At 36.7% G+C, this 144,179-nt stretch overlaps 2 protein-coding genes and 1 pseudogene across 10 annotated transcripts in view; 1 reads left to right on the plus strand and 2 right to left on the minus strand.

Annotated features, from left to right (window-relative positions):
* Positions 1 to 15,612: 15,612 nt before the first annotated feature.
* Positions 15,613 to 16,230, minus strand: LOC129038781 (large ribosomal subunit protein uL6-like; annotated as a pseudogene).
* A 19,393-nt stretch (positions 16,231 to 35,623) lies between these two features.
* On the plus strand, positions 35,624 to 113,845 carry PHF3 (PHD finger protein 3). 9 transcript variants are annotated; one of them, XM_054490218.2, is made up of 17 exons: positions 35,624 to 36,024; positions 41,580 to 43,336; positions 46,433 to 46,701; positions 79,796 to 79,957; positions 83,993 to 85,766; positions 91,558 to 91,864; positions 94,398 to 94,581; positions 98,000 to 98,144; positions 98,226 to 98,382; positions 100,151 to 100,267; positions 102,325 to 102,456; positions 103,342 to 103,477; positions 105,874 to 106,069; positions 106,571 to 106,718; positions 108,992 to 109,081; positions 111,009 to 111,204; positions 111,428 to 113,845. In XM_054490218.2, the coding sequence occupies exons 3-17, from the start codon at positions 46,458 to 46,460 to the stop codon at positions 113,551 to 113,553; spliced, it is 6,114 nt and encodes a 2,037-aa protein (XP_054346193.2). In that variant the 5' UTR covers positions 35,624 to 36,024; positions 41,580 to 43,336; positions 46,433 to 46,457; the 3' UTR covers positions 113,554 to 113,845. The 9 variants fall into 9 exon arrangements, with proteins under 9 accessions (XP_054346193.2, XP_063522365.1, XP_063522364.1 ...); XM_063666295.1 differs by having other exon boundaries at positions 41,580 to 41,813; XM_063666294.1 differs by having other exon boundaries at positions 41,580 to 41,677.
* A 1,587-nt stretch (positions 113,846 to 115,432) lies between these two features.
* LOC129037898 (protein eyes shut homolog) overlaps positions 115,433 to 144,179 on the minus strand; it is a 518,317-nt gene continuing 489,570 nt past the window's right edge. The window contains exons 13-14 of the mRNA XM_063666297.1: positions 126,310 to 126,471; positions 115,433 to 121,622 (exon numbers count right to left, since the gene is read on the minus strand). Coding sequence (XP_063522367.1) covers positions 120,424 to 121,622; positions 126,310 to 126,471 — 1,361 coding nt within the window. The 3' untranslated portion in view covers positions 115,433 to 120,423. The remainder of the gene's footprint in view (positions 121,623 to 126,309; positions 126,472 to 144,179) is intronic.

Below are 144,179 nucleotides of genomic sequence, written 5' to 3' on the forward strand. Positions count from 1 at the left end.
CGAAAGCATTTTACACATATTGAGCTACAGCACCACCCCAAAACAATTCGATCAGAATCGTTGCAAGTTGGGTGCGGGTGAAAATACGTTTTAAAATTTTCCCTGATGTGCAGCCAAGGACAGGACCACGAGTCTGAGACAATCATGGCAATTTAGCTCCTTTATCAGTGGCCAGGGGAAGGTGCCTGATCTGACCTAGGAGACTTGGAGGGGAATTCTGTTAGAGGCTTCTGGTAAAAACAATATTCCTTCCTGAAACAAGAGAAGATTGTAAGAAGAAAGACTTGTAAGTACCCGTGCGCTTGCTTGCTGCTTGGAGCAACGTCAGGTGAGTAGAGAACGCTCGGTTGTGGTGGCCATTTTGCCACTATCAGGGAAGACACCTGAAGCAATAAAGACAGCCGAGCACGAAGATCGAAGGGTTCCAAGAGCCACTGTAATGATAATGAGAATAACTAATTTACTATAGGAATTAGGACTTACACGAATATGAAAAGAGTTGCAAAAGTGAAGGTCTGGAAGGGAGAGTCAGAGAATCAGAGAAATAGGCTGAAGAGTCCACTGAAACACTGATGTGAGTAACAAACTGCAGCTGGCCGAGAAATCCAGGAAATCAAGCGTGACCAGTTGCCAAAGTGGGACTGCAAAGAGCGTATTCATGGAGGGTCTCGAAATTGCCATCTCTGGGGAAAGGTTTGTCTTTGTGTAGCTATCGCCTACACCCTGGGTCAGGGGCTGTTATTGATCAGCCGAACCAGCAGGTGGCAAGAGAGGCAAAACACAGAACGGAGAATAGAAGGACAAGCTGGGACTCGCTGCATCTGTCTCTACCTGTCGCCCGGTTTCACAGCAATGACCTTTTGAGCACAGTCGCTTCAGTTTCATTCACTTTCCGAATCTCATACACATTCCTCTTTTGTTCAATTCTAACCTAGAACCATATAGGGAAGAGGATTCTGGGAAATGTAGTTCCCATCCTTAGCCAAGAAATGGGATAAACAAGCAAGTTATAATCCTTATGGAAAGTCTAAATTTCGTGGTTAAAAATCATCAATAAAATCAAATTTGAGATAATACCAGCTGACTACTTCTCAGAACCTTGCCGTCTCCATTATTTATAAATGCAAATCAATTTCTTTACATTTGTAGGCCCATGCTTCTTTTTAAGTTCTGGTACTTTCCTCTTATAGAGATAAATTGGTAATAAGCACACACTATCGACAAAGAGTAAAGGTTAGGGACAAAAATTCAAAGGCTAAGAAGGATTTAAAAAATTAAAATTTGAAGAAGCAGATTGATGTTAAAAATAAAGATTGATGGGAATTAAAACATTCAATAGATAGGAAAAACAGACTGAAGTAGGAATTAAAAACAGGAAACTTCTACTTTTAAATGTGTTGAGATTAAAAAGTAGAGAGACGCAAACCAAAAAACGGGGAAAGAGAGAAAAAAGCAGGAAGAGACGGTACAAGGGAGAAAGACCGCAATACGTTTGAGTTCCTGGTTCCAGATACCTTTGATGCTAACTGTACTGCTGATCTTAATAGGGTTTTTTGGTTTTGTTTGGTTTGGTTTTTGAGACAGGGTCTCACTCTGTTGCCCAGGCTGGAGTGCAATGGTGACATCTCGGCTCACTGCCACCTCCGCCTCCCGGATTCAAGCAATTATCCTGCCTCAGCCTCCTGAGTAGCTGGGATTACAGGCACCTACCACAACGCTCAGCTAATTTTTGTATTTTTAGTAGAGACAGGGTTTCACCATGTTGGTCAGGCTAGTCTTGAACTCCCGACCTCTGGTGATCTGCCCTCCTCGGCCTCCCAAAGTGCTAGGATTACAGGCATGAGCCACTGTGCTCAGCCAGGGTTTGTTTAAATGAGCCAACAAATCCCCATTTTTTGCCCAAACTAGTTCCCAAAACTGGGGTTTTTTGATTTACAAACAAGAGTAATAATAGATTTTATTAGACAAATACTCTTGGAAATTTACCCAGTTATTTATTGCACTAATTTTAGTTAAATGAATGTTTTAATTTTTTTTTAATGTTTGATTTGGTTATTTTCCAATTGATTTTTAATCCTTCCTCCTTGGAAATCCTGCTTTCTATTCTTCCTTTAAAGGTGGTAATTCCAAGATTTGAAGAATGGTAATAATACTATATAGAAGTGATTCCTAGGACTATATGATATGCAATACCTCAAAACTAAACACACTTGGTCTTCAACTATACAGTGGATAAAAAATTCAGAGACGTAGTCTAGTATTTTGAAGACAGCACATTATCTTTTATACCAAGAAGAAAACATCATGACTCAAAAAGTGAAACTAGTAAAGCTTTTAGGCAAAGCTCTAAGGGGAAGAGTAGTCTGTACTGCCTTGCAAAGTAAGTATACTTCCTGTTTGTGGGAAGAACAATGAAGAGAATACAAGGGCGTGCAATGTTGGTTCACTTTATGAAAACCCAATATTTTTAAAAATTGTGTTATTATTATTACTATTATTTTGAGACGGAGTCTAACTCTGTCGAGCTCTGTCGTCCAGGCTGGAGTGCAGTGGTATGATCTAGGCTCACTGCAACCTCCGCCTCCCGGGTTCAAGCGATTCTCCTGCCTCAGCCTCCAGAGTAGTTGGGACTACAGGCACCCACCACCATGCCTAGCTAATTTTTGTATTTTTAGTAGAGACGGGGGTTTCACCGTGTTGCCCAGGATGGTCTCGATCTCTTGACCTCGTGATCCGTCTGCCTCAGCCTCCCAAAGTGCTGGGATTACAGGCATGAGCCACCATGCCTGGCCTTTTTTTTTTTTGTAACACAGAGTCTCACTCTGTCTGCCAGGCTGGAGTGCAGTGGTGTGACCTCGGCTCACCGAAACCTCCACCTCCCGGCTTGAAGCAATTCTCCTGCCTCAGCCTCCTGAGTAGCTGGGATTACAGGTGTGTGCAACCACGCCCAGTAAATGTTTATATTTTTAGTAGAGACAGGGTTTCACCATGTTGGCCAGGCTGGTCTTGAATTCTTGACCTTAGGTGATTCACCCACCTCGGCCTCCCAAACTGCTGGGATTACAGGCCTGAGCCACTGCGCCTGGCCATTACTTTTCAATCATGAAAAAAAAAAGTGAAATAATAAAAGGAATAATAAAATAGTGAAATAATAAAAAGAATTGCTCTTGGGACCTTCTTTAGTTACTTTTCTTTTTATCTTTTTACATTATGAAACACTATTCACGTAGCAAAAAGTATGAAAATAAAAAGGGTACATTATGAAACACTATTCATGTAGCAAAAAGTATGAAAATAAAAAGGGCTAGGCGCGGTGGCTCACGCCTGTAATCCCAGCAATTTGGGAGGCCGAGGCGGGTAGATCACGAGGTCAGGAGTTCAAGACCAGCCTGGCCAATATGGTGAAACCCTGTCTCTACTAAAAATACAAAAATTAGCTGGGTGTGGTGGTACGTGCCTGTAGTCCCAGCTACTCAGGAGGCTGAGGCAGGCAAATCGCTTGAACTTGGGAGGCAGAGGTTGCAGTGAGCCGAGATCGCACCACTGCACTCCAGCCTGGGCAACAGAGCAAGACTCTGTCTCAAAAAAAAAAAAAAAAAAAGGCATCTACTAATGAACTACAAGATTAAACAAAAGTCAACATTTGACAATATCAGATTCTTCTCTTTCTCTTTCTCTTTGTCATTTAAAATAAATTACAGATACAATTAAAGTTAAAATATGATTAAAATAGCCGGGCATGGTGGCTCATGCTTATAATCCCAGCACTTTGGGAGGCTGAGGTAGGCGGATCACAAGGTCAGGAGTTCAAGACCAGCCTGACCAACATGGTGAAACCCCGTCTCTACTAAAAATGCAAAAATTAGCTGGGCATGGTGGCGCGTGCCTGTAATGGTCGCAGGTGCCTGTAATCCCAGCTACTGGGGAGGCTGAGCCAGGAGAATCGTTTGAACCCGGGAGGCGGAGGTTGTAGTGAGCTGAGATCACGCCACTGCACTCCAGCCTGGGTGACAGAGTGAGACTGTCTCAAAAATAAATAAATAAATGATTTAAAAAATCATGCCCATCTTTCTACCTTTCCTTCCTATGTCTATCATAGAAGACTGAATACTGCATAAACATTCATGTAGTTTACATGAATGGTGCCCACGACACAATTATACATGACCGAACCAGAATTCCTATACTGAATTAGTGATTTTCATTATAATTCTCATTTCTGTACTGATTATAAGTGTTCCCCATATGCTGATCTTTAAATATTTACATAGATGGCATATTATAGTTATTTTGCAATTTGCTTTTTTTTTTTAAGACGAAGTCTCGCTCTGTTGCCCAGGCTGGAGTGCAGTGGTGGCATCTCGGCTCACTGCAACCTGTGTCTCCCGGGTTCAAGCGATTCTCCTGACTCAGCCTCCTGCGTAGCTGGGATTATGGGCATGCACCATCAGACGTGGCTAATTTTTGTATTTTTCGTAGAGCCAGTGTTTCGCCATGTTGCTCAGGCTGCTTTTGAACTTCTGGCCTCAAGTGATCCACTCATCTTGGCCTCCCAAAGTGCTGGCATTACAAGTGTGAGCCACCATGCCTGGCCACAATTTGCTTTTTAATGTTATCCATGTTAATAAGTGTGTGTCTAAATTATTAATAAGTACTGGTCTATAGTATTCCATTTTATAAACAAGTCACAATTTATCCTTTCCTCTATGAAGGTAGTTAGTTTTCCCCTATTACCATTAGTACTGCAATGAACTTTTTTTTTTTTTTGAGATGGAGTCTCACTCTGTCACCCAGGCTTGAGTGCAATGGCACTATCTTGGCTCACTGCAACCTTCGCCTCTCGGGTTCAACCGATTCTCCTGCCTCAGCCTCCAGAGTAGCCGGGACTACAGGAGCCTGCCACTACACCAGGCTAATTTTTGTATTTTTAGTAGATACAGAGTTTCACGATATTGGCCAGGCTGGTCTCTAACTCCTGACCTTGTGATCCGCCTGCCTTGGCCTCCCAAAGTGCTAGGATTACAGGCGCGAGCCACCTCTCCTGGCCAATGAACATTCTTATACATGTCTCCCTCTTCATATAACTATTAGTTTCTCTAGGGAATGTAGGTAAAAACAGAATTGCTGGCTACAGGTGTAGATCTTGTATATTGCCAAATGCATCTCTGTAGTGAGCTCAGATTCAAACAGACCCTCCCCCACCCCAAAATAATGCAGCAAATACAGTAACAGTCTATTTCTCATTCACCTAAAAACCTAGAGCAGCATGTGCCAAGACCCTCATAGTGACTTTAATGAACACCAGGTAACTTGTAGAATGGGTTGAGGGGAGGGATACTCTGCTCTACACAGCTATTCAGTAACCAGGCTGTAAGGGATGCTGCCATTTTTAACATGTGACTTTCAAGTTTCCCTTGGCATGGCCATTCCAGTCAGTCAGAAGGGGGAAAGGACATGGAGAAACACATCATTTTTAATCCCATTCCACTGGTAACATTCTGTTAGATAACCACACCCAACTGCAAGGGAACCTGGGAAAGACAGTCTAGCTGCGTGCCCTGGAAAAAGAAGAAAATGAATTTGATAAAGAATAAGCAGTCTCTGCCTCGCTGTCCAAAGTATTGAGAGTCATTTATATTTCTAGCAGTGTACAAGAATTTCTATTTCTCTACACTTTTACCAACACATAATATGAATTTTCAATTTTTCTCAAGCCAGTAGGTATAAAACAGCCTAGCATTGTGCCTTTCATTTGCATTCCTCTGATTCATAGCAAGGTTGAACATCTTTACATATTTTTCTTTGCCATCCGTTTTTTCCTCTCCTGTTTAAATCAATTGCTTTATTTTTCCTTTTTGCTTTGCCTTATTTATCTAGTGGCAGTTCTTCGTAAATTCTATTATAAGTATTTTGCTATATGAATTGCAAAATTCTTCCAATTTGTGCATGCTTTTTTACTTTGTTTATGGTGTCTTTTGTCATACAAAATTTCAAATGTTATTATACACAAAAATGTTATTATATGCAAATTTATTAGTTTTCCTTTATGAGTTGTGGTCTTTGTGCCTTATTAAAGAAATCTGTCCTGGCCCAGGTATTATGAAGATATTTTCCTGTGTTTTCTTAAGTTTTATAGTTTTGTTTTTCATGTTTAGTGTCTATTTTACCTTAATTTTTTGGTGGGTGGCAAAATTTTCCTTCTTACCCCATGTGGAGAATCATTTGTTCCAGCATCATTTATTGAATAGTTTACCATTTCCCAACTGATTTATAAATAGATAAAAATTCTGCCTTAAATAAAAAAATCCATATATGCGTGGGTCTGCTTCTAGACTTGTATTTTGTTTTAATGGTCTATTTGATGATCTGTTTAATTGTAAAAAAAGCATGTTTTAATTATTATAGATTTATTATAAGCTTGATATCTGGTAAAGATAATCCTTCCTCTTCTTCAAAATTGTCCTGGCTCTTCTTGGCCTTTTCCATTTGAGTTTTGCATGGGTTTTTCAAATTTAATGAAGATCCTTTGGATGTATGATAGGAATTGCACTAACGTCATAGATTAATTTGGAAGAGTCGCCATCTTCATGATGAGATCTCAGAATTCATTCAAACATCCTTTTAATGATTCCAGAGCATCTTTTTATTGTGACATGGGGTTACAATTTTAAGCTATGTATGTATTTGTCAATGCCCATATAACTGTACAACACAAAATAAGGACCATAAACTATGGACTTTAGTTAATAATAATATATTGTTATTGGTTTATTAATTATAACACACCCATTAATGCAAGATTTTAATTATAAGGGAAACTATAAGCTAAAGAGTAAGGAGTTATATGGGAGCTCTCTTAATATTGGCTTAATTTTCCACAAACCTAAAGCTGCTATAAAAAATAAATAAATTAATTAAAAAAAACTCTTAAGCTATGGTATCCAATTCCTACTAGTTGTGAGACTCAGGGCCACGTTTTGTTGGGGGGTTTTTTGTAATTTTATTTTATTTATTTTCCTTATCTGTATCATATACTTATCTGTACCATGATACTTATGATGGTACTTACCTCAAAAGGTTGTGTGAGGATTATATGATACATGAAAAATGTTTAACATGGTGGTTGGCATATTGGCAAATTTCAATGGTAGCTACAGTAACAACTAAGGTGCCATCACTTCTCTCTCTCTCTCTCTTTTTTGAGACAAGGTCTTCCTCTGTCACCTAGGCTTCAGTGCGGTGGTGCAATCATAATGCACCAATCTCTAACTCCTGGCCTCAAGTGATCGTCCTGCCTCAGCCTCCCAAGTAGCCGGGACTACAGGCTTGTGTTATCACACATGGCTAATTTTTAAATTTTTTGTAGAGACAGGGGTCTTGCTATGTTGTCCAGGCTTATCTTTAATACGTGGTCTCAACAATGCTCCCACCTCAGCCTCCCAAAGCACTGGCATTACAGGTGTGAGCCACCGTGTTCCGCCTGGAACCTCTCTCTTCTGATAGACTAACATTCCAGCTTTAGATTTCCCCTCTGATTTAGTCCTTAGCTGCTTAATCCATTCATTCATTGTAAAAATATTTATTCTTTCTCAGATATTGTGCAAGCCACTTTAGATACAAAAATATTTAAGTTTTCTCGACTCAAATAATTTATAGTCTGTTGGAAGAGACAGAGAGTTAGAAAATAATAGTGTGATGCTATGGTGCCATGAAAAGAAATGCCTGACTTTCATTCCATGTTTGGCTGCAAGGATGGTTGCAACAAGTATTCAACATTTTCAAGGATTTTCCCAACCTCTAAGTCGAGCTGGACTTGGGACACAACCTTCCTTGGTTTGACTAAAGAGCCATTGACCAAACCTAGGTCTGAAAGAACAATGAGTTCTGAAAGGTTTGAGGCCCCATTAACTCTACCTAGACCCGTCACCATTAGCAATTGGTGTTCTGGGTTGATTGGCTGCTTTGCTATCAAGTAAAATGTACTGTTAGTATTAATAGTGGCATGTATTATACCACTCTTGAAAGTAACAAACCCTTCCATGACTCTTAGAAGCCAAGCCTTGCCTATCACACTGCTTCTGTTTCCCTAATCAGGCCACTCATTTCACATAAATGTGTTGCCACCAACACCCAGCAACATTGCCCAGAACACCAACTGCTCCACCTTTCAGAGTCACCTGAATCCTTTGTGTCAGTTTGTATAAAATCTCCACAACTTCCTTACTCGGCCCCTGCTGTGTCCTGAATGCTTATGAGCTGGGAGATCAGAAAACTTCTTCCAAAAGACAATGACTCTTGAACAAAGCCAAAGTATGATCAGATGCCAAGAATTTATAAAGTCTTCTAAAAGATCTCTGATTCTCATGATCCTCTGGAAAGTTTTGCTTTGTGGTTTTCATTCCTTTTGAGTATTATGGCATACAATGACCTCGCTTATGAAGGAAAGTTAGCTTCCATTCTGACCGTATATGAGAAGAAATTAAATTGGTTAGTGGCTCAGTGGTTATTTTTCCATAATCATATTCTTTTTATTTTTACAGGCTGAACTAAGCTTTTTTCTAAAATTTTAAAAAATTTATTTATTCTTTTTTTTTAAAAAAGTATTTATTTTATTTTTTCAGTTGTAGTCTCGCTCTGTCACTCAGGCTGGAGTGCAGTGGCGTGATCTCGGCTCACTGCAACCTTTGCCTCCCAGGTTCAAGCGATTCTCCTGCATCAGCCTACAGAGTATCTGGGATTACAGGCCCCTGCCACCATGCCAGGCTAATTTTTGTATTTTTAATAGAGATGGGGCCTCACCATTTTGGCCAGGCTGGTCTTGAGCTCCCGACCTCAGGTGATCTGCCCGCTTCAGCCTCCCAAAGTGCTGGGATTACAGGCATGAGCCACTGTGCCCGGCCTACTAGATGTAATTTTGAAGCCAATACCCACAAAGTTATCCTAACAATACTGAAAAGAACCTGAATAATAAGCATAAATTAAACATTAGCTATTTATTGTTTTAAAGTTAATAGCCATAAAGGGGCTCAAACAACTCTATAATCCAATTAAAAAATGGGCAAAAGGTTTGAATAGACATTTTTTCAATAGAAGACATAAGACAAGATGCTCAACATCATTGATCATCAGAGAAGTGCAAATCGAAACTACAATGAGATGTCATCTCACCCTCATAACTAATCTCACCCCCAGTTATTGCCTGTCTTTTGGATATAAGCTAAGAAAAAAGGGAACTCTCATACTGTTGATGGGAATGTAAATTAGTGCAACCACTATGGAGAACAATTTGGAGCTTCCTCAAAAAACTAAAAATAGAAGTACTGTACAGCAATCCCACTGCTGCATATATACTCCAAAGAAAGAGAATAAGTATGTTGCAGAGATATCTGCACTCCCATGTTTATTGCAGCACTGTTCACAATAGCTAAGATTTGGAAGCAACGTAAGTGTTCATCAACAGATAAATGAATAAAGGAAATGTCATACTTATATACAATGGAGTACTATTTAGTCATAAAAAATAACGAGATTCAGTCATTTGCAATAACATGGATGGAACTGAGGGTCATTATGTTAAGTTAAATAAGCTAGGCACAGAAAGACAAACATTGCATGTTCTCACTTGTTTGTGGGATCTAAAAATCAAAACAATTGAACCCTTGGAGATAGACAGTAGAAGGATGGCTACCAGAAGCTGGGAAGGGTAATGGGAGAGTGAGAGGGAGGTGAGGATAGTTAATGGATACAAACAATAGTTAGAAAGAATGAATAAGTCCTAGTATTTGATAGCACAACAGGGTGACTACAGTCAATAATAATTTAATTGTACATTTAAAAATAACTAAAAGGGTCTAATTGGATTGTTCGTAACACAAAGGATAAATGCTTGAGGAGATGGATATCCATTTTCCATGATGTGATTATTACACATTGCATGCCTATATCAAAACATCTAATATATCCCATAAATATATATACCTACTATGTACCCAAAAACATTAAAAATAAAAAATTATAAAACTAGACAAAATAAAATAAGTTAATAGTCATAATGCACTAGGTTTTCCTTACATGTTAACTTTTATACAGCAATATGAGTTATAAAAAAACCAAAATGAAGTTGTAATAGAAATGTACTTCAACTTTTTCTTTTTTTTTTGAGACAGAGTCTCCCTCTGTTACCCAGGCTGGAGTGCAGTGGCACAATTTCAGCTCAGTGCAACCTCTGCCTCCCGAGTTCAAGCAGTTCTCATGCCTCAGCCTCCCGAGTAGCTGTAACTACTGGTGCGTGCCACCATGCCCTGGCTAATTTTTATACTTTTAGTAGAGATGGGGTTTCACCATGTTGGCCAGGCTGGTCTCAAACTCCTGACCTCAAGTGATCCTCTTGCCTTAGCCTCCCAAAGTGCTGGGATTATAGATGTGAGCCACCGCACCTGGCCTATTTTCACTTTTGACTTGATTCATCCTAATCATATAAAACATCAGCATTTTTATGAGGAGAAAAAGTAAACCCCAGCCGGGCACGGTGGCTCACACCTGTAATCCCAGCACTTTGGTAGGCAGAGGCTGGTGGGCCACGAGGTCAGGAGTTCGAGACCAGCCTGACCAACATGGTGAAACCACATCTCTACTAAAAATACAAAAATTAGCCAGGCATGGTGGCACATGCCTGTACTCAGCTACTCAGGAGGCTGAGGCAGGAGAATAGCTTGAACCCTGGAGGCAGAGGTTGCAGTGAGCCGAGATTGCGCCACTGCACTCCAGCCTGGGTGACAGAGCGAGATTCCATCTCAAAAAATATAAATAAATAAAGCAAACCTCAGCCCTAGAAATGATGGTTTTTGTTCCAAGATAGTGCTAAAAGTACTTTGATTGTTGAGATCTTAGCAGCAGGTAGCACAACAGTTCATTTACACATTAATCATTTTTAAACCTGACATTTGGTTTCTTGTAATGTTATGACTACTAAGCAGAAGCTAATTACTCTAGAGCACATTATGAGTTCTGAATGCCTTTTTTTTTCCTCTGTAAAGAATGTTCAATCATGTCTCCTGCCTCTTCTTGTTCACTGGATTTCAGTATTACCCACAATGCTTCTTTAAAGTAATCCTTGGTTTCTTAGAAAGTTAACATAGAAAGCAATCAATTACAACTATGTGCATATACAACAGAAATAAATCTGATCCTAAGTAAAGCTAATATTTGGCAATGTTTCCACTGATAAGGAAGCCAGGTCATAGAATCTGAATATAGAACAAATTTTCTCTTCATTGAGTGCTTTCAACAGAGGCCAAAGTAAAGCATTTTCTGAGGTTCAAGTATTATATATATATACATATATATAAAAATACACACATATGGATATGTAAAATGTAATATAAATATATGTGTATTTATATATGTGTATTGTATATATAAATTATGTATATATAAATTTAGTATAAAAGTAAATATATTTTTATGGAAATATATGTTGTACTCACATTGTAATCAGAAGAGTCGTTCATATATTTGTGTTTGTCTTCAGAAACAAATAAAAACCCAACAGATGAACATAATTTTGCTGACTTAACATTTTTTGCAAATGTTGTTTAAAGGTTTCTACTTTCATGATGCACTATTTTCAAATACAATTTTAAAAAGCTGTTGTGAATGCTTCCTTATTTTGGACTCATAAAAACTTCTCTGCCCAAAATATTAGGGTTAAGCGCATGAAGCATAAAATGACTTCAGCCTAGTAAATCTTTTGTCCTATTGTATAGGTAGTTCATTACTTTTGAAAACTGTGAATTTTCTCTGTGCTATCACTAAATTCAATTCTAGGATAAAAAATGTAAGGAGAACTAGGTAAAGAATCACCTTTTTTGGAATTTGAGCAGCTATTTGCTGCTGTACTCTGTTAGAGTATTTATTAGTCATCTTACATTAATTTATAAAAATTTGGTCTTACAAGCTTCTACTTAAAATTAAATAGACTCACAATGAATGAAAACAATGACATAATGAATAACAAAATGAAGGCTTATTTTAATGAAGGGATTCTTCCTTAGTATTTTTTGGCATTTGGGGGAACATTTTACTACATTTATTGAAAAAGAAAGAAGAAAAGGGGAAAAGAAAGAAAAGCAGTCTATATAAAACAAAGTAACACTACTAGAAAAATGAATAAGACATGAATCTAATGCTGTTGGAAGTCATTGTCTAGTGAGAGATATAGTTAACCCTTCACAATAAAAAGTGATGAATGTGTTTTTCACTGCTATGGGAACCACAGACCTAGAACCCAACCTCCAGAGAAAGTTCAGGAGAGCACACTTCTGATGTCAATATTTTGGAAACTCTGGGTGAGCAGGGGCAGATCATTTTAACATACCTCATCTGTGTTTGAATTTCTAAGACATAAGACTAATGAACATTTGGGTTCCACTCAGCATTTTCCAATTAAATGCACACTTCCCAAAATCTTTTCATGTCCGCTAAAACTAGTACTAGATCTGATTGAATTCAATGTTTAAATGTGTTAAAGACGAGTCTTTTTTTTTTTTTTTTTTTTTTTACTATAAATATACTTTAGTTATTTTTGTTTACAACTGAAACTCTGGGAATTCAAAATTAACATCCTTTCCAATGAGCTTCTTATAGATACCAGAAAAAGTTGCAACCTTGTATTCCACATTGTCCTGCTGTGCTTTGTCCAATGAACCTTTATGAGCTGGCTGCCATCCAGTTTCTCTCCCCTCCCTGTCCTTACCATCCCACCTTTTCCTCTTTACTCTCTGGCTCAGGCTCTCTCTGTATCTGATTAACAAGGAGCCCAAGCTAGAGAGGGACAAGGATGTGTGTGTGTGTGTGTGTGTGTGTGTGTGTGTGTGTGTGTGTGTGTGTGTGTTGGTGGGTATGGAGAGATAAGGGAGGGGCACTGGGGGAGTACTGCAGCCTCTCAGACCCTCCCCACAGTGCAGAAGTTGAAAAATAAGCCACCTGGTTCAGTCTCAAAGTCAAAATCACCAAACCACACAAACCTAATGCTGAACATTGAATCTAGTGTGCAATTTTGCTAAAAGATATTGTATTTTTTTCTTCTATCATGTTCTCCTTGTATTATTCTGGCTTCGGGTAGGCTGAGTGCCCAGCAGAGGTATGGGTAACTGTCCTATTCCAGAAAGAATTGGTAAAGGTAGTTCTCTTAACAAAAATATATGGCTACTTTTACATACGATTAGTTCAGTAGCAACATCACATGATGTTTCCTTATCTTCTGACCTATATTTATCAACCCCAGTGACGGGACTACAACTTAGTTTGCATCCGCCTGTCACTGAGAACATGATACAATTAAAAATTGCTCTATTTTTTATAATTTCCCTGGAGCGTTTCTCCCTTACTTTTGTTACCATATCACATTTTTATCACATGATGTTACTTACAAATTTCTATCATATACTAAAGGTATTTATATGCACCCTTTGTATTATCTGCTAAACTGTAAACTAAGAGCAAGTTGCATGTCCAACTTTTTTATAAGCTCAGCATTTAACATGTGATATACATTAAGACTATACAGATGCCCAGTAAATATTGGTTAAATAAGAGAATGAATAAATTAACATTCTCTTCCTTTCTATAATCCCATGATGACTCTGCTTTTGGTTGCTCTTTAATTTGGCATCATTAACTCTTCAGTATTTCTACTGTATGCTCTCACTGTAACACTTTCATCATCTTTACTCTCCCAGGCCATGGGATTTTTCTTCACTACATTACTTTAGTAAGCACTGTGCTAAGATGACACAAACATTGTAACAGCTTTGTAAGATGTTTCTAATGTCACCTTTTATGAACACAAAATGAATTGTATACAGACACATGGCAGATGAGGCACTTTTAACCAAAATGAGCTGAAGACACTTTTTGTATTTTGGTAATATTATCTGCAATCTCCCCAAGTATGACTGTACTGATATCTAAAATCAAGAGGAAGCTATCTTGAGAGATGTTTCATTATGTGTGAGTGAGTAAGATGTTTGGAAGGAGGTGATCAGTTTAATTTTAATTGTAATTTTCATTCTGTCACCCAGGTGGGAGTGGGAGTGCAGTGGTGTGATCATGGCTCATTGCAGCCTCATCCTCGTGGGCTCAAGTGACACTCCTTGAATAAGTAGGACCAAAGGTGCATGCCACCATGCTTGACTAAGTTTTTAATTTTTTCAGAGCTGGGTTTTCGTCATCTTGCCCAGGCTGGTCTTGAACTCCTGGGCTCAAGTGATCCTTCCACTTCAGCCTGCCAAATTGTTGAGATTATAGACATGAGTCACCACACCTGGCCCAGTTTAATTTTTTTTTTTTTTTTTTTTTTTTGAGATGGAGTTTCGCTCTTGTTGCCCAGGCTGGAGTGCAGCAGCGTGATCTCAGCTCACCGCCACCTCCGCCTCCTGGGTTCAAGTGATTCTTCTGCCTCAGCCTCCTGAGTAGGTGGGATTACAGCCATGCCCCACCACGGCCGGCTAATTTTTTATTTTTAATAGAGATGGGGGTTTCTCTACGTTGGTCAGGCTGGTCTCGAACTCCCAACCTCAGGTGATCCGCCCACCTCAGCCTCCCAAAGTGCCAGGATTACAGGCATGAGCCACCGCTCCCAGCCTAAATTTTTTTTCTAATAAAAAAAGAGTTAAAATTTTTAAAAAATATATACACATTAAATAACTATGTAAAATGGCTTAAAATGGAAAGTAAAATATAAAGTACTCTGCTGCCCAGCTTCTAGTTCTTCTAGTAATTACAGTTGTAACTCCACAGCTCTAAATAGCTTATTACTCTAGATTTATCAACTTGGGATAATATATAATGTATATTGTTTTTTCATACTTATCAGTTTTCCCATCCATACCTCTTAATTAAATCGTTATTTTATTTCCATTTGTGAGCCACCATTACTAGGTATGTAAACCTGGGCAAGTTACTTAACCCTCTATGACTCAGTTTTTTTTGTTTTTCGTTTTCTGTTTTTGTTTTTGTTTTTGAGATGGAGTTTCACTCTCGTTGCCCAGGCTGGAGTGCAATGGCGCGATCTCGGCTCACCGCAAACTCCGCCTCCTGTGTTCAAGCGATTCTCCTGTCTCAGCCTCCCGAATAGCTGGGATTACAGGCATGCTACCACCATGTCTGGCTAATTTTGTATTTTTAGTAGAGACAGGGTTTCTCCATGTTAGCCAGCCTGGTCTCAAACTCCCGACCTCAGGTGATCCTCCCGCCTCGGCCTCCCAAGTGCTGGGATTACAGGTGTGAGCCACTGCACCCGGTGACTCAGTTTTACTGTCTCTCAAGTGGACAAAAGTCTTTGAATACTTAGAGGGATTATTGTGAGGATTAAATGACTTAATATATGTAAAATGCTTAGAACTGTGCCTGGCACATAGTAAATACTGTGTAAGTAATTACAGTCACTACTCTTCCTTTTCTTTTAATGGCTACATTGATAAATTCACATATTCTTAAACATTAGTATCTTACTCAGTTTATTTTTTATTTTTATTTTTATTTTTATTTTCCCAAATCAATAGGTCTTTTATTGCATCATTTAAATATCACAAATAGGTCTTAGGAGTCATCTGGCATCTTCTTTCTGTAGCTGGATAACTCTTAGATCTTATTCATCAGCCTGCTGAACAGTTCCTTTTTCAGAGACATAGATACCATCCAAAAATTTCCTGATATCTTTGTTTTTAACTGTTGTGGCTTGCTGAATCAAAGACGCTGAATTTGAAACAAGCTCAATGTCATTTCCTTCAAGGATTAATTCATCTTTCTGGGCTTGAGATACTGAACAAACAACACCTGGTCTCATCCAAACCCTGTGGATGTATTTTTCACCCAAGAAATTTCGGATTTCAACAAGAGACCCATTCTCCTGGATAACGACGTTGATGGGGAAGTGAGCATACACAGACCTCATCTTGTAATGGAAGCCTAGTGTAACACCCTTGATCATGTTCTGTACATGACTACAAATAGTCCGAACGGTAGCCAGTTTCTTTCTGTTCCCCCACCATTTGTCAACCTGGAGCCTCTTCTTTTTCTTTCCAAGAAGATTGAGTTCTACTGATGTGATTGAAGTCCCTCCGCAGGGTTCCTCTGGGGCCATTCACAATAACTGTGCGTCCGTCCCTTCAGAGTAATGTCGACATTTTCTGGAATGTCGACAGTATGATTGCTGAGAATGGTCTTCATTTTTGCAGTAGACACAGCAAAAAAAGCTCTTATTCAGTTTAAGTAGAATATATTGGCTCCCTGTTTTGTAAGCTACTCTTGCATTATCCTTCATCTCTCCTCCTGACCTTGCACCTCCCAATTGATAAGAAGTAATTAATGTAATTAAATGAAATCATTTAATTCAGTCATTTATTCGGTTCTGTGACAAAAATTAAGATTTCTTTGTTTTGTGTAGAATAATTTTGAAACTTGAAACCCCCTCAAAAGATAGCATTTACATTTTTATGACGTTAATATTGTTTACTACAGAGTAAAGCAGAATAAGGTTATACTTTGTTGTAAGTCCAACATCTTTCCCCTGTACCAATCAAAAAATAATGTTCCAAACATCAAGATAAAATATTTCTCTTCTTACATTCAATTACCTATTCAATCATTCCATATTTTAGTTTGCTTTATATCTAACTCATCAGTTTTTTTAATTTACAACAGTATTAGTTTATACAAGTTCCTACTTTATACGATTTTTTGTTTAGGCAGCTTTTCAGTAACATTTCTATTACAAGTTATTCATGAAGCGTCCCAGGAGAAAGTTGAGAAGCTTCAAAGAGCCACATGTAAGGGACGGGTGACAGAAGGGCAAAGGGGGCAAAGCAATCACTCCGTAAACCACATTTCTTATAAAACCTTTATTGCTTAGTGGTACTTCTGATTGCTTTTCTTTCGCCTCGCTGACAAAAGAAACCCTTTACTGTATGTGAAGATTATCCAGCCTGTAGAAATTACTATCTGTTGCAGGACTGTTCCAGGATCCCTCTAATTTCCTGCTTCCCTCTGGACAAACTTTGTCCTAATTTTCCCCTGGCTTAGCTTCATTGTTTCCATACTTTCCTCTTTTTCACATTTATTCCTTGCTCTGCTAAACTGTATATTCAAATAGTATCCTCAAAAAAGATGATTGGGAGGTCAACTTTCTGAATTCTTGCATGTCTAAAAATGTATTTCTTTGTACTCAACAATTATCTGATAATTTGGGCATAAAATACGAAGTCCAAAATCACTTATTTGAGAAGTTTATAAACACTTTTCTTCATTATCTTCTCATATCCAGTGTTGCTATTTAGAAGTTGACAGTTGGATACTCCTTACTCTGTAAGTGAACTTGGCTTTTCTTTCTGGAAGCTTTTACAATTTTATCTTTTTCCTTGGTAATCTGAAATATAATGAAGATGTGGGAACGTAATATTTTATTTTAGTTTTCATATAGCCTACTTGACTCTTTATAGGTATTTTTAGTTTAAAAACTTATTTGTTTTCAGTCCTAAGAATTTTCTTCCTTTAATAATTCCCTCTCCTCTATTTCTTCAATTCCTTTTTTCTGAAATACACTTTAGATCAAGTGCTGGAGTTCCTAGATTAAGCCTCTATATATCACCTTTTCTTTCATGCTTCCCATCTTCATTTTTGCTCTTCATTCTGGAGACTTCCTTGCAGCACTTCTATTGATTTTTTTGTTTGTTTGTTTTTTGAGATGGTGTCTCACTCTGTTGCCCAGGCTGGAATGCAGTGGAATGATCTCGGCTCACTGCTACCTCCGCCTCCTGGGTTCAAGCGATTCTCCTGTCTCAGCCACCACACCCGACTAATTTTTGTATTTTTAGTAGAGACAGGTTTTCACCATGTTGGCCAGGCTGTTCTCTAACTCCTGACCCCAAATGATCCTCCTGCCTCAGCCTCCCAAAGTGCTAGGATTGCAGGCGTGGGCCACCACACCTAGCTCTATTGATTTTTTTTTTAACATTTGTTTTTGGTTTCCAAAAGCTTTTTTGTGTTTCCTAATGGTTCATTTTTCATAGTTTTCAGCATAGGTTTTCTCAAGCAGAGTATCTAGCATAGTAATGTGGATACAATATGACTTCTAACTTTCCAGAGGATACTAATAAGAATTTGTCTTATCAATGTTGTAAGTTCTCTTCTCTTTCTCAAATTGGCTCTGTTTCTGCCCATTTTTGGTTTGTTCATCCTGGTCTTTTACATTAAAATTGTAAATTTTCTTCCTCTTTCTGGGGATATATATATATATTTGTCCATTTATACTTACAAAATAAAAGATAGGCTAGTCAGTATCAATGCTGGCATGAGTTTCTCCAGCTGTGTGTTGTTTCTCCAGCAGGTCTCTTCCCTAGCTAGCAGCAGTATGTGTGTAGATGAGTGAGGGGTATTTCTTGGCCAAATTTATTTATTTGGTCTTTTTAGGTAGAAAGCAAGAGGACAGGCCAGGCATGGTGGCTCACTCCTGTAATTCCAGCACTTTGGGAGGCCAAGGAGGGTGGATGTCAGGAGTTTGAGACCAGCCTGGCAAACATGGTGAAATCCTGTCACTACTAAAGAAACAAAGTTAGCCAGGCGTGGTGGCAGGTGCCTGTAATCCCAGCTACTTGGGAGGCTGAGGCAGAAGAATTGCTTGAACCTGGGAAGCAGAGGTTGCAGTGAGCCGAGATCGTGCTCCTGGGCAACAGGGCGAGATTCTGTCCAAAAAAAAAAAAAAAGAAAGAAAAAGAAAGAAAGGAAGGAAGGAAGGAAGGAAAGAAAGAAAAAGAAAAAGAAAGAAAAAGAGAGAGGACAGTGTGGAGAAGCAACAAAAATTCAGAATGGGAATGCTGAGACTTTGTTCTAGGATATAATTTTTTGTTGTTTTTGTTGTTTTTGAGACAGAGTCTCATTCTGTTGCCCAGGCTGGAGTGCACTGGCATGATCTTAGCTCACTGCAACCTCCGCCTCCTGGGTTCAAGTGATTCTCCTGCCTCAGCCTCCCAAGCAGCTGGGATTAGAGGCAACTGCCACCACGCCCGGCTAATTTTTGTATTTATAATAGAGACGGAGTGTCTCCATGTTGGCAGGCAGGTCTCGAACTCCTGACCTCAAGTGATCCGCCCACCTCGGCCTCCCAAAGTGCTGGGATTACAGGCGTGAGCCACTTCACCTGGCCAGAAGCTCATGTTTTATGTTATTTTGTCACTAAACTACCATACATATTCCATCTTCCAGAAATTCATTGAAAACTCTGGTTAACTAATCAGCCACTTCCCATTTTACTTACTGCTATGGGGTTATTTCCTTCATATTTCTTTACTATCATTTCAATGATGTTGATGAATAGAGGAGCATTAAGTAAGTATACTCAGGTTATTAGCTTCCTTTATTCATTTCACAAATATTTATTGAGTTCATATCAGGTCAATATTAGCATGAGATTGGCTTGGTGGGTTTGCAGATTGTCTCACTCTAGAAGGCCATTTTTCTTCAGTAAGACACAAAGGACCCTAAAGCCTACCCCACAACCACAGCTCCACTGACAGAAAACTAGATGGAGCTGATTGACTGTATGCCAAGACAGCAGCTAGACTCCCTCTCCCTTCCATTCCTAGGCTTTTTAAACTTTCTTTCACCTTGCTTGCCCTTCCTTTCCAGTCTGGCTCCCTATTTATTCTTAAGAGTATGGAATAAATGACAAGACATTAGGGAATTATTAGGTCACATTTGAAGGAAAAAAAGAACCTAGAGAGTTATTCTAACAAGAAAGATATTTTTGGCCAACAACATTTTCCCATTTTAAGTATAGGAGTCGAATGTGGAATCTTTATGGAGTACAAGGAAGATAAATCAACCCAGGTCTGGGACAAAGGTTTGGCGGGGAGCTCCAAAGAATCCTCCCTGCAATAAATGGGAGCTATTCTTTCAAACTGTGGATGACCTGGAAATAGAAGAGCCTATGTAGAATCACAGCCCAGTTGAATCTACTGGAATATCCAGAGAAACTCAAGACTTGAATTTGGTTTACTGTTGTCCAGGACTTATAACAGCCCCAGACATGAGTGCTAAGTCTTTCTGGAGGTGAGTATCTTCAAAACATTTCCATTTCAATCACAATGCCCAGCAAACAGATAATCAAGCCTCCCACCCCCAAATTAGTCTCCATGAGCAAAAGGCAGGCCCTCAGAGACATCAGATGTAGAGATTACCAAATACAGAGTCTAAGAACACTATGCTGACCATTTAAAGAAATAAAAGACAAGACTGAAGATATCTGCAGAGAATAGAAGATTATGAAATGATACCCGAGGGTAAGTGTGAAGGATGGATTAGTCTTTCAATCTTGAGAATGTAGCAGGAGAGGAGGTGTACCCCTCATGGGCTTGGAAAATGATATTAAAATTAATAAAAAGAACCGACAGAATCTGAATATTTACTATATACCAACTGTTTAGTCTGCTAAACCTGCCATAACAAAATATCACAGTGGCTTAATGTAAGAGTTAGGAAAACAAATTGTTTTTCCTATTTTTACACACTCAACACAACATAGAAAACTGATACCATATGTAGGAGGATTTTCCCTCACACACAAAGGACTTCCTCAGTGGACACCAATTAGGCATCCTATAATCCAATTAATTCAATTCAAACACTAGCTACTTCAGTTAGAGTTAGACCCCACAGATTTTTTTTTTTTTGAGACAATCTCTCTCTGTTATTCAGGCTGGAGGGCAGGGGTCGACCTCGGCTCACTGGAACCTCCGCCTCCCAGGTTCAAGCAATTCTCATGCCTCAGCCTCATGAGTAGCTGGGACCACAGGCATGCGCCACCATGCCCAGCTAATTTTTTTAGATCCCACAGATTAAGAGCTCAGTCCCATGAGACTGGCTTCGCTTGAGGCATCAATTGCAAGTCCCAGGTTGTGACTTGTACTTCTGACCAACTAACTATAAACTGGGATTCCCATGACCAACTCCTCTTGTTCAATAATTTGCTAGGACACTCAAAGAATTCAGGAAAACACTTTATGTTTACTCATTATAAGAATATCACAAAGAATACAGGTGAACAGCCAGATAGAAGAGATGCACAGGGAGGGAGAGGTATGGGGGGGCTTTCATACCCTCTCGCAGGCACACCATCTTCCAAGCACCTCCACATGTTCAGCAACCTAGAAGCTGTCTGAATCCTGTCTTTTTAGGTTTTTATGGAGGTTTCATTACGTAGGTATGACTGAATACAACACTGGCTATTGGTGATCAACTCAACCTTCAGCCCCTCTCTCCTCCCCAGAAGTTGGGAATGACACTGAAATTCTCAATCTTCTAGTCATACGATTGCTTACCTTGGGAACAAGCTCCTATCCTGAGGCTACTCAGGAGCCCACCAAAAGTCACCTCATTAGAACAAAAGATCCTCCTATAACCCAGGAAATATCAAGAGATTTAGGAGGTCTGTGTCAGGAATCAGGGTCAAAGACCAAATGCCAAAAGTGAAGATTCTCCTAGCACTCCTATCTACAAGGGTTTTAGTGGCTTAAAGTCAGGAATTGGGGCATATATAATATATATATATACACACACACACACATATATACACACACACACACATATATATACACATACGTATATATACACACGTGTATACATATACGTATATATATACACGTGTATATATACGTATACACGTATATATATGTATACGTGTATATATATATACACGTGTATATATACGTATACACGTATATATATGTATACGTGTATATATATATACACCCAATGTAACTGTATTTGGAGATAGGGCTTTTTGGAATTGTTTTTTGATGTTCTCATACAAACTATTAAAGCAAGATGGAATATCTGCTATTACATATATAAAAGGCTACTGGAACAAAATAAAGACTTTTTACCATACTTGACAGATTATAATGCTAGCCTGGCAGGACTTACTAACAATGAATGATTACCTGCAAAAGATGTTAATTGGCTGCTTAAGGAGAAACCAAATTGATGTGTCCTGAGGGGGCAAGCATTTCTCATATGGAACCCAGCATTAACGTCCTCCTGTTATTTAAATTCAAGGGAGATTTTGGAAATCATAAGCATGTAATGAAAATTGAGAAGGAGATTAAAATATTGGAAGTGATTTTTTTTTCTTAAAACCAAATCTGTGTTCCTCTGCCACATTTTTAGATCCAAAGCTTAAAACATTAAATGTGTTTGTATAAATTACATATATATATATAATTATTTCACACTTAAGCAACAAAAATTTATTGTCTCACAGTTCTGGAGGCTAGAAGTCTGAGATCAAGGTGTTGGCACGGTTGGTTCCTTATGAGGCCTCTCTCCTTGGCTTGCAGATGGCTGTCTCCAATACCAGCCATATGAGGCCATCCTTATGACCTCATTTAACCTTAGTTAGCTCCTAAAACGCCCTGTCTCCAAATAAAGTTACGTTGGGAGTTAGGTCTTCAACATATAAATTTTAGGGGCACACAATTCAGTCCATAACACCAAGTGATCTAAGAGCTTTACAGTAATTATTTAATCTTCACAACAATCCTAGGAAATTGGTGCTCTTGTCATTTCCATTTGTTTAGAGGAAAAAACTAACCCACCAAGAGGCTAAGCAATTTGCCTTACATTATACAGTATGTCATTGGAATAACTGGTAAAGCCAGTATTGGATTGGATAGGAGGAATATGTGCTCTTAACCATTACAATATACTGAGAAGTAGAAGGTTTTGGGAGCTTGTGTTCAAAAGGGGGCAATTGTCCTGGACTCAGACGAATCTAATGTTTCAGTACTTCTTTTGGCTTAGAGGGTGGTGGTGCACATAAAGCACCTCAGATGTGAAGGAAGACCCTAGCCCAGCACCACTTTTCCTAAAAGGGCTCACTCAGGCACGAGCCCCACATCCTACCTCATGGTGCCAAGCAGAGGCAACGCACTACTTCCCCTATCACCCGGCGAGTTAGAGACCAGCCCATACCCAAGTTTTGAAACATGGCTCCCTAATATCCAAGGAGTCACCTAAGTAAGATGTCCTCTACCTTCTGTGGTCTAAGATGCTACTTATCAGCCTTTCTAATTATTGCAGTAGCCAGATCATTTTCTCTTCTACTCCATTTTTATCTGTTAGCTTCCAGGCCAGCTGCTGTTCTGCGCTAATCTCCCCTCTTGGCTTTTGTCAGAAATTCATTCATTCATTCAATACATATTTATTGAACCACTACTATGTACTTGACACTGTTTGAGGAGCTAGGTGTATATCAGTGAATAAAATAGTCAAAAATCCCTGCCTTCAAATAACTTGTATTCTAGTGCCTTTTACTGAGAATTCTCCCATTGCTATTTGATTGGGCCAGAGGTCAGACTAGTGCATAGTAATTGGGATCAGGAGACCAAGTGAAAGTCCAGTTGCAAATATTTGATATACATTATGTATAAAAATATTTAGAAAAAATATTTAGAAGGATACACATTACATGGAGTAAAATTGGTAGTGAGGGCAGGTATGAGGGGACTTCTACTTTTATAACTTCTTTAAGGTTTGTTTTTAAATCAATAAACATGTGTTACTTTTTTTTTGAGACACGGTCTCCCTCTGTTGCTCAGGCTGGAGCATAGTGGTGTGATCATAGCTCACTGCAGCATCAATTCCTGGGCTCAAATGATCCTCCCACCTTGTTTTTCCAAAATAATGGGATTACAGGCATGAGCCACTGCATCTAGAAAAGAGCCTCTCATTGAGATAAGAAAGAAAAAGAAAAGAGCAGATACAGATTATGTTTAGACACAGATTGAAGCAAATCTGATCAAATGAAGAAAAAGCTTCGATCAAAGTTCTGAGGAAAAAGCATAGGGTGAGGAGGCGAGGCAGAAAGACCTGAGTTCAAATCTTAACTTCATGACTCCTGGCTAAAACCTGCGCCCAGTTACTTAAACTTTCTTATCTCCAAATGAGATTAACAATCTTGTAGGATTGTCGAGGCACTTAAATGTAATAATATGTGTACAGTGTTCAGCAATCATTCTCAACAAATGTGGCTTGTTTTCTCTGTTAGCCCTTTCCCTGGCCTCCTGGACAGAAGTTTTTAAGAGTGTAATTTTAATTTTTTAAAAGCAGTTATTTAACAGCTCAGCATAGTCAGTCTCGCTGTTGCTTTGGCTCTGATCTTGGCACCCAAAAGCCCCAGTGCATGAGTCCACATCATAAATTTACATTTCCAGGTTACTGGTACAATATCCTATGAACCATTCTCCTCTCTGGGACCAGGTTCCTATCCATGCACCTGCCCTTCCAGGGCTAAGTTTCTTACTTGGAACCTCATTCACTCCTGTGGCTAGATTACCTATCATTTCGCTATGATGACACTTTCAGATATCTGCTGCTGAAATTCTAAAATTCTGCCCATAGAGCTATGACCCAATTCGACAAAAGAATTTGTGGCCATACTCCCAAGTTCAGAGGCCAAGCCTTCATCTAATTGTGTGGGTCTATGTTTCTTGCATACTGAACTTGCAAACACTTCAGAATATAACTGAGATTACTGATGTTCCTGGCATCAGATTTTGGTGGCCACTCTAACCACACTGATTAAGAAAATACATATTTTGTAGTGAGAAGAGGTATTGTTAACTGTTTGCTCTATTGTAGATTCAACTCATTTTCCAGTGAGACTCCCTGAGACAGTGTAAATCCCACGAATGATACTGTCCTTTCCTTTGTAGTCCAGCCTTTGCCTTGGTTATGAGCTCAAATCTTCAATACCACTTTGGTTTTGGCTTTTCTTTGGATGGCTAAATAGCTGAGTACCTTTTTCAGCATTATTCTATACATCCCTGAACTTGAACAGTGATTCTGTGAACACATAGGTTACTATCCTAAACAATAAGCCTAACAACCTAGTATATACACTAAACATGTCACTTGAATGTATTGATATCTGAATATACACTTTAAAATATAAATAAGTATCCTAAAAATCAAAGTCCTCAAGGGCTTTAAATTTGGAAACTTTATCAATTACTTAAAGTACAAATATATATATTTATATTATTACAAGAGTAAATGATGCGGTGATTAATGATGATTATAAAAGCTGTTAATTTAATACACCAAGACAATTTCTAAGGATTTTCAAATATTAAATACAAAAGGTTATAGAGTTATGATTCATATCAATGTTAAAAGAAAATGTTGGCTAGAAAACTTTAAGAATAGTGTATCAATTTCGATTCAAGAGATGTTTACAAAAATTTCAAAAATAGTATCAGACAGAATAATAGAGATTAGATTTTATCATCATAGTTATAATCTTTGCAGAACTTTTAAAAATTAGAATTCATAGCATCAAAATAATCTTTAAGAATTGTATTTTAAATTTTGTTATTTAACTTCATTTATATTATGAAGTTTTTGAAGAAAAAAATTCCTTTTGAGAATCGTTCACTTCTGTGAGGAAGAATTAAAAGTAGAATATTAATTTGATCAACTCAGATTTTGGAATTGTTTTTTCATGTTCTCATACAAACTATTCAAGCAAGATGGAATATCTGCTATTACATATGCTATTACATATTTTGCTGGAACAAAATAAAGACTTTTTACCATACTTGGTAGATTACAATGCTAGCCTGGCAGGACTTACTAACAATGAATGATTACCTGCAAAAGATGTTAATTAGCTGCTTAAGAAGAAACCAAATTGGGCCGGGCGCGGTGGCTCACGCCTGTAATCCCAGCACTTTGGGGGGCCGAGGCGGACAGATCACGAGGTCAGGAGATCGAGACCATCCTGGCTAACACGGTGAAACCCCGTTTCTACTAAAATACAAAAAATTAGCCGGGCGCGGTGGCGGGCGCCTGTAGTCCCAGCTACTCGGGAGGCTGAGGCAGGAGAATGGCGTGAACTGGGGAGGCGGAGCTTGCAGTGAGCCGAGTTGGCGCCACTGCACTCCAGCCTAGGCGACAGAGTCAGACTCCATCTCAAAAAAAAAAAAAAAAAAGAAACCCAACTGATGTGTCCTGAGAGGGCAAGCATTTCTCACATGGAACCCAGCATTAAGATCCTCCTGTCATTTAAATTCAAGGGAGATTTTGGAAATTATAAGCACATAATGAAAACTGGGGAGGAGGTTAAAATATTGGAAGTGATTTTTTTTTCTTAAAACCAAATTTGTGTTCCTCTGCCACATTTTTAGATCCAAAGCTTAAAACATTAAATGTGTTTGTATAAAAGAAGTAGTTCATGAAAAAATATTAAATGTGGGCCAGGCGCGGTGGCTCACACCTGTAATCCCAGCACTTTGCGATGCGGATCACAAGGTGAAGAGATTGAGACCATCCTGGCCAACATGGTGAAACCCTCTCTACTAAAAATACAAAAATTAGCTGGACGTGGTGACCACTCCTGTAGTCCCAGCTACTCAGGAGGCTGAGGCAGGAGAATCGCTTGAACCCGGGAGGTAGAGGTTGCAGTGAGCCAAGATTGCATCACTGCACTCCAGCCTGGCGATAGAGAGAGACTCGATCTCAAATAAATAAATAAATAAATAAATATGCACATGTGAAAGTAACGATCTTTTCTAATTTTACTTTTTATTGTGAAATTTTAAAAACATACATAAAAGCAGAGTGAGAACAGTATTATAAGCCCTCTTGTACCCATCTCCTAGTATTTATAATTATTAGCATTTTGTCATTCTTCTTTCATCTAGCCTCCATCCATTAATTTTAATCTTAATTATTTTTTCTGGAGTTTTTAAAATAAAATTCTAGATAACAGACTGTTTCACTTATATAAATGTCCACATGAATTTCTAAAAAACAAGGGATTTTTAGAAAACATAGCCCAATACAGTTACCACACTAAACAAAAATTTCTAAAGGCCTTAAATATTTAGTCTGTTCAATTTCCTCCAATTGCTTTAAAATGTCTTTATGTTTCAGTTATTAGTTTGTTCAGCTGTTTACTAGTCTGTTCAAACCAGAATCCAAAGAAAATCCACGTACTGTATTTGTTTCATGTGTTAAGTCTCTTTTAATCAATAATATTTCACCTTCCCTTTCTAGTTTATTTTTTTAATGTCATTAATCTATTGAAGAAACTGGGTCATTTGACTTTCAGAAATTTCCACCTTCTGAATTTCCCTGATGGCATATGCATAGCGAAGGGCACAACAATCTTAAGACCTTTTCTCAAAATAATCAGAAACATCTTCTTGAAGCAGTACACAAAACTTTGTATCATAAGCTTTTCTTTAAATATGTATCAAAAGTATTGGCTGGGCATGGTGGCTCATGCATGTAATCCATGTAATTGCAGCACTTTAGGAGGCTGAGGCGGGCGGGCGGGTCACCTGAGGTCAAGAGTTCAAGACCAGCCTGGCCAACATGGCGAAACCAAGTCTCTACTAATAATACAAAAATTAGCCCAGCGTGCATGGTGGCATGCGCCTGTAATCCCAGCTATCCGGAGGTGGAGGGTGCAGTAAGCCATGATCGTGCCACTGCACTCCAGCCTGGGGGAAAGAGTCAAACTGTGTCTATAAATAAATAAATAAAGTATAATCAGGAAGGACTATCTTGTCTGGCCTCACCTGCATGATTGTGTCAGCTTCCAGAGATCACCTGAAGCAAGTTCCTGGCTATAAGATTTCTGCTACATCCTCCTCTCAACCTCTACACGTTGCCATGCTCCACAGATCCATCTCAGCTCCTTTTATCCTTCTGTCTACATTTACTCCTCAGGTAATCTAATCTAGTCCTGTGGCTTTAAGTATCATCTAGTGTATGCTGACTGCTTGAAAAATTAATAACTTCAGCTCTACCATCACTCCTAAATTCTAAGCTTTTATATCCAACTATTCATTTTAAAGTCTCACTTGGATATCTCACAGATATTTCCAACATAAAATTTGTGAAATGCCCACCACAGAATCATTGTACCCCTGCACCCTAATCTGCTCCCACACCAATCTTCTCCAAATCCAGCAAATAATACCATCTTTCATCCTGTTACTTAGATGCCAAATCTTGAACTTCTTAACTTCTTTCTCCTTAGTCCCGCATCTAATCCATTAGTATACCTTGTCAGTTCTACTTACAAAGGATAGTCTGGCTGTGTTTAAATCTCCTTCAATCCTATTATTACCACACTGGTCCATGCAACACTATTTTTCTCAGCCTCTTGGATTTCTGCAATGGAATATCTGTTATTTTCGCTTTTATAGGCATTCAACCATAATTGTTCACTCTTGTTTGGCTGAAATTCATTTTCCTTAAAGTAGTTTGAGCAATGTGTAAGACAAATCAAAGAATAGAAAACAAAGATGTAGTAGAGCGGATTAACAAAGCTGAAAATGATTTAAAATGATAACAAAATAGACAAACCTTTGGTAAAATTAATCAAACAAAATTGTAGAAGGCAGAACCTTAGAAAAATGAGGAAAAAAATGTTGATAAAGCTATAAATACAAAGGACCTGAAAAAGTAAGAGAATAATGAAAATAAAAAGTTTGTCCCGCTAAATAGGAAAATGTAGACATTATGAACAATTTCCTAGGAAACTATATCAACTAATTAGACTCAAGAGAAAATAGAAAATATGAATAGGTTTATTGAAAATCATACAATGGGATACTACTTCACACCTAATGAGATATAAATAATCAAAGAGTCAGATAATAACAAGCGTTGGAGAGGAAGTGAAGAAATTAGAACCTTTATACATTACTGTTTAGGAATGTAAAATGGTACAGCTGCTTTGAAAGACAGTTTGGCAATTCTTAAAACTGTTGAACATAGGCCAGGCATGGTTGCTCACGCCTATATTCCCAGCACTTTGGGAGGCTGAGGCAGGTGGATTGCTTGATGTCAGGAGTTCCAGGTGGCCAGACCAGCGTGGCCAACATGGTGAGACCCCATCTCTACTAAAAATACAAAAATTATCCAGGCATGGTGGTGCACACCTGTTATCCCAGCTACTTGGGGGGCTGAGGCACGAGAATTGCTTGAATCCAGGAGGCGGAGTTTGCAGTGAACCGAGATTGCGCCACTACACTCCAGCTTAGGTGACAGAACAAGACTCTGTCTCAAAAAAAAAAAAAAAAAAAAAAAATTGCTAGACATAAAGCTGTCATAAGACCCAGAAATTTCATTTCTAAGTATAACCACAAGAGAAGTGAATGTCCACACAGAAGCTTGTATATGAATGTTTATGTCGCATTATTCATAAAGGCCAAAAAGTAGGAACAACCCAAATGTCCATCAATGTCAATGGATCAAAATTGTGGCATACCCATACAATAAGATATTATTGGTAATAAAAAGAAGTGCAGTACTGATGCTTGCTATAACATGAACAAACCTTGAATACATTAAAGCTAAGTAAAAGAAGTCAGTCACAAGAGACCACGTTATATGATTCCATTTGTAAGAAATGTCCAGAATAGACAAATCCAGAGACAATTAATGACATATTAGTGGTTTCCTAGGGCTGGTGAGGGAATAAAGCATGGGTGATAATGACCAAAAGGTATGGAATTTTTTGGCACTATGAAAATGATCTAAAATTGACTGTGGTGATGGTTGTACAATTCTGTGCTAAATGCACTAAATATACTAAAAAAGTACTAAAAAATCATTGAATGGTACACTTTAAATGGGCAAATTATATGGTATGTGAATTATATCTTAATAACAACTGTTACCAAAAAAATCAGATGTCACTTTTTACTTTTAATACTCCCATAGCTTCTCATTTTATTTATAGTAGATTCTAAACATCTTGCCTTGTTCTTGCTAATCTCTCATCTTTCTGTCTTGCACCCTATACTCCAGTCAGACTAGCCTTCTTTCTGCTTCTAGAACCTCCCAAATGTGTTACTACTATAGTATCTTGGAATTAGCCTTTTCTTCTTCTAGAATGTTCTTTTCATATGACTTCCCTGGTTGTCTGCTATCACACAAATTCACCTTTTCAACTCCCAGCACCTCCTCTAGTTTGAGGAAATCCTCATTTCTGGCCCTCCCTTCCAATCTTTCCAATATGTCTTCTGAATTCCAATTTGTGATCAACCAAGTTTTCTACATATTTCTATTGGCGGGACTTACTGAAAAAAATGTCCTTGTAGAGCCTGGACCCTCCAAGCAAATTTTACATTTTCTTGAGGCTTTCTCTCTCTGTAGACATTAAGTTGTACACAAGATTTTACAACTTTTTTCTTCTGTTATAGTTGGAATTTAAACACAAATTACAAACAAGTTATTGGCTTTTAGTGAAATAATTTGAAAGGCTTATGAGTGGGCACCTAGCTCAGGAATGCTAGCATGGTCCCTTTCGAGAAAAGGCATGGTTCTATTTAGCCCCATAAGAAGCAGGTCCCCTAACCCTCATTCCAAAGGCAGCTTTGCCTAATGGACATGCATTCTGCTGTTGCTCCAATTTACTGTGCTTCCAGTTCAAGTTGCTTCTCCACCTTTGGACTGGTTGATGCAGCATCTTGGGAAACCACAAACTGCAGGGGACACTTAACCTTTAGTCTTCTGCCTGGAGTAGGGAGAGCTGTAACATTTGCTGTGCTTTTAAACTAAAGGCGCTTCCTTTTGCTTCTCTACTTTCTGGGCCTAGGAGCATGCAACATAAACTTGCTTTCAATCGTATTTTGTGATTCTGATTCTGAATGTGCTCAGAGTACAAACGATTGCTCTAGCAACTGGGAAACCAGTCTTTAATCAGATAAAAGTTGTATTTCACTATCCCATATCAGGTGCTCTTCGCCTCTTTGTTATAACTGAAGTCTGGTAGATTCATTTTGAGGTAATTTTTGTACGTGGTTTGAGGTGGGGATCCCACTCCATTCTTTTGTAGGTGGCTGATCAGTGGTTCTCAGGACCATGTGTTGAAAAGACTATTCTTTCCCCATTGTATTCTTGGCACTCTTGTCAAAAGTCTTTTGAAAATAGACACATGGTTTTATTTCTAAACTTTCAATTCTATTCCATTGATGTATATGTCTATCTTTATGCCAGTACCACACTGTCTTGATTACTGTTACTTCATTATAAGTGTTGAAATCAGGAAGTGTGTGTCCTCCACCTTTCCACTTCTTTTTCAATATTGTTTTGGCTATTCTGGGTTGTTTCTTTATATGTATAGCTTTTCTTTTTGTGTACATATAAAAAACGCACATTTTTTTCCTGTTATGCTGCTTAAATGTTTTATATTTTTGTTGGAATTTATTTTCCCTACTGTACTCTACTGATGATTGCTGTTTATGGGAAAGCCATTATTTTTTTCACTGATTTTTAAATAGTACCAAGGCAACTCTTTACTGCTAGCAGTTGTTTCGTTGATTCTCTGTTAGGCAGTTTTTATTATATGCAAATAATGGTCTTTTGTGTCCTTTCCTTTTTTATAGCTACCATTTCTTTTCCTGCCTTTTAGTATTGGCAAATATTGAATAATGGTGGTGATAGTGGCAGCCTTGTGTAACCCTGGCTTGAGTGGGGATGCCTCTATCTTTTCACCATTAAGTGTGATGGATACCTCATTGAACTGCATCTTTAAAGGATGCAGATACAATTCAGATAAAGTGAGAGGAGGAATTATGAGGCTTTTGGGGCCATTTGGGAAGGGGCATTCCTGTCAGAAGGAGCAGCATAAGCAAAAACTTTAGGTTGAGGGACATTGTGTGGATGTGTGTAGAAAACAGTAAGTAATTAGGTATTGTTGTATCATAAGCTAAAAAGCAGGAAACAGGGAGAGAAGAGACTGAAGAGTTGGCAAGGACCAATCCTAAAGGGCCTTGATTACATTAAGAAGTTTGGGTTTTATTTTTATTTTTATTTTTTGAGATGGAGTCTCGCTTTGTCACCCAGGCTGGAGTGCAGTGGTGTGATCTTGGCTCACTGCAACCTCCACCTCCTGGGTTCAAGCAATTCTCCTGTCTCAGCCTCCTGAGTAGCTGGGATTACAGGCACGCACCACCACGCTTGGCTAATTTTTGTGTTTTTAGTAGAGACAAGGTTTCCCCATGTTGGCCAGGCTGGTCTAAAACTCTTGACCTCAGGTGAACTACCTGCCTCAGCCTCCCAAAGTGCTGGGATCACAGGCGTGAGCCACTGCACCCGGCCTGGATTTTATTCTTTATATTTTGGAGAACTATGAAAAGATTTCAAGTAGGGAGGTAACATTGTCACCGAGGGACAACATCACGGATAGTTTCTTTGTTAAAAGAATTTTGATTATTTTCATGGCTGCAACATGTTCAATTCAGATAATGAATCATTTGTAGTTCCTGAAACACATCAAGCTCTCTGGTACTTCTTTGACCTTGAGGACATCCCTTTTGTCAGAAATGCCCCCATACCCACTCCAGGCCAGATAAAACACGAATATGGGTCTTTTGCACCAACTACTGTCACACCAGGCTGAATCCTAATTATCTACTGCCACTCTTCTGAGTTCTTTGAGGGCAGGAACAATACCATTTATTTCTGAAACCTATTGGGGTGCATAATGGAACAAATGAATAAACAAATGAGCAAATGAAGTGTGTTGGCAGGGAGAGTAATGCAGAGGAGCTTAGAGAGATAAGATCACAAAGATGGTTAATCACAGAGTTGGTTAAAAATCTGATGCCTCAGGTCTCTCTCTGCTCTTTTCCTATGCCTTAAAGTTGCTGAAGTTTACAAAGGCGCTTTATAGCTTGTGCAGTCCTGATGCATGGGAAAGCTTTATTTTATTGTTTGACTCAGCCTTCCTAGGCCCCACCCCCTCAACAGAGGTAAGCCATGGAAATTTTAACCTCCCGGTGGGGCTTGCACTTCTTTTCACCCACTGTTTACTGCTGAAAGCCTGAGTAGCTATGGGCTGTCTTTCCGGAGAAACTAGGAAAAAAAATGTGTGGAAGGCAGCAAGTCAACGATGTAAGGAAAAGTGTTGTAACTTAAGCCTCCAAGTTCAATGATGATCTCGGTAAAATGAGTTTGAGTTGTTTTGTTTTTTGTCTCTGTCACTCTGACGCCCAGGATGGAATGCAGTGGTGCCATCTCGGGTCACTGCAACCTCCACCTCCCAGGTTCAAGCCATTCTCCTGCCTCAGCCTCCAGAGTAGCTAGGATTACATGGGACTGCCACCATGCCCGGCTAATTTTTGTATTTTTAGTAGAGACGGGGTTTCACTATGTTGGCCAGGCTGGTCTCAAACTCCTGACCTCCGGTGATCCACCTGCCTTGGCCTCTCAAAGTGCTAGGATTACAGGCGTGAGCCACCGCACCCGGCTGAGTTTGAGATCTTTTGACCCCACTGTTTTGATTCTGTGTTTAAGCATACAAACATTTAGATCTATTCTAAATTAACATGAAAGTACATGTGTCTACAAACTGTTTGCCAGAAAAAACTTCATTAAATAAATTTAATATTTTTATTGACTTTCTGTTCATAGTGGTTAATTCTTCCAATTTTTTTTCCATATTTAGTTTACTGATACTGTAGGGACCAATGTTTCAGTGATGACAAGCATTTTTCATATCAAAATTGACTTTTGTATCTACATTGTGTACTGTCTTTCATGGTCTTAATCTCTGCCAGGCTCAGTTTTCTTGAGTCAATGTTTTGCAAGATCCAAATTTTATCACTTTTCCTTCTTTCATAATTTTTTAGTTAAATACAAATACATTGTCAGTTTTAGTCATTATCAATTACTCTGTCTTGTTTTCCTACCAAATTTAATTTTCCCAAGTTAATTTGGAGTTTTCAATGTTACTGATACAATCTGATCTTCCAATAAGTCCTGTGTGCAGTTATAGCTGTTGTCAGTATTATTATGCTGGTTCTTTCTTCTACTAACCTTTCTATGAATTGGATATAAGATAAACAGTTCATGTTTACATCTGGAAGCAAAAAGCAAAGACCATTAGTGGACAAATGTGAATCTGGGCACTTGGCTGGTTCAAAATAACAGAATCAAAACATCATGCCTATGGCAAGCTTGTTGACTTTTTTAGGATCAGAAATCTTTGCTTTGTAAATGTGACAGTCTTATGCTTCTTACATTTTCTTTTAATCTCCATTTTGTTTTATCTTAAATTTATTACAACTTCTCTGAGAAGGTAAGTTTTCCTCAGCCCTTCTAAGGGATTTTCCAGCTAGTGGTCTCCCTCATCAAGTTCTACTCTATTGAATTCCTTCGGGGTTGGATTTTGTTTATAACAATAATTTTGCTCTTTCCGAACGCCCTCTTAAAACGTCACACTGAGATCCATCAGAAGAGTAAGGATAACATTAGGCTTATTTTTATGATTCATCCCAGACATCCCAAGTGAGAATTAAAAAAAAATTACTCATTTCTATTTTCCTTTCTCAAAAACACATTACAAAAAGATTGTAAAACAAAGTCTTGAGGGATTGATTAGTCAAGACAGGGAGTGAAACTCTAAGAATCCAGTGGAATCAGGACAACCCAAACTTCCTTTGTAGAAGAGCATTTGCTATTGAGAGTGCTTAAAATATCAGAAGACTAGAGAGAGGAAAGAACAGATCTTCACCACATGCCTGTGACTTATTCTTCCACCCTGCGCTAATCTTACAATGTGGGCTGCGGTTGGTCTAAAGCTTAAATCAACAAGTACTGTAAAGGTTTAGAACAGTGCAGACCACACAGTAAGGTGCTCAGCAGGTACTGGCTGAATACTGTAATAGTCCCCGTAGATAAAAGCCACAAACTCTGTCCCTAAGTAGCTCCTTTTGGTTGGAGTGACTGACAAGCAACAATTACTTCACAGTGCTTATTAAGGGCTGAGATAGGGGTTAGCTCAAGTGTCTGTGGAAGCAGACCAGTGGGTCTCAAACTTTTTTTGTCTCTGGACCTCTATACAATATTTGTTACCACAAATAATGTATTTATGAAAAGTATATTTTCCAAATTAATAAAAGGGTTATATTTAAAATTTTTGCAAATTTCCTCAATGTCTGGCTTAATAGAAGATGGCTGGATTCTCTTATCTGTTTCTGCATTGAAGCAGCTGCTATATACTGTTTTGGTTGAAGGGTGGGAAGAAAATTTGGCCTTAGACACGTGCTCCTGGCAAAGGAATGGAGGCTCTTCTGAAAGGTCTTGGCGACCCCTCAGGGAAACCTGGGACCATATTCTGAAGACTGCTTACTGGATACCAGGAATGTTTCTTGGAGGTAGCAATTTGAGTCCTGAGGTAGATCAGCCATGTAGGGTGAGCGTAACGGAGGTAGTTAATGGTAAGGCTGCTGAGCCGAGCCAGCACAGATATTTGGGCAGAGGGCTCATCTACTCCATCCTATTCTACCATTCTTGAACTCACAGTCAATTAATAAAAAGTACCTGGGGTTGGGGAGCTGCGCATCAATATTATATTAACTGTGAAGCCTTAGTGCTTATTACGGTCGAGAAAAAGCGCTCCTCTGATTCGCCCCTCCCGGCGGCCCGGAGGTGTGAGCTAGAAGCCCGCAGGCGGTGCCGCGTCCTCCAAAGACAGGGAGGGGCGCGGCAACGCCGGGAAGCGCTGCAGCCCGGGGCCCCACGGAGGCGCGGCGCTCGAGGCCCCACAGCGCGCAGGCGCGGCAGCGACGCAGGCCGCGGCCCCCGGAACGGTAAACAGTGGGGTCACGTGACACGGCCCCTCTCCAGCTCCCGCGCCGCCGCCGCACTCCGATGGCTGCGGGGTCTCGCGCCGTCGTACGGTCCCCACGCGGCAAGCGACCTTCGGGCTCAGGGCGGCGGCGGCTGCAACGAGGATTAGGAGGGCGGCGCGGAAGCCAAGAATAGTGTCGTCAGCAGCAGCCATTCGGTCCCGGGAGGAAAAGAGGCTGTGGCAGCGACGCCGACGTCCTGCGCGTACCCCCTCTCCGCGGCACCCACCGGGCCCCCTCCTCCTCCTCTTCGGCGGCGGCAGCGTCCACCATCTTCCTCTTGCTGCCAGTGGTAGCGCTCGTCTGGCGGAGCTGGGTGAGTTGCGGCTGTGGCCGCGGCCAGGGAGACGGGCAATCCTCCCCTCCCCCATCCCCTTCCACACGCACAGCGCCTCCGCGGGCCTCTCCGCCCCTCCCGCGGCGGACTCTTCGCGCTTTTCTCCCGCACAGCGGAGAGATCGCCTCTCGGGCCTCTTGCGCAGCGTCCTCGGCCTACCTGGGCCGCGCCTCTGCCGCCTGTGGACCATTTGGACCGCGGGCTGGGGAGGGAGTCGCAGCGACGCGGTCGCCAGGCTGAGGGTCGGGACCGCGGCCTCTCTCCCGACCACTGGTACCCAGCCGTCTGCCGCGAGGGCGCCGCGCCGCCGCTGAGGCGCGGGCGCGCAGGCCCGAGGCACGGCGGGCGCTGCCTGGAAGGCCCGGCTCGCAGGCCGCCGGATCCGGCCCTTAGGGCCTCTTCCCTCTCAGGGAGCCTCAGCATGGAGCTTTGGGCCTTGGTTTCGGGAAACTGGGACTGGCCCTGGCTGCTAGGCTGCTCCCTGCTGCTGCTTTTTGGAGATGAGAGTTGCTGTTTCATTTATTCTCCAGTTACCGCGCGCTTTTGTGCCTGGGACTCAAACTGTCGACTCCTTTTGCTTAGTTTGAAATGAGAAGCCTAGACTCTTGCCTTCCGATAATACATGTAATTTAATGAACCACTTGTCGATACGTACGTGTTAATGGTGCTAAATAACTGATCACCTGACACGGGGGGCGGGGGCGGTGCGGAGAGTAGAAAGGAAGAGAATGTTGATATCGCGCACGGAGTCCTGTGTCCCTCCTTTCCCTCAGGATGTGTTGCCAGGTTAGGTGACCTTTTTCCATCTTTGGGCTTTTAAATGCCAATTCCTAGGGACTTTAGATTTGGGGTGGTTATTAGTGCTTTCCAGTAGTCACGCGTAGAATATGTTCCTGGATTAATGTTAAGTGGCAACACTGCTTTAATATTCTAGTCCTAATCTGCATTACATGTAGAGATATTTAATTTAAAAAGAATAATCGATTATTGAGGCTTCTCTAAATACTAACTTTGCTATCTTATTTTAAGCTAAATTTAAAAACCAATGCAGTAAACTCTATAGGGAGTACTTACACAGTACGTTGTTGTATTTAGTTACTATTTTGGGGTCGAAGTTGTCTTCCCTTTGTCAAAGTGATTGTTTAAGACCTAACAAAACTACGCCTCAGTTATTCATTTCTTGATTCCTGAATGAAGTGTTTGGAACTGTGAAAATATTTGTAGAAAAAGATGTATGTTTGTGATAGAGCGACATGTTGAGTCAAAGCACCAGAAACTTTTCTATTGTAGCATACTTAGGTTTTTGAATTTATGGCTCCCTTCCACAGCACAAAAAGGTGTTGTGTAAAGATTATTGTTATTTTAAATGGTAATTTTAAACTTTAGTTATCACTTAGACCTTTTCCCCACTAATTTTTCTCTTCATTCATCTGTTTACTGGCTATATATTACCATAATGATTCCTTCATCATCATCATTGTCATTATCACTGTTATTATTATTTTACAATACATACTTCATTTTCTGGTGATAGCAGAGTTCAGTGGCAGACTTTCAGGAGTGATGATTTCTCTGATTGAGCCACACAATCAGTCCTGAAATGGGCTACTTTTATGTAAAAAGATTACAAGTTTAGATTTTAAGCTTTTTCAGATAGCTGTACTCGGTAATTTGTCAAAATGATAAAAATGAGCCAGTGATGGGACCAAAGTTTGCCTCTTATTTACATTCTTTATAGGTTCATTTATTGAAGAAGAGAAAAATTTAGTTTATTTTACTGCTTTTGCATACACCTGAATTATGCATTCTCTCTTGTTGGGATAGACTTCAGATAACTTTATCATGTTGATCTTATGGTATACTTATATGTTGCATAATCAGAAAAGTCACCTCTGAGAAGTGGTCGATGTAAATGTAGGTGAAAAATCGGTTTGGTGAGATGCACATTTCAAGGTAGAAAAATTGAAAGGAATTTGTCTTTAATCATTTCAAACCATGTTATTAAAATTTAAATTTTATTGAGTATTGGAATCCACTAGGAAAGTTGACAGTCTTTGACATATGTAATGTATTACTTATAAAAGTTGGGAGGCAGCAAGTGACAATTTGGAGTATTGCAAAATCAAGAGCTTAGATTTTTTTCATAGTATAAGGCCTACTTGGAAAAACTGGTGAATGAAAATTATACATACAATTCTGTGTTTCAGTTACTAAAATAGGTGATGTTTATCTTCCTTAACATGGTGGGATGGTGTTTGCTTTTTTGATAAATTTTGCCTTCTTAAGATCCATTTAAATTTCTCATAAAGTCCTTTTTACATATGTTTTTTCTGGAGATAATAACTTTTCTGTTTTTTAGTGAGATAATGAGATTTTTTGGTCAACATTTAGGTTTGTGTATTACCAATAACTATTTCACCACACAGTGTCAAGGAGTTCAGGATTCTTAGGGTGCTGATTTCTAACAGTTTTTATTCATCCACATTTCAAGAATTCTTTCTGACAAGTGGCTGCTGGATTTTTTTCTTTTCTGGAAAAGTATATCTTGGGTTCTGTTTCTCTTATTTCTTTTTGGAGCACCCTCTCAGAATTCTGGAGTATCTTTTCAGAAGGATAGACACTTTTTCAACTATAAAAATTACTTGGCAGACTGTTAGACATTTATGATACTGTTGCATTTTTGAGAACACAGTCAAGAAATATTCTTTAATTGTTGCCCTTTGATTACACATGGAAAGATATTGAGAGTATTGTTGTGATTAAACATACATGAGACCCTGAGGCTGTTTCTATTCTCAGTAAAGATATTATAGTCTGGGAAACAAGATTCATTGATATCTGATGTTAATCAGTATATTAGAGTTAAAGGGGAAAATATCAAGAGTTTTATAAGGAATTGCTATATGTGTGGACTTGACAATTATTGTCCTGCATAATGTGCTTAATTTAGACCATTTTTAATGGTATTTTAAAATTTTATGACTATTATACAGTGAAGACTGGATATAGAGAAATAGTTCAGTAAAAATTTTAAGATATTTCCAGAAGTTTTAACCTGTTGGCATAATCTAACTTTATTAGACAGTTTTGAAGAGCATGGCAGATTATACAGAAAGGCTAAACTTTAATATTTTAATTCGTTTGTAATTTGTGTGAGCTGGGCACATGAAAGCATAAAGTTTTAGACTGAAAATAAATGGAAAAGTTTGTAGCTGATAAATTGCTTTTCCTCTAATGATGTTCATACGCATTGAGGCTTACTTTTTTTTTTTTTTTATGTGTAGAGGGTGGCTAGGTGCATATTCCTGTTTTATTTTGGAAGAAGGATAAGTCACTTTTGTTTCTAGCATTTTTTAATATTTCATTAATGATATATTAAAAGCATAAAAATTAATGTGTAGAGTGCATTATAGAGCGTAAAAGTGTAGGCTCAGGAATCACACTGAATGGGTTCAAATGTAGGAATATTAGGTATGTGACCTTGGGCAAATTATGTAATTATCTGGGTCTCAGTTTGCTCTAAAGAGAAAGGACTAATTATTGCACCTACCTTACAGAGTCGCTGTGAGGAACTAATGAGATAATGCATACGATACACAGGGCCTGGCATATAGTGTGTGCCAATTACACGTTAGCTTGGGCTGTTACTACCTAGGCCATAGTTTTAATGATGAGCTAGGTCCACTACTTTGGTGGTTTATTCAAATTCCTAATGCTTATAATGTCAGTTATGATATAATGCCAATATAGTTGTAAACTTTGAAGTTAACTCTTTCTTGTTACTGTTGGCTACTGTAATTCTGCGTTTGCCAGTTTCAACATCTTCTGATCCTTTCCTAGGGACTTAGGTCTGCTTTGGTCTTAGTTGTCTTTGTGCAGCAGACACCTTGATATCTTCTTTTTACCAGATACATTTAGAAAAGAAGTTATGATTCTTGCTTTCTTTAATGATGTCTTGCCAATAGATTCTAACTAACGAAACTGAAACAGAATTTGAAGTGGGGGTGTAGAGTAGATGACTAGTTTGAATTGCTTTGTAGAATGATACTTTGTAGTATTGTGTCATACCACATGGCCTAACCACTTACTAATTTTTGACTCTGTCCTCGAAGGATAACCCATGATTCATCTTCAGTGTTGTTATATCATAGTAGTTAAGAACTGACCTTGGTGTAATGCAGAGTGGATTTGAGTCCTGGCTCTGTCACTTATTTATTTTGTAATATTGGGTGTAACTTTGCTAAACTTTAGCCCCTCTCTTGTAAATTGGGGATGATAGTACCTGCCTAGTGGTTTGGTTGTGAGGATTAAATGGCATGATGCATTTAATTTGTTTAGCACAATGCCTTGCACACAGTAAACATCCAGTGAGTTTAACCTTACAAACACATAGGGTAGTCGTAAGCACATTGACTCTTAAATGAAATTTACTGGGTTCGGATTTTAGCTCTGTTCTTCCTGTAGGAGATAGCTTTAACAAACAAAACCAAACAACTTTTAGTTCCATCACCTACTATGGCAAATTATTTAAACTCTTTGATCCTAATTTCATTTTATTTCAATTTTTATATAATCAGGATAATATAAGGTTGTTTTGAGGATTAAATGAATTAATAAATGTAGAGCAGAATTTCTTAAACTTGGCACTGTTGACATTTTTGGCTGGATAATTTTATGTGTGTGTGTGGGGCTGTCCTAGTGCATTATAGTATGTTTACTAGATGCAAGTAGTACCCTTTCCAGTTGTGATGACCAAAAATGTCTCTAGACATGGCAGATGGTCTCTGCATGGGCATACTCACCTCTGATTGAGAATTATAGATATAAAGCATGTAGAACAATGCCTGTCTTGAAGTTTGAGCACAAGAAGTTTTGTTTTATCATCATTATTGGTAGTAATTTTGTTCTTCTACTGCTACCGCCTATTAGGAATTTGTTTTTAGTAAGCATGCCTGATGAAATTGCTTAATTTAAACGATGGTATGGGGGCTGAAGGCATCAAGTGTGCTCCACTTTTAAGACCTTTGTATTTCTAGGTCTTTGTCTGGATTGCTCTTCGGCATTTATGCATTGATCACTACATCACTTCAGGTTTTGGTTCAAATGTTACGCTGTGAGGCCTTCACTTACTATCATACATAGACCAATCCCCCATCACCACCACCATCACTATTGCCTTGTATAACTTTTCTTCAGCGATATTAGTCTCCTGATATATTTTTGCTCCCCTCACACCACCCCACTACACACACACCCACAGACACAAATGTAGACTACGTGAGAGACAACTTCATCTTAGTATGTAACCTCTTTGGCCTTTGATAGCTTTAGTGATTTATTGTTAGGTGTGTGTGTGTGTGTGTGTGTGTGTTTTAGGAAATAATAGGATAGAATTCATAGGTTTACTTTGAAGGTGTTTTTAAAAAGTTGGGATAGAGAATTTTAATTTGCTGTTAAAGTGAGTTTTTGTAAAGTGTAATTTATTTTATTATTTTTTTTTTTTTTTGAGACGGAGTTTTGTTTTTGTCTTCCAGGCTGGAGTGCAATGGTGCGATCTTGGCTCACTGCAACCTCTGCCTCCCAGGTTCAAGCTATTCTCCCACCTCAGCCTCCCAAGTAGCTGGGATTACAGGCATGCACCACCACACTCAGCTAATCTTTTTTGTTTTTAGTAGAGACAGGGTTTCGCCATATTGGTCAGGCTGGTCTCAAACTCCTAACCTCAGGTGATCTGCCCGCCTCGTCCTCCCAAAGTGCTGGGATTACAGGTGTGAGCCATGGCGCCCAGCCTAAAGTGAAATTTTTTTGTTGTTGTTGACACTTTCTAAATCTCATCTTTTTGTATTCCATTAATGCTTGAAACACTTGGAAAGCAATTAGGCTGTTTTGTTAGTATAAACTAAACCTGGCTTCAGTATAATTCTCTGCGAATTACAGATGAAACACATTTTAAAGCAGGAAATATCTTTGGACTCAGATTAAATTTTATTTGGCAAATTAGTACTAATTATTTTTAGTTGTATTCTGAGTCTTTATAAATGGTCCATCAGGACCAAACTCAGCCATTCATAATTAAGACATGCTATTCCCTTTGCCTAGAATATCCTCTGGACCTTTAGGATCCAGCTTACACATCATCACCTGCCTAGCCTATGTTAGCTTCCTGAGTTTCACCTTCCTCTGTGAAGCCCTTCAATACGGCACTTAGCATTTTGTTGTGATGTTTATACGTGTTGTATTTGCTTATGTGTTTATGTCGTTTTGAATTGTGAGTTCTTCGACTTTCAGACGGGTTCATTTCACTAGACTTAAAATGCTTTGTAGTAGATGCTTAACACATGTATGAGTAAATGAATAATTTTGAATTATGCAGATTATTCACTTATATACTTAGCTGCATATATTCTGTTGTCCGTAAACATGAATTTACCCAGAAACAATTTCTGACTTTAACATGTATATTCCCAAATTACCAATACGGATTTAATTGGATATACGCATATCATTAGCCATTTAAAATACACCTTATATAGGCTTATTATGTTTTACTTATTTAGAATGCCAGTAGATGGGCTTACTATGTTTTATTAAATTTAGAATGCCAAATATAGGGAAGCATTTAAGTAAAATTTTAGTGTAAGAAACAGGAATTTGTTTAAATTAGACAATTTGTTTAATTAACAAAGATACTAAATTGGCTCCTAATTTTCCCCCTTAATTAGATCTGATTATCTTTGTTAGCCAAATTACTAGGTATCCCAGAATATTCTTAGATTAGTTTTTTTAAGACTTTATTTTGTAATAATTTTATATTTATAGAAAAGTTGCAAAGGGTGTGTAGTGTTTCTATATACTCTTATCTAGTTTCCCTGATTATTAACATCTGACATAAAGCTAGTGCCTTTATCAGAACAGAGATTATTATTATTGGTGTATTACCAATAATAATGGTAAATTACAGACTTTATTCTGATTTTACAAGTTTTTTTTTTTTTTTGCTACTGTCCCTTTTCTGTTCATGATCTAATCCAGGGTACCACATTGTGTTTAATAGATTAGTGTATCCATTACAAGTGAGTAAATATTTCTACATTTGGCTAATTTGTTTGCCTATTTAGCATTAGAGCTATTTTATTTTTGAGACTGATCACTTTATATCTGAAACTGATTTTTAAAAATGAATTATACCTCCAGTAAATGTTACTTTCAAGGGAGTTCTTTTGGATGGCTACATACTGTTCATTTTTGACATTTTCTCTTTGGAATTACCTCCAGAGCCAGTTGGAACCACGTAAGAAAAATTATTCTGACTCATTTATAACAATTTTCCTTAAAACGTGTCCCACGAAACACTAGGATTGTGGTTTGTCCTGTGGAAATTGTCTTCTTTGGACTCACAAATGTGATACGCTTTATTACTATGTTCTTAGAAGATTCCCATTTTCATTAGCCTACTAAACATGTCTCACACAATGGTAGCTGCTTAGTAAACATTTGATGAATAAATAAACGGTATCGTTAAAGAAACATAACTTCAGTCTATCTCCACTTGTGACTGTGGAAACCTTTTTCCCGATAATGCCTGTTTAAATCTGGGGAAGCATACTTTATAAGTCATAATAGTTTTGACTTAAAAACAGTACTGGAAAACTTGACCCATTTTATTTACAATATGCTTTATTTTAAAAAAATTGATCTTCAAGAAATATATTGCAGGCTCTGAAGCCACTTTCAGTGAAGGAGTTTTAGGATGGTTTCACTAATAGCAGTATTATTGAAAACAAAAAAAATTGCTCCTTTAGATGACTAGTTAGAATGGCCTGGTCTTCAGTATAGCTATGTGATCTTGAGCTTTGTGACCATAGCTTCTGAATGTTGTGAATGTTCCCATCACTTGCAAGCTCACAGCATATAGTTGGTACAACAGGAAGACCTCATAGGAAGTTTGCAGAATGTGCTGGCCTCATGTTGCTATGGTAACAAGTGCATTTACTTTTTCAGTAGATTCAGTATACCGTTTTTTGAAGGAAGGTTAGCCATTTGTTTCTAGGGCTGAAACTGCCTTTTTTCTTTTTGATTGATCTGAGAAAAAAGATTACTAATTGGGATGCAACTCTCTGAAGAGGAGGTGGCTTTGGCTTGCAGTATTGGATTCCAGCATGTTCAGATAAATGAATTCATTGGTAGTTCTAGTAAACATTTAGTGAATATTTTCATAAATTATTTTTAATTACCAGAATTTAATATACTAAATTTTTTTGGAACCTAAAAACATATTGGGCGTAAGTATTGGTGATGTATGATAATTGAGACTTTCTTTGGCACTGAGATCATATAGTGGTAGGGAATTCCTAAAGGAACTTGTCCTGAGTTTTCTTCAGCATTGCTAGCTACAATTTTCTGTCAATTGAGGGAATGCATATAAAATAAGCAGCAAATCTGTAAAGTAGTTAGCATTTTCTTTCAGTGCTTTATTAACATATCAATGTAAATAAATGGAAAAAAATGAGAAGAGATACTGAAACTTCTATTTAGAAGGACATTAATTTTTGTGAGAGAGGAATTTTCTTTGCTTATTTTTTTAAAAAAATTGAGGTATAATAAATGCATTCATTAAAAATGAACAGATTCGTGAAGCCATTATCACAACCAAGATTTAGGACGTTTCCGTCATCTCTCAGGTATCCACCTGCCCTTTTGCAGTTCATCCTTTCCCTATTTGTGGCCCCAGGCAGTCACTAATTTGTTGGAATTTTTTTTTTTTTTGACACAGAGTCTGGCTCTTTTGCCAGGCTGGAGTGCAGTGGGTTGATTTCGCTGCAACCTCCTCCCGAGCTCAAGTGATCCTCCCAACTCAGCCGCCTGAGTAACTGGGTCTACAGGCACACGTTACCACACCTGGCTGATTTTTGCATTTTTTTTTTTGTAGAGACGTGGTTTCGCCTTGTTGCCTAGGCTGGTCTCCAACTCCTGGGCTCTAGTGATCTGCCCACTTCCCGAAGTGCTAGGAATACAGGCATGAGCCACTGGGCCTGGCAGGAAAATTGTTTTTAAAGAGCCCTTAATGAGTCAGATCATCCCAGCCCTTAGCTCAGTGTGAAAGGGTAACACTTATTAACGGGTATGGGCTGTGGAGCTTGAAACCCAGGCTAGAATTTTGGCTCTGTTTTGTGACTTTGGGGAAGACATTTAAATTATTCAAGTGCATTTTTTTAAAAATAATGCAGGGATGATAATAGACCCTATTATTGGGGCTTAAATTATGTAAATGTTGGTAAAATGTTTAGTACAGTATGACATATATAACTAGGGAATGTTAGCTTGTATCTGAAATTCTTCCCTCATTTTTATAGGGGGAGAGAATTCAAGACTAGTTTGAGGAAATTTTGTTAGATTTGGAGCTAATCTCAAAAATCTTGGAATTAAAGAGCCCAGGATGTTATAGGTTAATCACTGGGATTTTTTGTTAAATTAATATTAATTTTTTTCGGTTGACTTTCCACCCCCTAAAATATGTTGATTCAGTTTTGTCTCAAACCGGTTTAACTTAATTGGTTTAACTTTTCATAATTGAGGCTCCTGTAGAGCTTTGAAATGACTTTTGCTGAGCAATGTAGGTACAATTCAAATGGGAGACTAACTTGATACTTGTATAGACCACACATAACTAAAATAAATCTAAATACGTGATGTAGATTGTCTTTGTGTCATTTATCTTGTTTTTATCCTAAAAGGGGGCCTTGAAAAAAGGTGTGTTTGTGCACATCTTTGTGTGCGTGTGTAGTCTTTTAAGTTTTGATTTGTTGGGTTAATAGTTTCTTTTTCATTTTCCACCTCTTCCCCCACAATAAAAGCCCTTTGTCTATATATATTACCTTTCTTTAAATAATTTTAATACTTTGTAAATAAAACAAGGCTACTTTATGGTTTTAATAGGTATGGGATAAAAATTTAAAATATTTGATTTTAGCTCTTTTATGTGGACTTATTGTAAAAGCAGTGTCTGATGCTTAATTTGTGAAAAGGGTGTTGTTAAAAACAATTGTTTTTATGCTTTAAGCCATGTAATTCTTTCGTATGTGTCAAGTTAATGGACTATATACATGGTTTTTTTTTTCTAAAAATAATGAACTGAGTAAACATTTAGTAGGATTTCTGGTAAAATGATATACTACATGCATGATGAAGAAACATTATTTAGTAAAGATTCGTTCTACATTTCCAAATGTATATTCTAAAAACAAGTGAGGATTTTTTTTTTTTTAAACAACAATTCAGAAATACCTTAAGTGTGTTCTTAGACTCAAAACTATTAAAATAATTTGGTATTAGGTGATTTTCAATTGATAGCTTTATTTCTTATGGTATTTTTTTTGTCTTTCTATAGGGCTGAAAGACACACAGAAGTCTTCATGGATATAGTTGATACATTTAATCATTTAATTCCTACTGAACACTTAGATGATGCCCTATTTCTAGGATCCAACCTGGAGAATGAAGTCTGTGAGGATTTTAGTGCAAGTCAAAATGTCTTAGAGGACTCGCTGAAGAACATGCTCAGCGATAAGGATCCTATGCTAGGATCTGCAAGTAACCAGTTCTGTTTGCCTGTTTTGGATAGCAATGATCCCAATTTCCAGATGCCTTGTTCAACAGGTAATTCTTACTTTTTTTTTTTTTTTTAGTCTGCAATTTAAAATAAAAAAATTTTCAGCAGCTTTTTCTTTTTTCTTTTTTTCTTTTTTTTTTTTTTTTTTAAATGAGGAGGGTAGTAAATTTAGGGTTATTTCCTTTGAATTTAGAGCTTCTTTTCCAGGCATCAGAATTAAAATTTAAACTAAATTTTCTTCCAAGGAGTGTGGAGTTATCCTCAAGGATATTATGGATATAGGTAGGGTGACCATATAATTTATTATCCAGTATGGGACACTTATTAGAATTACAGAGAGTACTTTAATAATTACATCATGACAACAGGTGTAAATTGGGACTCTTTAGTAAATAGGGATTGCCCGGCAAATTGAGACATTGTGGTCACCTTTGGCCTGCTGGAGTCAGGAGGGATGGCTGAATTGACCTTTCTCAGCATACCTCCCAGCCCCTGAAATATTTACATTGTTTGCTCTCATTTCACCTCCTTTGGTATTTTGTACGTGTATCTTAAAACCAGAGAAAGAACGCTATACCTCTGCTGCCCTGGACAGTAAACACTAGCCACATGTCACTTGCAATGAGTCTGGTCACTTGCAATGAGTCTGGTCCTAATTGAGATGTGCTATAAGATGCACATTAGATTTTGAAGACTCAGTATGAAAAAAAGTTAAAAAATATTCAATTTTTTTATGTTACTTATGTGCTGAGGTGATATTTTGGATATTTGTGGTTAAAATTTATGTCACTTGTTTCGGTTTTTTTGCCTTTTAAAAAGTGACTACTTGAAAATTTAAAATGATGTATGTGTCTTATATTCCTGTTGGACAGAAAAGGGTCTATAGTTGAAGTAACTGAAAGACTGAAGATAGTAATTTTCTGTAAGGCTAAACTATTCTGAATAAGAAATTACTTTGTCATGTTAATGTATGAAAAACAGTTTTTCTTTTATAAAGCAGAGAAAATATTACTGTAAACGTTGTGGCAATTACTAATAGCTATTCTGTGAGTAAAATTATAGGTAAAGGTAAAATCAGCCTCCCATGGAACAGTAAGGTTTTCCCTCACCATTCCCTAGAGTAAATAGTTCTCAGGTTTATATGATGTTGGTTTGTTTTCCATTGACTAGACTTTTTCTCCTGTACAGTTTGTTCAGCATATTTTTCATTTTTAAAAACATTTTCTATATATATTTTAAATTTAATATGGCAATACTTAAAGTTGGGAATAGGTGGTCTGCTGTTCGCCCTTAAGTTTGTCAGGTTACTCCGCCTGAGGACCTCAACACTGGCTACTAGGAAGCTTCATTTTAACAACTTAAAACTGAGATCTTTTGAATTGCTTGCTAATAGTGTATCTCTGAATTATTTATATTATGTTGTGTTATTACTTAGGTTTACATTGTTCTGTTGTTGTATTCTAAATGTTTTAAAGCTTTTAAAATTTTGTTTTATGTATGCATTGTTCCAGTGTTTTACTTTGGTGCTTGTGTCAGTATAGTAGCTCTAATTATCTTTATTTTTAAGCATCTTTGACAGTGTTTGGTTGTATGCTCACTGTTTCCTAGTTTAGTCCAAATTCAGGAAAAACATTTATTTAATATTAACATGGTTGTTGCTGGAACTCCAGTTACCTTCAAGGGTGGTTATATTGGATGTGGAACTGACACATGTGTCATCTTGTTAGACTTTTTTACTTATAAAATTGCACCCCTATAGTAATACCTGTATTCCTACTTCCTGTCCTTTTTTAAAAATTGATTTCTGTTGATATGAAAAGTTTTTATTAATGTGAAAAATCTCTTCAGTTTTGTTGTACATTTGTTTTGCTAATAGAGGACTTAGAGCACCTTTATGAAGTACAGAGAAATTTTTTGAGATATGATTTATTATTTATGATTCTGTTATCTTTTAAATGAACTTTTAAATTTAGGAACTTAAATTACTTCCTAAATTTTCTGATATTAAAGTTTGTTTACTAGAATTATTTATCTTTGATTCTGTAGCAGAATGTTTGTATTGATATATGTATAGTGTGTATGTTTTTAAGATATGTAAGGAAATATGTGGGGGAAACTTACTAAGGCTTTTCTGTTTAGGATTGTTTAAATTCATTGTGCCATCTAGCAGGGGATTTATCTTGATTTCTTCAAAGTTCTTTTCCTTTTGGGATATTTGGGTCAGTAAAAGGCCCGCACATTTTCTGAAAGCAAAATGGAAAACATTTTTGAAAAAAAATTTAACTTTTTGTTAGATTTAAGAGATAATTGCAAAGAAGAAATCTTATTTATTTACTTATTTATTCATTTATTCATTTATTTTGGTAGAGACAGGGTCTTGTTATATTGCCCAGGCTGGTCTCTAACTCCTGGCCTCAAGCTGTCCTCCGGCCTCTGTCTCACAGAGTGCTGGGATTACAGGTGTGAGCCACTGTGCTTGGCCTGGGAAATCTTATTGTAATTATTGAGGAAAACCCTGTGTGGACAGTAACTTTCAGCTATTTATAAATAACTTCAGCTGTTTTTAAATAAAAACAACATAGTTCTTGCCCAGATTGTTGTTTCTGGCACTATAGGCTTTTACTAGCTGTTTTCATTGAAGCTAAGCAGGGAAATAATCCTATTTGTATTCCTTAGACCAATGAAAGCTATAGATTGTGGCTGTTTTGTAACCTTAGCGCTAAAATAAGCTACCAAAATAATTGCTACATCATCTTTTCTGTTATGATGAACCAGGTTGGTTTCGGACCAGTATTTTTGTTGTTGACATAGTGATTTGGATTGTATTTCAGCTGTCTCAAAAAATCATAGTTTTAGAAAATTATAAAAATAAGAAACATAGAAGATTACGTTTAGTGCTCTGTTGGATACACAAAAGTTGGGAAGCCAATTGTTTCATTTTAAGAGAAAGCAGCCAGCTTTCTTCTTTGAATGCTTTTGACTGTGTCAAGTATTACTTCATCTAATTGTAGTGTTTGCATATGGTTTTTAGATGTGCCCATTAATACATTTTTTTAACCTCTAGCGAGTGAGCAAAAGAGTATTTTCCCAAGTAACAGGTTTGAGATACTGAATATACTGTTTATATATACCACTTGAGGAGTGTATTCAAAATCACTGAAATGGTGTTTACTGGCATTATCAGTGTTATGAAGAAATGTTTATTTTATCTCTCATTTTACAAACAAATGTGGTCCCTTTTTACATTGACAGCTAAGCTATGATTCATAAGTGTGGAACAATCTTGTGTTTACAATCCATTTCTTAATATGGTATATTGAAAATAAATGTTCAGTGGCTGTAAGTTGATATCTTTAGTTTTTACAATATAGTTCAGCATTGTTTTAAGACCGACAAAACAGACATACTGTAGAAACGTGTTTAGAGCAGCCTTTCATTCAAATAGCATTTTTATCTACTACTGTAGGTTACTACTTGTAGCTACTGCGTCCTTCAGTGAAACCAGGATGTCCTTTCAAGGCTGCATTATGGCTAGCAAAATGATCATTCACTTAATTAAAAAAAAATTCTCTAGTATGGTTTTTGGAGGTTAAGCAAATTAAAAAGTCATCGAACTCTTACAGGTATCCCAAATATTTGGGAAGAGTTGATTCGTATTGTGTAATTGAGTATTTTTTCAACTAAAGGAAAACACCTGCTTACATCACATGTTGCTTTCTTATCATAAATGACATTGATATTATATGACATCAAGCAGTGTTGTTCGATAGAATTTTTACTTGCACTGCTTTCAAGCAAAGTGTTGTAATACTTGTAATATACGTTAAGACTAGTTTTACAATTAGTAAAACTATCAGTAATAGTGTGATTTAGTCCCTTTTTTTGGCATGTGAATGTTAAACTTTAATCATACCTAGTTTGAGGCTCCTTTATCACTAGACGGAATTCATCTATGTAATATTGGAAAAATTATATTGCACTTGTTCTGGAAAAAAGGTTTGGTGTACCAGTGTGTCACAGATTTGTTTAAAAAGTTTTGGGTTTTATGTCTTTGTGCTTCTCTTGGACAGCATTTCAGTCAGACAGTACATTGAACTAAACAGTGGCTCTCTGGTCTAGTAAAATTCAGTTTTCAGATATTTATTACTCCCTATTTGTACTTTCTTGGGGGTTGGTGGGGCTATTTGTGCATATTAATTAGATCTCTGAATCCAACTACACATATAAGTTCATTCTATATCTTCACTGGAGTCTTGACTGTTTTTGTTTATTATTAGTATTTGATTTTTTTAAAGCTTCTGTGCTTCAGCGAACTTTTTACACTAATAACTTATTTTTGAGAATCGAGTTTTAAAAAATTGTTTTTGATGCATAATTGTACATATTTGTGGGGTACAGTGATATTTTTATGCATGTGTACAATACGTAATGATCAAATTAGGTTAATTTGCATATTTATCAGCTCAAATATTTTTCATTTCTTTGTGTTAGGAACATTCAAAAGTTGCCCTTCTAGCTATTTGGAAATGCACAATAAATTGTTAATTATAGTTACTCTATAGTGTTAATAATTGAGTACTAGAATTTATTCCTCCTATCTAGCTGTAATTTTTTCTTTTTTTTCCTTCTTTTTGAGATGGAGTTTTTCTCTGTCATCCAGGCTAGAGTGCAGGGGGCTGATCTTGGCTCACTGCAACCTCCACCTCCCGGGTTCAAGTGATTCTCTTGCCTCAGCCTCCTGAGTAGCTGGGATTACAGAGGCCTGCCACCATGCCCAGCTAGTTTTTGTATTTTTGGTAGAGACAGGGTTTCACCATGTTGACCAGGCTAGTCTTGAACTCCTGACCTCAAGTGATCTGCCTGCCTTGGCCTCCCAAAGTGCTGGGATTACAGGTGTGTGCCACCATGCCCTGCCTAGTTGTGATTTTGTATCTGTTAACAAACTTCTGGCTATTCCCCCTGCTCCTTCCCCTTCCCCAACTCTAGTAATCACTATTGTACTGTCTACTTCTGTGAGCTCAACTCTTTTGCTGCTATATATGAGTGAGAGCATGCGGTATTTATATTTCTGTGCCAGGCTTATTTCTCCTAATGTCCTAGAGCTCATCTGTGTTCCCATAATGGCAGAATTTTGTTCTTTTTTAATGGTTAGTTAGTATTCCATTGTGTATATATACCACATTTTCTTATTCATCCACCTGTTGGTAGACACTTAGGTCGATTTCATATTTTGGCTATTGTGAATAGTGCTGTAATAAACATGGGAGTGCAGAGATACTGATTTCTTTTCCTTTGGCTATTTATGCCCAGTGGTGGGATTGCTAGATCATATGGTAGTTCTGTTCTTAGTTTTTTGAGGAACTTCCATATGTTTTCCATAATGACAGTACTGATTTACATTCCCTTCAAGAGTGTGTAAGAGTTCCCCTTTCTCCATATTCTTGCCAGTGTTTATTTTTTATCTTTTTGATAATAGCCATTCTAAATGGGATGAGATGATATCTCATTGTAGTTTTGATTGGCATTTCCCAGATGATTAGTAATGTTGAGCATTTTCTTCATATGCCTGTTAGTCATTTGTATGTCTATTTTGAAAGATGTCTTTTCAGCTTATTTGCCCATTTAAAAAATTGGATTGCTTTGTTGTTGTTGTTGTTTGAGTTCCTTATATATTCTGGATATTAATCCCTTGTTGGATGGCTCAGTAGCAAATATTTTCTCCCATTCTATAGGTTTCTCTTCACTCTGTTTATTGTTTCCTTTGCTGTCCAGAGCTTTTTAGTTTGATCTAATCCCAATTGTCTGCTTCTGCTTTTATTGCTTGTGCTTTTGAGGTCTCCATAAAATTTTTGCACAGACCGACGTCCTAAAGCATTTCCCCCATTTTCTTCTAGTAGTTTCTTAGTTTTGGATCTTACATTTAAGTCTTGAATCCATTTTGAGTTGATTTTTGTATATGGAGAGAGATGGGGTTTAGTTTCGTTTTTCTGCACATAGATATCCAGTTTTCCCAGCACCATTTGTTGAAGAGATTATTCCCTTCCAAATGATTGTTTTGGTGCCTTTGTTGAAAATCAGTTGGTTATAAATATGTGGATTCATTTCTGGGTTTCTTTTTCTGTTCCATTGGTCTGTATTTCTGTTCTTAGGCCAGTACCGTGCTGTATTGGTTATCATAACTTTGTAGTATATTTTGAAGTCCGGTAGCGTGATAACTCCAGCTTTATTATTATTATTATTTTTTTGCTCAGGATTATGTTGGCTAGTTTTGTTTTTGTTTTTGTTTTTTGTGGTTCTGTGTATTTTTTTTGTGGTTTTAGGGATTTTTTTTTTTTTATTTCTGTAAATAATGTTACTGGTATTTTGGTAGGCACTGCGTTGAATCTATACACTGCTTTTGGTAGGTAATGTGGTCATTTTCACAATATTAATTCTTCTCACCACGAACATTGGATGTCTTTCCATTTTTTGATGTGTGTTCTCTTTAATTTCTGTTATTAGTTTTTTTGTAGTCATCTTTGCAGAGATCTTTAACCTCTTGCTTAAATTTATACAAGTGTCCTACATTTTTTGGTGAGTAGGATTGCTTTCTTGATTTTTTTTCCCCCACTAGTTTATTTTGGTATATAGAAATGCTGCTGACTTTTGTATGTTTATTTTGTATCCTACAAGTTTAATGAATTTGTTTATAAGTTCTAACAGTGCAGAGGTACAGTTTGACTTCTTCCTTTCCAATTTGGATGTCCTTTATTTTGTATTTTTTTCTTTTGCTTAATTGCTTGGGCTAGGACTGCCAGTACTGTGTTGAATGAAAATGGGCATCCTTGTCTTGTTTCAGATGTTAGAGGAAAAACTTTCAACTTTCCCCCACTTAGTATGATGTTGACTGTGATTTGTCATGCCTTTATTGTGTTGAGATATGTTTATTTTATACCTAACTTGTTGAGAGTTTTTATTGTGAAAGGATGTTGAATTTTATCACTTATGCTTTTCCTGTGTCTATTGAGATGATCATACTGTTTTTGTTCTTCATTCTGTTGATGTGATGTATCACATTTATTGATTTCATATGTTGAAAGAACCATTCTTGCATTCCTGGGATAAATGCTACTTGATTGTGGTGAGTGATCTTTTTAATGTGCTGCTGGATTCAGTTTGCTAGGATTTTTGCATTTATATTAATCAGGGATATTGGCCTCTAATTTTCTTTTTTTGTTGTGTTTTTGTCTGGTTTTGGTATCAGGGTAATGTTAGCCACACAGAATGGGTTAGCAGGAATTCCCTCCTCTTCAGTTTTCTGGAAGAGTTTGAGAATTGGTATTTGTTCTTTAAATGTTTGGTAGAACTCTGCAGTGAAGACTGGGTCCTGGGCTTTTCTTTGATGGGAGACTTATTATTACAGAGAGAATCATGGTTGAACATGAAAAATACAAATTTAATACGTGTAGCCATGCAAATGAGATGGAAATACATTGGTTAAGACGAAGTGTATACTTTTTATTAAATGTTAAACAAGATGAACTAATGAACCTTGTAAGCACATACATACCCTTTAAGAATAAAAATTTCTGTAAGATTGATGATTAAGATTACATATCATTTTCAGTTTTACGTAGAGGGGTTCAGATGAACATGGGTATGTTTTGAAGAGAGCAAAAGATAACAGAGAGGTAAACACTTCATAGAATTAGAGCTGTAACTTAGGGAAGAAGAGGAAATGCCAAAAGATCAAAAGAGTATGACCTAGTAGCTGCCATAGATATTTGGAGGTTTATCATATTGATAAGAGATTTGACTTCTTTATGAATAAAAGGGAAAGACCTAGGTCCCTTAGGCAGCAGTTAGAGGGAGGCAGAGTTTAAGTGGCTAAAAGGAGGAACTTGTGGTTCTCCAAAATGGAATAATAGGTTCCCTGGCTGGGCATATAGGATTTTTGCTTTTGCTGATTATGACCCTTTGACTGAGGTGTTTCAGTGGGGATTCAGGCATCAGATAGTCATTTGTATTAGGTGACCTTTTTTTTTTTTTTTTGAGATGAGGGTCTCACTGTGTTGCCCAAGCTGGAGTGCAGTGGTACAATCTCAGCTCACTGCAACCTCCACTTCCGAGGCTCAAGTGATCCTCCCACCTCAGCCTGCCTAGTTGTTGGGACTACAGGTGTGTGCTGCCACGCCCTGCTAATTATTATTATTATTTTTTTGAGACAAAGTTTCACTCCTGTTGCTCAGGCTGGAGTGCAATGGCGCTATCTCAGCTCACTGCAACCTCCGCCTCCCGGGTTCAAGCAATTCTCCTGCCTCAGCCTCCTAAGTAGCTAGGATTATAGGCGCCCACCACCATGCCCGCCACCATGTCTGGCTAATGTTTTGTATTTTTAGTGGAGATGGGGTTTCTCTATGTTGATGAGGCTGGTCTTGAACTCCTGACCTCAGGTGATCCACCTGCGTTGGCTTCCCAAAGTGTTGAGATTACAGGTGTGAGCCACCACGCCTGGCCTGTTTTTGTGTTTTTTGTAGAGACAGGATTTCACCATGTTGCTTAGGCTGGTCTCAAACTCCTGAGCTCAAGCGAGCTGCCCACCTTAGCCCCACAAAGTGCTGGGATTATAGGCGCGTGCCACTGCGCCTGGCTTTAGGTGACCTTTTAAGGTCTGTTTCAACCTAAATTATCCATGAAACTGTTATTTCTTTTTATAAAAAGAAATACAAATGATTTTTTATGTTCTCTTTAGTCCTAAGTTTTATTGGTAGGCTTTATGTATTTCATAGCTTCTTTAAATTATATGCAATATAGTTTAAAAGCACAGTGATAACTACTACATTTATGTAAGCAGCTTTAATTGCTCTTAGTTCAGTTTGTTTCTTGTTGTTTTATTTCTTATGCTTTTTCTGGGTTATAGACTGCTGTTCTATGTAGATATTTCTTCTTTTTCTTTTTTTATTGCAGTGTTGGGGTTTTGCTATGTTGCCCAGGCTGGTCTTGAACTCTTGGGCTCAAGCCATTCTGCCGCCTTGTCCTCTCAAAGTTCTGGGATTACAGGCATGAACCACCGTGCCCGGCCCTGCTTTAGACATTTCTAATAGATTGTGCAGTTGTTTTCAGATATTTTTCCATAGTCATTGCTGCAGCCATCCTTAATAACAAAAATAACAATTGAACTCAGAGTTAAAACATATACACCTTTTAATGTAAATACTAAAATATCACTTTATAAATTCAGAAAATCCAGAGTAGGGAATTTCTGGCCCAAGGCCAGAGCTTTCCAGTTGAAGTCTTTATTTTGCATATTCTGTGGCTTTTCTGTTTTAATTCTACTTGCTTACATTTATTTTTGCTTTCCTTAGCTTGACATAATATAAAACTGAATATATCTTAGTTGTACTTTGCATTGACTATTTAATTTTTTGTCTTTTTAACAAAATGTGAAATAAAATTAATCTTGTCTTCATTACTGTTATCTCTGATAGTTTTTGTTTCTTCATCTGTTGCTTAAATTTATTCCATTGTTATTCCTGAAACCCTTAAAAAAACCAAGACACCTTGGACCAAGACTAGTACAGTTTTTATTCTAGTACAGTTGCTGACTGTGTGTTTGTATGTGTGTGTGTATAAACTTGCATTTCTGTGCTGTTACAAGAGACTTCTTTTTCCAAGATTTTGAGCCTACTATTGGTCTATTGAATTCATTTTTCCCCTGGAGATCTGTTGCCCAGAGCCCCCTGTCTGAGTTTGTCATTTTCTAGGCATGTTATACATCTTCTGTCTCTGAGCTTTACTGCTCTCCTTGATTAGAGCTATTGTTTCCCTCTATTCGATCTTCTTTATTTTTTGTCTATACCCTCTTTCTTTGTTGAAGTCCTTGGTAATTTTCTAATACCCTCATACTTGACTAATGATTTGCTTTTACATAGAATCCAAAGTTGAATATCACTTTTCCTTCAAATTTTAACTCATTGTTTCTTAGCCATCTAGCATTTAATATTGCTGCTGTGTTGCCTGATACTTATATAAGGCTTGCTGCATTGTTAGGTTGCCTTTCCTCCAACCCAGCTTTAGGATCTTCTCTTTACCTTTTGATGTTCTGAAATTGCAGTGATGTATCTGCATTAGCCTTTCATTTATTTCCCTGGGCACTTGGTGGGCCTTTTCAATTTTGGAGTGTGTTCTCTTCAAGTCTGGGAACGTTTCTTGTCTTTTCTCTGCAAACTCCTGGAAGACAGATGTTGGCTGGTGCTTTTTACGTATTTCTCGCATCTTTCCAACATTTTGCTTTATGTCTTTCTAGATACTTATTGCCATATTTTCCACCTCTTTGAATATTTCATTTTGACAAATATTTTACTGTTGCTAAGAATTCTTTCATGTATTCTCTTTATTCAGTGTTTTTAGTAGTAGTCTATTCTCACAGGGATATACAGTAGACTCTTGAATAATGTGGGATTTAGGGTCACAGAGCCCCCATTGTTTGCATTCAGAAATTCGCATATAACTTATCTTCCCCCAGACTTAAGTACTAATAGCCTATGTTGACTGGAAGCCTTACTGATAGCAGAAACAGCTGATGAACACATACTTTGTATATTATATGTTATGTGTATTATATACTGTATTCTTACAATAAAGTACACTAGAGAAATGTCATTAAGAAAATCAAAAAGAGAATATGTACTTAATATTCATTAAGTGGAAGTGGATCATTAAAAAAGTCTTCATCTTCATCTTGATGTTTAGTAGGTTGTGGAGAAGGAGGAAGAAGAAGGGCTAGTGGCTAGTCTTGCTGTCGCACAGGTGGCAGAGGTAGAAGAAAATCGATGTACAAGTGGAACTGCACAGTTCAAACCCATGTTGTTCAAGGGTCAACTGAATAAGTGTCTCTTTATATATAGTCTGAATTAATTTTCCTATTTGTTTATTTTGATCTTTCTCATAGTACTGCATGCTTTCCCCAAAGGTCAGATTATTTTTGGTTGGTTGTTAATATTTACAATGAATAGGAAATCTAGTCAAGTTTTGCTGTGGGATAAGTAGGCTTTAGATAGATAGCCTGAGGTTATTTTGGGGAACCAGGGTGAGAAGTACCTTATCATTAGATGATAACTGTCCTATTTCCTTCAGTTCATTCAATTTAAGTTCAGGGTTAAGAAAATACTTTCTCTTACTTTGAGTTCAATGCTTGGTTGTAGGCCTTGGTGGGTGTTCAAGTAGGGGAAGTGATGAGGTTGACCTCTCAGTATTAAGGCTTTCAGTTAATCCTTATGTCTAGCCCAGCTCACTACTTATGCCATCTATCATTTCATTTTTAGAGATTCTAAAAGTTTGTTAGACAAGTTTGTTAGACAAGTTTGTTCACAACTTCTTAAGCTTCAGCTCCTTTGGACTCTAGGCTATGACTTTTTCATGCTGTTTTAGTAATCTTTTCTGTTCAGTTTTCTCTTCATCTCCTAGAATTGTATTTAAATCTTTCATTTGCTTTTGGTCTTCTTTTTATTCACTTTGTTGTTACAGGTTTTTACCTTCTGTTTCTTCTCATTTTAATGGATTTTGGGGGTGGGGAGAGAAATAAAGATGTACAGTCTGCCATATTGAACCAGTGACTCTTTTAATTAAGTCATAATAAATATAAAATTTCTGGCATCCAGTAATTCTTACTTAGGGTTTTGGAACCCTCTCCATTATTACCTTGATGTTTATTTCTTTCATGGTGTGTTTGCATTACTTTCCTTGCTTTCAGATTTTTTCACCTGTTAGTAATATTAATTTTGTGTTAGTAATAAAGCTATTAACAAACTTCTGAGTTTGCAAGGTTCTCCAGAGAAACAGAACCGATAGATTTTGTGTGTGTGTGTGTGTGTGTGTGTGTGTGTGTGTGTGTGTGTGTGTGTGTGTTTATAACGAGAGAGAGGGAGAGATTGATTGATTGATTTTAAGGAGTTGGCTTATGTGATTGTGGAGACTGGCTGGCAAGCCCAAAATCTGCAGGGTAGGCTGGCAGGCTGGAGACCTAGGGAAGAGCTGATGTTGCAGTTTGAGTCCAAAGGCATTTTGGAAGCAGAATTTCTCTTATTCAGGGGATCTCCATTTTTGTCTCTGAAAGACCTTTACCTAATTGGTTGTGGCTGACCCACATTGTGGAGAGTAATCTTTTTTACTCAGGTCTTTTGGTTTAAATGTTAATTATTTAAAAAATACTTTCACAGCAGCATTTAGACTTGTGTTTGACCAGATATTGGGGAATCGTGGCCTAGCCAAGTTGGCGTGTAAAGTGAACAATCTCTCATCACAAAAAAGTTGTTGTGAGCTAATGTTAATTAATTTGATTTAGCCATTCCACAATGTATACATATTTCAAAACATGTTGTACACCATAAACATATATTATTGTCAACTAAATAATTAAAAAAATCAAATTAACCATCACAGTAAGGTCCCAAAAACTCAGAAGATGATAAATTATTCTTTGAACTGCTATTTTATATATGTTTTCATGAAACTAGTGTTAATCTTAGGATTTTTGAGAAAGTGGTTTCAAGATGAGTATTGTAGGCAGATGCAGCTTAAAAAGAAAGCCCCCAGCTCTTTTCTCTTAAGGGATTTTATATATAAAGGAAATTGAAAAAATAGTTAAAATGTGTGGATGTTAATGTACCAAATACTGTGCAAAACTACTTTGCTAGCTCTTATCTTATTAAATCTTCACAAAAACCTTAAGAGCTGTAGGTACTACAGGTTGAGTATCCCTTACCTGAAATGCTTAGGACCAGAAGTGTTTCAGATTTTGGATTTTATTTTTTGGTATTTGCATTATACTTACTGGTTCAGCAAGCCTGCCTAATCTGAAAATCCCAACTCCAAAATGCTCCAATGAGCATATCCTTTTGAATGTCATTTTGGTGTTCAAAAAGTTTTGTATTTTGGATTTTGATTTTTGGGTTAGGGATACTCAACCTGTACTATTAATCTCATTTTGTAGCCCAGTAAACTGAATTTTTGAGAATGGTTAATTTCCCGAGGTTATTAATATGTAAGTCATGGTACATAGATTGCAATCATTCTAAATTTTTTTGCCTTCAAGTACGTAAGTTCTGTTAAGATCAGTGCTCTAAATCGGTTCTCAGATTTCGTTTAGCTTTGTAGTCAGCAAGATTAGGATGTTATTTTGTTTTTTTTGTGTGTGTATGTTTCTTTTTAGTTTTGTTCTTGAAAGAACAAAGAAGATAGTTCTGTTTCCTATTTAAAGAATATATGTGTGTTTGTAGGAAAGATGTATGAGTGCCCAAAATGGCTCTTAGTTATTAAAGACCAAGGAATTTAGAGAGAAAAATAGTCATTGGCCAGTGATTTTGTTAATCTTGAGTACCAGAGAAGTGCTCTAAAGATGTGCCTTTGATAAATGCCAACAGGTAGACGTGTACTGCAAGCTACTTGAACCCTTCTTTATCAGATGAAGTTGATTCAGGATGGAATGCAAATAGATATAAGAAAAAACCTCTAACTTCATACTCATTTTACAGTTGAAGAAATTGCGGTTTAGGAATAAACATTAACTTGGATAATTTTTTTGTACAAATTAGCTGATTTTGACCTTATTCATTTATTGAATGTCTGTTATATGCTAGGTAATATGCTAGGCAGTGGACATACAATGTTGAGTAAAACAAAACTTGATATCTTCTTATGGAGCTTAAAGTTTAGTATAGAAATTATTTTTCTTCTTGTTTTCCCAGGATGTTTAATAAGTCTAGTTATTTAACATAAACTTATTGGGAGAGGTTGTCTGCCATGAGTTTTGAGTGTTCTTGAGCTTTCTTGCTCAGCATGGCAAGAATGCAAGGTCCTGACCACTCTTTTCCTGGACCATTTCTCAGGGTCATAATTGCAGCAAACAGCATTGAAGGATGACATTACATTTGCTCTCTAACCCCTACCTCTTAACTCGACAATCAGCAGGCTTGCTTACTGCTCACTATAAAAGGCAATGCCTTTTCAACAATGTTGCTCTCCTGTATTTCAACCCGCTGTGTTTGTAGGCATCTGTGTAGGCATATCTGTGTTGTCCCTGTGGAACTTGAGGAGACAGGGGTATCTTGTCATCATGCTGCTTGCTGTGCCATGGGTGACAGAGTTCTTTGTCTTTTACCCAGTACCCTTGTGTCTTCTGTCAGTAAACATGAATCAGTAATGGGCTAGTTCATTAGTTTGTGAGTAGGGTAAAAATCCCAGACCCTTTACAGTTCTTGCAGTTCTCAACATTACTGTGTTTAATCCCAGGAATTATTCATGGAGGTTTAGCCATACTTTAATTATTAAAGATATTTAAATAATTTACCTCCAGGAAGGCAGGGATTGCAGCTATGTATGTTATTCATACCGGCACTAGAATAGTAGGCATTTAGTAACTTTTGACTGGAAAAACGCACAAGGAAAAAGTGGGACCAGATAATGAGACTAGAAGTTAAGAAAATAAAATGTTTGATGCAGGTGGGGTACAACTTTGCCTCTCAGATTTATAACAATTACTATTGAAGAGGAAACATTCCAAGGTGAAGAATACAATGTCCTGAATGTAAAAACAAATTTAGTGTCTAGGAAAAGGAAAATAATTTTTGACACTAAAACTGGAAAGAAATTTCAACCAGTGTGATATGAAAAAATCCTTAACATAATTTCAATGAACATAGGGCTTTTTCTTATATCCCTCAATATATATTCCAGTATGAGCAGTATTACAGGGGCTAACATCATGGTCTGACTGATCCAATCCCAGGTAGATTTTAAGTTATCTTTCAAACAGCCTACCTTGGATGTCAGTTCTCACTAGATTTTTGAATATATTGATAAGAAGATGAGTTATATGATACTATCTGAGAACTGCTGAGAATGTAATTAGCCTTTTGTTTTCTTTTGCCCTATACATAAGTTTTATTAATCATCAGGGCTGGGTATGAGATTGCATAAATTTAGGCTCTGATAGGAGTGTTTGTTAGAATAGGAGGCTGTTCTGCTGTCCTTGTTGTAGAGCAGGGGTCCCCAGACTGTGGGCCATGGACCAGTACCAGTTTGGGGCCTGTTAGGAACCCAGCTGCACAGCAACAGGTGAGCTGTGGGCAAGTGAGCATTACCGCTTGAGTTCCACCTCCTGTCAGATCAGCGGTGGCATTAGATTTTCATAGGAGCACGAACCCTATTGTGAACTCTGCATGTGAGGGATCTAGGTTGTGCTCTGCTTATGAGAATCTAATGTGTGATGATGTGAAGTGGAACAATTTTATCACAAAGCCACCCCCTCATCCGTGGAAAAATTGTCTTCCGTGAAACTGATCCCGGGTGCCAAAAAGGTTGGGGGCCACTGCTGTAGAGGACAGGGCCAAGATTTTCCTCAAAAAGTTATTTTGGGATCCTCTTTAATGCCTTAAATAGACAGGAGAAGCTCCACAGCTTCAGACACAAAGCAAGATCATTTTGGTGTAATTTTTGTTTTATAGCCCACATTTAAAGTAAGAACTAGCTGAGTAAAATTCATCAATTTTATCCTCTTTAGTTCCAGTGATTTTTCTTGCTGTTTTCTTCTAGTCATGACAGGATTGCAGAATCCCTTGTTGCCATTTTTACTATAGTTGCTGCCTGGATTCTTTTGGAACTGTAGACCTGTGTCTTCTCCCCTTGTACTCTTTTCCCTTCCATATTTATTGCTTAGTTGGAGGATCTTCTCAAAAGATTTCTCATCTGGATCTACTGGTATTGGCGCTATTTTCTGCCATCTCTTCCTCCCTAAAATACTGCCTTTCCCTGATTTTGGTCTTTTGTCATAGGTTTTTTTATCATGTCTTTAAGTGAATCATGAATGACAAATTAGTTATCAAATATGTGCTTACATAACCAGAACGATAAATTGTCATGGAATGATTACATGGAAGTTTCCTGAAGTATGAGAATATCCAAAATGATGACATTGTTTAAAGCATAATTGATGTCATTTCTATTTTCCTGCTAAAGCTAATTTTCTATAAGCAGTGTCTGAGATTAGGATGAGAGCATTTTACTGGTTGACAACTCCAGTGGGTACCAATCTCAGAAGATAGAGTGAATAGTCCCCTTAAGTTGAGTGGACAACAGCCTGGATAGTTTAAGGAAGTGAATTAAAAAAAAATGTTGATATAAGGAATATCAAGGATCCTTGAGCAAATGTTTTCTTAACCTTAGTTTTGACCTCCTTTTCCTTTGTCTAATTAGCCTCATAATTACTAATTTTTTTCTGTCAAGAAGCAAAGTAAATAATAAAATCTCTAAGCTCTTTGCTATCTTTTGAGGACACTGATCAAAAAGAAATTCTGATAAAAGATAGAGAGCTGCATCTTGATTCTTACGGGATCTCAAGATGAGACTGGCTAATTTATAGTGGCCCAGAAGTGTGATTACTTGTTTCAAGGCCCTATCCTTGGTTCGCCTTCACTATCCTAGAAATAAACGTACCCGCCAGCTACAGAAGCTGAATTTCATAATTCCTTGGCAGTGGCAGATCCTTTTTTTTTTTTAGAGAAGTAGGAAAGCTGGCTACCTAGATTTCTCTAAATCATAGACCTAGGCCTCCTCTGCCTCCCTGGCTGTCCATTTCTCATTTCCTCAGCATCCTGTCTGACCCCAGAAACACTTTCTGTACTCCAGACTCTATCTTATTTTCCTAGTCTCTGTTGCCATCATGGATTTTCTTCCTATAGGTTGTAATTTACAGAGTCATCATCTTGACTCAGAATTTTTGGCCTTGGTTTTAGTTAGGATTACACTCAGCTAACAGTGATAGAAAACTCCAGATAACAGTGGTATAAAGAAAGAAATTGCAGTAGCTCAGAAGGAAGTGACTGAGAGCTAGTATGGAGTTGCACAGTGCCAGGGACCCAAGCTGCTTCTACCTTGCGCTATCATGTGTGATCACTAATTTCACCTTTATTGTATAATTTGAGATGGCCCCTTCAGCTATCAGATATTGATTCCACTCAGTAAAAAAGGGGAGGGAAAGGTAATATCTCCTTCATTTAAAATCGTATCCTGAAAGTTGTATGTTCGTTTCTACTCACATCCCATTGGCCACACCTTAGTAACCTCATCTATCAGTAAGGTAGATTGAAAAGTGTCATTTTTTTTTATGGATAACCATGTACCCAGCTAAAAAATAGGAATTCCAGTAAATGAGGAAGAATGGCTGAATGGTTATTGGGCAACAGCTAGCAGTTTCAAGTGCAATTTCTATAGTTCAGTCTGTGAGGAATCTGAGATCAGTACCTTTTCCTGGTTCATTGGTCATCCTGGGATCCAGGTTTGACTACTAGGCTTTTTTTCAGAGCTCATCCTGCCTCACTTGTCAAAGACTTCTAGACTGTATATCTGTATTTCCTCCCTAACAAGTGGAACTTGGGAATCGGATAAAGTCCAGTTCTCTGTTGATAGAGCATGATCATTTGCTCGTATCAGAAATTTCAGAGGAAGATTGAATTCTTGTTTCACTCTGAAGGAGATGGGTGTCAAAATTGCTACTTGTGTATTGGAGATATTTAATTAAGGTAAGATATCCAAACTTTTTTGATTGTATATGTTTATATATAAGACATTTGAGTGCACACCAGTATTTTTACGTATATTTATATTACTTGTCTTACTGTTCTGTATTAATGTATTTTAATGTATTAATGTATTAATAACAAATACAGTAGATACTAAATATTTTAAAATGTTGAGCCATAGATAAAATATGTATACTTTTCAAATTATTAAGTAAAATTATTAGTTGTATAACAACTTACTTGGGATGCGTTACGATTGCACATGCTTAATTAATTTTGGAAATTTCATCTTATTTTGATACAATTTTTTACATATCTGGTTCCAAGTTGAGCTTGATACTGGGTTTTAATGGCTATCATAGCTGAAAAAGATAACTCGATTATACATACATTTAAATGGAAGAAATTTATTGTAGGCTCTAGTTACTAAGTTATAATCTTAGGTTTTTTTTGTTTTAAATACAGAAAAGCTTTTATTTTAGTTAATTAGAACATTACTGCCATCTTTCAGTGTGCTTGTTTTTTAAAACTACTAGGAAGTGGTTACGTTAAATAATTATTACCATATGAGATCAAAATTCACTGAACTTTTTTATTTGGGAAAATTTTTAAATGTCCAGATTAAAAACATTTTTTTAAGTGTCACATTTCATTTTTAGCCAGATATTACGTAGCAGTGAAAACATACCTAAACATCAATTTTCTTAGCCCGAGTTTTTTCTTTTTAAAGTAAGAAAAAGAGTTTCTTTCTTATCACTAAAATATCATTTTATCTAGAAGGGACAGATTAAAGGTGTGTATTTTCTCGTATGGCTTATCACATCTACTTAGAAAAGGCCAGCACGTTTGTAACACTTGTCTCATTTGTAGAACGTTTATTTTGTAAACCAAAAGTGTGTAATTTATTAAGTATAATAGCTCTTTTAAGGCCTTTGCTATGAATTAATGGATAATTTTTTTGTGGCATAAAGATTTTAATAATCATTTCCTGTTTCATTAAAATTACTGTTTCATTTTGTGGTTTTTTTTGTTTTGTTTTGTTTTTTTTTTTTGAGACAGAGTCTTGCTCTGTTGCCCAGGATGGACTGCAGTGGTGTGATCTTGGCCCACTGCAACCTCTGCCTCCTGGCTTCAAGCAATTCTCTTGCCTCAGCCACCCAAGTAGCTGGGATTACAGGTACCTGCCACCATGCTTGGCTAATATTTTTGTCTTTTTTAGTAGAGACAGGGCTTCATCATGTTGGCCAGGCTAGTTTCGAACTCCTCACCTCAAGTGATCCACCCATCTTGGCCTCCCAAAGTGCTAGGATTACAGGCATGAGCTGCTGCACCTGGCCTAAAATTACTGTAAACAGTCTACTGTTTTTACAAAGTATTTTTAGTATAAAAGGAACTATATTTATATTAATGACATTCTGTAACAATGCAAAGTGCTGAAGGCAAACAGATGCATTAAGGGTGTCAACTCCTCTCTACTTTGTGGAATTTTTACTCTTTCAGTATCCTTCCTTTTGGATAAATTGACTGACAGGTATTCATCAAGGATACTAGTGGCAATCTGATTAAATACTAGTTAAGTTTGATTTCTTTTTAAAATTTAGGTAGCAGTTAATCATAGATTGATTGTCATGTCTACCCCTTTAGTTATACACACCCCCTTAGGAAATGATTTGCTTAATGTATAAAGTCTAAGAAAAGCTGCTATAAGGATATCTTTTGAAGGAGTGACCAATTTAGAGGTAGTACCTTTTTAAGGTATACTGACTGTTTTTTCATGTGTTTCTCCATAAAGAGTTTTGCTGAATACCTGACAAACTTTGACTTTTAGTCTTCATGAGATCAGGGAATGCCTAATAAAAGTAAATATTTGTAACTTACTCTGGGTACTGACATTATTATTGAGTTCATCTTAGTTTCTTACGTATATATATTTACATACATATGTGGCATAAAGATTTTAATAATCTTTAATATATATATATTTGCTTAGTGTTTGTCAGCATTTTTTTTTCTTTTAAAACATTCCCTTATATTGTAGTCATTCCGCGGTATCCATAGGGGATTGGTTCCAGGACTTCTCCGTGCCACAATACCATTATACTCGTATGTTCAAGTCTCTGGTATAAAATGGTGTAGTATTTGCATAACCTGTGTACATCCTCCTATATATTTTAAATCATCTTTGAATTATACCTAATACAACGTAAGTGCTGTGTAAATAGTTGTGCAGTATTCTTTAGGGAATAATGACAAGAAAAAAAAGGCTGTACATATTTCATACAGACATCATTGTCCCCTCCTTTTTTTTTTTTTTTGAGATGGAGTCTTGCTCAGTTGTCCAGGCTGGAGTGCAGTGGTGTAATCTCAGCTCACTGCACTGTCTGCCTCCTGGGTTCAAGCCATTCTCCTGCCTCAGCCTCCCAAGTAGCCGGGATTACAGGTACGTGCCACCATGCCCAGCTAGTTTTTGTATTTTTAGTACAGACAGCGTTTCACTGTGTTTGCCAGGCTGGTCTTGAACTCCTGACCTCAAGTGATCTGCCTGCCTTGGCCTCTCAAAGTGCTGGGATTGCAGAGGCGGGGTCTCCTTATGTTGCCCAGGCTGGTCTCGAACCCCTTGGGCTCAAGCAGTCCTCCTACCTTGGCCTTCAAAAGTGCTGGGATTACAGATATGAGTACCATACTCAGCTTTCCCAAATATTTTTGATATGCTGTTGGTTTTATTCACATATGAAGAACCCATGGATTTGGAGGGTTGACTGATAGTATATCCTTTTAAAAGACACTTTAAATATGTTTTGGAACAAAGTAGACTGTAAATGAGATATATGCTATTTAGATACCTGGTTAAGGATAGTTGTTATTTTAAGCTTTAAAAACATTTTTAATTTAATTTTGTATTTTGAAAATTTAAAACATTACTGAAAAACAAAGTACAGTATACTCACGTTTAGTCATCACCAATATTCAACAGCCGTTAATATTTTGCTATATTTGTTGTATTAATTTATCAGTTTATCAGTTCATCCATCCAGTCTACCCATTTAGTTGAACTTTATCATGTATCTTCCCAAAAAGGACTTATACATAACAATACCATAACTACACCTTAGAAACAATTTCCAGGCATCATCTAATATCCTGTCTATGTTCAAATTAGTCATTTGTCCCCAAGCTATTATTTTCACCTGGTTTGTTCAACTCAGGTTGTAATCAAGGACCTAGTTTGGCATTTAGTTGTATTTCCGAAGTCTCTGCACTCCTTTTTCCATTGATACATTTTGAAGAGGTAAGACCAAATGTCTCTTAGCAACATCTTGAGTTTTAGATTTTTTAAACTGGATTTTCTGCAAGTTGGAAATTAGGTTTAAAAACTTGATTGCAGTCAAACATATTTGGCATTCGGAAAACTTCATAGGTGAACCTGTGTAATGTCACATCGTAGAATGTTTATCATCTGACTCTTGATGTTAAATTGGAAAGGTGTGGTGAGAGCAAAATCTCTTCTTCCTAAATACTTGAGATGGCAAGTAATCTGCACAGCCTTGGCAATATGAAAATATTTATTTCCTCATCAGCCTTTTTCCTAATGGTTTTATGCATCCATTGATATTCGCTGGAGTCAGTTGTATCAAAGTGATGGCTTTCTAAATCTAACTTTTCTTTTACATTTATTTGCTGCATTCTGGTAAGGGAAAGTTTTGTTTCATTACCTGGTTGCTTACAGTTCCTACTGAAGAGGCAGATTAGAAGGAAAGAATGAACATTTCAAAGTTAGGAGTTGGAGGAATGATCTTTTAGAGTAAGGAGTTTTGGTGAAATGATCACTGCTAATGCCAGAGGTGGCAAATAATTTTTTTTGGCTTCCTCCCCCACCCCCTTTTTTTTTTTGAGACAGGCTCTCTATTGCCCAGGCTGCAGTGCAGTGGCGTGATCATGGCTCACTACAGCCTCGACCTCCTGGGCTAAAGTGATCCTCCTGCCTCAGCTTCCCAAGTAGCTGGGACCACAGGTGTGTACCATCATACCTGCTAATTTTTTTATTTATTTTTTATTTTTGTATAGATGGGGTCTCTCCATGTTGCCCAGGCTAGTCTTGAACTCCTGGGCTCAAGTGATTGTCCCACATCGGCTTCCTAAACCTGGGATTATAGGCTTGAGCCACTGCACCTGGCCCTCTTTCCTTTTTGATGGTTATAATGAGTTCATAGATTAAAAAAAATGTATGTCACATTGCTTTTTTCCTTATGATGCTCAAATTTTTTTTTTTTTAACCAAATCACCTCACAATGTAGTCAGTGAGATGTACTTTTAATTGTGTGTTCCATTGCATAGTTTTGTTACTGTTATAGAGGCAGAATGCTTGTAAAAGTACTTGCTGATTTTTTTTCATTCGTGATTTTTAATTTTGGCCTTAGGACCATATTTTCCTCTGTTACATGTATAATTACAATCAATTTCAGTATAAGATTTCTTGATATGCAACTTCAAAAAAGCACGTGAAATATGTAAAAGGAGGTCAGCTTGGAAATTAACTGATCGGTTGTGAAGGTTTGGTAGAAAATTTTTCCCTTATCTTAAGGCTGAATGTTGATGAAATGCTTTAAATTAAATTTGATACACACTGGTGACAGGAAAATTGTCAAGTAAATGACCTTGATTAGTGGACAAATCAGTAAATCAGTCTTGACTTTAATATAGAAACATTCTTGTGATGATTTAGGAAAATAATTATTGTAAATAAATCTTCAAGAAACTGACATTTAAAAAACTATATTGATAATTCTTCCTTTTTAAAGCAGTATAGTGAACATAATTTAGCTTTTAACTATTGATTTAGTAGTCTTGGGAAACCAGTGATTGTATTATTACTTATTAGCTATATCCTTAGGTACCATTTTTGTAGGTAAGGCTTTTGGTCCCTGTATTAACTGGGCCTGGGACAAATACACTAGGAAAAAAATTGCTTTTGAATGATGTGTTTCTCGTCTTTTTATAATACTGTCTTAGGACCTTCTAGTTTATCTTTCTCAAACATCTAGAATATTCGATCCATTCGTCTAATTGTGAGAGGCCAGGAAACTTGAGTTATTAGAAATATGTGAAATAAAAATAAGGGACTACACTCTTATAAAGGTGTGTATGTATGTAAAACACATGGACAGAAATAAACCGTGTTAAAGTAGTTTTTCTCTGAGGGTTTCTATATGCTTGATTTTTCTTGAGGAAGGCTCTAGAGTTGGAAGGTTAACTGAAATGAACTTGATGTAAGGGATTACCCATTCTAAACTGTTCATAAGAGGCCAGAGAAACTTATGGAAGATAACAGGAAGCATTTACTGACTTCTAAACCTACATTATAGAATGGAGCAAGATACATTTTACTGCTGTTTCAAGGCTAAATACATATAATAATAATATTTTTCTCATCAAGTTATGACCTTTACCTAGGTATGTTTATCAGAATTGTGTTTTCCAAGTTGTAATAATTCTCTTATGTGTTCCAAATTTATTACAGAGTTGACATTTTTTTTTCTAATAAGGTTCATATCTTTAATCTCTTTAATATACTTGATGAAAGTTCCTTTTATAGAGCCTTTTTTATACTCTTAAAAGGAGACTGATTCCTAGGCATGCACCCTGAAAAATGCTACTAATTGCATCTTTTTGAGTGAGCAGCTTTTTTTGTAGTTATTTGGTTATTCCATGTTTGGATGCTTCCTTCTCATCTGTGCTTTCTAAACTATCATCCTAATTCTGACTTCTGTATGGGTTAGTCAACACTACTGTGATGGAGTAGAGGTGTTTTTTTTTTTTTTTGAGACGGAGTCTTGCTCTTTGCGCCTAGGCCGGACTGCAGTGGTGCTATCTCGGCTCACTGCAAGCTCCGCCTCCTGGGTTCGCGCCATTGTCCTGCCTCAACCTCCCAAGTAGCTGGGACTACAGGTGCCCGCCTGGGCACTGGGACTACAGGTGCCCGTGCCTGGCTAATTTTTTGTATTTTTGGTAGAGATGGGGTTTCACCGTGTTAGCCAGGATGGTCTCGTTAGCCAGGATGGTCTCGATCTCCTGACTTTGTGATCTGCCCAACTCGGCCTCCCAATGTTCTGGGATTACAGGCATGAGCCAAAGTGCTGGGATTACAGGCATGAGCCACCGTGCCCGGCCGAGGTGTTTCATTCTATTTCTTTTGATTGCTGAGGATAACTTCCTGATTTGGGTCTAGTTGAACATGGAGGTTCTCATCTCTTGAGATAGAGCCATGATATTTTTGTATGCACTCATGCATTTGTTCATTTAAGCTATGTTTTAAGACTGAATATTTTATGTTCCAGCTGCTGTTCTAGCACTAGTGATACATCAGAAAACAAAAGAATAACAAATTTCTGCTCTTGTGGAGTTTTAATTCTATTTAGTGGAGCGTATAGTAGCATAATAGTCTTTTCCTGGGGTACTACAAATTAGGGCTGTAAATTGTTTAACTCCGTTTCCTGGCCTCTCTTACTGAAAAAAATATGTGATTCTCTAAGAACTCTTTGGGTGGTCCTGTTTGTGTCTGTTTTTTTCATATATTTGAGTAAATGCAACTGAAATGTTACAGAATGAAGTGCCTAGTTGGGAATTGACTTATTAGAATGTGAAACTCAGTGAATAATAATGAGATCCGTATTATAAGATGGTTGAGCTGCTTTTTTTTTTTTTAAACCTATTCCTGTTTAGTAACGTGATTTTCGTTAAATAACATTCCAGGGATCAGCAATTTACAACAATCGTGTGTAAGGTATAATGATTTTCTTTGAGATGAAAGTGATTGGTACTGTACTGTTTGTTTAACAAATACTTATTGCATACCTATCATATGCCAGACTGTTTCCAGTGCTGGAGGGTAGAGTGGTGTTTGAGACAAAGTCCTTGCCCTCATGGAGCTTGCAAGTATTAGGTTGGTGCAAAATTGATTGTGGCTTTGGCCATTACTCTCAATGGGAAGAAACACGATTACTTTTGCATCAGCCTAATAAATTGTAAGGTGATAGAAAATGTCTAATTGTTTTTTTGGTGGCAGAGGTCATGGTTTATTTGACTTGGGCTAGTTAGGGAAGGCCTCTGTCAAACATTGAGAGTAGCTGCATGCCGAGGTACTTGTAGTGGCCAGCCTTTTGAAAATCCTAGGCAAGTAAAGTACATTCCAAGCAGAGAAATAGCAAATGAAGGGTACTCAAAATGTTTAGTTAATCCTTTTATCAGATTAAAGTAATTCATGGTTACTAAATAGTTCTAGCATCTCTGAGGGTTGTGTTTACATGCTTACATTCATATTTACAGTTGTTTTGTTTTGTTTGGTTTTTTGAGACGGAGTCGTCCTCTGTCGCCAGGCTGGAGTGCAGTGGTGCGATCTCGGCTCACTGGAACCTTCGACTACCTGGTTCAGGTGATTCTCCTGCCTCAGCCTCCCAAGTAGCTGGGATTACAGGCACGCAGCACCACGCCCAGCTAATTTTTGTATTTTTAGTAGAGATGGGGTTTCACCATGTTGGCCAGGATGGTCTTGATCTCCTGACCTCATGATCTGTGTGCCACCACGCCCAGCTAATTTTTGTATTTTTAGTAGAGACGGGGTTTCACCATGTTGGCCAGGATGGTCTCAATCTTCTGACCTCATCGTCTGTCCGCCTCGGCCTCCCAAAGTGCTGAGATTACAGGTGTGAGCCACTGTGCCTGGCCAATATTTACAGTTTTTTACCAAACCAAGTCTGTAATTAGTGGGCTGTATAAATAAATGAACTATGGGACAGTAACTTTCTCATGTGCTATTGCAAAAAAAAATCTAAGAAATAAAAATAATATTTAAACAATTAGGAAGCAATCCATAAAGTATTCTCCCCTTCTCCACAGACACAGATACTCATATTAACAGAGTGTATACTTTATGTTACTGTAGGTTTTCTAGAATTGGTTAGTGTCTGGCCAAGTGCCTCTTTTCTGCCTGTTTTTATACACATAGAGCAGACAGAGCTAATCGAAATGAAAATTTGGAATGTGTATTTTTTTATTTTTCTTAATTTCATAATGTTGCTTGGTAGGTTAAAAAAACACTTTGATACATTTTTAGCCTTTATTATAATGTCCTATATTTAGATACTCCTTTAATGAAATTAGAAGATCATGTTTTATGGTTAGGTTTCTACTGCTCTGTTTTCCACAGGTATGGTTTGTGGTTACATGATAGGATATCTACTGTTAAAGCAAACTAAATATGCCTGAGAAGGACTCTGCTTCTATATTTGAGTACTTGTGGATGAGCCATAACCTAGCTTAATAGGCAGACAAGATTAGAAACCTAACTTGGGAGTGTGTGCCTGTAACAATAGCTGAGTATTGGTCAATCCCAGCCGCCATACTTGAACCACTCAGACTTCTGTGTGTTCCAAGTGTGTTCACATAAGGCAAACACCAACCTGTAACCAATCCAGGTGTTTCTGTACCTCACTGCCAATTTCTGTATGTCACTTTCCCTTCCCTTTTTTGTCTATAAATTTGTTCTGACCACGAGGCACCCTAGGAGTCTCTCTGAATCTGCTGTGATTTTGGGGGCTGCCCGATTCATGAGTCGTTCACTGCTCATTAAAGCTCCTTTAAATTTATTTCTCCTCAAGTTTTCCCTTTAACACTGTCTTATTCTTTGTTTTGTCTGTGCTTGGGATTTTTTTTTTTTTTAATGTCAACAATCTTGTATTACCAAATGTGCAGGATTAACACTTTAACATGGCTAACAGCAGAAACAGCACCGCTAACAAGCTCAAGTATGGAGGTGCAGACCCAATAAATATTGTCTCTTAGAAAAGGATTGAAAAGATACAGATATCTGCTTAAGTATTTTTTTGTTTTTAAATAAAATTTTCCAGTGTTGCAGAAAAAATATCCCAAAGTGATTTCAGTTCATAAAAAAGCAGCATTAGGCAGCCTGTGCTGCCTTATAAACCCCAACTCAGGATAACCATAGGAGAAAATCAACCCCTGAAACATTAAAAAAAAAAATCACCCTTTCTTCTCGTCCTTCTCCAGCTTCGACTGCTTATTCCACGAAACACCTAATAACAGGATAAGCAAGACCCAGCTCACTTCTGTCAGCCTCTTGTCTGTTTGTTAAGGTTAATCCTTCACATCTACAACAATCAGTAAATTGGTTTCTGATTTCTGGCTCAGATTTCTAGAAACTTGCAAAACATCCTTATGTTTTCTTCAAGGATGGGGCTGAGGGTTCCTTGAAAAATCAAGGGGGCAGGGTACCCGCCTGAGACTGGAATGCCTGCCAGGCCCTTTCTAAGCAAAAGCATCCCAATACCTTACAACTGAAAGTCTAACCTACCAGGTAAGAAAAAGTAGCAAATGGGCAGCAAACTGTGGCTGTACCAAAAAGGTGAATATCTCCTCCTCTTAACCATAAAGGTAAGGGAGTTGACAGGAGCCAAGTATTTGACCTTGTCTTTAGAGTTTGCATAGTTTAGGCTGAAGCCATATTGCAGAGAAAAACATTCAGTCAAAGGATAGGGGTGGCTTTTGCTGTATCTGGTAAAGCTGCCATTCCTGGGCAGCCGAATTCGTTGCTCTTTTATAGAAGCTCTTTTGCCTTATACAAAGTACTTAAGAATTAATAGGGAAATTTTAAATTTGACTTAATAACTGACAAACTTAAAGATATACAAAAAGGCAGTGTATAAATCCACAAAGTTTTCAAGCTTTTTTAGTAACCATGTTTCTTTTAAAAATCTGAAATTAGTTCTAGTGAGTTCTTATTGAGACTTAATATGAAGGCCTTTGCACTGTAATTATTTTATATTTTTGGAGAGACATTTGATGATATCTAAGAGTAAAATGAATATATATATATATGTGTGTGTATATATACACATATATGTGTATGAGTGTGTGTATATATATACCATCTTCGACTTAGTGAACCTGTGTTTTAAAATGTATTGTAAAGAAAGAATAGAAGAGGGGAAGAAAAGCATTATTTATATAGCATTGTTTATTTTTTTCAAATTAACATCATAATATCTACAAGGATAAATTCATTCCCAAATAGTTGATTGTGTGTAACATACAACTCGATGTAGTGCATCATGCCTCAGCCTCTTTTTGGAGTGAATCTGTTACTCATCCATGAAGGAAAGAACTCTTACCAAAGGGTGGTCAAGTAGAGACTGGTGGTCTGCAGTGTTAGAGGGGAAAGCTGTAGGGGCTCTGTTAAGAGGAGGTGTTCACATATTTTCTTACTATACTTAAAAAACACAGGCCCTATAAAGTAGATATCTATTCTTTATTGTTGTGATACTGCACAGATATGTTCTTTTCCCCCTCAAGTCTGGTACTTACTGCCAACTTTGTAATAGAGGAAATAACCGACGTAGAAGTATAATAGTTGAGCTAAGTTTGACCTCTGTGCTGCCTGCATAATTAATGCATTCCAAATGTGAAGAGCTCCCTCCTGTTCCTGATTTATAATTCTCCCCCTTTGTATGGTATTAAAGTGATTTAAACAAATCTCTATTGTTGAGCAGTGCAATAAATTTAACTCTGAATGGTTTTTATTCTCTTTATCTCATTTGCCCCCTTTCCAAAAAGATAGGTTTAAATTACATAGTCTGGAGTTAAAATAGTATCAATGTCAGGAGGACTTCACTTAAGCAAGTTTAATTAGGGCAATTTGGGGTTGGGATGGGAGGAATTTTAATGTGATGTAAAATCAGGCTCGAAGAGATTTCTGAGTATGATCATGGATTTTATGCCAAAATTTCAGAACCATTTGGGGTTAAATTTATTCCATTTCTCAACAGTAGGGATTGGTTTAAATCGCTTTAATACCACACAAAAGGGAGAATCACAAGGCAGGACTAGTAGGGAGTTTTTCACATTTGTTATGTGATGATTATGCTGGCAGCACAAAGGTCAAACTCAGCTTAACTACTTCTAGATCAGTTATTTCCTCTGTTATAAAGTTGGCATTAAGTTTCAGACTTGGGAGTAAAAATGAGAATGGCACCTAGTACCTAGTTGTGGAATATAGGCAGGAAGAAAAAACATACTGGAGGTGCTTCTGTTATTCGGGCTCTCATTCAGCATGAGAGCTCTGGAAACTCTGAAGGCAACGTAGAGCTTGATTTAATGTAGAAATGGATTTTTGAGTTGAAGGAAGTGTGTTGTTAGGAGGAGCAGGAGTTCAAAAAAAGATGCATGCTTGGAAATCTTACCTTTGAGAAACATCTCAAATGCAGTCTTAGTTATTCTAATTGTAGATTGTTGACCAAGAGGTTGTTCAATGATAGAACCTCAAGTCATCACTTACCTTCCAAGTTATTTTCCAGCACATATAAACATGGTCAGATCTCTGTTGATTTTTCCCTCTTCTGTCCCCTTCCTTCTCTCCACTTTCCTCTATTAAACTTAAAAGCGACTACAATTATTGTCATTCTTCATTTACTTACTTCTTAACTCCTTCTCATCTGATTCTCTGCTTTGTGTGTCAAACTAGTGGATTTCTCTCCTTTATTCGTTCTTTGTGTAGCAGTTAACCTTCCCACTACTTTGAAATTTTTGTGATGTTGCTTTACCTTGATGCATCTTTTGTCTGATCTTTTTCCTTCATGTCTTCAATATATCAAAAAAGTGAAGTCAGTATGTTACTTCCAAATTTGTTCTTTCCAACTTCGCTGTTTGGTCAATAGAAACATTTTCTCTCACTCATCAAGGTTTAAGTTCTCCCAATCTGTCTTTTCTCATAATTCTTTTATTCAGCAAATATATTCTGGAATACCTACTGTATACAAGGTTGTTATTCTAGGTTCTGGGGATTCAGCCACAAATAGGAGACAAAGGTCCTTACCTGTGCAGCTTACATTCTAGTGGAGAAGACTGTCAGATACTTAATGTCATATAGAGAAACATTTTAAAGGATAAAGTATGCTAAGGATCCATAGGCAGTAATGGGAATATGTGCTGTTTTGCATAAGGTGGTTAGGGAAGGTTTCTCTGAGAAGGTGACATCTAAGTAAAACCTGAATGAAGGGAAAGAATGAGTTATGGGTATTTGGGAGAAGAGCCTTCATGCAGCGGGAATAGCAAGTGCAAAAACCTGGAGATGGGCTTATGCTTCCCTATGTTCAGGAAAAGCCAGTGTGACTGGAGGAGAGTGAATCAGCAGGGGGAGGAGATGAAGTCAAAGAAGTTGGCAGGAGAAGATCTTGTTATAGGACCCTGTGGGCCCTGGCTAGGATTTTGGGCTTTATGTCTAAATGTGTTGGGAAGGTTTTAGAGGATTTTGAAAAGAAGAATATTAACGTGATCTGACTTAATACTTTAGAAGGATCACAGTGATAACTGTGTGGAGAATAAACTGTGTTAGGGGAGAGGGGATGGCAGTAGAGAAACCTGGGACACTAGGAGGCTGTTACAGTCTTGATGAGAGATGTGATTTGGGAGTAGCATGTTAGCTGGTCAGATGTGTGATACATTTTGAAGATAAAGCTAGCAGGATATGCTGATAGCTTGGATGTGTCAGATATGGGGAGAGGAGCTAAGGACAGTTCTAGAGTTTTAGAATTGAACTAGGTGATTGGAGGTTCCATTTACTCTGAATACCTTGGGAGGAACAGTTTTTTGAGGGGGTGGGAGGATTGGTAGAATCAGTGTTTATTTTTGGTATGTTAACTTGAGGTACTTATTAGACAACTTAATGAAGATATCAGATTACACTCTTCTGAAGGTCTCATGAGCTTTGGGCTGGAGAAGATACCTATGGGAATCATTAGAGTATAGATGGGCCTGGATAAGATCACCTTAGGGATAAGTGAGTGTGAAGGGATGAGTGAGTATGAGTGTAGATAAAGAAGAAAGATGGGGGGACTGAATTGTTGTATCCTTCAATATGTAGATGTCTGCAGGAAGAGAAGGCTTTATCAAAGGCTGTTGACAAGTGGCTAGGGAAATGGGAGGATGTGATATCCCAGAAGTGAAGTGAAAAAAAAGGAGATTCAGAAAGTGGAGAGGAATCAGCTGTGTCAGATGCTGCTAGGAAATGGAATAATTTAAAACCTGATAATTGACCTTTGGATTTGGCTTGCGAAATCCTGTTGATTCTGCTTTGCAGTACAGCTCTAAAATTCATTACATGACTTCACTCCCTGTCAACAAACACTATTCATCAGGCTTTTCTCCTGGGCTGTTTCTATTTTGGATGGTTCTTTTTTCTCCTGTTTACATTGTAGAATACACGCTCATTATAGAAAACTTGGAAAACTCAGAGAAAGTATAATGAAGGTTAAAAAACAACAGCAATGGCAAAATTTCTTACAACTAAATCACTGATTGAACAGTCTGTTGTGTTTTTCCTATTAATGTTTCTTATGCATCTTTGTAATGCATATACTATATATATGTGCTTTTCTACAGAATTAATGAAAAGTAGTCTTAAAATTTATGTATTTAAAGGAACATAGTAGACCTGTAATCTAATGTCAAAACTTTTTTGAGGCTGGGTGCGGTGGTTCACGCCTGTAATCCCAGCACTTTGGGAGGCCGAGGCAGGTGGATCACTTGAGGTCAGGAGTTCGAGACCAGCCTGGCCAACATGGCTAAACCCCGTCTCTACTAAAAATACAAAAATTAGCTGGGCATGATGGCACACACCTGTATTCCCAGCTACTTGGGAGGCTGAGGCAGGAGAATCACTTGAACCTGGGAGGTGGAGGTTGCAGCGAGCCAAGATTGCACCACTGCACTCCAGCTTGGGCAACAGAGTGAGACTCTGTCTCAAAAAAAAAAAAAACAAAAAAAAACAGCAACAAAAACCTGAGGATGTATGTGAATGTGTGGCAACCAATATTCCATCATGGTGGAATAGCCTAACTGAAGTTCCTACCTGTCTTTACACAAATTATATCTTAAATTAATCCTGAGTAATTTTTCTAAAGCATATTCTCCTCCAAACTTTTAGCGCATAGCATAATGGTTAAAAGTGTGGGCTCTGTTTTTACTTTTATAATACATGCTTATAGCAGGAAATTTGGAAAATAGGAAAAAGGTATATTCTTATCTGTTTATGGATAAGAATTACTGCCTATGATTACTGGTATAATTTTCATCTGTTTTCTGCCAATCTTTTTTTTTTTATTCTAAATGTACATATGCATGCATTTTATTTGTGTGTTTGTTTCTAACAAGGATCACACTGTTTTCTGGTCAGCATTTTCTTCATAATCCATTCTTTCCTCTCTTTTTAAATTTATTTTGATCAAAGCATATTAGCAGTTTCATGATTCTGTTTGTTGTCAAATTGCTCTTCAAAAAGATTGTGTCATTTAAAGGTAAACTTATGAAGAATTTTGTTCTCTTTAAATTTTAGGATAGACCACTATCTTGTTGAGCTCTTTTAAATGAAGTTCTACTTGGACACAAAGATGAGGACTAGATAACTCCTTGAGGTTCCTTCTAACCCCTAGGATGAAGATAATAACTAACATTTGTATAGTGCTCTAAAGTTTACAGAGTGAGTTCTCATACATCATCTCACTTGATCCTCACAACAGCCCTGTGAGGTAGGTAGGACAGGTATTGTTATTCTCGTTTTAGAGATAAAGAAACTGATAGAGAGGTTAAGTGACTTGATCAAGGCGTTTTTTTTTTTTTTTTTTTTTTTAAAAAAACGTTCTAGTAAGGATTTGAATCCAGACTTGCTGATCTAAATAATCACATTCTTTTTGGCAAGATTTCATTCAACTGCACATTTAGAATTACTGATACATGTTGGCTAAGTGGCGTTTGTTCTACACAGAAATAAACCTAATGACAATATGAGTATGGTGTTACTATTTCTTTGACTGTTCCTGAGTCTTTTTACATTCTTTCTCCACCCCACAAATTAAATACATGACTCTATCTCTCTTTTGACTAGGAGAAGGTAATGTAATTATATAGCTATATTAAACATCTACTATTTTCTCCAGCATTTGGGGGAAGGGGAAGTTACATTATGTTTTTCATTTTTTTCCCTCTCTCTGTTTTTTTCCGTTTCTTCTTTTTTTTTTTTTTTCTTTTGGTACCAGTCAAAAGTACATCTACATTGCTTGCTTTCATACATGTAGCATAAAGTCTGTAGTAGAGTATTGGGATCCCAGTTAGAAGTAGAATTTTTGATTCTAGCATGAACCTAGAATCTTTCAGGGTATGGAACTCCTGTACTACCTTAACCAAAATTGTGATACTTGAGTACTCCAGGTATAGTCACCTATGTCTTTCACAAGAGGTCAGCAAGTAATAAATGGAAGTGATATTTGAGGCTAAATCAGGAAAGAGTATAATATAGCTAATACTCTCTTTGACTAATTACTTTACAAGGTGGAAGTTTATAAAACTGACTTGATTTGGAAGTTTGGTAGTGGCAATTTCACATGTTAGAAAATTTCACATTCCAGATTTTCAAGAGTATGTAGTGTTAAGACTATTTCACAGTATTTTCTGTACTGCCTTTAATTGCCTAACATTCCCAATATTTTTAAAAGTTAATTTTTTTGTTGTTGTTTTTTTCTAGTTGTTGGTCTTGACGATATTATGGATGAAGGAGTTGTTAAAGAAAGTGGCAATGATACCATTGATGAAGAAGAACTGATTTTACCTAACAGGAACTTAAGGGACAAGGTAGAAGAAAATTCAGTGAGATCTCCAAGAAAATCACCTCGTTTAATGGCACAAGGTAATCCTTTGAGAGAGGTCTAGCTAGAAAATCAGAGGTATAGGGACAGATGTGTTAGGTTATAAACCTGCTGAGCAGAAATCATATTTTCTTGATGTTTTGCTAATCCATTCATTTTGATGGCAATCAGTTTTGAGATATGTCAATTTGTTGTATAAGTTTTCAGTACCCACCACCCCACACTACCCATTTCTCCTTCCCCAGGGGAAACCACTAGTAACTCTGAGCTGGTTTAATTTTTTTTTTTTTTTTTGGTATTTACCTTTATGTCTCTAGGTAACATGCATATCTTGCTGTTTTTTGATTATTCTGATTTATTATTCATCCATCTGTTGACTTCCCACTGTGGATGATTTTCTTCCTGCTACTTGTCCTCATCATGAAAAAGAACATCTTTTTCATTTTTCCAATATATAATTTTGTTAGATCAATGGTAATTATGTTAGTATGAGTAATATGCTATTAGAGATGATACGTTTAATAAACTACAGTTACTTTTCTTGTATGACTTCTTGTCTTTCTGATTTAAGTGTTTTAGTTTCTCAGTTGTTTAGTGTGTACATTACCAGCAATTATACTAAAACTGCTCTCCCAGTTGTCTAAATCTACCCTAAAGATATTTGTGTATTTCAGGTATTCTGTCATATCCGTTTTATTGAAAACACCTCTTGGAGCCTTCTGATTCCCTCTTATGTAGACAGACTCCTGTTAGTCCTGTGAGCCTGATGCAAAGCTGTTCAGGGATCTCCCTTTACCATTTTTCTGGAAGTCTGTGCTTTGTGCTTTTGTTGTAGTTCCTATTTCCTCTTTCTGGATTCAATTTTTTTATTTTGGTGATGCACCTCTTCCAGCAGTTTTGTGAGAAAAAGGAGCTGTGAGATAACACTTTTAAAACCTTGTATGTTTACCTTGTATTTAGTCTATTCTCATACTGGAATCATGGTCTAGTTGGACGTAAAATTCAAGGTTGGAAATCATTTTCCTTCAGAAATTCTGAAGGTGTTGCTCCATTTTTTTCTAACTTCAGGGTTGTTATTTTGTTTATTATAACAGAGAAGTTTATTTTGATGTGTGTGTGTGTGTGTGTGTGTATGTGTAGGAGTGTATGTTATCTGATTTCTTCTGGAAGTTTGTGGAATCTTTCTCTTCAGCTTTGGTGTTTTGATATTTCATGATGATATGTATTGGTTTTGATGTATTTTGTGTATGGAGCTCAAGACACTCAGTAGATTCTCTTAGTCTGAAAAATGTTATTGTTCAATTCCGGGAAAATTTTTTGAATTATTTCATTGTTAATTCCTCTCTTTATTTTGTTAGCTCTTGATTTCTGGAACCTTTATTATTTGTTACATAACAGGGACTGGTCCCTCTGTTTTCTTTATTTTGCCTACTTCCCACCTCTTTGTAACTTTTCTTTTAACATGCTTAAATTTTCTCATATTTATCCTCCAACTTTTCAGTCAAGTTTTCTACTTCTGATTCTTAAATGTTCTTTTTGTTGTTGTTTTGAGAATTGTCCTTTCTGTAGTGTTCTATTCATGTTTCATGGATGTAGTATCTTCTTTTGTCTTTATTAAGATACTAATGGCGTTTTAAACAGTTTTTGTCTCCTTTCATAGTTTCTTAATTCTCAATGTTGCATTATTGTAAAAAAATTTTAAAAAAGGTTTTGGCCTCCATCTTTCCTAGATGCTTTCCTGAAATGTCTGACCCTTGATTATTGCTCATGTTTAAGGGTAGGGAAATAAAATTATGAAACTTCTAAGTGTGGGGATTGGGTTTTACCAGCTGTGAGTGTCAGTGTATAGCAATCTGGCTGTACCGTTGTTTGGCAGAACCCTTCGTATCAGAATTTAGGTTATTTTCCATAACTTATTAGATTGCTAGCATATTATGGAAGCCCGTAAGGGAAACTGACTGGGGTTTCTCAGCTTTCAGTATATACAAATTCACTTAATCTTAAAAATTTCAGTGTACTTTACAGCCAGTCTCAACTGTGCCTTATGTTTTTTAGCCTAGAAACCTTGGTTTACTATCTCCAGAGAATAAGCTATGAGTTTTGGCTCAGGACCAGGGAAGGGCAGTTGCCCAACAAATGGAGTAGGGGAAAGAGGGATCTAGAAATCTAACTGCTGCTTTTAAAGAGCTTTCAACCCTTCTAAGTATTAAGCATCTGTCTTCATTCCCACTTTAGAATCATCTGGGACCATCAAGTCTTAAGACTTTTGAGGTGTTAATGGTGTTAGTTTTTGCCAACACTGCCAGCCTAGTGTTTATTAATTACTTTTGGGTTTGTTATGTCAATTACTTGGTAATCATCTCTTGTTTGGTTTCCAAAATTTGCTGCTGGTTTTTCCTCTCTCGTTCTTCCTTGCCTTTTGGACTTTTCAAAAAATGTCCCGCTGTTATAGCTTCAGTAGGGTTTTGAGAAGTGAATAAAATTTAGATGCATGTATTTATTTCATCATCTTTTCTTTGATCTATGTTTTTAATACATTTTCAAAATCAGTTATTTGGTATATACTTGTGGCTTTCACAAATGAAAAGAATAGAATAAACATTGTAGGAAAATAAAACTTTTTTGCCTATAGAATCAGGCTTCAAACTAAGGCAGGTGATATTTAGAGGAGAAAAAGTGACTTTAGCCTTTGCTTAATAAATTGCTTCCTATTGGAAAACCATTTTTTACCTGAATGTCCTTCACAGTTGAATATACTATTCTTTTGTCATTTTTAGCAACCGCTTGGGTGTTAAAAGATCTTTATTTATTAATGTGTAATAAGTGTTAAAATCCTTCATTTGTTTCATTTCAAGGATGAATAAAGTACAGCTGTAAATTACTATAATCTGTCTTTAAAACTTTAAAGATCACCTAAATATTGAAACAAAGCTTTATTAAAATTTTAGTTATTTAAAAAAATTTTATAACTGAATATGTGATAAATAGTTCATAACCCACCAAGTAATTTTTAAAAGTTATTAAGTACTTAACCTAATACTCAGGTACTTTGTTGAGTCCTATGGGAATTAGAAAGGGTCTCTAAGATAAGGATGACTATATAATTTATTGTTCAAATTGGGCATACTTTTGAGAATGAAAGTATGCTATTAATACTAGATCAGAACTACAGGCAGCACCTGGACATTTACCTTTTTAAAGATTCTCACAGTTCAGTGATAAATGACAAATTCAGTTTGTGGGTTGTTTTTGTACTTACTGAAATATTTAGCTCTCTTTCTTTTTAGCTCTTTTCATTTTGTGTTTCTCCTTTCTCCTGATACAAGGGGATGTATCAGAATAGGGAAATGAAACTCTTTTCATTTAATGGACTATTAAGAGCATTGTGTGGGAGGCTTTTAAATTATTTTCATACTTTCCTTATGATACATTTGCTTGGTTTAAGTCTTTTAAATTGTGTTTCTGTTTTGATGAGCTGTATGTGGTACTCTGTGTAGATATCATTTCTTAGGAATAGCTTTAATGCTAAAATGGTGACCTAAGGGAAGCACATTGATAAAGGAATTAGAGTCCGTTTGAGGCTGTATTTTGAAACTCACACAGATCCTGGTTTGTGACAGGAGGTTTTTAGTTCAGGTTTCATTAGCACTGGAATATATTTGGTTTTATATATTTAGAAATATTTAATGTTTAAAAATCCATGATGGTCTTGCTTTAATATGGGCATTAATGGTAAAGGAAGCTCATTTTACTTACTTCACTCCTAGGTTACTTTTTATGGAAAAGAGATTTGATGAAAACATTTCTTTTAATAAGGTATAATATTAGTCTGAATTTTTTAGAGGCTTTTCCCCCTGCTAGAATTCAGAGAACTTTGATAAATATAAAATTTGACATATGTTAAATTATATATATGTGTGTATATATCATATCACCATTATGAGTACTGTTCAATACATTTTTGTTGAGAAAATTATAGCTCAGAATAAAGAAGTGATATAGTCTAAATTGTATTGAAATAAAAGCACATGACAAAATAGCTAAGTATTTTTATTTATTTTTTTCCCCTGTGATAGAACAAGTAAGAAGTTTGCGACAGAGCACTATTGCCAAGCGTTCAAATGCAGCACCATTAAGTAACACAAAAAAAGCATCTGGGAAGACTGTATCTACTGCTAAAGCAGGAGTGAAACAACCAGAGAGGAGTCAAGTTAAAGAAGAAGGATGTACGTCACTGAAACCTGAGTACCATAAGGAGAATAGAAGGTGCAGCCGAAATAGCGGACAAATTGAAGTGGTACCTGAAGTATCAGTGTCTTCAAGTCATTCTTCAGTGTCATCTTGTCTTGAAATGAAGGATGAAGATGGATTAGATTCTAAGCATAAGTGTAATAATCCGGGAGAAATAGATGTGCCATCTCATGAATTAAATTGTTCACTTCTTTCAGAGACTTGTGTTACTATTGGAGAAAAGAAAAATGAAGCTCTGATGGAATGTAAAGCCAAGCCTGTTGGTAGTCCATTGTTTAAGTTTTCAGATAATGAACAGAATGATTCCATTTCAGGTAAAACGGGTGAGACTGTTGTTGAAGAAATGATAGCAACAAGAAGAGTTGAACAAGAATCAAAGGAGACAGTAAAATTATCCCATGAAGATGACCATATTCTTGAGAACCCTGGATCTTCTGATATTTCTGGTGATGCTGCTTGTACAAATCCAAATAAGACAGAAAACAGCCTTGTAGGTTTGCCTAGTTGTGTAGATGAAGTGACTGAATGTAATTTGGAATTGAAGGATACCATGGATATTGCTGATAAAACTCTGAACACCCTTGAAAGAAATAAAATTGAACCACTGGGTTATTGTGAAGATGCGGAGTCTTATAGGCAGTTGGAGAACACTGAGTTTAATAAATCAAACTTAAAGGTGGTTGATACTAGTACTTTTGAACCAGAAAGTAATATTTTGGAAAATGCTATTTGTGATGTGCCTGACCAAAATTCAAAACAGTTGAATGCTATAGAAAGTACTAAAATAGAGTCCCATGAAACAGCAAACCTTCAGGATGACAGAAACAGCCAGTCAAGTAGCGTTTCTTACTTAGAGTCAAAAAGTGTAAAATCCAAACATACAAAACCTGTAATTCATTCTAAGCAAAATATGACCACAGATACTCCGAAGAAAATTGTTGCAGCAAAGTATGAAGTAATACATAGCAAAACTAAAGTTAATGTCAAAAGTGTGAAACGAAATACTGATGAACCAGAATCTCAGCAAAATTTTCATAGGCCAGTCAAAGTCAGAAAAAAACAAATTGATAAGGAGCCAAAGATTCAGAGTTGCAATTCTGGGGTTAAATCTGTGAAAAACCAAGCTCATTCTGTATTGAAAAAAACATTACAAGATCAAACTTTAGTACAAATTTTCAAGCCCTTAACTCATTCTTTGAGTGATAAGTCACACGCTCATCCTGGTTGCTTGAAAGAACCTCATCATCCTGCACAAACTGGACATGTATCACATTCCAGCCAGAAACAGTGTCATAAGCCTCAGCAACAGGCCCCAGCAATGAAAACCAATAGTCACGTGAAGGAAGAGCTTGAACACCCAGGTGTTGAGCATTTTAAGGAAGAGGATAAACTGAAACTGAAAAAACCTGAGAAGAACCTACAACCCCGCCAAAGAAGAAGCAGCAGAAGTTTTTCTTTAGATGAGCCACCATTGTTCATTCCGGATAACATAGCTACCATAAAAAGAGAAGGCTCTGATCATAGCTCCTCATTTGAAAGCAAATATATGTGGACTCCCAGCAAGCAGTGTGGGTTTTGCAAAAAACCACATGGCAACAGGTGTGTGTGTATGTGTGTATGAGTGATGTGTACATTGAAGATAAATTGCAATTTTTGGGGGTGAGATTAATGTGAGAATTGTTTTAAAGACATTATTTGATACACAGAGACCTGTGCAAAAACAAAAAGCTTCATCAGTCTTGGATAAATGATAGAAAGATGGATCTACTGAATTTACAAATATATCATCCTAGAACATTTAAAAAAGCATAGTCTGGCCAACAGCTGACATACATGGGAATATTTTGTCATTGTCACAGGTTAGACAGTGTAATTTAGCCACTGCATCTGCAAAAAAGCCAAACACTTCCTGGTAATTGGAAAATTGTTACACTGCTTTGGTTCTGTAAGTTATATATTAATTCATTTGGTGTGAGAAGAACTAGTAATAAAGTATGAAGGTCATAATGGAAATTCTATTTTTCTTTTGAATTTTTTTTTTTTAAATGAAACACATTAAGGAACACCATTTCATAACTATCAAACTTTATCTTGCAGTGAAATTTGATAGCTAAACAATTGTTGGATTACCCAGGTCAACATGGAGTAGAGTGAAAACATGTATTTCTTTTTTTGAATGTTTTAGATAATTTTTTGTGAATTCTAGTCTTTTAAAATTTTAGAGATGATTTTAGCACTGATTTTCATCATTCTTTCTAGTATTCAGTGATTTGTAGTTTTATGACACTGCACCCCTCAATCCCCAATGTGTTTTTTGTTAGCTTTTTAAGAAAAGGAAAGCAAGAGATGAAGTGGAGTTTGCAGCTACCAGATTATTCTGTTCAAGTGTTCATATTGCTGTTGGAACTTCTTTCAATGCTGATATGATAAAAGAACATTATAATTTGTATATTATATTCTTCTTATCCTTATTCATGAAAAGTGTGCTAGAGTGATTTTTCCCAGCACTGTCTTAGTACATAAAAATGAAACTCTTTAGGGAGGGACAATTTAGTAAAGTGTGTTGTAACATATTATTTTGGTGGTGTTAGGGTGATTGGGGAGTTTGGAAAGGAGATGTTGGGGCTATTGTGTAAAATAAGTTTTATGTCAAAGTATTTCTTCATTTGTGATCCAGCCCATGGCCTATTTTTAGCGTCAAGGGTTAGTTTATAACAATATATTCCAGTTTTTAAAAGTTGTCTCTTGTTTGAATACAGTGCTACATTCACTGTCACTTACATGCTCTTAATTATATGGTTTTTTATTTAAAACACCTTACTCGGCCGGGCGCAGTCGCATGCCTGTAATCCCAGCACTTTGGGAGGCTGAGGTGGGCGGTAGGCAGATCACTTGAGGTCAGGGGTTCGAGACCAGCCTGGCCAACATGGTGAAACCCCGTCTCTACTAAAAATACAAAAGTTAGCTGGGTGTGCTGGTGCATGCATGTAATCCCAGCTGTGTGGGAGACTGAGGCATGAGAATCACTTGAACCTGAGAAATGGAGGTTGCAGTGAGCCGACATCGAGCCACTGCATTCTAGCTGGTGACAAAATGAGACTCTGTCTCTATAAATAAATGAACACATTACTCAAATGTTCTGAAGTGGGCCTGCTGTTTTCAGGCAAGAGAATTAAGAGTTAGGTGGTGCTTTTAAGTGCTCCTTTAAACCATCCTTTTTCTCTCTGCCAGAATCTTTAAAAAATTATCATGTAGACAGATGGAATAGGTACCTTAAGTAAATGAATTTCTAACATGAAACTTTGGCATAGAGTTGGAAGCCATGTTAGTAACTTATAATGTAACTTACTAACCTTGTAGATAAACTTCCAGTCCAGTCTTCAGGAGTTTGCCCAGGCTTTTTAATGATGACTCATGCTTCACCAACATTTAATAATATTCCTAAATTAAGAGTAGGCGCTAGTCTCTTTGTTGTTGTTTACTTGCTGCCACCTTTTGGATCTACTGTGTAGAATCTAGAGTGTTTTTGCTCAAGTCTGTAGAATGACTTAGAATGTTAGGTGCATAGAGATTTTGGGTTTACACTCTGTAATTGATGTGAATAATATATATTAACATTGGAAACAATTATGGAAGCAGCATTTTCGATTACTTCAATTTTGTGAATAAAAAAAGCCTTCCTGGCTAACATGGTGAAACCCCGTCTCTACTAAAAATACAAAAAATTAGCTGGGTGTGCTGGCGGGCGCCTGTAGTCCCAGCTACTTGGGAGGCTGAGGCAGGCGAATGGCGTGAACCCGGGAGGTGGAGCTTGCAGTGAGCCGAGATCATGCCACTGCACTTCAGCCTGGGTGACAGAGCAAGACTCCATCTCAAAAAAAAAAAGCCTATGTAATTGTTTTTGTCCTCTCTTCTCCTCTCCTCTCCTCTCCCTTCCCCTCCACTCCCCTCCCCTCTCCTCTCCTCTCCTCCTCTCTTCTCTCCCCTCCCCTCCCCTCCCCTTCCCTCCTCTTCTCTTGTTTTCGAGATGAAGTCTCATTGTTGCCCAGGGTGGAGTGCAGTGGCGCAATCTTGGCTGACTGCAACCTCCACCTCCTGAGTTCAAGTGATTCTCCTGCCTCAGCCTCCCAAGTAGCTGGGATTATGGGCAAGCGCCACCATGCCTGGCTTATTTTGTATTTTTTGTAGAGATGGGGTTTCACCATGTTGGCCAGGCTGGTCTTGAACTCCTGACCTCAGGTGATCCGCCCACCTCAGCCTCCCAAAGTGCTGGGATTACAGGCACAAGCCATGACGCCCAGCTGATTGTTGTTTTTACATATTAACTAGGCTTCACTACTACTGTGATTCTACTACTTTGATACATTGTGCTTGTATGCATTTCCTTTACTTAGAAAATGCACCTGTCATGCAGGTTGCAGTTTTCCTATTTTAATCCTTGTGTAAGAATGTAAATTTATTAGAAAGGGCATGTTTGGAAATAATTTTGATCCTCTCTTTGATTTCATGCACTAGATACATTGAAAGCTGTTTGTTAATATGACACATTTTCTAGCATTTGCAACAGCTTTGCCTCTATAAAGACTATATAAACGCTTTATCATTTTACATATTGCAGTTGAAGTTAGCTTCCTTGTGTGTGCTCCCAGTTGGAAATTATATTTTGTAATATAGCTATGTCATGGCTAGATGTGATATTAATCATAAGCAACTTCTATGCATATCCTAAAGACAGTAGACCCTTGAAGAAGCAACATATCATGCTAGATTTTTATTGCTTCCATTTATTTTCCTGATTCAAACTTACACCAAAGGTGTATGATTTTAAAGACCAGATTATTTAATCCTCTGATTTTTTAAATTAATGCAACTTTTGAACTTCTTTTAAACGTAAATCAGTTGGCATTTTGTAAGGGGGAAGTCTTAGTTTTTTCATATTATTTACCTTGTGGTTTCTATTTTTCTACTTCTCCAGAAGATGCTTGAGTTTTTAGTTTGCATTACACTTTCTTGGCCCCAATTGTAGAAGACTAGTATATCAGATAATATTTAAAAAACAAACAGACTTAGAAAATGGATTTATAGCTTTCAAACAAGAAAACTTATGAGAATAAATTTTCTTCTAGAACAAATGATTCTATTTTTCTCTGCAGATTGTTAGTAACAAAAATGATTTAATGTTTATGTGAAGTAGAATTCTCTGATCTTAGAAGAGTGAGTGTTTTCTGTCTCTCAAAACCTCTTAAAACTGCATTTTTTAACCTAAAATATAAACTATTAAGATACATCTGTAGATGGCACTAGAGTTTTGCTTTTTATAGCCTCTCAAGTTTGAATGAGACATTTCCAACTTGAAATGAGGCTTATTGAAATAGTTGCTTGATAAATTTCACGATCATCAAACCACTCTTCCCTGGTTGTCAAATAAAAATGTGAAAATTCCTTAATATGTGCTTTATATTTTGACCTTTAGGTTTGGATTTGGAACAATAGCATGATCTGTACTGTAGGTTTTTAAGTCATGTCTCACTGAAACTTTCCCAGACTTGCTTTGAAGAAATCTTAATATACCTTTGATTGTGGAAGTAAAGGGAAATCATTAGCTTTCCTTCAGCATTTCAGAAACATTCATGTTAGACAGTTGCTTTCAAGAAATAGCAGTTAGCCCATTGTTAGGAAAGCTACAATGCTCATTACAAATAATCATCTTTAATATTTTAGCTTTGCAACCCCAAGTGGGAGAACTTTTAAACACCTGCATTTCAAACTTTATTCCCCTTTTGCTAGAATATCTGTATCGTTATGGGCCCATCAAAAATCTCAAACCTGTAGGAATTATTTCTGTCTTCCAAATGTGTGTTCCATTGTTCGAAAGTTTTCTTGCTTGTCAACCCCAAATATTCTATATTATTTTTTTCAAACCAAATTAATTCCTAGGGAAATGAGGACTTAACCTGCTAAAGCTAGCACAGGCATTACTAGCAAGGATAAAGATTGATAAGTTATAGATGTGATGAAGTCAAGTCTCAAGGCATAGTAGTGGTTTTATACACAATAGGCACATGAGGAAGAAGAAAAGGAAGTGCTGTTATTGAGGAATGAGGTATTTGGCAAGACTTTAAAAACACTAAGGATTGGAACTCACTCTTGTAGTTTTTACAGTTTTAACATTAAAACAGTACCTCTGGTATATTTTGAATTGGCCATATCACCCAGTGTGTTACCTTCAATATCCTCTCTCTTGGATTACAGCTTTTTGAAAGGAGTTTGGCACTATTGGTGGTGCCACTATTATCAAAATCAGGAGCACAGTCCTTAGATCGTTAAAGTACATACCTAAATCCTTCTTAGTCTTTCAGCTGTATCATAAATTGCTAGCCTGAAGACGAAAAAAGGACAAAGTTAAGGATGGATGTCTGAAAGCATTGCAGCTTTCCTAACAGTGGGTTAAAAAGCATGTAAATTAAATTGCTGTGTATATATCTCATTTGCTATTATTTTCAAAAGTAGTTTTAGATGCTCCTTTTAAACTGGGAAGATAGAAGCTTTTTTAGAGTCATACATTTCACATCCCTGGACTTTTCCTATTGGTTAGTGAAGTTATTACTTAGCTAAAAGACAATGATGGGAAAACTTTTATGAGGAGATTGGGAATTAAATCCCACCCAAGTACTAATATTTTTATGTTAAAATAGAATAGTGATCTTTATTTGGAAAAGCAAATTTATCTAAAACACATGATCATTAGGAAGTCCTTTGAACTTAAAAGTACAGAAAAAGATTCTTTAGCTGAATCAGTGTGACACCATGAACCAGAATATTTTGAGGTTATCTAGGTAAGGTGGCTAATAAACAGTTTGAGAGGCTCCATCATGCTAGTTTTTGAGTTCCATTTTTGTTACTATTGTTAGTTTTTTCTTTTATTTAAAACGATTTGTTGGATAAACAATTCTTCCCAATTTTATGTGTGATTTCACGTCTGTGGTGAGGTAGGTAGCTGTAACTTTGATGGATTGTCTGTGATGAAATTATTACCAAGATCTTACCACCCTTCTCAGTGGAGAAATTTATTGTTAGTCTATACTTTGTTATTGTTTATAGTATTCAAGACTGACAAAGGCCAGTTGTCTTCCTGATGGTTTATTGTCCCCTCCCTCCCCCACATTTTCTCATTCATACCAGAGGAAAAATATTTGAGGTCTTAAAGGTATCATTTTAATAGAATATTATTTTCTTTGAAAACTTGCTGTATGTTGAACTTATGGAATGGATAGAGATGGAAAACATGCAAAGTTTCAGAAAATCAAATATTGAAAATTTAGCCTCATTTTTGACATAGATTTTCTTGTTAAAAAAAGGGATAAAAGTTTTTTGGTGTTCTGTTTTCCAGGTTTATGGTTGGCTGTGGGAGATGTGATGACTGGTTTCATGGTGATTGTGTTGGGTTAAGTCTTTCTCAAGCACAACAGATGGGCGAGGAAGACAAAGAATATGTCTGTGTAAAATGTTGTGCTGAAGAAGACAAAAAGACTGAAATACTAGATCCAGATACTTTGGAAAACCAAGCTACAGTTGAATTCCATAGTGGAGATAAAACAATGGAGTGTGAAAAGCTTGGATTATCAAAACACACAACAAATGATAGAACCAAATATATAGATGATACAGTGAAGCACAAGGTCAAAATTTTAAAACGGGTGAGCTCTTCATTAATGCATTATTTTGTTTATTTAAGAGCTTTTTGTATGGACTGACTGCAATAATTTTGAAATTTCTCTTTAGAAGTTTTAATGTTCTTTTACATTTTCAAATTTAGTTTTCCATGAAAGTGAATAGGTTTTTATTTAAAATTTTTTGTCAGTCTTGGTGAAACCAGATAGTGACTTTTAGAATATGCAGGCCTTATCTCTTACAGTCTTTTTTGCCATTTCTAGCCCCTAGTTTGGTAGTTCAATTTTCTGTTGTAGGATGTGTGTGGATCTTGTGGCCATTAAGTGTAAATTGTGCTTGCTAAGTTTTTTTAAAAAAGCTTTTCAGTCCATAAATATCTACCAGCCCTTTGACCATTTGGCATTATTTTTTTGACTACCTTCTGAAAGTATTTTCTAAATAGAAATTTCAAGATGTTTAGGCTTTAATAGGAGAAATGTATAAAGGACAGAGCATTTTATCTGATTAAATTTTCTTTCCTCATTGTCTATCTTTTTATTACCTATCACTTTTTTAGTCGTTAATTTGTTATTCTTACAGAATACTGATAGAGAGGAAACACAGTGGCAACACATGTATGTGGTTAGGCAAGTATAATCCAAAACTCAACATGAATTTTAGAGTTGGAGCTTTAGAAATCTTTTAGTCCAACCATTTTGATTGATTAATATGCCTTACAACATTTCTAGGAAGTGATGATCTAGTTTCTGTTTGAAATCCATTGCAAGGGGATACATCTTCATTTTTAAGCATCTAATTGTTAGAAAGTTCATCAGTTTGAGCTGAAATTTGCATCCCTGAATTGAAGCCTCCTTATTAAAACTAATTTCTCTACAACATGATATGGAAGTTAATTTAGGTTGAAGAGCATGAGAATATGTTCTCCAGAATCTTACGTATTATTTATAAATCCGTTTCTTTCAGGCATTCCTTGTATGACAAATCTGGATTAAGTTCCAGTTTGTCATATCCTTGTGGCATCTAATATTTTTTGTCTGTCAAGACTTTTTGAAAATCAGATTCTGTCCTTCTGATACGTGTTATTACTTTGTTGATTTGATCATCAAAGTAATTGATAATATGGATCTGAGAGCCACAATGAGAACAGTTTATAGCATGTCTTTGGAAAACTTCTATTTATTATTAACTAGTATTAATAATCACCTCTTAATGTACAACTTCTTGGCCATATACATATGCAGTACAATGAGAAATATAGCTCATCGTATTGACCATAGCTGAGTTGTCTCTGTCTTGCTTAAAAAGACATCATAAAGGCTGAGTGCAGTGGCTCACACCTGTAATCCTAGCACTTTGGGAGGCTGAGGTGGGCGGATCGCCTGAGGCCAGGAGTTTGAGACCAGCCTGGGCAACATGGTGAAACCCCGTCTCTACTAAAATACAAAAGTTAGCCGAGCATGGTGGTGCATGCCTGTAATCCCAGCTGCTTGGGAGGCTGAGGCAGGAGAATCGCTTGAACCTGGGGGGCGGAGGTTGTAGTGAGCCGGGATTGTGCCACTTTATTCCAGCCTGGGCAAAAGAGTGAAACTCCGTCTCATAAATAAATAAAAAGACATCATAAAACATTAACAATTTTAACATTTTGAGAACCTCTTTATCCAGTCTGTATCAGAAAAGGATCTGAGGTGAGTCTGATTTTGTAAATGTGTGCACCATACAAGTGATCACTGCTTCCTTTTCTTTTTGATGTGAACTGTTGACTTTTATTTGGACTTGTCTGATGTTAGTTTATGGAATCTGCTTTTCTTATCCCTAGATTTTTATGTTGAACTATTTATTGAGTTTCTGTTGTGTGGCATAGAACTACGTGCCTTGGGTGTATAATATTGAAGTATATTCCTGCTCTCAAGAATGTCTAGTTGCAGACAAAAACCAGACAAATAAAAAATTAAAGGATTCTTAGTCTAGAGGAAAGCACTGTTTTGATTGTACCCTATTTTAAAACCTGAGTATATGTCTGACTATATAGTGTTCCTCTCCCTGTCTTTCAGGAACATTAGTAGGATGTGATTAATTTCTCCCAAGGATCTCAGAATTCCAGTTTTACTGGTAATTCTTTGTGGATTATAATTAGAACCAGAGTAGCAGGTACTCTGATGGTTTATTCTACCTCATGGGAATTAAAATTGCCAATAGGCATACTGAGAACTTAATTGATACACTTGCTAGTATATAAGTGAACGTAATTTCATTTGTTTTAGAATATAGATACTTGTTTCTTTACCATTTTCCTCCTTTTTCCATATCCAGAGCCAAATAAGAGAATTCTTACTACCTTATTTTTAATTTTCTTTCTACTAATGGTATTGGGAACATGATCTCTATGTCCTTTGTTTCTCCTTTATAAGCTATTATGTGTTCTACACAAAATAGGTGCAGAATAGATTTCGAATGAAAGAGCGAATCTCATTTTACTAATAAGAGTTAATTTTGTACGTCTTAAAAAACAAAGATTGTTTAGTTATTTTCATTCTAATGAATTAAGTACTGATTTTCCAGGAGTCTGGTGAAGGCAGAAATTCATCAGACTGTAGAGATAATGAAATTAAAAAATGGCAGCTAGCTCCTCTTCGTAAGATGGGACAACCAGTTTTACCTCGGAGATCCTCAGAAGAAAAAAGTGAAAAAATACCGAAAGAGTCTACAACTGTTACTTGCACAGGAGAAAAAGCTTCAAAACCAGGTAGTGAGATGAACAGAAAAAATTATATGCTAATATATTTATATCTTATTTAATATACAATTAATTAGTATACTTAGGGAATTTTTACAAATTTAACATTTTAATGGCAGTACAAATGGGTTAGGTGATTGGCCTTACTTGTAATTAAAAACTTGCTCTAAATTCTGGGGAAGCGCTAGTGAAATTAAGATAAGACCCCTTTTCTCATGGCACTTAAATACTAATGGAAGAAGGCAGTAAGTTTGCAAGTAAGAAAATTGCATGTTATTTTATAGCTTGAGAAGAAAAAGTGGAGTAATGGGATAGATAGTCACAGGTGGGAAGAGTAATGGGACTTCTGTTTTACATGGAATGGAGGAAGTAACTTGTGAGGTGGGATTTGAAGGGGTGCAAAGATTTTTGGAGGAGGTACTAGGTAAGGGACACATCAAATCTTAAGGCTTTGTGGTAGAAAGAAGCGTGGCATTTGAGGAGCAAGAAAGCCACTGTAGAGTGATTAGAAGGTAATACATAAGGGATAGAACAGTGTTAGAAGATGAGTTCAGAGAAAATTATTGCTCGTACCCTATTTTAAAACCTGAGTGTATGTGTGTCTGTATAGTGTTCCTCTCCCTGTCTTTCAGGAACATTAGTAGGATGTGATTAATTTCTCCCAAGGATCTCAGAATTCCAGTTTTACTAGTAATTCTTTGTGGATTGTAATTAGAACAAGAGTAGCAGGTACTCTGATGGTTTATTCTACCTCATGGGACCTTTGGGTCTATGGCAGAGTTTATATTTTGTTCTGAATGTTGTGGGGAACCTTTAGAGGGTTTTGTACAAGGGAAAACTCTGGTTGCCCTGTACAGTTTGGATTGTAGGAAGGCAGGAGAGAAAGAGAGTAGCCTAATTAGTCCGTAGCAATATCCTAGGAAAGAAATGATGGTAGCTTGGAACAGAAATACAATGAAGGTAGTGAGTAGTGGTCAGATTCACATATGTTTTATAATAGAGTTGACAGAACTTGCTGATGGGTTAGATATAGGTTGGTAAAGGAAATAGAGTCTGAGAAAAGAAAACGGTTTGGGGAAGAAAATTGAAAAATTATGTTTTGGCCATTATGAGATTCCTATTAGACATTGAGGTGGAAATGTTTTGAGTAAATCTTTGGCTGATGAGTCTGGAGCCTATTAGAAGACTTTGGAGGTTGGTATATAAATTTGGGATTTACTAGTGCATAGCAGTTAGTACAGGTTAAACATCCCAAATCTAAAATCTGGAACTTGAATGCTGGCATGATGCCCAAAGGCAATGCTTGTTGGAGCATTGTGGATTTCAGATTTTCTGATTTGGGATGCTCCGCTGGTAAGTACAATGTAAATATTCCAAGATTTGAAAAAATCCAAAATTGAAAATACTCTGGTCCCAAGCATTTCATATACTCAACCTGTATTTAAAATCATGAGCTTAGATGTAAATAGCTACAGGAGAGTTTGATAATGAAGGGACAGAAGCAGAGCCCTTGGGCAGCACCAGCATTTATTTTTACTTTATTTTTGTGACAGGGTCTCACTCTATCACCCAGGCTTGAGTGCAGTAGTGCAATAGCAGCTCACTACAGCCTTGAACTCCTGGGCTCAAGCTATCCTCTCGCCTCAACCTCCTGAATGGCCAGGACTACAGGTGTGCACCACCACACACAGTTAATTTTTTGATTTTTTGTAGAGATGGTGTTTCGTTATGTTGGCCAGGCTGGTCTCAAACTCCTGGCCTTCAAGTGATCTTCCTGCTTTGGCCTCTCAAGGTGCTGGGATTACAGGCATGAGCCATTGAACCTGGCCATCAGCATTTAAGAGTTGGGGAGAGAAGAGGTTATACAGCAAAGGAAACTAATGGGTGACCTGTGAGGAAAGAGAACTAAGACTGGTGGCCTGGAAGCCAGGTGAAGTTTCAAGAAGGAAGGAATGACCAAATGCTGTCTGACATTTAGTAAGATAAACACAAGATTGTTAAGTCTATGACTTAGCAAAATGGAAATCATTGGTGACCTTGACTAGAATGGTTTCGGTGGAGCAGTAGGGAAAAAAACCAGTTGTAGTGGCTTATGAATGAATGGAAGAGTGAGGAACTGGAGATGTTGATTACAGATAACTCTCAAGGAGTTTTGCTGTTTAAAGAAACAAATGCTATAGTAGCTAGAAGTGGATGTGAATTTTTTTTTTAAAGAAGATATTATAGCATGTTTGTAAGACTAATGGGAATGATCCAATAGAGAGAAAGAGACTAGAGAGAGATGATGATGATGATGTAAGAGAGAGAAGTGATAGTGTAGGTGTGAAACTCAGGAATACAAGAGGGGATGGGATTCACTCCACATGGAGGGAGGTATTTATCAGAAAGGTAAAGCTCATCCATTGGATAGTAGGGAAGATTGTATGTGGTAGGAGGAAGAACTAATGTAGGTAGGTTGGATTTGGTAATGGGAAAATGATGGTTGGCAGTTTTTCCATTTTTTTTCAGTAAAATATGAAGAGCAAATCAAAAAGGTTGTAGTTGAGAAGGAGGTATTGTTGGTTTGAGATGAGAGGAGAAAAAGTATAAAATAGATATCTTAGAAAGTGGGAGAGCAAATTTATTAGGAAAAGTTAATAGGATTAGGGCAGAAGGTTGAGTTACCTACTTAAAACTTGTGGTTATAAATTTAAAATGACATCTGTCAGTACCAGTGCTTATTTTTCTCCCTTGTCTTCAGCTGTTTGTTGCCTATTTGGGTGAAGGATAAAAGTTGGCTTTCCGCAGAGTTGTGGTTTTGCCAACACACATGTTTAAAGGAGAGAGAATAGAGATATTAAGTATACAAGGGGCTGGTAATGGTATTGGACTGTCTAATCTAAGTTTATAATGTATGAAAAGTGAATACATGAAGATGGTAAAAATCATAGATTTAAGAATTGTTGGCATGAAGAGATTCTAGAATAAATGTGCTGGTATAATAAGTCAGAGCAGGGGGATGTTTGACATTGAGATTTTGGAGATGCGTGGGAATTAGTAATGATAGAATAAAAATAATTTGAAAAGCTTAACATTCAAATTAGTAAAACCAGAAGAGATTCATCAATTTTGTGGTATTAGGTTATCTGCTCCTAATAAGTTCAGATCAAAATTTCTAAAAACTTTTTAAAAGTTAATTAATATATATGTGTGGAAAAATAACTAGCTCTAAAAGCCATTGTCTAAATTGAGGAAAGAGTAGGACCAGTTTTTAGTCACTATTCATTTTAATTAGGATTTCAGTGTCAGGAATATTTCAGTATGGATTGTGGGTTCTGATCTTATTTCTAAGTAGTGACTTTTAATCAGTTTTGTTTATAAACTTATTCATTAAAAAGGAAAGATTTTTAAAAGCAATGTAATGAGTTTTGATATTTATTCAAATTAGGTACTCATGAGAAGCAAGAGATGAAAAAGAAGAAAGTTGAAAAAGGAGTGCTTAATGTACATCCTGCTGCTTCTGCTTCCAAGCCTTCTGCAGATCAGATCAGGCAAAGTGTCAGACATTCTCTCAAAGACATTCTTATGAAGAGGTAACATATATTTTTATTATAGAAGTATCAATAATTATGCTTTATACATTTGAAAAATAATTGAATTGTCCTAATTTTAAGACTTACAGACTCAAATTTGAAGGTACCAGAGGAAAAGGCAGCAAAAGTTGCCACAAAAATTGAGAAAGAGCTTTTCTCTTTTTTTCGGGACACAGATGCTAAATATAAGAACAAATATAGAAGTTTGATGTTTAATTTGAAAGATCCTAAAAACAATGTAAGTATGCTTTGTTCATATGTTTATGCTTCCAACTTTCCTGAGTACATAGGTATCTCAGATTGTAATACAGTAGATCTATAATTTATTAATTGGAGTGAGATTATAATTTCCTTTTGATGTAGAACATGTAATTTTAATAGTCTTTTTGCTACTGAATAATTCTGCATACTAATAACATTAACCATTCAGTCTGCTGAAATGCTAAACGTGTCTTAACCTGATTTATATTATTTTTTTCTTTACTTTCCTTTATATAATACAATTCATTAAAAAATTCATTCATATGTATTCATATGTATTCATTCATATGTATTCTTTTAAGCTAAAATTTATAACACTATTTTTTTCTTAAATCTGAAAATAGAGCTATTTTGTACTTAAATCTGAAGATAGAGTAAAAATGCTTTTAAATTGTTTTTATCGAAATGTAATTTATTTTCTTAAGAAAATACATAACTTTAGTTCTAAAGATAGTCTTAAATAGAACTTTAGTTCCAAGTATTATAGCAGTAGAGTAAATGTTAATTAAACTCCTAATTTTTTCTTGGGATTTCATGTTTTGGACAGAGGAAGTCTGAAGGCTGTGCATGTGTGTGTGTGTATGTGTCAGTGTTAGCTCTCAACACCAAAAGTAGGGCTCTGATAAGTACAATAAGGAAAAGTCATGCCAGCGAACATTTTAAAGGTTCAGAACATGACTGATCTCTTGTGTGTGACATTTACCTAGGTCCACCAGCAGTTTTTTTTTTTACTATAGATGACTCTAGGTAACAGAATGTAATTAGATGCAGCCTTTTTGCGTAAAAGGTTTTCATACAACTGATATAAATTTGTATAAGGATATTTGCTACAGTATGTGATTTGAGATACTTTCTTGAAGTATACTAACAGAGACTTAAAATTGTACATTCTGCCATCATGGTCCCGAGGATCAGATGCTTCTGGAATTACATAATCTGGAAGCTTTTCTTCAGCAATTAAATAAAGATTTATTTCCCTCAGGTTTTTTTCTCTTTTTTTTGGAGACGGAGTCTTGCCCTGTCACCCAGGTTGGAGTGCAGTGGCGCCATCTCAGCTCACTGCAGCCTCCGCTCCCAGGTTCAAATGATTGTCCTGCCTCAGCCTCCCGAGTAGCTGGGATTACAGGCACACGCCACCATGCCCAGCTAATTTTTGTATTTTTAGTAGATACGGGCTTTCACCATTTTGGCCAGGCTGGTCCCAAACTCCTGACCTTGTGATCTGCCTGACTTGCCCTCCCAAAGTGCTGGGATTACAGGCGTGAGCTGCGGCACCTGGCCTCCCTCAGGTTTCTTTCAGGTTTCTTTCTTGCAAGTGGTTCTTTGCTCTGCAGTTTCCTCCAAGCCTGTCAGGATTTAAATATGTAAAATCTTAAAACTATGAAGACCATTACATTGAGTAAAGCTCTTTGATGCAGTACCTCGCTATACTATAGATTGCTTATTGTTATGGTTAGATTGTGTCCCTGGGTAGACTTAATACAACTTTTGGGTAGGTATTGTAATGGTTCTACTGTACATGCTTCTCCATATATGTTGATTTTTATATGAAATGTGTGTTTTGCTGCCTTAAATTCCTAGAACACAAAGCTGTCATTTAATCTCTGTGTAGTAGGTAATATATAAATAATTAAATATTTGTAAATCAGTCTTCAAAAATTGTATCTTTATTACAAATTTCTGTGTAATAATCACTCTTTCAAATGTTTGTCTCACCTTCTATTCCTGTTTTAAAATCCTTCCAGATATTATTTAAAAAAGTACTGAAAGGAGAAGTAACTCCTGATCATCTTATCAGAATGAGTCCAGAAGAACTAGCTTCTAAAGAGTTAGCTGCTTGGAGACGAAGAGAAAACAGACATGTAAGATTATCTATAAATATGCATTTGACTATCAAAATCTATGTTTTTCAGCCATTGGGTAAAAATTATACAGAGGTAAATTCAACACAGACTGCACAATAACACAGACTTTCTGTTACACGCTTCTTTTTTTTTTTTTTTTGAGATGGAGTCTAGCTCTATCGCCAGGCTGGAGTGCAGCAGCACGATCTCAGCTCACTGCAACCTCTGCCTCCTGGGTTCAAGTGATTCTCCTGCCTCAGCCTCCCAAGTAGCTGGGATTACAGGCACGCACTGCCACGCCCAGCTAATTTTTGTATTTTTAGTAGAGGTGGGGTTTCACCATGTTGGCCAGGATGGTCTCAATCTCCTGATCTCATGATCTGCCCACCTCGGCCTCCCAAAGTGTTGGGATTACAGGCGTGAGCCACCGCGCCTGGCCTACATGCTTCTTTTAGTTACTTGTTCTCCATTCCTCTAGTTCTTAAATTCTGTTGGTTTCTCTGATCTTGTCAGTTTTTTTTCTCATTTTCTCCAGTTACTAGGTTACAGAATTACCTTGTGTTTTATTATAGTTTGTAAATGAGAAGGGTGGGAAAAGAATTAACATCTTTTCATAATTACATCCATATTTTTCAGCAGCACAGTTTGAAGATATTATGAATATTGGTAATTTGTAGAGCCAGATGACTTAAGTCAGAATAAAAATGTTTACAGGTTTATCTCTTATCCAAAGTTTCAAATGCCAAAAGCTCTGAAAAATAAGGTTATTTTCGCATAACTAATTTATTGATAAAGCTTAACCTGAATTGCCAAGTATGAGTGTTCATATTCACAGAAATATTGTATATTTAAATACGTGTCTCAGACCTAACTGGAATGTTATGTAATATAGAGTGTGTGCACCATATTTCATGTTTAAATTTAAAAATTGTGAAACTCACAGATAGCAAGAGTTTTTGTTGGAGATTGTGAACTTAAAGGTACTTAAAGTACCTTTAAAAATTAAGTATGTTACTTACAGCTATTGTGACAGTGAGATAGCCATGTTATCCAATTTTTGTATTACAATGGCATCAGAATGTTAGCCCCTTATTCTAGAAAATACTGGTTGTAGTTCATATTAACTCTACATGATTTATCTGATTCTTTTGTTCATAATATGTAGTTACATCTGAGGCACTAAACCTCCTTATAGACCTATGCCAGCTCTAGTTTGAAGCTCATCTAGAGGCCTTGATTTGACATATCCTACTTCTTCATACATTCCTTTACCTTCACCGTATGTAATTTCTCCCCCTCTTATATTTTGAAAATAATATCACCTCCTCTTCTTTCTCTCCATATCCCAAATATGCACATGCCACTCTTCTGCTTTGAAACTGGCTGCGAGTATCATCTGCATCAGAAAATGCCAGCTTGTTCTTTCTTAAGGCCATGTACCTGATTTTCCTTTAAAGGATGATTTGTACTTAACAAAGGCAGTACCATCTATGCCCTCCTTACCTGTTCTATTCCTGGCTACCTTTATACTACTTCTTGTTATACTTGCTTAATTTTGATGTTTCGTTGCTAAGCTTGTTCAACTGAATTTTCAGGGTCACTAAGCAGGCTTAGTTAGGAGACAACTAACAAAGGACTACCAGATCGGTGGTTTGAATAAACTACTATTGTGGGGGATGTTAGAACATTGAATTAGGAATTTAAGAGCAAAATAGTTCCTATTTCCCTGTGGCAGCTGCTAAAAAGTACTAAATCAGCAAACAGATTTCAAATACAAATAGTATGTTTCACCACTTTGTAAATTACTTTGGACTTCATTTGCCTCCTAATAACAAATGTACATGTGAACTTCTCATGGTTGAGGTATGGGATCTAATTCTTATAACCCCAGTACTTAAAACTGTCTCTGGCATATAAAAGTACTCAGAATATGTTTGTTATATGAGACATTACCTTAAGATTAAAAGTCATCTGTGATGATTCGTTTATTTTTAGGTAAGCTCTTATTAGTTAAGGTGTACACTTGGAAATACATATTTTAAATTTAATATTTTTAAAAAAGTATTTTCTGTTAGACCATAGAAATGATTGAGAAAGAGCAGAGAGAAGTGGAACGACGGCCAATCACCAAAATAACTCATAAAGGTGAAATAGAAATTGAGAGTGATGCCCCAATGAAAGAACAGGAAGCAGCCATGGAGATTCAGGTAAGGATAGATGTGCCATGTTTTATAGCTCAAAACATGAAGATTCAGAAAAGGTTTATTTGCCTAATGTTTTTAAAGTAGAGAAAAGAATTTTAAAATATGCATCCATTTAAAAGTAGCCTATTTTATTGGTTTAGTGGTTTTTTGAGTGTTGAGTACTGTCTCTCAAATTGCATTATAGGTACCTGTTAAACAGTTATTACAATGTAGATTCCTGGAGTGCTCTGACTTAGTGAATTTCTTTTTATTTTTTGGTGGGATAGAGTCTTGCTTTGTTGCCCAGGCTGGAGTGCAGTGGAGTACTCACTGCAGCCTCTGCCTCCCAGGTTCAAGCGATGCTGCCACCTCAGCCTCCCAAGTAGTTGGGATTACAGGCATGCGCCAATACACCCAGCTAATTTTTGTATTTTTAGTATTGATAGAGTTTCACCATGTTGGCCAGGCTGGTCTTAAACTCCTGACCTCAAGTGATGTGCCCACCTCGGCCTCCCGAAGTGTGGGGATCACAGGTGTGAGCCACCGTGTCTGGCCTGACTTAGTGAATTTTTTAGTAGGCTTAGAAATTTGTAAGTGCTTCTTAGGCAGACTGTCATTTGATAGGTGGCATAGCTTTTCTTATTTTCAAAAGTCAGTGAAGAAATAATTTGAAGTCTTACTAGAAGCCTTGAAGAATGGGGAATGTTTAAATTTTTGCTTAATTTTAAGTCACAGTTAAAAGCTAGCATTCATTTTCTTAAGAAATAGTAAAAAAAAAACCAAAAAACAAAAACCTATCTATGGAACAACTTCATTTTGGAAAAGTATAAGTGGAAAATATAAAATGATTTTGATAATTGAGGCCAAATTTTATCAGCTAAAACTAATTTTTACTTTGACTTACGTTAGGAACCAGCCGCCAATAAGTCATTGGAGAAGCCAGAAGGATATGAAAAACAAAAAGAGGAGGTTGACTCTATGTCTAAAGATACCACTAGTCAACACAGACAGCATCTTTTTGATCTCAACTGCAAAATCTGCATAGGTAATTGGAAGTTTTTCTTCCTAAAATTTTGCATTCATTATGAAAGAAGGATACTTACATACTACTATATGTAATTTAAGTAGGTTTTGTTTTCCCAATATTGGTGGTGAGGCACTCACTCACAGTCTTTAAGCTTTCGTGTGACTGGTTTTCTGGGTTGAGGTATAGTTTGATACTGTGGTATAGTCTACTGTCTGGACCTAATTATACTATATATGATTTGAACTTAAAAACTGTTCTTGCTGGAGTCAAATGACAAGAATTTAACCATTAGAATGAACATCAAAAATTGTGGGCAGTTGTGATGATACTGTCATTTACTAAAGTAAAGGAGTAAAATAGCATTTATATTTTATTATTATTATATAACATAAGACAAATCAGAAACTGAAATTACTTTTTTGTAAAAAAGCTTTTTATTTTTAAGAGCACTTTTAGGTTCATAGCAAAATTGGAAGGAAGTTACAGAGATTTCTCACATACCTGCTGCCTCCCTACGTGCATAGTCTCCACTGTTAGCAACATCCCACACCAGAGTGGTGCAGTTACTACAGTTGACAAACCTACATTGAAAAATAATGACCCCAAATCCATAGTTTACATTGGCGTTCACTCTTAGAGTTGTACATTCTGTGGGTATGGACAAATATGTAAAGACATGAATCTAGCATTATAGTATTTATACAGAGTATTTTCACTGCCTTAAAAATCCTCTTTACTCTGTCTATTCATCCCTTCCCCCAACACCCCCACCAGCCCCTGGAAACCACTGATCTTTTCACTGTCTCTGTAGTTTTGCCTTTTTCAGAATATTGTAGAATATTGTATAATTGGAATCATCTAGTATGTAACATTTTCAGATTGGCTACTTTCACTTAGTAATATGCATTTAAGCTTCCCCTGTGTCTTTTCATGGCTGGATAGCTCATTTCTTTGTAGCATTGAATAATATTCCATTGTCTGGATATATAGTTTATCCATTCACTTAATGTAGGAGATCTTGTTTTATTACAAGTTTTGGCAATTACGAATAAAACTAGTATAAACATCTGTATACAGCTTTTTGTGTGGATGTGTTTTCAGCTCCTTTGGGTAAATACCATGGAGCACAATTGCTGGATTGTATGGTAAGAGTATGTTTATCTTATAAGAAACCTCCAAACTATTTTTCACAGAGGCTGTGCCATTTTGCCTTCCTGCCAGCAACGAATGAGAGTTCATTTTGCCTTCCTGCCAGCAATGAATGAGAGTTCCTGTTGCTCTACATCCTTGCTAGCATTTGGTATTGTCAGTATTCTAGATTTTGGCCATTCTAATAGGTGTATAGTGGTATCTCTCTGTTGTTTTACTTTGCATTTTCCTGATGACATATGTGGAACATCTTTTCATGCTTATATGCCACCTGTATAGCTTCTCTGGTGAGGTATCTCTTCAGGCATGTATAGTCATGAGCTGTTGCTATATAATCCAAACCTGGGTACAGATATACAGATTTGTCTTAGTTCTTCATGTTACTTCTCAAGACTATTGGAATTTGGTGTGGTTTAGTTAAAAAAAATTGTCCGAGAATTAAGAAACCTGTTTTAGGTTCTAGTAATAATATTTTCATTTTAGCTTGTCTGAGTTAACATTCTCTTCTTCTAATTTTTCACTTCACTAAGAGAGGAATTACACTGTCTACTCTAGGGGTCCTCAGCTCCCGGGCCATAAACCTGTACGGTCCATGGCCTATTAGGAACTGGGTCTCACAGCAGGAGGTGAGCGGTGGACGAGTGAGCATTACTGCCTGAGCTCTGCCTACTGTCAGATGCAGTGGCATTAGGTTCTCATAGGGGTGCAAACCCTATTGTGAACTGCACATGTGAAGGATCTAGGTTGCGTGCTCCTTATGAGAATCTAACTATTAATGCTTGATGATCTGAGGTGTAATGGTTTCATCCTGAAACCATCTCTCCCCTCATCCCAGCGTCCATGGGAAAATTGTCTTCCATGAAATTGGTTGCTGGTGATAAAAAGGTTGGGGACTGCTAATCTAGTCCATATTTACTCATGATATGTTTTACATGTAGGAAATAATTATAAAGAGATTTTAAGGGGAAATTAACTTTATTACAGGTAGAACCATGCATGATTTGCTTTGAATTGCATTTCAGATAAGCTTAAGTCCCTGTATATAGAAGAGGGCTGGCAGTGGGGAGAACACTAGTGAATTTTCTGCTGATTCTTTAATGTGGTTGTAATATAACTAAATGATGACAGTTAGATATAACCCCAGGAAATGTATGGTTACTCAGCAATTGAATCATAGAACCTGAATAACTTTAGAAAGTGAAAATGGGTTAAGTTATAAGAGTTGTAGTTAACAGTTGGTTTCTTTTGATGTATTCTGGGCTTAGGTCGAATGGCACCACCTGTAGATGATCTTTCTCCAAAAAAAGTAAAAGTTGTTGTAGGAGTAGCTCGCAAACATTCAGACAATGAAGCAGAAAGTATAGCAGATGCATTGTCTTCAACTTCAAATATTTTGGCTTCTGAATTCTTTGAAGAGGAGAAACAAGAGTCTCCAAAGTCAACATTCTCTCCTGCTCCACGGTAATTTTCTCTGTCGTAAATTCTGTAATAGTCATTATAGATCTTTGCCAGATTATACTTGCAAGTCTTCAAAAACAGAAAAGTGACATTTTGGGAACCTCTCATTTGAGAAAATAACTGTGCTTTCCTGTACTTTGAGATAAAACAAGACTTTGAAAATAAATTTATTTGGAGTGGTTTCAGTGAGATATTTGAATGTGTGGGGAAACAGCTTTAAAATTCTCTTTAATTATGCTGGTCCCAAAAGTCAGGGATAGATTATTAAAGACGAAGTGTTTGCACTTTTCTTGATCTTAGTTCTCCTAAGCCAGCCAAGAGGGAAGATTTTGTAAAACATTACTATGTAAATATGAATGTAATTTTATAAGATGAAAGTGTGAACTCTTTGTCAATAGCCTCATATTTTGGCCTTTACATGCTAAAATACGAGTAACTGATAACTAGGTAGGACATTGATTTATTCATCAGCTTGTCTTTAGGCTTTTTAATGTCATTTTCTAGTCCAGAGATGCCTGGAACTGTTGAAGTTGAGTCTACCTTTCTGGCTCGATTGAACTTCATCTGGAAAGGTTTTATCAACATGCCTTCTGTGGCAAAATTTGTTACCAAAGCCTATCCAGTATCTGGCTCCCCAGAATACCTGACAGAGGTACTGTGCATGAATTTTCTGCTTTTCTGTGCATGAATTGATATGTGTGTTTCTGAAAGTAATTGACAGGGAAATAAGACAGAGTTAGTAATAGAAATATTTATTAACACTGATTCTTAAACAGTTCAAGTAATATAATTATGAATTAACAAATGGATCTTTAGAATTGTAAAATAAACTATACTCTGAAAGTTTTAAACTCCCATGTCCTGCACTTTTCCCAAGATGTACCGTCTCACTGTGTCAGATAATTAAAAATCAATGAAAGTCTACATGGATATCCAAGTTTTTCTTTGAATACACACTTAAATAAAATATTTACATACTTTTGGTCTTTAATGTTAACCCATTTTTTTTTTGTTGAACAAATCTTCTGATTTCCCCACTGCTTATGTTTCCCCATCTTCATGACTACTGTTCTTACCTGCCTATTTCTGTGAATGGGGTTTATGTAGACTGGGAGTTGAAGCTTTATAGCTAGTTGAAAACCAGTGAGACTAGTGACCATTGTTGCTGCAAGTGATACCCTTGGTTGGTTCTACACCTGAGGGAAATAGGAAGAAACTATTATGTGGTATTTATGGAAAATAAGCAGCAGTAACATTATAATATTGTGATAAATGAGACAGTGACATTTTTGAACTATTTTGAAGGAAATGTATTTTTATATGTGTATAGAAGGAAAATAAATCAGTACATATATACTGTATTTATATTGAGATCATATTTTGCTATCTTGTTCATATCTGACCTTTTTCATTTATTCTCTGTCTGCTGATTTAAAGAATTAAAAGATTGTAAAAAAATTCCTTTTTTTATTTGAAAAAGCCTAAATCATTTGCCTGTTTTTTTTTGGTTTTTTTTTTTTTTTTTTGTGGCTAACATGAACTTTACTTTTCTTTGGATTAGGCTGCAATTAGTTTAATTCAATGTAATATTGTTTATGTAATGTTGATCAGTTTATTTGGTTAGCAGTTGTGGGTTTGTTTTTGTTTTTGTTTTTGTTTTGAGACAGAGTCTGCCCTGTCGCCCTGGCTGGAGTGCAGTGGCATGATCTTGGCTTACTGCAACGTCTGCCTCCCGGGTTCAAGCCATTCTCCTGTCTCAGCCTCCCATGTAGCTGGGATTAACAGATGTGTGCTACCACACCTGGCTAATTTTTGTATTTTTGGTAGAAACGGGGCTTCACCATGTTGGCCAGGCCGGTCCTGAACTCCTGACCTCAAGTGATCTGCTCGCCTCTGCCTCCCAGAATACTGGGATTACAGATGTGAGCCACCGTGCCCAGCCTAGCAGTGTGTTTTCGATTAATAAACAGACTAATCACTTTTATATACAGTTTGCTTGATATTTTAAAAATGTGAGCTTTATAAGAGAAAAATGAATTAGATCCATGATGTTCTTCTTGAACAAATCTGTTTAGAAATTTATTATTTGGTCAGTCCATGGTGAAGATAATTCTTTAAACGGAGAGGTAAGCCCTTAACTACAAAATCCTTTTGATTTTAAACAAAATTATTATTTTCCCCTCCGAGACACAGTTTTTATGTGGTTGCTTTCCAGATTTTCACTTCCATTTTGTACTTGTTTTTAGTTTGGGACTAAAATTCCAAATCAAATATTTTAAAGTAGTTAATAATTTAAATAAACTAAATTGAATTTAATATCAATTATGTTTTTATGATTTTCCTCAGTCTTCGTGGAAAAAATAGGAATGTACTGAATAAAGTTTTAAATATTCTTAATTGCTTTCATGTGTAGTCATCTGTTTTCAGAAAGATTATGCCTTTAAAAAAATAAACCTTGAATTATTACAATATTATTCTCCTTTGTGCAAAAATACACTCTGTAATTACATTTGGTAACCTTTGAAATTCAGCTGTTAATTATTAAGGAATTTTCCTGCCTACTGCTACCAAAAGGGGAGGTTACAATCTCTACTAATATTCTGAAATGTGTTGTGTTCTTTCTGAATTGTTAATGTGGTATGCTTGCCATTGCTTCCCTTTTCCATCTTTCATAGTGAGATTGGGCATGAACTCAGACTCTTTCTTAGTAGCTGTAATTTAGGCATCAGTCATTTGTAGTTGGCATTTCAAGTAAAACCTAATTGCTCTCTGTATTATGTTTTCTGATGCATTTTTCATAATCTATTTGTTTTTATTACTGTTTCAAATTAGTCTTAGAATCAAATTTGTATGAATTATTAATGTCATAATAAAGATAATCTATATATATTGATCTCTCTTTTTTTTTTTTTTTTTTAACCATAGGACCTACCAGATAGTATTCAAGTAGGTGGCAGGATATCACCTCAGACAGTTTGGGATTATGTGGAAAAAATAAAAGCATCAGGAACCAAGGTGAGGAAAACTTTTTTCACTATACCAGCATGGGAAAATGTTTAGAAAGTAAACAGTTTAGAATTCTTATGCAAGGGTGCAAGGTCTCCTGGGGAAAGGAGGCAATACACATTTTAAGTCTACATAATATACCTTATAAAACTGAACAAAAGCCATTTGCTGAGGCTGTCAACAGTACAGCATTTTTTTTTTCCTCTCCTGGGATGCTCTCTTTGTGGCTTCTGTTAATGTTTTAGAAGAAATGTTTTAGAGTAAGTATTGAAATTCACCCTGGAATTTTGCCTTGCTTCTATTATAGACAAGTGTTTGAGTTAGGGCACAGCTAAGCTATTGCAAAAAAGAGAATCTAAAATATAGTGACTCAAAAAATATAGAAGTTGATTAGAGTGTTGTCCTCAGCAGTCAAACATACCAAATAGGAGTAAATGAGGAATACCTGTCTAGTTGTTTCAAAGGCAAATTGCAGTCATCAGCTTCCATTGGAAAGAACCTAGTCACATAGCCATCCATACATAGCTGCTAGGGAGGCTGGGAAATGTAATCTTTATTGGATGGCCATGTGCCCAGCTAAAAGTTAAGGGCTTCTCGTTAGTAATAGGAGGAAAGAAGAAAAGATACTGTGAAATGGCTCTGTCACAATAATGTTTCTCCTTTTCCTTTTTCTCTCTACATTTTCTTTTCTTTTTTTTAACTTATAGACTATTACTACAGAGGAAAATTTAATCATTAGAAGAAATTGTTTTTCCCTCCAGGGGATGTGATAGTACCTAGTATATTAACAGTCATTCGATATATAAATCTTGAATGAATAAATGTTACTTTTTTGCCTCTTTTTCTAGAAGTCTCTAGTTTTTCTTTGGAATGATCCAAAATGGATAATCTTAAGCTGAAAAGAATATTTTGTTCCAATATAGATTTTAGAATTTAAATTGATACAGTGTTAAAATACAAATAAACTTTAAAGCACTAATAAAAATGAGAAGTATTACTCTTGGGCATTTTGAGAATCACTCTTGAATCCACACATATATTACTGCCCAACACTTTATAGTATGTTCCAATTTAACAGATTTAAACATGCTATAATGGTTGTTACTAACATATGTATGGTGATTTTTACTCTAAAAGAGGGCAGTTTAGATGACACACATTTTATAAGAGATAGAGTCATATTTCAGCTCATTCACATGTTTTCCTTAGGAGCTTGCATCAGTTTTAGGCTTTGCAGCAAATCTGGCTCTCCCATTTCGGCCATATAACATCATGAAAAAAACATTGTTTTTGAACACTACCAAATTAATAACAAATTAGGACTGTCTTTTCTATCTGAAACAAAACCTAGAGGCAAGCAAGAAAATTCCTAAGCCAAATTACTTTACAGAATTTATGGTCTATATGTATTTAAGGTCTCTTCATCCAGCCCTTTTTATTTCTAAATTCAGTGCCTAGTAACTGGATTATTAGTAGATTTGTCTGTTTGTGTATATAAATGTATGGTAGGGTGGAAGTGTTGGGTGCTTTTAATTCCCAGTGGGTCAAGAACATAGGCAGCCCTTTGTGGAAGTTACAGCATTGGAAATCAGGATATAGTGTAGATATTAGAAGACTTGGGTTTCAGTATTATCTCTGCCACTGACAAGTTGTATCTGTCACCTTCAAAAAAGTCATTAATACCTTTGGACTCCATTTCTTATGTTTCCATAAGAAATGTAAGCCATCAGATAAATCCATCAATGGATCAGTAAAGATCTTTTCTTAAGAGTTGCTTGCTTTTAATATTCTCTTCTGTATTTAAGTTGGTAAACCACGTTATTTGGTACCATCATTATAAAGTTCAATAGATTATTACTAATTGAGAAATAGTTTTAAAACCAAGCTACTCTTTAGCTTATTACCTTAAACAATTATTTGTTATTTTCTTGAACAGGAAATTTGTGTGGTTCGCTTCACACCAGTAACTGAAGAAGATCAAATTTCTTATACTTTGCTCTTTGCATACTTCAGTAGCAGAAAGCGCTATGGAGTAGCTGCTAACAACATGAAGCAGGTTAAAGATATGTACCTTATTCCTTTGGGTGCCACAGATAAAATTCCACACCCTCTTGTGCCTTTTGATGGACCTGGTAGGTATACGTTTTAATAATAGGATAAGAATGAAGTAACATGGGAGGTGGGACCAGAGTGAAAAGACTGATTCTGCCTTCTTTCTCAGGATCCAGCCCTCTAGAGATGGCTTGACAGGGCCAGGCACCATTTAATATCCTGTAATAAGTTAGAGGCAGAATTTTACCTTTTTTTGCAATGATTGAAAATGATGAATTAATTGATGTTTTTGGTTTTATACAGGGCTTGAACTGCATAGACCTAATCTATTGTTGGGCTTAATTATTCGTCAGAAACTGAAGCGGCAGCACAGTGCCTGTGCTAGTACTAGTCATATAGCTGAGACTCCTGAAAGTGCACCAATAGCATTGCCACCTGATAAAAAAAGTAAAATAGAAGTTTCTACAGAAGAAGCACCAGAGGAAGAAAATGACTTTTTTAATTCTTTTACAACTGTATTACACAAGCAGAGAAATAAACCTCAGCAGAATCTTCAGGAAGACCTTCCAACAGCAGTTGAACCTTTAATGGAAGTCACCAAACAGGAGCCACCAAAACCTTTAAGATTTCTTCCTGGTGTGTTGATTGGCTGGGAAAATCAACCTACTACTCTGGAATTAGCAAATAAACCTCTTCCTGTGGATGATATACTTCAAAGCCTTTTGGGCACCACTGGTCAAGTATATGACCAGGCTCAGTCAGTGATGGAACAAAACACTGTTAAAGAAATTCCATTTTTAAATGAGCAGACCAACTCAAAAATAGAGAAAACAGATAATGTGGAAGTAACTGATGGTGAAAACAAGGAGATAAAAGTTAAAGTAGATAATCTTTCGGAATCTGCAGATAAGTCAGCAGAAATAGGAGAAGAAACATCAATAGTAGGGTCCTCTTCCATTTCTGCAGGGCCTTTGACGAGTCTTAGTCTCAGAGGTAAGCCACCAGATGTTTCTACAGAAGCATTTTTAACAAATTTATCAATTCAGTCAAAACAAGAGGAAACAGTGGAGAGTAAAGAGAAAACATTAAAAAGACAGCTTCAGGAAGATCAAGAGAATAATTTGCAAGATAACCAGACTTCAAATAGTTCTCCATGCAGATCTAATGTAGGAAAAGGAAACATAGATGGTAATGTGAGCTGTAGTGAAAACCTTGTTGCTAATACAGCAAGGTCTCCACAGTTTATCAACCTGAAAAGGGATCCTAGGCAAGCAGCAGGACGAAGTCAGCCTGTAACTACTTCAGAAAGCAAAGATGGAGATAGTTGCCGGAATGGAGAAAAACACATCCTGCCTGGCCTGTCACACAACAAGGAGCACTTAACAGAACAAGTCAATGTAGAGGAAAAGTTGTGTTCTGTAGAGAAAAACTCATGTGTTCAGCAGAGTGACAATTTAAAAGTTGCACAAAACTCACCATCAGTAGAAAACATACAGACTTCTCAAGCAGAACAAGCAAAACCCTTACAGGAGGATATTTTAATGCAAAATATTGAAACTGTGCACCCATTTCGAAGAGGATCTGCAGTAGCGACATCGCATTTTGAAGTTGGAAACACATGTCCATCAGAATTTCCTTCTAAAAGCATCACCTTTACTTCCAGAAGCACCAGCCCCAGAACAAGTACAAACTTTTCACCCATGAGGCCACAGCAGCCCAACCTTCAGCATCTCAAGTCTAGCCCACCTGGATTTCCATTTCCAGGGCCTCCTAATTTTCCCCCACAAAGCATGTTTGGATTTCCACCACATTTGCCACCTCCATTACTTCCCCCTCCAGGCTTTGGCTTTGCTCAAAATCCCATGGTTCCCTGGCCACCTGTTGTTCATCTCCCAGGTCAGCCACAGCGTATGATGGGTCCTCTCTCACAAGCATCAAGGTATATAGGCCCGCAGAATTTTTACCAGGTTAAAGATATTCGGAGGCCAGAAAGGCGCCATAGTGACCCTTGGGGTAGGCAAGACCAACAGCAACTGGATAGGCCATTTAATAGGGGTAAAGGGGACCGCCAGAGATTTTATAGTGATTCACACCACTTGAAAAGAGAGCAACATGAAAAGGAATGGGAGCAAGAATCTGAAAGGCATAGACGCAGAGACAGAAGCCAAGACAAGGACAGAGACAGAAAAAGCAGGGAGGAAGGGCACAAAGATAAAGAGAGGGCACGGTTATCACATGGTGATCGAGGAACAGATGGAAAAGCAAGCAGAGATAGTAGGAATGTAGACAAGAAGCCAGATAAACCTAAAAGTGAAGACTATGAGAAGGACAAAGAACGAGAGAAAAGTAAACATAGAGAAGGAGAAAAGGACAGGGATAGGTACCACAAAGATAGGGACCACACTGACAGAACTAAAAGCAAAAGGTAAAATTTGCAGGCTGCTTCAGGATTACATTTAAATAACTGTTAAAATGTTGTATCTTGTAAACAAAAGAAAGATTGCCTGCTAGGATTGTGCCATCTTTAAAATTTTTACTATCGGTCGTTTGCAGAACGGTAAATTCTGTGTGTTGGTGCAGAGTGCTCTGTACCAGTGCTCATCATCCCTTCTTCATACCAACTGTCCCTAGTTATAGGAATTTAATATTTTTAAAAGTTTTACATTGCTGTATATTCAAAGATTTGTTTTATTAATATGCAATAAAGGCTTAGAAATTTTAGTTTTATTCCTTAATTGGTAATATGGTTAACTATGGAATATATTTACTGCCTCTAGTGAATGTCCTTTATATAATGACTAATTTGGGAGTAATGTGTGCTCTGTAAGTTTGTTTTAAATTGCACTGTTTTTAAAGAAACTGTAGAGGAGCAACAAAAATCCAAGCAACTTCATAATCAGATTATGCTAATCATTTAGTTGAGCAGTTTTTGACCAAGAATCAGAAGCCCAAGGGGTACATTTATTGCTTTAATCTGCACTCATTGAAGTCATTTATTACCATATACTACAGCTTTGTGGTAGGCCATTATTTTCATTTTCATTTTTGGCTCTTCAGAAACTTGAATACTTAAGCTTGTACATGATCTTGTGTTTTGCTATCCTTTTTACTGTAAAATGTAAATATTTTAAGGGATATTTTGATTCTAAATATGATAAAAGAATTTCTCACCTATTTTGTGTGTGTCACTTGAAATTCAGTAGTAAAAGAATTTCTTCTTTAAAGCTTTAATTACCTTCAGACATTGATTTTTTGTTACTCAGCCAAGAACATTATAGATGTAGCTATCTATGTCAGGCATTAGATGAGGGGGAAAAACAATTTTTTAAAATCTTAAATTATAGGCTGAGATGAATTGTGTAGTTCTAAAGAGGCTAGAATTTAGAACTACCTGTGAAACACTGTGCAGCTGTAGCCCACTTTATAGGTAAGTTTCTGAAAAATTTTACATCATCGCAATTTGGTACTCTGACTCACTAATCATTAAAATTAAAGACCACAGAACTTGAAGAGAAATATGTTTTGAATCTTTTTATAAAATGTGTGATTTAGCCTAATTTGTAAAGTAACTGTACAGTTTCATATGCCAGTTTTACTTGAAAAAAATAAAACTATTGTTAATTCAAATCTAAATTTATTTAAATCCTAAAACACATGGTTTTGATGGCTGTAATTTAAAGTAAGAGCTATCAAATGATGCTGACAAAAAAAAAACCCTTCCAAAATACAAAAGAAAGAGAACTCTATTATTTACTTACCTGTATTAATGAAGAAAAATATAAATAATTCCACAAAATTAAGATTGTTTTCCTAAAGAGCTTAAAGATTAAAGTTAAAAATTGGTTTTGAAACAGAATTATCCTTGTTATTTTTGCCAGAGAGAAGGGAGGAAATTCAGAACCAAACATTCTATCTAATTTTCAATGACTTGCAGTGCTTTTTTCCCTATCCTTATCCTCTGAAACTTGCTATCATAAAGTTCTAAAACAGAGAACTTGTGTTTAAATAAAGCCCGTTTAACTTTGGCCCACTTTTCTTTTGGAAATTAACTTGTTAGAAAACAAAGTTAGTTCCCAAACAAAACAAAATCTAAGTTATAATTTGCACCATTACAAAGAAATTGCTGTCAGGGTTTTACACATTTTAAAAACATTTCAATTTCAAATGTGTATATCATCAATAAATCTACCTTTACTGATATATCTGGTTGAGGGAATATCAGACTCCAGATTTCTTTTGCAAGATGACAGTAAAAACGAATGGGTTAATGAATGAAAATAAACTTTTAGATCAGTTTTTGATCACCTCTTAGCTAATAGTTTCTTCTACATATCTAAAATTCTTTAATCAGTTCTAATTGAATCTTGATACATGTTTTTAAAATAGGCAAGGCGCATAAAGCCTTCTATTAGGGATGAGTATCTTATCTCCTGGGGTTAGAGGCAGATCTTGTAACCGCTGACTGAAACATTGTATGGAGAATAGGGAAGGTATGGTCATACTAACTATTTGAGGTTTTCCTTTTGAGGAAAAAAAGGGAAAATGAGCAGATTTTTCAATGAGTAGTAGATCCAAAGCCATTCTCAGTCCCAGGTACAACCAGCCTTACACAAACTAGTGAATTACATGAATTTCATCGTTCAGTTTCTCCTGTTTTAAGAAAAACCTGCTCTTTAAAAAAAGTTTTACACTTAAAAAAGCTTAGAATCATCTTAAGATAGCTAATGCATACCTCTATTAGATAAAAGTACCAGGATATCTCAGTACCTGTAAAGTTTACCCCATGTAATCTTTGTGGCAATCAGAAAGCCTCCTTGAGCCCTCTGTAAGGCATCCCTGGTTTTGAGCACTTAGTATAACATTGGTCAACTCAAAGGTGAAGGCTTAGAGCTGAGGAAACTGGAACTTAGAGAAGTTGGGAAACTTGGCCAGGTTACCCTGCTGTTGTCAGAGCAGGAATCCTAGCTCAGTTCATTTCTCTAAAGTCCATGTGCTTAGCAGTTGTGCTCTGAGAATTGAGAATGAGAAAAAGAAGCAAAAGCCTGATGATCGTATATACGCCCTCTTTCTTTGCGTTCCACGGAACTGTCCGAAACCCTTCACTGAGCAACCCAACTGTTCGGTGTCAGTCAGAAGACATAACTAAAAACCTGTAAGTTCTTTTGTATGGATTTGCAAAATTTATATTAATCACAAATCCTAATTCTCTATTCCTGTTTTCTATTGCTGTTGTGATGAATTACTACAAGTGTAGTGGCTAAAAACCACACAAATTTATGATCTTACGGTTCTGTGGATCAGAAGTCTGCAGATCTCACTGGGTAAGATCAAGGTGTCATAAAGATGCATTCATTTTCTGGAGACTTCGGGGAGATTCTTTTTTTTTTTTTGCACCTTGGTTTCTAGCTTCTAGAGGGCACCCAATTTCCTTGGCTCATGATCCCTTCCTCCATATTTGAAGCCAGCCGTGTGGGACCCAGTCTTTCTCTACTATCTCTGACCTTCTCTTCTGATTCCTTCTTCTACTACAAAGGACCCTTGTGATTACATTGACCCCACCCAGATAATCCAGGGTAATGTTCCTATTTTCAGGTCAGCTGATGAGCAACTTAAATTCCATCTGTGACCTTAATTCCCTATTCCCATGTAACCTAACATATTTACAGGTGTTCCAAGGATTAGGGTGTAGACATCTTTTGGGGGGTTATCATCTACCACAGCCCTTGACTTACTAATTGTAGTTTATTGTGGGTGAATTAAATCTTTATAGAATAGCTAAGGCTATAGTAAATACATGTGAAAAATTTAAGAACAATAACACCAGCAATAGAGAAGAAAATGGAGTGAAAAGTGAAGCCCCTCCACGTTAACGTGTGTGTTAACATAAAACTACCCGTTAACAGGTAACTTTACTCTGTTGTTCCTAAGTTTTTAATAGCTGTGTTTTTAAAGTTTATGAACCAAACTTAAATGCATTATGAGAGCTTGATAATGAACCAGATCTTAGTAAAACAGTATTTTAACATTTGGATATACTAGTTGTACTATGCTCATCTCAGATCCCTCTAACACTGGTCAGGCTACAACTTACTAATGACTGCAAAGAACTATATACACAATCAGGTTTATTTCTGTCTCTTAAAGGAAATTGCAAATAAAATTGGTTACTGCTTTTAAAAAGGTGCCAAACACCCTAATTCTTTGATTTCTGTTTCACAAAGAATTATAGTAATATGTAGAGCAAAAAAGTAGTGAGTTGAAAACAGATCAGTAGCTAGAAGTCCTTTGAAAACTTGAGTTCACCATGTCAAGTTTCATCTTATAGATAGATGCAGAGCAGAGTCATTGAGGGAAATAGCCTAAGCACTCAAAGGGCAGTGAATCCAATATAACTCTAAATATCCCCAAAATACTTTTTCTATGAAATAATTTAGTGTGTGCATGTCCATGTGTGTATATATATGTATATGTTAGCCCAAGCTGTCTTTCAAAACTCCTTATTTTAAGATAATTTTTGTCCTCAAAGTAATGATTTTTTTCAGGAACTTATTATTTATAAGGAGACCGAAAAGGTAAATATTACTGCACCTTATTTTTAAATAATGTTCTGTTTACATTCAACACTTGGAGATACCTCATACATTTATAGTAAAATTATCTTAAAGGTCTTTCTGTAGCAGTCATTTTTATTTCATACTGGAAAAGCATTTCACGTAGGAAATCGTCAACACCATCATCACCAGGATAGCAAAAAATAGGAAGCAGGAATAGTGTTGATTTGTTACATGAACTTTGCAGGATTTTAAGGTGAAAAATATATTTTGAAGTCATTTTGATTTATCGGAGAAAAGGCAGCAGTTTTCAGTTGTTAAATATTGTCTCCCTATTCTGCAAGCACAATTTTCTGCATTTGGAATTCAATGATGAGCAAAATGGGAAAGTTCCAATTTTGTGGAGATTACAGGTAGAAGACAAGTTATAAAATCTGAACGTAAAATTGCAACTGCGAAATGCTTTAAGGCAGCAATTCTCAAACTTTTGGTTTCAAGACCCCTTACACTCTTAAAAATTGAGAATGTCAAAGCTTTTGTTTATATGGCTTATATCATTATTTAGCATACTAGAAAATCAAATGATAAACGTTAAAAATATTTGTTAATGATAATCTCATCTGTTAATGTAACTTTATATAAAAGTTAACTTCCAAACTAATTTAGTAAGAAGAGTGTCATTGTCTTGATTTTTGCATATTTCCAATTTCTGACTTAGGGCTGGATTCTCTTAACTGCCCTGCATTCAGTGTTTTGTAGTATGTCATCTTATTTGAAATATATGAAGAAAATCTGGCTATATGTGCATTTGTTTTTGGGAAAGGGAGGACTCTGGATTCCTTGAAAAGATCCCAGGGGTTCTTGGACCATACTTTGGGAAGTGCTATTTTAAAGAAAAGGCACACTTTATTATGAGAGAACACATGGCCAAATATGATGGGAGTGTGGTTCAGGCAGTTTCTTCTTTTGTAAGCTTTCATAAAACAGCCTTTTTGGTTTATACATAAAGTGTGTTTTCTGAAAGGTTAGATTTGATTACCAGCTGCCAAAAGGAATTTCTTTAGAGCATTTATCCTTATGATCTAAGTATCTCCAAAGTTAAATGCAATAGTATGGATCAATACCAGTTTAGGTCACAGTTTTTCAGCAAAATTTGATGGAGTTGTCTTGAGTGGTTTCCGTTAAAAAAAAAAACCTTTGAATCAATGTGTAAACATTCTGCAGTTCTACCTTATATTCTACCCTCACACTTCCTAGTATTAATATGAACTGTATGTCTGGAAACATTTGTGCCCTGTCGAATGGTGTTGACATTCTTAACTCTGGTCCTAGGTCCTTTTAGGAATGTCTGTAGCCTTTTGATTGGAATGGAGTGGCTAAAATAAGACAAAAATCTGTAATATTTTTTGAATGATAAATTACTACCTAGTTACTTTGTATAGACTGGAATCTGCACAGAAGTTAAATGTGTATTCATCAGCTCTTATTTTTTGTAAATCTTTTCTCTAATTACTTGATGATTAATTACATATTTTTCCTTTTGAACATTACATGCTGCTTATTACTAAGATTTTTTTTCTCCAGATGACCTATTCTACCTGTTAGTTCACCAAGTCAGTCATAATGTTGCTGGTTGCCAAGTAGCAAAATTGTCACGGATATCAAACTCAGAAAATGTCAGGTAACAACAGCAGTAACTGCTTTCCAACCTGCAGTGGTGGACTGGGAGTGGGAAGTGAAAGTTCTGTTCACAATTATATCAGTAACTGTTTTGGGAAAAATAATATTTTTTCAAGTTATGCTATCAACAGTACTAAATTGTTAGGACAGTAATTTTCCATGGCATTGTTTAGAACCTATTTTATGCCCAATTTTGAGATCTGTAGACTTGAAAGCAGTTAAACACAAATTAAGGTTAATTTTTTAATTTGATCAGTTAATATGAGTACATGGTTTTAAAAAGTCAAATAGTTCTACAAGGTTCATAAGCAAGAAGCAACAGGCCTCTGCACTACTCTTCAGAGGCAACCATTTTTAATTCTTTTAGATATTTGGGATATTTGCCTTCGTGTTTGTGATATGCATATGCTATTTTTTAAGTTGCACATATTGTAATATCTATTGATGTCTTACTATAAAAGATAAGGATTTAGCTCTTACCAGCCTGTTCTCCTCTCCTCTCACCTTCTCTTTCTACATTCATGCAATAATTTTTGGTTTAAATCTATGTTCAAGTTTTACATCGTTGAATCATATAAATAGTTGTAGCTAAGCCATGTAATACAATATGGTTACATTGCTTTGTATAATTTTTATTTTTCTTTTGATTAATAACTTGATTTTTTTATTTGTACCTATCCCTAATTCATTCCCAACTGTATTTTAAACATTTTAAAGTTCAGCGTACACATTGATTTTTAAAATTGTGTTTACACATTGATTTTAAAATTTAAGCATTAGGGATAGGTAAAAAGTGAATAAGCAAAGTGAATAAGCACACTCTGTGAATAAGCACTGAATGAACTAATGGAGTTAAAACATGAATCAAAATATATACAGATAAATTAGATGTAGGAAAAACAATGAGAACCTTCAGTGACATTTTGTAGTCTTATCAAAAAGATACGTTAGCATTTAGACTGTCAGGTAATAGTAAACAGTTGATTCCCCGTGAGCAATGTATCAAAGAAATAACTATCAAAATAACTGCATTTATGTATAGTGTGTACTAAAATCTCTAGTGTTAGCTTATGTAACCTCATTTTGTTCATCTCCATCATAAACATTATATCCTTCTAATTTAATTAGTTCAATTTTTTTTGGATCCTGAAAAAATACATCTTTAATTTTGCCAACAAAATTGGTTTTAAAAATCTCTTGAGTAACAATACTTACCTTTCTACCATATTCAAAGCCCCCTAGATAACAAATGCCATCATAGTTTAGAGCAACAAAGTTTTTATGTGGATCAATATCCTCGGAAAGAATTAGACTGTTATTTACGTAGGCCTTGATAAGAGTCTGGTTTTGAATTACAACTACATGGTGCCATTTATTACAACAGAATGTGCCATTGTTATAGCTCATAGGCACAGAGATTCTTTCTCCTAAGTTAACTGCTATTTTCAAGGTCTGATTATGGAGACCAATTGCCAGAAAATCATTTTCTTCATTTTGAGCTGTTCCCATCCATACAATTAGACCTTCTGTTTTAGTGGTACTGAAATTTAAGGATATAGTAGTGAACTGGAGGTTTCTCATTCTATAATTTGGATCAATGTATTTGATGTAAGAATTACCCATAAATTTTGCAGTTGAAAATGAAGTTTTGTTTTCACAATACCTTCCCACCCAACCCAAAGTACACAGGCAACTGTAAGAAAATGATTGGTTAGGTATACATAAAGATTGGTGGAGGCAAAGATTATTCAAACAGTACACAGACTGGTTACATGTATTTCCAGCCCAATCTGGCAAACATCTGCAAGAAAAAGTTGTGCCATTTACTGTACATTCACCTCCATTTCTGCATGTGTTGTACCCACAGGCTGTCCCATCACAGTCACCTACATTTGAGCCACCTTTTGCTCCGAATTCAGTTAATTGTAATTCTTGATTATTTATGATAACTTGTCGGATACAGCCTTGAAAACCTACAGGTTCATTTTCTATTGCCATGGGATTTACAAGATTTAAAGAAGAGACTCCTCCAATATAGAAGTCTGTATTTGTGTCCAGAGAACTCATTTTAGTGGAGGCTTTTTCTGTTACATTTATCCCATCTAGATCCAGGTAGCCTTCTGCACCAACTCTTCCTGCTTTTATTATATGCCAGGTACTTCCGTTTATAGTTACTTTTTGGAGAGTTTCTAGAATGATAGTTCTGTCACCAAGGTTGTAGCGAAGTTGAACGGAACTATTTACTAAAGATATACATAAAAAATCACCTGCAAGAAAGCACACAGTAAGTTTGATTAGCGACAGTAAAAGTTTCCATTGAAAACTTTTGCTCTTTCTGGCCAAGTTGTATAAGTTTTAGTTATGGGGGAAAAAGTAACAGATCTTGAGCACAATTGTGTTAGTTTTATTTCCACTCACAGAGCAAAATGCATATATTTTGTATTTCATTTTGTTCAGCAATTGGCTACATAAATTTTCTCTCGTTGTGGACAGTTCTTATTGAATGAATGTATTGTGGTAGTAAGTTAAAGTGAGGTTTTTCTTCAAATGAAAGCCTGATCCTTATGATACCATTTAATGGCATTCACTATTGTCAGGCTAGGTACCTATAATTCTCTGCACATGCCTGGCTCCTTTCCTGTCTCTCCAACCTTACCTGGAATGTTCTCTTTCCCCATCCTTACACTCTCCTTACTCCAACAACACTGACCTTGTTAAGGATTTCATTCGCCTGTTTTCTAGAAACACTCCACCACCCCATTCCACCTCAACTAGATAACTCCTACCCGTCCTTCAGGTTTCAGATCAAGTGTCACTTCCTCAGAGAAGTTTTCCTTGATTTCCCAGAGTTGGTCAGGCATTTTTTTCTGTCAGTGCCTTCATATCACTAGGTTGCCCTTCATTACAGTATATCTCATTTTATAATTATATAGTCGTGTGAAGAAATTGGAATAAATACCATCCAGCATCTGAAGTTGCAATGAGGCATTCAGAAGAAAAGTAAAGGCAATTCTACAAGCTTGGAAAAAGAATGTTTCTACACTGTAAGATTGCTTGAAGAGGATAGCAAAATGACTTATTAATAATGAACCATGCAGAAGTCTCCATGAAACATTTTCTTCTCCCTCTGAAATTTCCCAACCTTTTTCTTTTCTCATCCAGGGATATTCGGCATTATGCTACACTACTTCTTCCTCCCTCCAGAGTGCCTATTTCCACACCTCCCTCCTGCAAATGGTGTTCTTTCCTTCTATTCTCCATTGTGGTCTATACCAAGCCATTCTAGAGTGGTTGGAATGCTTGGCAGCTCTATAGTTCTTCACCTATCAAACTACGGTTCTCTTGCTTTATTTTCCTCATAGGGAATTTTTAGTGAGTATACTATGTCGTTACATATGTGATTGTTTGGTTAACAGCTGCTTTATCCACTAGGTTGTAAGCTTTATGAGAACAGGGTCTGTGTTTGGTTTGGTCCAACAGTTGATTCCCAGCACCCAAAACGGTATCTGGCACATAAATAGATGCTAAATAATTATTAAATAAAGAAATACGTTTGTAGGGTTGTGGGTTGAGATGACTCAGAATATTTCTCAAATAATAGTTTTAGCTTGAAAGAAAAACTTTTTTCCTATAATGACATGAAAATTGTTTTAAAAAATTCATAACAAAGAAACTCAGTTTATTTGCATAATTTCTAACGTACAGTATTTTTAACTATAAGGAAAGAGAAGCAACATTATAAACTTTCAGATTAGGAAAGAAAAAATATACATTGGGTTATACCACAAAAAACTAGAACAAGTAAACATAATTGATAATTAAGTTCAAAAAATTTATAGCAATCTAAATATACTTTGTGGCCTGCAAGTGAACACAAACCAGTTATCTTTTGCAAGATTATGGAGGAAGCTTTTCTTGCTCCTTGTGTTGTAGACTGTTCCTGTAGTAAACAATTTTATAGTGAAGAGCTACATTAGAATAAAAAATATCTAATAAATGGTTAGGAAAGCTAAAGCTGTGATCTATACTATCATTGGTCATGTTGCCAACCAGAAGAAAGAGCAAGGATAGCTTCTGCGAAGAAAGAGTTATTTTAACTCAGCTGGTATGTTCTTATGAAAAATTGACAAAAAGTTTTTCTGTGGCTATGGAAGCTAAAAGCTGTATTAGCTTAAAAAATCATAGACTTTTAAATTTCATTGCTTTAGGATGTGATGCTCTAGTTATGGGTCATAAGTACACATTGGCATTATTATTATTATTATTTTGAGACGGAGTCCTGCTCTGTCCCCCAAGCTGGAGTGCGATGGTGCAATCTCGGCTCACTGCAACCTCCACCTCCTGGGCTGCCTCAGTCTCCCGAGTAGCTGGGACTACAGGCACTGGCCATCACGGCCAGCTAATTTTTGTATTTTGGGTAGAGCGAGGTTTTACCATGTTGGCCAGACTGGTCTTGACCTCCTGACTTCAGGTGATCCGCCCACCTCGGCCTCCCAAAGTGGTGGGATTACAGGCATAAGCCACTGCACCTGGCCTCGGATTTGCATTAGAGTAAGAAAATGTAATGAACAGTCCTTACAAGAAACAGAGCTCAAATAGGATAAAGATCATAAATGAATTCACTTTGGCTATTTAATGCCCACTCAACCATGGCTGAGGCTTCTCCCACCTTTGTTCTGCTGCTGTTTCTACCTCATCATCTGCTATCCCACCGTGCTTTATTATAGATAAGAGAAACCTTGTAGGACCTAATATTTGTGAAGAGACTACAGAATCAGCATGTCAGGGGAATTGTATATACATTTTTTTCTCTAGAAAAGGAAAGCAATGGTAATTTAAACTTATTTATATATTTTTTAATATAGTTTATTTGAATATGTTTTAACTTCACATTGCAATGACTAGGCCTTTTTATACACATTGGGAGGATTATAACTATATCAGATGAATTCAGGCTTTGATTAATTTGTGCTTAACAAAATATTGATAATTTTTATATACCAAAAATCTTTTAAAGGTGTTAAATTTTTAGCAGAAATAGATGAAAAGGGACCAGAGTCTTATTTCTTTAAAATATCTTTCAAAAATCAGAGATCTAAGATCATCTAGTATAATTTTCAAGTTATCATTTTGTTTTAAATTTTACACTACTTGAGAGTACTCAAATTATTAACCTCTAAAGAGATACAGAAACCATGTTAATTTAGAATTTGGTTTTCAATATGTGAAAACCACATTGGCTGCTTTTATTCAAATTGTTGGATTTTAACTTTGTGTATTAAGTGTTTGGTTAGTTTTTACTAATAGGTCCTCTTAGCAGAGGATCAACTATGAAGACTTGGTTAATGTTTACATCAGGCACAGTTCTTAGAGAAGGTACAAAGTACAGGACTGTCAGCTGCATTTTCTGCAACCTTAAATGAGAGACTTCAAATAAACTTGTTATATCACTTGATTGCTAAAAAATAAGTTTATGCCTTTCATCTGATAATTGTTTTTGGTTAATCTAGGTTTAAGCATGTAGAACTTATATTTTTAATATTTAAAAATTTTCATGATTTTCTTATGTAAGTGTCAAATGCAGCATCAATCGTGTGAAACTAATGAATCTCTGTAAGTAGTGTCTGATGGCATAAAAAAGGAAACTCTTGATTGTCTTGAACTACATGCATTGAATAACAGATGTAAGAAGATATGCTCTTGCCCTCCTATGTGTATTAGTGTGTATGAGCTTTATATTTCATATACATAAACACAAATATGTATCTGTTGTACTGATTATAAAACTATAGTACAATATTCCCAGCCAGTCACAATCCTGAATATACCTTGATTTTCTGCCCTCTTACATAGGTCCCACTTACATTAATTTTGAGTTTTATTAGCAATATAACTGAAGCTGATTGTCTTTTAATGTCTCTTGATTTATAAATAGAAAATTTATCTATGTGTGTGGTTCTCCTATTTGACATTTTCACAGGGAGATTTAATCATGAATTTAAAACCAAATATCTCAGGAGAACAAATTTCTTCTGAGCTGTATTTTATAGCTCAATTGTACTTTTACTCTTTGAAATTATTTTGAGGGTATTTCAGAAGTGCATTGAGATGGAACCACTTTGGTCGAATTTCCTGATATTCTTATCATTTAGAAGCAAGTCAAGACGCTTCTATAAGAACTACTTAGATTATGATCATTAGAGCACCATTTTTGCTAATGATGTGAAATTAAGCAAATGTAATTATTTCTCTATATCAAAATTGTTTCTCATTTTCTGAGAGACAAGATCAAATAAAGTCAAATGTAAGATTTTAAAAATACTTAGCAATAGAGATGTAACTATATGTGCAAATGTCTTTGTCAGAATTTTGGAGAAATGAATGAAAATGGATATCAAGGGTAAAGTAGTAAAACCTAAAAAATTAAATTTTAAAACACCAATTGGATACTTTATTTCATATTTTATGATAAATATGTACCTTTTAAAATCCTAAAATGTTTTTATAAGCATTTCAGAACACAAATCCTGGGTTTACTATTTGGATGACGGAACAACTTAAAGAGAATTTTTGGAGCTATAAATGTGGTTGAATCTACAGGAAATATATCAGCCATGCCTTCCTTTTAAAAAATCTTTTATATGCATATTTTGTCTCCTTTGACATAGTACTATCATGCATGGCTTTAATGTCTTTTTTGATGGTATTGTTTTAAAGTTGAGCATATACTATATTTAGATTTTGCAAACTTTAATTCCAACAAATCTGTTGCTATTTTATTTGAATATCTAGGGCTTCTAAATTCATAAGCATACACTTGCAGTGACAATAGAACATAAAAGCATCAAATGTTTACATATTTAAATACTAGGTGACACAAATTAAACACTATCATACATTACTTAATAGACTATTAGGAATTCATTCTGCAAACAAACAGCCTGCCAATCTTACCTGATTGGGCTTTTAAGTGTTGTGCAGCATAAAATAGGATACCATCTGCAGCGAGAGGCTGAAACTGCAATTGAATATGTGTCTTTTTTCGAACATGAAAGGAAGCAAAAGACATCCAGGATAACTCATTGCTTCTGAAAGATGGATCACTTATGGATAAAGCTGAGGGAAGGAGAGAAAGAGAACTGTGGGAGTTATCTGCTGGATTAAAAAACATTGCTCATAAATACAATAAACTGCTTATATAATTTTGTAATTTAAGGATTTCTCGCCCAAGAGTTGCTTGTAGGTGAGTACATCGAACCTTGGTAACTTTGTGAGTCTGTTTTAATTCCACTAACTTCAGGGTTTTGTAACGAAGTCACTTACTGAAAAGCCTTCTTTTGCTTCTGGTAACTATGCCTTTTTGGCTGATACTATCTGACACAAATCTTCTGCTCTAGATTGCATTATATAGAGGGATCCGATGCATAGCTGAAATTCTTGGAAATGTCTTACATTTATAATGCTTTCAGAAAGATACTTCAAATGTTGGAAGATAGAGGACAACACTTTATAAGTTATTCTTCAGCCTCTATATTTCTGATTCAAATATAGAGTATAATCAAGTCAGGATATATTTTAAGGCATAATATATTGATTTTTTTTTTTTTTTTTTGCTTCTGTGTATAACTGACCCAATGGGAATTATGAGAGGGAGATGGAAAGTTCTGCACATTTGGCCAGTTTTTATCCCTATGGAATCTATATTCCTTCTTTTCTTATAATGTTACAGTGCTTCTTAGAGTGCGCCCTGGTTCAGGACATAGCTTAGCCATTAATCTAGTTATTTAGTTTTCTCCCTGCTCTGTGGACCAGGCATATGCTAACGGCTCCTTTTACTTTAGATTGAATAATTGGTAGGTGTTTATCCAAAAGGTGTTGGCATTTGCTGATTTTTTAAAAAAACTGTACTCATTCATTTCGACTTACTGCTATTCAGAAGGGTAGAGGTTAGAATCACCTGATCGTGTTGCCAAGAATGCAAAGTGCTATACCTCATTCCTAGAGGGCCTGATTTATTAAAGCCAGGATGGAGGCCGGGCACGGTGGCTCACTCCTGTAATCCCAGCACTTTGGGAGGCTGAGGCTGGAGGATTGCTTGAGCTCAGGAGTTTGAGACCAGCCTGAGCAACATGGCGAAACACCATCTCTCAAAAAAAAAAAAAAAAAAAAAAAAAAAAAAATATATATATATATATATATATATATGTTAGCTGGGCATGGTGGCGAATGCCTGTGGTCCCAGCTACTGGGGAGGCTGAAGTGGAAGGATCAGTTGAGCTTGGGAGGTGGAGGTGGGGGTGGAGGTTGCAGTAAGCCGAGATGGCACCACTGCACTCCAGCTTGGGCGACGGAGTGAGACCCTGTCATAAAAAAAAAAAAATGCTGGGATGGGATTCAGAAAGCATCCCCATTTTTAATAAACCCTCCTGGTGTTTCTGACAGAGGTTCCTTGGACCACATTTTCATAAAATCTGGTTAAAATTTTAAGAACACAAGGGTGATTTAAAATGTGAGTGTCCTTTTGAAATGGTCTTGTAAATATTGCTAAATTAATACATGTTTATTATAAGACAAACAATATAAAAGTGTATAACATTTTTTAAGTGAAATTTCATTGTCTCTCCTCTCTTAATCCCAAGAATTACTGTTAAGTTTATTGTACATGTAGCCAGACTTTAAAAAAATACACATACAATTAACATATGCATATATCTAATACTTGATTTATTTTAAATAAAACCACATTTTATATAAACTATGCATAAGTAATTGCTTTTTTCCATCTATCTTTGTGAAACTGATATTAGCATATTTTGCCTATCACTTCTTTTAAATACATGGAAGGTATTTTTTAAAATACACTTTATTTTTTCAGAGCCATTTTAGGTTCACTGCAAAACTGAGTGGAAAGTATTAGGGTTCCCATATACTCCTTGCCTCAACACATGCGCAGCCTTCTCCACTGTCAGTATTGCCCACTAGAGTACATTTGTTAAATGGATGAATCTATATTGACACATCATTATCACATAAGTTCATCATTTACATAGGATTCACTCTTCATGTACATTCTATGGATTTTGACAAATGCATTGTGAAATTTATTTACCATTACAGTATCATACATAAAATCATACATCATATCCTCTTTGCTTGCCTATTTGACCCTCCCTCCACCCTGGCAACCACTGATCTTTTTTAACTGACTTCATAGTTTTGCCTCTTCCAGAATATCATATAGTTGGAATCATATAGTTTGAACACAAGTTTTCAGCTCCTTTGGACAAATACCAAGGAACACAATTGCTTGATCATATGGTAAGAGTATTTTTAGTTTTGTAAGAAACTGCCCAATTGTCTTCCAAAATTGTTGTACAATTTTGCATTACCAGTAATGAATGAGAGTTCCTATTGTTCCATATCCTTGCTGGCTTTAGGTGATAAGTGTTTGGGTTTTAGCTATTCTAAAAAGTATCTAGTGTTATCCAATTATTATAATTTGTAATTTCCTAATGACGTGCGATGTTGAGCATCTTCATATGCTCATTTGCCATCTGAGTATCTTCTTTGGTGAGGTTTATGTTTAGATATTTTGCCCATTTTAAAAATTGAGTTAATTTTTGTGTTGAATTTTAAGAATTCTTTGTTTACTTTGGATAACAGTTCTCTATCAAATATATATTTTGCAAATATTTTCTGCCAGTCTGTGGCTTGTATTCTCACTCTCTTTCATGTGTCTTTGACAGATTAGTTTTTTAATTTTAATGAAATCTAATTTATCAATTTTTTTCTTTCATGGACTCTGCCTTTGGTTGGCATCTAGAAACTCATCATCAAACTCGAAAGTCATCTAGATTTTCTCTTATATTTTCTTCTAGGAGTTTTATAGTTTTTTATTTTACATTTAGGCCTTGAATCCATTTTGAGTTAAATTTTGTGAAAGATGTCATGTCTGTGTCTAGATTCTTTTTTTTTCTTTTTGCATGTGGATGTCCATTTCTTCTAGCATGATTTGTCGAAAAGATTATCCTTTCCCCATTTTATTCTTCTTCCTCTTTTGTCAAAGATCAGTTGACTGTATTTTGTGGCATAATATTTTATGAAATGGATATAGGATGATTTCCTTAGCAGTTCCCTCATTGAAGGGTAACTAGGCTATTTTCAGTTGTATTCCATTTCTCCTGGTTTCCCACCCTATCTCTCTAGCTTCATGTGCCCCTGTCTTATAAATTTTATAATTCCTCAGGGCTTTCCATAGCCCATCTCTCTTCTTTTCTTTCCATTAGTGACCTCTCATCTAATTCCATGACTTCAAGAAATACCTATACATTTGATAACTCCTTGAAAATTTACGTCTATCTAAACCTCTTCTCTTAGCTTCAGTTTTATATAGTCATCTCTCTTATTGATTATTTGTTTTGGCTATCTCAGTTATATCAAACTTAACATGTTTGAAGTTGTACTGCTGAAAGATACTCTTCCCTCAGCCTTCCTCAGATCAGCAAATGGTCCCACCACCCATTCAAAGCCCCAGGTAGAAACTTGGTAATCAGTTTGATTGTGCTGTTTCCAAAATTTCCTTTACTTTTCCCAATATAATGCATTAATAGATTATAGCTGCATGATATATTTCATATTTGCCCCATCTTTCCATTACCACTGCCACCATCCAAGTTGACGCCACTATCAACTCTTGATTAGACCATTGCAATGTACTCCTCATTGATCTTTTACTTTTTGTCTTAATCTCTTCACATACATTTTATATATCTGCCAGAGAAACCTTTTGAAAACATCAATTCATTGCCCTCTTTAAACCCTTCAGGGATTTTACTTAGAATAAAATGCAGATTCTTTACCATAGCCTCTGGAGCTTTGCATGATTTGGCCTCCTGTTAAATTCCCAGCATTCACACCATTGTGCATATGGTGCGCTGCATAACCCCAAGGGGAAGTCATCACATTGTAATTTATATGAATAGTGTTCCCTGGAGATGTTCAGTGAACAATCTACATGGAAGTATGCTACTGTCTGTACACTTTTCCTCCTTTTCTTTAAACTTCAGATGCACTGGCTTTTACTACTGGATTTGTCATAGTTTGATTATCTTAGATTAATTATACCATAATTTACTTAACCACTGCCATGTTGCCATGTTTTGAGTTGCTTGAAATTATTTTGTTATTGTCTGGGCACGGTGGCTCACGCTTGTAATCTCAGCACTTTGGGAGGGCAAGGCAGGCGGATCACGAGGTCAAGAGATCGAGACCAACCTGGCCAACATGATGAAACCCCGTCTCTACTAAAAATACAAAAAATTAGCTGGGCATGGTGGTGCGCACCTGTAACCCCAGGTATACAGGAGGCTGAGGCAGGAGGATCGCTTGAACTTGGGAGTCAGAGGTTGCAGTGAGTTGAGATTGCACCACTGCACTCTAGCCTGGTGACAGAGCAAGACTCCACTTCAAAAAAAATTATTTTGTTATTACTAATACTGATAAACATACTTAATTATATCTCCTTGTAAACGTGAGAAAGTTTCTCATGTGCAAACGTGAGAAATGGAATCGCAGTGTGATGGTCTGTGTTCATTTTTAGAGTTAATAGATGCCACCAAACTACCCTCTAAAGTGTCCACAACCAGCAGAGGATGACAGAATATCCTTATATGTATCCTCAAGCACACTTGAGATTATTAAAATTTTAAGTTTTTAGCAGTCATAATGATTCCATTTTATTTTAATTTGCATTTTGCTCATTACAAGTGAAGTTGAGTTTCTTGTGTGAATATTGGCCATTTGTGTTTTTCTGTGACTTGTTTATGTCTGTTGTATGTTTTTAAATTCGATTTGCAATTTTTAAAATGTCTTCTGGGTCCTAATCCTTTCTTATATCTATTGCAAGTATATCCTCATATTTGTCATTTTTCTTTCGACTTTACTTATGGTATGCTATTCAAAATTTTTAATTTTGTATTTACCAATATTCTTGGTCTTTTACAATTTACTTGTTTTGTCTTATTTAAAAACAGTACTCAACACATAGTTATGTATGATCTTCTATATTTTTCCCTCAGAGATTCTAGTTTTGCATTCTATATTTTTTACCATAAATTTGTATGTTTTTAAATTTATAGGCCTTTAACTTTTGTGGCTCATAGTATTGTGAATAGTTTGAGCTAGAAATCAAGCTTTATGTTATAAGCAGATAGCTAATATTTTTCAAAAATTAATAGTTTGTCCTCTTTGTTTATATTTGATACACACTTTTAACATCTTACAAGTAATCTTTTCCCTCTCCCTCTTGAGGAAGAGTTTGTAGGAAATATTGAACAGAATGAAGAATGCAGATAAAAAACACCTATAAGGCTAGGTTTTGTGGTAGTACCTATTTGGCTTTGCCGCTTTCCTTTGGCTGGATTTAACATCTGGGATGGGGGTCTCAAGAATGGAAGAGTTCAGTCAACAACAGCATGATGAGAGGGTTCCCTGTTACCCAGTGGGGAGGAGCTCGAATTGTATTTCAAGAGGAAGCTTTTGCTGAAACTATTGTTGATACTGGGTCAGTGCAGGAGTTAAGAATTATCTGTGCACATGTGAGTGTATCATAAAACAGCTGACCTCCTAACTTGTGCGTTTCCAAAGAAGTGACACATACTGAAATTATATGTAAATATCACTGAACTAAAAATCAAAAGAAATGAATTTTATTAATAGCTCTGACATTGTATGTTTTGAGAAGATCCTCAATACATATTTTTTATATAATGAGAAAGGCTTCAGCTCTAATAGCTTATTATTTGATTAAGTATTCAGTAACAAAGTGCTGGGGAGGATTGCATTTTCTAATAATAATACACATTCAAAATATTGGTGCAAGATGTCATTTCAAAAAGAGGTACATTTTTACTTAGCAGCTTCAAGGATAAACGAACAGGAAAAATGACTATGCTTAGTATGACTCAAATGTTTATTTTATAGATTAAAATAAAGTCGAGAAAAATTGAGGTGGACATACCAGTGATTAGTCATTGAGATACGCCCAATTATTTCTTGTATGTCTATCAACTCCTAAAAATGATCACTTTGTGGTGAAAATATTCCACATGTATTTTGAAACCATAAATTAATGTTTCCTGATTGGCTATCCATCTTCTAGATTTAGTGACCATTGGCAACCCTCCCTATTTCACCATAGGCAAAGGTCTGTGCCAACACATTCACTAGGTTCACAGAAGTTGAAGTATTTTGGCTACCTGTCCGGGACATAACAGTAAAACACAAAAATTATTTGTGCTGTCATCCTTGTGGGTGGAAATAGTAAACTAAATAAACATATGTTGGTAAACTAAATATATGATATATGTTTAAATAGTGAATATATGTTGATACATCTTTAAAAATCAGGGAAAGGAGAAAGGCATGTGTGCATGTGGGGGCAGGAAAGGCATTATGAGGAAGGTGGTATTTGAATAAACACCTCAAGGAGGTAAAGAATTGGGCCAAGTGGCTCTTTGATGATAGACGGAATAATGAACCCTGGGGTGATAGGGTTCCTACCATGATTAAAGAACAGGAAGGATGGCAGTGTGACTGGACGAGTGTTAAGGAAGGGGAGAGTTTTAATAGATAAGGTCAGAGAGGTTATGGGGGCCAGATCACATTCTCAAAGACTGGGAAGGTTCTGAGACTTTTACCTACTGGCTAGCTAACTTACTAGCCTGCAACTTCTCTTCTTTTCTTTTTAATTTCAGCTTGTATTTTAGGTCCAAGGGTACATGTGCAAGTTTGCTATATGGGTAAAGTGCATGATGCTGAGGTTTGGCGTACAATTGATCCCATCACCCAAGTAGTAAGCATAGTACCCAATAGGTAGTTTTTCAGCCCTTGTGCCCCTCCCCCCCACCTCCTCTAGTAGACCCCAGTGCCTGTTGTTCCCATCTTTATATCTGTACTCAGTGTTTAGTTCCTACCTATAAGTGACAACAGGTGGTATTTGGTTTTCTGCTCCTGTGTTAATTTGCTTAGGATAATGGCCTCTAGCTGTATCCATGTGCTTTTAACATTTTCAGTGATGCTAGTAAGAGACATGAAATTCCAGAGACAAAGGACAGTTTATTACAGCATTAGTAGTAGCCAAAGTATCAGCATTTTTGAGTCAATTCTATGAACCTCAGTTCTCTCACGGACCACGTTATAAACATGCATTGGGTTGCTTGGGGAGGAAGTCTGAGTTTAGAGATCCAAATATTTTTATAATGGGCAGTGAGCATGCTTGCTTTTTGCTCCACATGAAGACAGTATCTCCATCTTATAAGGCAGTAAGCAAACTGGCTTATTGCTCCAAAGGAAGACATTATCCCTGTCTTCCAAGAATATTTTCTACACAAACATATTTGAAAAGATAACCGAGAACAAAAACAGCCAGTACCTTTAATCAGCATTATCCTAAGCAAATTAACACAGAAACAGAAAACCAAATACTGTGTGTTCTCATAAGTGGGAGCTGAACATTGGATACACATGGACATAAAGATGGGAACAATTGACACTGGGAACTACAAAATCGGGGAGAGGCAGATGGGAGTAAGGGTTGAAAAACTATATTGAGTACTATGCTCACTACCTGGGTGACTGGTTCAATTGTACCTCAAACCTTAGAATCATGCAGCACACTCTTGTAAAAAACCTGCACATGTACCTCCTGAATCTAAAATAAAAGTTGAAAAAAAAGTTACGTAGAAACATGACAGACCAATAGAAAATTGTCTCTACATATTATGGCTATTACATCCATCAAGACTGTCTTATAAGAATGAGATGGGAAATCATTGGAAAGCTTTGAGCAGAGGAGTGTCATCATCTGATGGAAGTTAAACAATATCGCTTTGGTTGCTGCACTGAGAATACAGTGACGAATGCATATGTGGGAACAGGGCACTCCCTATCAAGAGGTTATTACTATAATACTGGTAAGAAGTGATGGTGGCTTGTATCAGAGAAGTAGCAGTGGAGGTAGTGAAAAGTGGTCATATTTCAAATATATTTTGAAAAATTGAAAGATCACATGTGGGTAAGAAAGAAGGAGAGGAATCAAGGGTAACTATGGGGTTTTTGTCCTGAGAAACTGGAAGGATAATGTTGTCATTAACTGAAATGGGGAAGACTGGGAGAAGCAGGTGTTTTGGAGAAGATGTGGAACTCAGGTAGGACACATTTGAGATGTTTTTAAGATGTTCAAGGTGGTGGTTTAGTAGGCTGATGTATGATCTAGAATTTAGTAACTAATAGATCAAGCAACAGAGATCGGTAAGGAATTTAGGAGATTTAAACAACACAATCAACAAGTTTGATATCATGGACATAGACATAGCATTTGACCTTCCCAATATGCATTCTTGTCAAAAACACACAAAATATATACAAATATTTGCTAAATACTGGGCCATAAAACAAGCCTCAAAAATACAAAAGAATTGATATTATGTATACATTTACAGACTTGCTCAAAGCTATGATTCAGAGGAAAAACATGCTCACTCTGCCTGTGCATCAGTAGCAGGTAGCACGAGGCCTTACGTTGCTCAGTTTAATTTGTACCTTTGAGGCTTTTGTTTTGTTTTGGTTTCTCAGCTTACACCACGTTTGCTGTGTCTGAGTTTACTTTTGAGTTTTTTAAAAAAATCATTTTGTGCAATAGAAACAATGGTGGTTTGAGTGTTGAAGGTGCTTATAAGAGGTGTGTAATAATGGAAATATAATTTTTAATAACTCACTTTGAAACAATTTTGAACTTATAGATAAGTTGCCATAACAAAAAAGAACTCCCTTATCTCTTTCACCCAGACTGTCCAATTGTTCCTATTTTATTGCATTTTCTCATCTTTTTCTTTTTCTCAGTTCCTGTCTCTGTCTTCCTATGTCTCTGTCTGTCTCTGTCACACACACACACCCACCCTACTTATTATTAGACCTTTTTCCCAACCTATAAAAACAAGGTAAAGATGCAGTGTCCTACAACTTCTAACCATTCCAGTCAATGTTTCCCATAAACAAGGATATTTTCCTATATAATTAGCACTCAAACCTCCAAATCAGGAAGTCAACATTGATACAACACTACAATCCAACAATCCAACCCATAGGCATGATTCACGTTTCAACTGTTCCAACATGGTCTCTTTTTCCTTTCTTGTCCGGGATGCCCTTCAGGAATGCGTTACATTTAGTTGTCATGTCTCTTCATATTTCTTCAATCTGGAACAGTTCCTCTTACTGTTTTCCATATTCTTGACAGTTTTTAAGAGGCTTTACATCCTGTAGAATGACCCTCAACTTAGCTCTATCTGGTGTGTCTGCACGATCGATTCAAACCATGTAATCTTTGTAGAAATGATGTGCACATCAAGAGCTACATAATGTAGACCCATATCACTACGGTTAATACTAAACTTGATTATTGAGCAGATGATCAAATATACAAATAGCAATATTTGGATTTGCCAGGTTTCTTCACTTAAAATTCTCCATTTTCCCTTGTAATTCATTTCTATGTCAGGCAAAAGTATTCAAAAATTACATCAATATCCTGATCCTCAACTAATCTCCACCCACTAGCAGCATTAACTTTCATCGATGACTCCAGCAGGAATTAAGTACCTTTTTGAGATCATTGCTACATACTGATTATCTACTTACAACACTCGTGTTACATTTATTAGCTGGAATTCCGCTAATAAATAAATGTATGGAAGATCTTTCCTTTTTCTCATCCTCCTTCATGTCCTCTTTCATTTTTCCCTGCCTCCCTCCTTCCTCCCCTCCTTTCTATCAGTATGGTATAATTTTTATTTAATGGATTGTAATCTATTATCATAATTGTTTTGTTTATCAAATTCTCCCTGATTTGGCCAGCTAGAGCTCCTTCAAGCTGGTTCCTGTGTCCTTCTGTCTCAGGTTATTTTTCTAGAAGCAGACTCTGGGATGGAACTTAGTGTATGGGAGGTTTATTGGAGAGTGTGCTTGGAAGCAACATGTATGTGAGGGAGGATGGAACTTAGTGTATGGGAGGTTTATTGGAGAGTGTGCTTGGAAGCAACGTGTGTGAGGGAGGATGGAACTTAGTGTATGGGAGGTTTATTGGAGAGTGTGCTTGGAAGCAACATGTGTGAGGGAGAAGACAGCAAAAGGGAGAAGTTGGCAGCTGATTTCACAGGGAGCTCTGGAGCTCCCTGGAGCTCTTTAGAGTCATTTCAAATTGAAGCAAAGTGGCCAGGTCTTTGGGGCACCCCTCTCTTCCTGTCATCTTCTCTTTGAACAGTTATTGGATTAAAGCTGTCACTGGTGAGGTGGTGTAACCTTGGATTAGGCAGCTCTCTTCAGTCCTCGTGAGGGACTTACTTTGAACTCTCTGTTGGCAATATTCCCAATAGTTGAGGAAGTGAGTACCTCCATTTAGAAAGGGGTGGGGTGCAGATCTGCATTATGTACCATAACATTCACTTCAAGGAAATTCAACATTGACCTTGGTACTATTTTACTTTATGAATTAAAAAGTAAACTTATTCCCCCCACCCCCTTGCACTGTCGCCCAGGCTGGAATGCAGTGGTGTGATCTTGGCTCACTGCAACCTCTACATCCTGGGTTCAAGCAATTCTGCTGCCTCAGCCTCCTGAGTAGCTGGGATTACAGGTGCATGCCACCAGGCCCAGCTATTTTTTTTTTTTTTTAGTAGAGATGGGGTTTTGCCATGTTAGCCAGGCTGGTCTCGAACTCCTGACCTTGTGATCCACCTGCCTCAGCCTCCCAAAGTGCTGGGATTACAGGTGTGAGCCACCATGCCTGGCAGAAAGTATTAATTTTCTTATTTATAGCACTTAAGATTACATGAAAATATTCAGCACTTTTGGAACCACAAAAATTCCAAAAAGATAATGTGTATAACGAAGTGTAGTCCTAATTGGATTAAAATGCTATATTCCAGATGTTAATTAAGACCCTGATATGGTTTGGCTGTGTCCCCACCCAAGTCTCATCTTGAATTCCATGTGTTACGGGAGGAACCCAGTGGGAGGTGATTGAGTCATGGGGGCAGGTCTTTCCTGTGCTGTTCTGATAGTGAATAAGTCTCATGAGATCTGATGGTTTTAAAATGGGAGTTTCCCTGCAGAAGCTCTCTTCTCTTTGCCTGCCACCATCCATGTAAGACGTGACTTGCTCCTCCTTGCCTTCTCCCATGATTGTGAGGCCTCTCCAGCCATGTGGAACTGTAAGTCCATTAAACCTCTTTTCTTTCCAGTTCCAGGTATGTCTTTATCAGCAGCATGAAAATGGACTAATACAGATCCTGACTTTTGTTTTCAAAACACTTTGCTTGAAGAGCTGAATATAAGTTGGCACCTCCCATTTCTCTCACCTGGTTTGAAATTCTTATAATAAAGCTATGTGTTTGAGAATGTCAATGTCTCATGTTCCTAGATAAGGGATGGATCTATTTTAAAGATGAGATAGATGAAGAACTATTTAGAATGGATTGTATGTTTTGAAACAGTGCATAGATAGTTGATACTTTTATTGTTGAGTTATGTGCATTAAGGTTTTACAGCTTGAGTGCTGAAAATTCTGATGCCTTTTGGGTGTGAATGGGTCTGCCTCTAGAAGCAGACAGAAGCCACAAATAGGACTTCACAGAAACCATAAATAGGATTCAAAGGACTCTGATTTAGTAAATAGCATCTATCATCATTAGCTGCTCAATGTTTCCTCTGTTGTTCATTTTGAGGTAGAATTTGGGAAAGGTCCAGGGCTTTCAGTGACTCATACCAAGTTTTTCTGGCAGTGAATCATCTTTGGGAGACTTTAGAAATCCATATAGGTTAATTAAGAATAAAACGCCACAACTGCTCTTCTTGTATAACTGATCTACTGAGTTCTGGCCAATAGCTTCGGGGACGGTCAGAGTAAGGGGCTGTTTCAGAAGGGTTAGTGGTTAGTTTTCTGAGAGGAGTAATAACTAATAATTCAAGTTACTTTTAATTACACAAATTTCACTCATGATCACCACTTTGATGGTCTTTATTATAAATAGAATCCCTCAGAGAGATTAATAATATTTATATTTACTCCTGTTTAACAAGTGCAGCATTAACTGGCCAATACCATCTAGTAAAAAAGAAAATAGAATAGGCTGATTAGTGAAGTGGAAACACTTGGATTGCAATGAAGTACCATCTGACTTATGAAATCCATAGATTTCTAAAACAATATTTTGAGTAAAGATATTATGTGTTCTCAAAACACTTAAGGATAAATGATACGGAATATCAAAGGAAGATGTTTTTAATATGAGCAAAAGATTGCTTCAGGGAGAGCACAGACTGGCATAACATCAAAGATCAAGAAAAAGATTCAAGGATTTGTCACAATTTATTGAAAGGGCTGAACTTGGTCAGCCAGGAAGTAGCTTGATTTTCCCCTGTGATTCCCCTTTGGAGATGTCTGTGAGATCTTTCATTCTCATCCTTGATGGTACCTTGGGTAAATTTGTTAGATCTGTTGGCATTTTCAGGTTTCAGTGAAAAGTTCCCATTTTCAGGTACTAAGAGACCCCGTTCAATCTGAATCAAACTGCCAACATTTCACCTAATTCTAAGCTCCAATCCTTTTTCCACAGCTCATCTGACTCAAATTTAGAAGGCTGTACTAGGGTAGTCGGGGTAGTCGTATGTTTTTGTTTTGCTGTTTGTACTGGTCCTTACCCTCCTTCTTCACTTTCCATTCTGCTGGTTTTGGCTTTTCCAAGATCACAATGAGGATAAGTGCTAAGAAGACAAGAGAAGGGTCTTTTTTGTCAGCTGCTATTTGTAGCTCTTTATCAGCTGTCTAGTATCTTCTGTCATGGCAGACACTCTTTTGGATCTTTGAAATCTCTTTAACTCTTCACTTGTACATCTGTCCTGCAGTTCTTGACAAGGCTGATGCTTCTTGCCAGACCATTTATGAATCCAAATCAGCTTTTGCTCTTGTGGGAGGCCTCCAGCACATTTCCTCTTGAGACAACTTACCTTTCTGGTCAAGGTTTTTTAAAGGTGACTCATGCCTGCTTATCTTGGTGGGCACCTCTATTCCCCAGCTGCTATGCCTCTGGCTTTGCTTTTAGGGAAAGCTACAGCCAGCCTCTTGGCTTTAAGCTACTTTGGATGTGGGTCAGGCACTGGTCTTAAGTCTTCTGTCACTCCAGGGACATAGGTCTGACTCTGAGATCTTGTTCTCTCATGCTCCACTCCTGTTTCACAGCCAATGTCAGCTCAGCAGAAATGGACAACCCCAGGAGGGAAATCTTAGGCTTTCCTTGTGGCAAGAGGCTTTACTTTCTTTGAGTACATTTTGATTCCTTTCTCACTCATTTTTTGGGTACATCCTAACCCCTCTTCCTATGCCAATAATGTTCTTCAAGAAAACCCAAAAAACAAAAACCCCTTTTTTCAGAACCAGTTCTCTTGGATACTACCCCTACCCCACAATATAGGCTGGGAGCAAATGATGGACCAATGGTACCATCTCTTGGCATACTCTTTATGGATCATCTATCAGCTCTTTTCACTCAGCATAATGCCCTTGAGATCCTGATTCAATACATGCCTGATTCATTTCTTTTTATTTCTGAGCAGTATTCCGTGGGACAATTCTATAAGATTTGATTAACCATTTATCCATTGAAGGACATTTGGGTAGTTTTTAGGATTTGGCTATTATAATAACTCTGCTGAGACCATTTGTGTATGTGATTTTGTGTGGACGTAAGTTTTCTTTTTTTTTTTTTCTGTATAAATGTCCAGCAGTGTGATTGCAGGGTTGTATGGTTAATGTATGTTTTGTTTTATAAGAAACTGCCATACGTTTTTCTATAGTGGCTATACCATCTTACATTCTAACCAACAATGTATGAGGGATCTAGTTTCTCTATATCCGTGCCAGCATTTGGCATTGTCATTATTTTTTAATTTTAGGTGTTCCAGTAGATGCATAGTGATATCTCATCATTCATAAACTGTTTTTAGACTTGTGGGTGTACATTATACTTATTATTAGCTTTGAGGCCTTGGCCTGAACTTTTAGACAACAGGAAAAATTTAATATCTCATTGCACAGTGATTCAGACAACCTCTGACTTAGGGTAAGATTTTCCAGGAAGGAATTAGAATTCTAATTAGAATTCAAATATAGTTTGGCAGGTGTATCAGCTTGCACCTAAGTAATATCTTCTGTTGTGTTTTATATTTGTTGGGCATGTCTGGTAGAATGGTGATGTCTGCCAGAAATCTATTTACATTTAAGACTTAGAAGTTTCCTAGGAGATTACTCATATCAAAGAAATAGTTTTACAGACAGGTTTGCCTAGTAACCAAGCGTCCAAGTTGTCAGATGGAAGGACAGGGTAATTTTTGTGAGCTGCATGATATTTACCAGTTAGATTGGTTTGCTAATTTTATGCACAGTTTGTCTCCAAAATTATACCCAGATTCAGCATAGGAAAGTAGAGGAGACTACAATTAAAGATACTAGAAGAGTCATTCTTACTAAGATTCTGGGAGATACTGAGTTTAAAGAAGAACGTTTGAGTATTCTTCAAAGCAAGCACAATATAAAAAGGAAGAGAAATCTCCACACTTCTGCCAGAAACAAACAAACAAACAAACAAACAAAAAACAGTTGAATTCTGGCACTTTGATGTCTCTAGCAGTAATGGGTGAGGTCCCTGACAGGAGGGTTGTCTGGAGCCACCAGGTTGCAATTTGAGGCAGCAGTAGTGAGGGAAATGGTATGAGCAGATTTGTAGATGTTACGAGGCAGCATCTTTTGTGACATGTTTTCTCATTTTAGGTTTTGAAAATAGTGAAATACTCCCCGAAAACACACACCAAATAATGAACTATAAAAATACTTGGATTACAAATATATTTTAGTGGCTTCTCTTTTCTTTTTATTATAATATTTTTTTCTTATGCATACTCCATATCTTGCTTACATTCAAGCATACTTTAAATTTTAATTCATCAGTTAAGCTGTCTTTGAGTTACCATGATATTGGGCATACATCATTATTTTTTACACCAAATGCATTTTAAAAAGGAAAAAGGACACTGTTTTATCTTCTTTCTTGCTGCTTTAATGAGGATGGAGGGATAAGTTACAGGCTGGCACATTAAATGTACTACTATGGAAGGACCTTTTTCTTTATCAGTGTCCCTTCCCTACCCTTAAAATCACTGATCAGGGTCTAGCAGTATCTGCTCCTCAAAACTTGGGACCAAATGATGGTGTTCCCACTTGCAATGTCCTCTCATAGCACTTTTAACTTTCTTCTATAGTTTTTAATGCTTTATGCAATACCTGTCAGAAGGGCTTCCTTTTTTTTTTTTTCCTGAGACAGAGTTCTGCTCTGTCGCCCATGCTGGAGTGCAGTGGCGCAATCTTGGCTCACTACAACCTCTGCCTCCTGAGTTCAAGCGATTCTCCTGCCTCAGCCTCCCAAGTAGCTGGGATTATGGGCGCCAACCACCACACCCGGCTAATTTTTGTGTTTTTAGTAGAGACGGGGCGGGGTTTCCCCATGTTGGCCAAGCTGGTCTCGAACTCCTGACCTCAGGTGATTTGCCCGCCTCGGCCTCCCAAAGTGCTGAGATTACAGGCATGAGCCACTGCGCCCGGCCAGATGGGCTTCTTTTAAAATAAATCCAATAGTTGACTTTTGTTTCCAGCAGTATAGTAGATTAGATAACATGATTTATCTAATCTCCATCATGAAAACTACCAAAAATGTTGGATAAATTATTTGAAAACATCTTTTCCAATAAATTGATGACCTGTCAAGAAAAAAGAATATTCAGATGCCAAAAAAGGTGAAAAAAGAAAATAGAAGCTAAATAGATAAGTAGAATGATAAAGCCAAGGTTTTTCCTCGAGCATATTTGCCAAATCTGCTAAATCCAAAGTTTAATCTTCAACTGTTCAAGGACATGTGGACAAGAGAGAAGCCTAGAAATTGCTTAATATGTAAAAGGAGGCTTTCCACCAAAAAACTGGGACCCTAAAGATACACTCAGTGAAAGGGTGAATTAGAAATAAATCACCATTATTGCCACAGACACACAGGAAGAATGCTATGTTAATATGAGGGCAGAGGTTGGAGTGATGCACCTATAGGCAAAGGAATGTCTGGAGCTACCAAAAGCTGAAAGAGGAAAAGAAGAAACTGCCTCTAGAGGCTTCAAAGGAACATGGCCCTGCCAGCACCTTGAATTCAGACTTCAGTTGCAACAACTGAAGTCAAGGGGACAATGAGATCTTCAATGTGCTGTGAGAAAATAACTGTCAACACACTTCCACAGTCAAAAAACAAACTTTCAAGTAAAAGAGCAAAATGCCTATTCACATAAAGAGTAATAGATGATATGTCTCTAACAAACACTAAGGAAATTTTAAAGAATGTACTTCATACAGAAAGAAAGTGATTTAGATGGATGTTGGATGGTCTTATATTTTCAACGAAACAAAGACCAAAATAGTTTAAAAATGTATATTATGGACTAAATATTTCTGTCTCCCCAAATACATATGTTGAAGCCCTAATCCCCAGTGTGACAATATTTGGAGATAAGACTTTTACTGAAGTAATTAAGGTTAAATGAGGTTGTGATGTTGGAGTTGTAATCTAATAGAATTAATATCCTTATAAGAAGAAACACAGAGCATGCTGTCTCTCTGTGTGTACCATGTGAGGACACAGTTAGAGGCAGCTGTCTACAAGCCTGGAAGAGAGCCCTTACTGGAACCTAACCATTCTGGCACACTGCTCTTAGACCTTCAGCCTCCAGACTGTGAGAAATACATTTTTGTTGTTTGAGCCACCCAGTCTGTGGTATTTTGAGATACTTTCCATCAGTACCTAGTTTATTGAGAGTTTTTAGCATGAAGGAGTGTTGAATTTCGTCAAAGGCCTTTTCTGCATCTATTGAGATAACCATGTGGTTTCTGTTATTGGTTCTGTTTATGTGATGGATTATGTTTATTGATTTGCATATGTTGAACCAACCTTGCATCCCAGGGATGAAGCTGACTTGATCATGGTGGATAAGTTTTTGATGTGCTGCCGGATTTAGTTTGCCAGTATTTTATTGAGGATTTTTGCGTCAATGTTCATCAGGGATATTGGTCTAAAATTCTCTTTTTTTGGTTGTGTCTCTGCCAGGCTTTGGTATCAGGATGATACTGGCCTCATAAAATGAGTTACGAAGGAGGCCCCCTTTTTCTATTGATTGGAATAGTTTCAGAAGGAACAGTACCAGCTCCTCTTTGTACTTCTGGTAGAATTTGGCTGTGAATTCATCTGGTCCTGGGCTGTTTTTAGTTGGTAGTCTATTAATTGCTGCCTCAATTTTAGAACTTGTTATTGGTCTATTCGTGGACTGAACTTCTTCCTGGTTTAGTCTTGGGAGGGTGTATGTGTCCAGGAATTCATCCATTTCTTCTAGATTTTTCCAGTTTCTTTGCATAGAGGTGCTTATAGTGTTCTCTGATGGTAGTTTGTATTTCTGTGGGATCAGTGGTGATATCCCCTTTATCATTTTTTACTGTGTCTATTTGATTCTTCTCTTTTTTTTTCTTAGTCTGGCTAGCAATCTATCTATTTTGTTAATCTTTTCAAAAAGCCAGCTCCTGGACTCATTGATTTGTTGAAGGGTTTTTTGTGTCTCTATCTCCTCAGTTCTGCTCTGATCTTAGTTGTTTCTTGTCTTCTGCTAGCTTTTGAATTTTGTTTTCT

Source organism: Pongo pygmaeus, chromosome 5 (assembly GCF_028885625.2).
Source record: "Pongo pygmaeus isolate AG05252 chromosome 5, NHGRI_mPonPyg2-v2.0_pri, whole genome shotgun sequence".
In the NCBI taxonomy this organism is placed as follows: Eukaryota; Metazoa; Chordata; class Mammalia; order Primates; family Hominidae; genus Pongo; species Pongo pygmaeus.

Bases quoted from the DNA above. Each gene is read 5' to 3' on its own strand.
- PHF3 (XM_054490218.2), top strand. From the start codon at position 46,458: ATGGATATAGTTGATACATTTAATCATTTAATTCCTACTGAACACTTA. The intron at 46,702-79,795 runs GTAATTCTTACT...GTTTTTTTCTAG, and splicing joins CCAGATGCCTTGTTCAACAG to TTGTTGGTCTTGACGATATT. The intron at 106,070-106,570 runs GTAATTTTCTCT...GTCATTTTCTAG, and splicing joins ACATTCTCTCCTGCTCCACG to TCCAGAGATGCCTGGAACTG.